This window comes from Meles meles, chromosome 16, assembly GCF_922984935.1.
Source record: "Meles meles chromosome 16, mMelMel3.1 paternal haplotype, whole genome shotgun sequence".
Classification (NCBI taxonomy): Eukaryota; Metazoa; Chordata; class Mammalia; order Carnivora; family Mustelidae; genus Meles; species Meles meles.
The window spans coordinates 78428719-78572248 of record NC_060081.1 but is presented as its reverse complement, the minus strand read 5'-3'; the positions used below and the strand labels follow the sequence as shown (position 1 = coordinate 78572248).

Here is a 143530-nt window from a genome sequence, read left to right as displayed (position 1 = left end):
CGGGGGATTTTTTTTCTCCTGGGGTCATTTGGTAGTGGTGGACGCTAGGTTGTCACGACCCGGACGGGGTTGGGCGGGGGGACGGTGCGCAAGGGGCTGCTCATAGCATCTGGTGGGGCGAGGCCAGGGATACTGCTGAACAGCATATTCACAGACAGAATGACCCCACCACCCAGAATAACCTGGCCCCTCGTGTCAGTAGCGCAGCGGTTGAGCACCCCTGCCCCCCGAGAACCATCCCAACCCGGGCAGCTGCCTCTTGGATCTTTCTTGCGCTGGTTTAGAGGGCAGGAAGCTCGGGTTGGGGGACCTCACAGATTCAGAGCGGACCGCACACCCAGATCTGCAGGCTGGAGGAGGGACTGTGCGGGGTCTTGCCGGCTGCACAAAACCCACTTTTTTGGCAGCTCTCGCCACTGGACGTATTTTTGATGGAGTCAGACCCAGATGAGGCCATGAATCACCAACTTCCAAGAAGAGAGGGCTCTCCATTTCTAAGCCATCAATTCAGGGCCAGGCCTCTCCCCGGCCTCCAAAGCCTGCGGCCTCCCCCAGACGCATGTTCACGCCCGTTCCTCTCCCAGAGCCGCGCTCTCGTCTTTCCTGTTGATTTCCCCTTTCAGGAGAGTTTATCCTGTCTAAGGCTGCTTTTAGATTGTTCTCTCAAATGAAATAACATCAGAAGGGATTCATCATAGCCTGAAATTGAAAGGGATGAAGCCACATCCCACTGTGTCCCGTATAATTTTCCTCGTGATGGCCTGCCCGAGCCCCCAACGAAGACCGGCCACGGGGTGGGGAGTGATTTTCAAAGTGGCTCTCGGCTCGGTACCCCACTCACCACAGTGGGGCTGATAGCTCCTCGGATTTGTGAATTAAGCGGTGACCTCCTAAGGATTAGTTTGGAGCCTCACGACGGAAACGGTGATAGGAAAGAAGGCTCACCAGCAACGGCACGATCGGACTTAATTTGGGGGCTGCGGTGGAATTGCCTTGTGCTGGTAAAGTGCGAGAGCGGCACTCCCGCAAAAACACTGACTAATTCCCGTGTTAGCGTAAGCAGGGTAGACATTAACTCTGTTTTCCAGGGGATGAAGCCGACACAGGAAGGGAGGCCAGGCCTGCCCTGGGCCACAGGCCACCGGTCCTGGGTAGAAATTAGAACCCCGATGTTATGGGCACCCAATAAGAGATAAAACCTTCACCACATGATAAATTACAGTTTGAAAACTCCCTGCATCCATGTTGAGGCATGAGCGCACACAATCCCTGATTCGAATAGAAATAAGGATGGAAGAGAGAAGAGGGGGAGGGGCTGGTCCAGAGGGAGGCAGGGAGAGGGAGTGGGAAGGGTCTTCTCCCCGCAGTCAGCAGATGTGAGTGTGTGGGTGAGCCCTAAGGTGAGCAGCTCCCCGTTCCGCACACAGCCTTCTCCCCTCATTTCAAACCCCTTCTTTAGAAACAGGAGACTCCCAGAGGCATCCTGGAAGCAGAGCCAGGCAGCTACTTCCTGGGCTCCCAGCTCAGCGGCAACATGCAGGACCGACTCAAGCCTGATGATTATAAATGGAGAGGAGCAGAGTCCTGGAAAATGGCCCCTTGCCTGCTTCCATAACTTTTCAGGAAACGTGGCACGATTATCCTTTCTCTTCCCTCGCTTCAAAGTTGAACTGAAATTAATTTTTTTTAAACGAGCCAGTTATAAAAGAAAACTATAATGCCTTGCCACTGGGTAATTCCTTCTTGATTAAAGACGGGGGCTGTTGATAAAATTGATGCCCACGAAGCTTATAATAGACGAAGATCCATGTCTGATGTTCATTTGCCTGGGTTTTCCAGGCAGGGAATGAACAGTTTGTAAGAAAGTGGCACAAAGCAAACCAAAGTGAGTGGGGTGGGGGTGGGGGGTGCCCTGGAGGGGGGTAAGGACACGGGATGGGACAGCAGGTGGTTTTTTTCCCTGCCTGAAATTAATTTGCCCTTTTTCTTAGTAATAGCCCCCTGACCTGACTTTGAAGGCTCTCAGTCCCTGAGGCTCATATGAAGTGGCCCTACAGCCGCCCTCTGCTGCCCTCCCTGCCTCCAAGAAAGGACACACAACCCAGCCTCGTTCTTCTCTCTCAAATTTCCTGCTCCAGTTATTGGGAACAGGTGCTGCCTTTTTGAGAGAGTTGTAAAACTGGCAGGATTGAAACCTGGTACCACTGAAAATCATCGTTGACACCAAAAGGGAGAGTCTTCTGGGAATAGAGCCACTATGCCTCACTCTGGAGTAATCCAGGAGCTGAGAACGAGCCAGGGCCACCACAGACAGTTGGACAGGGTGTGCACTGCACAACGTCTTCCAGAGGCAGGGGCAAGCGGGGACTGAAAGCTAGCCCACACCCTGCTCGCCAAGCCACATACCTGGAGGGGCCTCTTTGCAACTTGCTCAAAGGTACGAGCTGCTCATCGAGGTGCTGGGAGGGCTGTGTCTGCTCAGAGGGGATACCTTCTTCCCATTCAGATGAAAACACCATACAGGCTAGTATTGGCCTGGACACAATGGGATTCGCCTTCTGACCCTAAGAGCCTCAGTGAAGTAAGTCAGGATATTGTTGATTGATGGATTCAGCCAGCCAGAGCTGGGTACTGTTCACATGCACCAAAAGACGAGAGATGGGGCTGAGGGACCCCCTTCAAAAGTAAAAGGAGGGAGTGATCGGGAGGTCCTTTCTGGAGGGGAATCACCCAGGGATGAGACCGACCAATCCAGAGGAGATCTCTCTCTCTCTCTCTCTCTCTCTCTCTCTCTCAGCAAAGCCCAGAGATGTTGTCAAAGGGGCACTGAGAGAAGCTAGACATTTTCCAAATGTACCTTGTTTTATATTTTTGGCTTTAGAACAATGAAATTGTTTACAAAATTATAAAAACAAGGAAAATTTAAGTGAAAAAGCAAACAATTTAAATGAAAATAATTGCAGGGGCGCCTGGGTGGCTCAGTGGTTTGGGCCACTGCCTTCGGCTCGGGTCATGATCTCAGGGTCCTGGGATCGAGTCCCGCATCGGGCTCTCTGCTCGGCAGGGAGCCTGCTTCCCTCTCACTCTCTCTGCTTGCCTCTCTGCCTACTTGTGATCTCTCTCTGTCAAATAAATAAATAAAATCTTTAAAAAAAAATGAAAATAATTGCAAATAAAGAGAAGGTATTTGTACCTGTTTGTCAAGTCGGTACTTTGCAATGGGTTTGCAATGGGGGCCAGCAAAATAGGACCTGCAAGCTAGCCAAATCTGGCTTGCTGCCTGCTTTTATAAATAAAGTTTTACTGGACCACAGCCCTGCCGCCTCATTTCTATTTGATCTAGGCAGCCGCCTTTGTGCTACAATGGCAGAGTTGAATGTCTGCAACAGCCTGGACACCGTAAGGCCCACAGAGCTGAAAGTATTTCCTCTTTGGATGTACATCTTGACGGGACAATAAGAACTACAAGGAAGTCTTAAATCGTTCTTAGGAATAATAATATCATTAGCAAGATTATCTATATTGTTATTTTGAAACACACATGCACATCCATACACACAAACACACAAAGCCAATAAGCAATCATTGCAATGACTGTCGGCCTAAGAGAAAAATACAAATATAAAATGAAAGTAATCAAGTAAAAACCTTGTCATTTGAAGTTTGAAGTGGAAGTATCAGTATGAACACATGCTGTCTTTTCCTCTTTTCTATTCCCGGGCTCTGTCCACTGAAATAGCTTAGAAACGATCTGTCTGGTCGCACTGAGCACCCACACTCCACAGACTGCGGTCTCTAAATACTAATTTCCACTGAAGAGCACCAGGGCTCCTGGGGGAAATGTCTGGTTCCAAGCTTGGAACAGGACATGCACCAGATGGGCCTGGGACATCTTGTCACCCCCAGGAAGCAAGGAAGCCATTGGACTCCAGGGGGCAGGGAGAGGGCATCAAACACACACACAGCACAACCTCCAGAGGCTCCCACTGACCATCAAGAAGGGTGTCAGTATCAAGAAGGATAACCACTGCAATTAATGAAGGTGCATCAAATATGTTAAGATCATGAGTTCACAATGATTCTTAAATTCAAAACAAAACAAAACATTGGTCACCCTTGGAGGTTGCTAGGGATCTAACTCCTTATCCTGAAAACTGGTAAGTATAGAGAAAGATGAAAGCATTTATCCTGCCTTTCTTATACCAACTATATTCAGGGTAACTGAATAGCTAATTAGGAAATGTTCTTCTTTATAGAAGTGTTCCAGCTCATAACTGCAGAAAGAATAATACCATTTGAGTACTGCCATTTTCCAATGCTTAGTGATAGGATGGGGGTCATTAAGGTTCATCACTGGCTGATGAAACCATGATGTGAAAGGCTAATGGTCCACTTGTTAAAAGACGGAGCAGGCTGATAACGTCCGCCGGGCCTGATTGATCTTAACATCGCCAAAAGACAAACAGGCAGACATCACGTGCCTCCTGGCGTGATGCAATGGGAAGTCCACAGTTCCACCTCTGAAGCATTCTTGTCAAGAAATCTAATGAGAATCACCAAACTTCTAGATCTAACTGAAAGCTAACTACCAGTTTGCAGGAAGCACAGAGAATGCAGGACGTGTCAGAGGACATCATGCCTAGGGAATCAGCAAAATCCATATTATGGCAAATACTAGAGGACAGATGACATGGTTTTCAACAACAACAACAACAAAAGCATAAAAATTAAAAAGGGGAGGGAGACTCATTAGCGATTTCTGAAGATGCAACGTGTGCATCTTGTTTAGGTCTTAATTTGAGCACAGCACTGTGAAGACATGGATGAGGCAAGCAATGGAATTGGACCATTGACTAGATATTACCTGACATTAAGAAATCTTTGCTCATTTTTGAAGTACAGCAGTGATATTACGTTTACAAAGTCTTTATCATTTAGGGATACATAGTAAATTATTCTTGAATAAAATGATATTATGTGTTGGGTTTCCTCTAAAATAACCAGTGGGGAGGAAAGGGAGGGGTTGGATAAAACAAGACTGGCATGTTGTAACTGTCGAAGCTGGGTGATGGGTACATGAGGATTTACTATATTATTCTCTCTACTTTTTTATAGAACCAAAAATGTTGACAATTATCCAAGAAAAAAAGGGTATCTGAAGATGGCAGGATGAAGAATCCAGAACCTATCCCACTGCTCCTCAATGGACCTCAAAAACTGACTGGTATGGAGTCCAAACTCCCCATAGAAGGGATTGAAAACTCAACTGTCCACAGGGAGCAAATAAGAGAAACCAAGAGAGAGCAAGGAACAATTCAGACAGGTCCCAGCCCTTGTGGAATTCACACTCTTGGGCAAGAAGCAAATAGTCGCCAGATAATTACACAAACACAACTACAAGTTTTGGAAAAGAAAGCAGAGGGTCAGAGCATGCAGTAGGGTGGCCTGACCTGAGAGTGCAGGGGTGAGGCAAGGTGTCCTCTGTCTTTGATGCTGCTCGCCAAACATTCTTGAACACATGGCAAGGACTGAACTTCCTAGCCTCCTGTGGGGGGTGTGGCCATGTGGCTAATTCTGGTCCAGGAGGTAACAGAGGAAGGGACGTGAGTGTCATTTCCGGGCTGAGCACTTAATGCCTGGTATGAGACTTGCCAGATCCCTCTTTCCCTCTGCTGCTATGCCTGGTGGTGTTCCAGGTACCAGCTGATCCAAAGGACCAGAACTTGGAACAAGGATGTACAAAGTTGAGAACAGAGCCCCCAGCCAAACCACAATGGACATCAGTCTGAGTGGGAAATAAATCCTTATTGTTTTAAACCATTGAAAGCTTCACTGAGCTGTGCTGACTGATACCGGGGGCTTCTCTGAAGAGGTGATCTTTACCTGATACTGACAGGATGGGTGGGGATTAGTCCAGGGGGACTGGAGTCATGCGGGATGAAAGAAAGGGACATCCCAGAAAGCAGATTATCAACAACTGATGGATGATACGAATACCCGCATCCCCTTACCACAGGCTAAGCTCTGTGCTAAGCTCTCGTGGACCTCACCTCCTCACAGCAGCTCTGTGGGGGCAATTATCATTGTCATCCCTGTACACATGAAGAATGAGACCCAAGGCAGGCTGGCTCCGGAGTCTCTGCCCTTAGCCTCTAAGTTACTCTGCCTCTTGTGGGGTTCTGGAAGAGAGCAGCAGAGTGTTCAAGAGAGTCCACTATGGCTGAAGGAGAGAAGCCAGAGAGCAGGTGGTCCAAGGGGAGGCTGGAGAAGTACGCAGGTCCGAACACATAGGGCCTTTCCACAAGCTGACAGAAAGAAGGCCAAGCCGTGAGGGTGACATGATCAGATTTCTGTTTTGAGCAGATTCACCTTGATCATTGAAACACATACAAATGATAAAGGACATATCCAGATGAAGGATTAGTACAAGTCAATGAGAAAACAAAAATAATCTGACACAAAAATGAGCAAAAGACTTGAACAGGCACTTCACAAAAAAGATCTCCAAATGGCCAAAAGCATGAGAAGAGACTCAGCCTCATTAGCCCTCAGGGAAATTCGAATTAAAAGTACAGTAAGATACTCTGCCCACCGAGAGAATGGCAAACTAAAGAAACAAAAACAAAACGGACCCCAAACCACTGGACAATAGCAAGTCTTTCAAGGGCATAGAACAGCTAGAACTCTTCACCTGAAGGCAGGAGGATACCATAGGACTGGCGTTCTGCTAAACTGTTTGGCGTCTGCAAAAACATACCATATCCTGTAACAGAGAATCAACCTCTGCCCATCAGAAACAAAATTGCATGAGAATGTTTATGTGTTGGTGGTAGGAGCTAGAAGGAAACAACCCAAATTCCCATTAAGCAAATGGATAAAAGAATTAGAGCACAATCATAAGCAGAATACTATCCAGCAAAGACAATGAAAGAATTGGATGGAGCCACACACAATAGCTTGCTTGAGTCTCAAAAATGTTATGCAAGGGGTGCCCGGGGGGCTCAAGCAGTATAGCATCCAACTCTTGGTCTCAGGGTCAGCAGTTCAAGCCCCACTTTGGGTGTGGCACCTACTTAAGAAGAAAAAAGATGTTATGCAAAAGCAGCGAATCGCAAAAGCACGGGGTCTGAATCGCTCCATCTAAAGAAAGCCCCACAGCAGGCCAAATGAAACTATAGTCCTGGATGTCAAACAGTGGTTCTCTTTGGGAGGGAAGTGGTGGGGGCAGTTTCTAACATGGAGCAAGGTGACCTCACGATCCAGGTTGAGGTTTCACAGAGCGGAGGAGGCCCCAGCTGACCCACAATGGCCATGTGGTCTCAGGATGATGTGACATTTCAACTGGGGAAAAGAAAACTTAGCCTGGCTTTGGTGGAGGTAGAATGTGGGTGGGGCCCGGGCAGCGATAGGAGCAGGGAGACCATTTCAGAGGCTGTGGTACTTGTCAGGCGAGCGGTGAGGAGGGCTCGGGCTGCATGGCGGGAAGACAGAAGGTGGATGAGTGAATGTGGACCAGATGAGACGGACCTGACGTGGTGCTGCCGACAGAGGGGGCCAAGCACGGTGCCTAGGCTTGTGCACGCCAAGCACCTCTGCCTTCCTCATTTCTTTCAAGAGGGAGCCTGCTTTGTACCTGGGCTCTCCGGCCTTTGAAGAAAAGGTTTTGTGCTCGCTTCGGCAGCACATATACTAAAACTTTGAAGAAAAGGTTTGCCAATTCCTCATTTAACCAATCCAAGAAGAATCATTTCCAGTGTTTTTAAAATACACCAACCTGGGTGTGCTTTCCTGGTGGGATAAACAGAACAGGTAAGAAGGTTTAAACGGCCTTCAGCAATAGCAATATTGTTGACATTGGCATTGGCGTTTTGAAATAGACAGAGCCAATAAGCCATTCTTTCCATTATTTTCAGCCAAAGAGAGAAAAGGACTGCAAACACAAAACTAAAGCCATCAAGCATCCACGGTTGGTGTCCAATATGCACGTGTTGGGTGGGGACAGCTCACAGCCCCGGGGCCCTGAGGGGGGGCCAGTGCTTATGTCTGTCCTTCTCCACAGATGTGCTTCCATAGCTCACCCCCCGCCACCCCCCAGCCACGCCCCAGCAGGCCCACTCATCCCTCAAACCTCAGCTCCACACTCACATTCTCAAGGAAGTGTCCCCAAACCCCCAGACTTTGTTGGTCCTCCGTCATGAGCTGTCACGTCACCCTATGAAGTCCCCGTTTGTCGTTAGCTGTGTGTGTACATGCGTGTGCGTGTGTGTGTGCAACTGTTGGCTCTCACGGGCCCAAGTCAGTCACCAAACCACTGTATCTCCGGCTTGACGACGCCAGCACATGGCAGAAGCTTCATACATATATATTGAGTGAAATTTGGGAGACATCATCATCAGCGCATGTTTTCTGAACACTTGGGAAGTACCAAGTCATCATGAGCATTCCCATTTAATCCCCTCAGCGACAGTAATGGGTGACATTTATGGCAATGCGCACTCTAAGCCAGGCCCTACCCCAGACACCTTCCTATAACACCTCTTCTGTTGTTTGCTTCCCTCCTCTACCATCTGTCATGGTCAGTATCGTGGTTCAACTCGACTGGGCTATGGGACCATGTTATTCCATCAAACACCAGCCTAGGTGTTACTACGAAGGTATTTTAGAGGCAGGTTAGCAACAACAGATGACTTTAAATAAAGGAGGTGATCCTTAATAATCTGGAGGGCCTCGTCCAATCAGTTGAAAGGCGAAAGTTAAGTTTCCTTGAGGAAGAAGAAACTCTTCAGTGGCCTCAGCGCCTGCCTGAAGGTCTCCAGCCTGCTGGCCTGCCCTGCAGATTTCAACTTACCTAGCCAGACCCCCACCCGGACAGCTGGATCCTTAACACGCATCTCCTCATATATACATCCTATGGATTCTGTTTCTCTGGTATAACCCTGACCAATACAACATCTGAACTTTAAACAGGGAAACTGAGGCAGCAACCGGTTTCTGTAGTTTGTCCAAGATCGCACATATATGTACGTGTGTGTAGGCTGGAGCTGGGATCGGAACCCAGGCGATCAGTTCCACAGCCAGCACTGTCACCAACCACAGGGCTCGACCTCTAGTACTGAACCCTCCATCCCCATCTGTTCTCCCCCTTGACTAAAGAGAGGGATGGCCACCAGGGCGCTGGGGGGTGAGGAGGGGGCTGCGGTAAAGTACGTGAAGTTCAACTCCAGCAAAAGTTGAGTTAGAAATTCCTGCTGCATTTGGATACGGGTTGAGTTGGGTCAAGGGTAGCAATCAATAAGATTAATAAAGCACAACTCCAGTTTTTACTCCCCCTGTTGTGATGGATGAGGCCTTTGAAGCAACTAACGGAGGCCTCAGCCTGAGCATCCAAGAGAGATTTGTGGACACATTTATATGAAGGATCTCCTTCCAGCTCCCACGAGTGTTTAAGTTGACTTGCTTCAAACCAAGATCAAAGCACGGGCTGGAGATATTGTTTTGCCGATTTGTATAAATCAGCCAGACAAACTGTGGCCTCCACAACTACTGATGTTTCTCCAGTTGGACGTAACTTGTTAAGAAACATGTCGGGCAGCCACAAAAATCTGAGAGCCTCCTTGGGATAGAAACTTCTAGAAGAATTGATCACTTGCTGCCTGACTTTACCTTAACTATTTCTGAAGCCATAATTGAAAAGGCCCCAAGGTCCACTTTCCACGTATCCTTCAACCTTTCAGAATGGATTTGAGTGATCATTTTTAACACTAAGGCCTTATGTTTGTCGTTTTCAGATGGTCACAGACATCCTCTTGTCTCAACTTCATAGCAACCCTGTGAGGTGAGGGAGGGCAGCAGAGATTTCTGCCACCTTGCTGGTGAGAAACGGAGGCTCAGAGAAGTCAAGGATCTCGCTCCAGGTCAACCAGACACACAGCTGATGAAAGTGAGACTAAGCTGCTGGGGGTCTCTTCCGAGTTCCAGCCTCTCTCTATCTGTGGATTTCTTTCTTGTCATTTTGCCAATGTTTACTGAGTGCTCCCTATGTGCCCAGACTGGGTTAAATACTTCCATGCTCTCTTTAAATATTTCCTGATCTACACATTTTCTTTTGTCTTAGGATATGTTTCCAATGTGGAAGTAGTGGCAGAAGCTACTTCAGAGAATTTCACCAAAGCCTCAAACTCACACGCCACACGTGCGCGCACGCGCACGCACGCACACACACACACAAACACACACACACACACACACCAGCCGGAGTCCAGGAGACGTGGGAATGATACAGAAAACAACAAGAACAACAACCCCTCTTTTCTCATCTGTGTACATCTGGAACTGCCTCTTATAGCACAGATATGGTCTTCAGATCTATGAAAATTAATAGCCACCTTTACAGAGCACTTAACATGAGCCAAGCCCCATGCCAAGCACTGTTTATATATTAGCTCTTTTAATCCTCTGGAGTAGATTACATTTGATCTCCATTGCACAAAAGAGGAAAAAGAAACTAAAACTCATCAAGGTCAAGACTCTTACCCAAGGTCATATGGAAGCATGCGATGGGTGGCACACAGGTTCCAAAGCCCTTGTCCTTAATCTAACATTGCCCCAGAACACGGCTTCACCAACCACCCCTATTAGCTTTACCTATACTTTCCTTTGCTTTGTATCATTAACTTATTATTGAAAAGACACATTATTTTTACTGAAAAACAATTTTTTTAAATCAGACAACTTCAGATGTAGACAGCTGGAAAGAGCATCACTTCCATTCTTACCACCACCACAAGGAAACAGGCCAGATAATTTGAAATCTTGCAACTTTTCTTTAATCCAGCAGAGAGCTGAGGTTGCCAGGCAACCAACTACCTTGAAATATAAGGAAAGATAGGTGCCTCCAAGGAGAGACAGGAGCACTTGCTTAGCTGGGGTAAATGCCACTGGACACTGGTAGGAAAAAATAAGCTAAAATATTTAACAAATTGCTAAAGACTGAGTGTGGGCTGGTGAGGCAATCTAGCATTTCTGAGAGCTACACAAACAAGAGGAATTCATTCTATACAAGGGTCTGTTTCCATAACTGAACTGACACTTGCAAAAAGATAAGAAAGGGCAGGATGAGAATTCTGAGAAAGTTCCCTCCCTGTGTATGCCTGAGGGAGGGGAACAGCAGCCACCATAGGAAAAACACAAAGCCCCACCGAGATCCTTCTCCCCTGTAGGGCACCAGCAAAAGCAGTATACCTGACTAAAGGCAACTACAACAAAACCCCTCTATTCGTGGGGTGGACAGGATGGGCAGGAAGACATCCTGAGCCCAGACTTGTGACTGGGGGTTGGACCTGCTCACACAATGCCTGGATGAGATTGAAGCATATTCAGAACAGCAAAGAACACCCCCCACTATGCAAACCAGCATCTACTGCTGGCAGAGGGGCAGGAATGTGGAGACAGACACTCGCTTTGGCAAAGTGCAAAAAAAAAAAAAAAAAAAAAAAAAAAGACTTAAAACTGAGAGCAGAGCAAATATTAGGGAAAGTCCTCTAACAAGCCAGCCCCCAACCTAAACCAAAGCCCAGACAAGAGGACTTTGAAGCTAGTGGTGCACTGAGGGAAAACATAGTCATAACAAACCTCTACCCAGCTCAACTCCTAAGTATGTTGACTCGACTCCCCCATACTAAAGGTCTAGCAGAAATAAAGCCATGCTCCCTTCCCAGACATAAAAGTTATTTACCCCAGTGTCTACTGTCCTACACCAGATGTATGGCTTTTGGTTTAAAAAAAAAAAAAGTGTGGATCTTTCAAAGAAGTGAGAAAATGCAACATGTTGTCAAGGGACAAAAGAACCAACAGAATCAGACTCAGAAATGGTACAGATGTTGGAGTTATGAGACAGGCACTTAAAATAACTCATTAGCATGTTAAAGTCTCTAGTGAAAATAAGGACACTATGAATCATACCAAGGGTAATTTCAACAAAGGGGTAGGAACTATAAGAGAAAATCAAAAGGAAATGCTGGAAATAAAGACCTGGCAACAAAGATAAAGCATGATTTTGATGGACTCACTAGTAAACGTAACACAAGTCATAAAATTGAAGATAGTCCAATAGAAATTATTCAAATAGAGACTTAAAGAGGAAAAGAGTTTTTTTCTTACTAAAGGAGAAACAGAGCATTCAAGAACTGGGGGACATGGGGCACCTGGGTCGCTCAGTGAGTTAAGCCTCTGCCTTCAGCTCAGGTCATGATCTCAGGGTCCTGGGATCAAGCCCCGCTTAGGGCTCTCTGCTCAGCAGGAGCCTGCTTCCCCCTCCCCCTCTGCCTGCCTCTCTAACTTGTGATCTCTCTCTCGCTCGCTCCTCTCTCTGCATGTATAAAATAAATAAAATCTTTTTTAAAGTTTTAAAAAGAGGAATTGGGGGACACTAATAAAGGTAACAGAAATATAGTTGGATTCTCATAAGGAGAAGAGAGAATGAGGCAGAAAAGAAGGAATGAGAAAATAATCATCTAACTGGCATTTATAGAAAACTCTACCTAACTACATGAGGGATATTCACCAAGACAAACCATATTCTAGACCATGAAAACAATGGTAAGATTTCTAAATACTTAAAATAAGTAAAATTAGACAATAAGCATTTTCCAAAACTAATGATGAACACCAAATCACAGATCCAAGAAGCTCAGAGAGCACCGACCCAGGAGGTCAAACAGAACAGACACCTCAGCCACCATATCAGTACAGCTGAAAAGGAAGGATGAAGGACAAAGGGAAAAATAAAAGGTAGGCAGAGGGGGAAAATGCATTACATACAGAGGGACAAAGAAGAATTATATCAGACCTCTCATCAGAACAAGATAAGCCAGAAACTGATGGAAATGATGTCTTTGGAGTGCCAAAAGAAAAAACTGTCAACTCAAAATTTATTCCCAGCCTGTGGGCCAGCTGCAGCCTGCTGTCCATTTTTGTAAATACAGTTGTATTGAATTTATAAAATTCAGCTATATATTGTCTATGGCTGCTTTCATACAACAATGGCAGAGTTAAGAAGTTGTGACAAAAACCATATGGCCTGTAAAACCTAAAAGTTTTATTACATGACTTTTTACAGGGTCTGCCAACTCCTCTTCTAAAGGATAAGGGGCTCAAACGAGTAGTTGCAAAAGCAAAAGCAGTAGCCAGCATACGCAGAAGTAGAATATATGGCCCCCATGGCTCAGAGTGTTAGAGGGAAGAATTATTAGCATATTGTTGTAAGTTTTTTAGACTAGACGTAAAGCAGTATCCTATTATTTGAAGTCAGAATTTTTAATTAAAGATTCATATTATAAAACCTAGGGCAACCACTAAAATTGTTTAAAGAGATATAAATAATAAGCCAATAATGAAGAATCGTAAACAGAAGGAGGAAAATAATAATGAGTAGAAATTACTGAAATTGTTAGCAGAAAAATAATAGAGAAAATAAATAAAACCCAAAGCTGCTTCTTTGAAAAAAGATAAATAAAACTAAAGATAAAATGTTAATCAGACTAACCAAGAAAAAAGAGAACAATAGAAATGATCAATTTTAGGAATGAAAGATTAGACATCACATTGCAAAAATTAAGACAATATTATAATCGACTCTATGTCCCCAAGCTTGACAACTTAAATGAAATAGAGAAATTCCTCGAAAGACACAAAATACCTAAGCTCACTCAATAAGAAATAAATAACCTGAATAATTCTTTATCTTTTAAAGAAATTAAATCCATAGTCAAAACCTGTCAAAAAAGAAAGTTCCAGACCAAGATGGCCTTACAGTGAATTCTACCAAATATTTAAGAAAGAAATAATGCTAATTTTACACATATTTGCCTGGAATACAAAAGAAGAGGGAATACTTCCTAACTCATTTTATGAGACCAGCATTTATCCTGATGCCAAAATCACACAAAGATATTACAACAAAAATACAGATCCATAACCTTCATGAATATAGTCCATTATCCTTAACAAAACATAAGCAAATTAAATCCAACAATCAAATAAGAAGGATGATTCATCGAGACCAAGTGGGTTTCATCCCTGGAATGCAAGGCTGGTTCAACACTCCAAAATCAGTCAACATAACTCACCATATCAGCAGACTAAAGAAAGGAAAGAAGGAAAATTGTATTACCATCACAAGAGTGACCCAAAAAAGCATTTTATACACACACATCTATGATAAAAATTTTCAGAATTCAAGGACTTACAACCTACAACAAACAGCATATACAACGGTGAAATCCTGAGTGCTTTTTCCCTCAGATCAAGAACAAAGCAAAGCTATTTCTCTCCTCACTCTTATTCAAAATTGCACTAGTGCATTAAGTCAACGGGAGACAAAGTCATCCACACTGAAAGGAAGAAATAAAACTGTCACTATTCATAGACTACATGATTACCTACATATAAAATTCCCAAAAATCTATTAAAAAGCTACTAGGCATTGGGGCAGCTGGGTGCCTCTGTCTGTTAAGTGTCTGCCTTCAGTTCAGGTCATGATCCCAGGGTCCTGGGATAGAGCCCCGCATCGGCCCTGCTTACAGGGAGCCTGCTTCTCCCTCTCTCTCTGCCTCTCCCCCAGCTTGTGCTCTCTCACTCTCTCTGTCAAATAACTAAATAAATAAAATCTTTTTTCTAAAAAAGCTCCTAGACATAAAAACTGAGTATAGCAAGGTCACAGAATACAAAGTCCACATACAAAAATTAATTGTATTTCTATGTACTAGCAACAAATAGTTGAAAATTTAAATTTTTAGGGTACCATTTACAATAACAAAAAACCCATGAATACTGACATATGAATCTTAAGCACATGCATCCTCCCTACGCTGTAAATCAAAGAAACAGTGATGAAAGAAATTAAAGACCTAAAGAGACAGAGACCTATGCCATGTCAGTGGTTTGGAAGACAATGCTGTTAAGATGTCAATTCTGCCAAAACCAATCCTTACAATCAACCCAGTTCCATTCAAAACCTTAGCAGGATTTTTTTTTATAAATCATTAAGTCAATTCTAAAATGTATATGAACAGGCAAAGGAGGAATAATTAAAACAATTTTGAAAAGGAGAATAAATTTAGAGTAAAATAACAAACGTTAGAGAACAGAATCACACTACCTGATTTCTAGGCTTCCTATAAGGCTAATGGCTAGTGTAGCCAAGACAATGGAGAAATTATCTGAAGAGAAGGTAGACAGATGTGTCAGAGGAGCAGAATAGAAAGTCCAGAAGTAAACCTATCTCTATGGGTCAATTAATTTCCATTATTGATGCAAAGAAAATTAAATGAAGAAAGGATAGTCTTTTCAACAAATGTTATAGGAACACTATCCATCAAAAAAACAATATCCATCAAAAGAAATTCAACCTGTATCTCATACCATGTAAAAATAAACAATTTCCAGGGCTCCTGGGTGGCTCAGTGGGTTAAGGTCTCTGCCTTCGGCTCAGGTCATGGTCTCAGGATCCTGGGATCAAGCCCCGCATTGGGCTCTCTGCTCAGGTGGGAGCCTGCTTCCTCCTCCTCTCTTTCAAATAAAATAAAATAAAAAATAAACAATATCCATCAAAAAAATTTGATCTGGCTCTCATACCATATATAAAAAATTCACTCAAAATAGACCCAAGATCTAAATACAAAACTAAATCTATTTTTTAAAAAAACTTGGGGAGAACACATAGAAGAAAATCTTTGTGATCTTGGGTCAGATAAGTATTTCTTAGGTATGGCCCCAAAAGTACAATCTACAAAAGAAAAAAACAATAAAATATACTTCACAATGCACAATTTTTGCACTTCAAAAGACACCATTCAGAAAATTAATAGGAATGCTACAGACTGGGAGAAAATATTTGCTAGTCACATATCTAGGAAAGGACTTAATATATAAAGAACACTCAGAGCTCAACAAAAAGAAAGCAAACCACCTAAATAAAAAATGGATCAAGATCCGATCAGATACCTCGGGAAAGAAAGCAGATGGATTCCAGAGAAGCCCCGGAGAACGGGCTGAACATCATTGGCCCATCAGGGAAAAACCCAAGCTGAAGCAGAGGGTTCCTTTCCCTTGGCTATAGGGAGAGCTCGCAAGTGTTAGGAGCTGAAGACACACCAGCTCCCAACAGAGATGTTCTCTTTGACGGAACACCTGTGAGAGGAGGTCGTGAGACTCTCGCCCCGTCTACACAGCTCCTGCCAACCTCTGGGAACAGACTTCCCGATTGCGGCCTCCTCTCCAGGCTTTTCTCCAGCCCTCTCCCAAGCGTCCGTTGAACGATTGGCTCCTGATGGATAGACGGCCTCTGCCCTTCCTGGGGATGCTTTCCTGCTTTCCTCAGTTTTCCGTCATGGGACTGTGTTTTATGTTAGATTCCGGAAAAAAGAGAGGGGAGAAACCTGCACCCAAGGCGTCTGCAAGTTGTGGAAGGTCCGTTTCTCAAGATCGGCAACTGTACAGTCACATCTCCTTCCAGCACGCCGGGGCAGTTTTACGGATGAACAAGCTAATCCAGAGGGGGACGGGGACCTGCCAAGGGCACACAGGAGTCAGTGGCTCAGCGAGGAGGGAGCCAGGACGCCGACTCCTCCTGCCTCTGCCTCCTCCTCCCCGAAGCCAACATTCTCCAACAACCGCCTTGTGCCACGCACTGGGTTGAGGCCTCACACGCGTCTTATTGATCCAGAACAGCCCTCTGAGAGCCACGCAAAACCGGCTCATGGTGTCATCCTAGCCCGCCGGCAGATCCATGGGACCCACCCTGGGCCGGGGCAGGGCTCCCTTCAAGAGGCAGGACCCTCGGTGAGAGCTCTGTGGTTCCCTTCCCAGCTGCAAAGCTTCTGCAGGAGAACAGACGACGCAAACCCATCACACAGTCTGCTTCCCAACAAACCACGCACCCTTAGACCCAGCAGCAGCCAGCGCTTTTAGGTGGGGGACAGGGGGCCGGCCACCCAGCGTCACTGTGGGAACCAGCTTCCAAGGAAATGCCTGCCGGTCTTAGGGGTCTGCAGGGGGCTCGCTCATGGCACACAGAAGCCCACCAGCTTTCCCTCCACGGCCAGGCCTGAGGTCTGGCCACGTCGCCCCAGAAACCCCTTCTGCTCCCCATCCATGGTAGCCGGGAGGCCACAAACAAACGTCCGACCTATGAGAAATGTGGAGAAGGTACTAGAAGAATGGGTCCCTCACAGCCCTTGGCAACACTGTGGCTTCCCTTCCCCCCATCGGCGCCCCGGCCTGGGCCAGCAGCTCCCGCACGGGGGTCCGGGGGCGCTGAGAGCGGAGTCTGCGTGGAGATCCCAGGCCCTTGCCCGGGTGTCTGGTGTTCGTTTGTTCAAAGTGTTTGCTGAAACCAGCGGCACGTTTCTTAATTTCCTGGAGCTTTGGAGAAAACAGGCTAGAGGGAGAAAAACCAGACTCTGATTCATTTTCCCCCCACCTTCCACGAAGGAAAGAGAAAGCCGAACTCCTGTCTGACTGAGAACTGTTGAGGGGCTTGAATCAAGGCCGTGGCTCCCCGCGGCGAGACAGGCCCGCGCAGCTCCCGAGGGACCCGGCCGCCCGCTCTCCCTCCGGGTTTCAGTCCGAGTACCCCGCCGGCCACAGGGGCGCAGGCGATTCCCCGCAGCGTCAAACCCAAGTGTTCGCCACCTGCCACCCGGTGGGAGGACTCTTCGAGTGGGGGTGGGGAAGAAGGGAAAGGAAGGAAGGACACATCCCGTGGACCCTTTCTCCCCGGGGTGTGTGCACCATGACCACGATCGCAACACACAGCTACCTCGGCCTTGAAGAACTGGGACGCTCTTCAGTACAAGCTAGAAATCCTCTTTTTTGGAAGCTTAGCAGGAGCCCAACAGAACAGGTATCTGTCCGGGCCTGTTTCGGAAGGAGAAACCCCAGCCAAGCACAAAGACAACCCCCCACCGTGTTCTATCATTGAAAGGCGGCCGAACACAGGTTCTTACTGGGATCTCATTAAGCCCATTAAATATGTAGGAAAGAAAAATGCCTTCACATCTTGGGTCTGGTTTAAACTATCAGGGAACAGATTAGAGTTAATTAATGCCGTGAACTCTGAAACCGCCAGCCGGGAGGTTCCCATCGGAATCCACACCTGTCACAGATGCGATGTAGAAAATCTAAGTGAGCACAGACGCGTGCCCCGCCCCCATCCCCGCGTCCCCCGTGCTAGAACCCTGAGTGCCTGATCTGGGACTCCTGAATCTGGATCAAGAGATAACCCCCGCCCTGGGACACAGAGTCGGTGGACTTCAAGCAGAAACTGTGCAAAGGTCTCTTGCCGGTGCTCAGGAAATTGCCACGGGTTCCAGGCCACAAGGCGAGGCTGCTAAGTTCCTGCCGGCAAGTTGGAAAGAGCTTATCAATTATTCATGCAGCTGGATAAACAGGGATTTTATCTTGTAGCATGAATCAAGAGATAAAAATTCCATTTCAAGAGGGAGGGTGCAGACGAAACCCTGAATGCTAATTGTAAGCTGAAAAAAGCAGGAAAGAAGAACTAGGTAAGGGTCTTCTGCCTCGCGGGTCCGGCAGCACCTGTAGGCTCCTCCGTCCCCAAGGGCGTGCCTTTCACCTTGAAGGTAGCTTACCTCCTCACCGCACGTGGCCCAGCCTCTCCACTGACTCTCGGTTGATGGTGGGGGCACCTTTGGATGGATTTTGAAACTCCCAAGCAACCCCACCTGTCAGGCATTTCTATTTAAAATCAATTTGCCGCCTCCAGCCTGAAATCGGAAGCAGAGGAAAGTTCGCGGCCCAGTAAGGTGAAAGGTTCAGACAAAACAAAACACGGGCAAAGCAATATGCAGGATATTGGGATCAAAAGAAAGAGAATGACTTTGCTTTCTGCCCTTCTGTGCCCCCTTCTCCCACGGCCTTGCACCTGCCCAGTCCTGAAAGGCTGGCAAATTAGCCCAAAAGATGAAAGTGGGGGAATGAGTGGTTTATTTAGACATTTAAGTTATTAAATGTGATGACAGATTGGAAGAAAATTTATGTAAGGGCAGAACACAGGTCGTGGTGTTTGGGCTTGTCCTCAGGTGGTGCTGTGCGTGACTCTCGTTTGCATTCTTTCTCTCCGCATTTTCCAAAGACTGTATTAAGAGCACCGTTGATTTTATAATGGGAGAGAAATAATAAACATGGTGCTTTCTAAACGTATTAGAAATATTAGCTAATAAATTAGCTCTATTAGGTGATTTTTACAATGGGAGGAGAACAATAAACATTATTGCTGGGGGAAAAATCAACAGTCGGAAGCCATGCATGTCCCCTGCCTTCCTTTTTATTTGCCTCTTCCACGAAAAGCCCCTCAGACCAGAGGAATCGTCACAGGAGGTTTGGGTCGTACCACTCAGCTGGTGGCCGGCGGCGGTGGAAAGGGGAGACCCCCCCACCCCCGGCTCTGGGCAGCCTGTTCTGCAAACACCTGCAGGAATGAGGAGGAGGCTGGACCACGCCGCTGGGTCTAGGCACGGAGGGGACAATTCTGACTGACCCACCGCCATCCTGGTAATCCCTCTGCCCCTTGCTGCGCCTCTGTTTCTCCATGTTTGAGAAGAGGGAGTCAGTGGTTTCCCACCTCTTTTGCTCAGACGCAGAAAGTTGCAATAACATTACTGAATTTATCCGTGTAAAGGCCCTCCCATGTATTGACGGCGATTTCTCCCTTCCCACCGCCGGCTCCCATGCCCACTTCCCTTGTACAGGCATCCAGTCAAACACGCCTGATGTCCAGCCTCCGGCACACACACCTGAAAGGCATGGTGTCTTCTGTGTACAGACCCGTGCTTGAAGTTGACACGAATGAGCCCTTCTGCTTCTTTCCTGACACGCTAGGCCTTCTAGATCTCTCCGTGTTGCATGTGTCTCATTCATTGTTCCAACAGCCGAGAAGCTCGTGTTTGACAGAAATACGTAGGGGACCGCCACTCCCCGCCACCCCACAAAGAGCGCCCTAGTACAGCTAAGGCTGCGGAGGACGCCGCTGAGGCCAGGGAGAAGGGGGAGCTGCCTCCTTCCCCATGTCCTCCTCCTGAGGAGGCCCCCGAGGAACCATCTAAAAAAGAACGAGCTAGAAGATCTCCCGAGGCCCTCCAGCTCTGACACCCTGCAGAACGGAGCCCAGCGTGAGGTCCTACATCTCTGTGTTTGGGGGACTCAGCCACAAAGGGCAACAGCTACCGTCTCACCAAGGACACTTCACCCACCAGGCCCCACGCTAAGGGGCTCACTGCATCACCTCCCAGGATCCTCCCCCAAACCCTCCAAGAAGTCTCACTTTTGATGAGTCAAAGGCTCAGGAACGTTGTCCAAAGTCATGCTCCCCCTGAATGGCAACGCCAAGAGAAGAGCTCCCTCGGACACCCAAAGCCTCCCTTCTCCCCTGAGGCAGGAGCCTCTCCTCAGCCTTGGTATCGACACTGAATGTTCTTTTTTATTTTCATTTTTTTAAAAGATTATGCCACAGGGAAGAGCCTATGAATCTTTTTTCTTTTAAGATTTTCGTTATTTTTTGGAGAGACGGAGAAAGACAGAGCACAAGCAGGGGGAGCGGCAGGCAGAGGGAGAAGCAGGCTCCCCGCTGAGCAAGAAGCCTAATGGGTGACTCGATCCCCAGACCCCGGGATCATGACCCCGATCTGAAGGCAGACGCTTAACCAACTGCGCCACCCAGGTGCCCCAACACTGAATGTTCTCGTTTCTCAGGTAAAATGGACTGGACCAACCCCTTCTCTCTGTGAGAGAATCCACCTGAGAGCCCTGGTGGGTCTAAGTAGCTCCAACCTGTCCATCAGTCCCGAATGGTGAGGACTGACTCGGTGCTCTGTGGACAGACTTACTGGCCTCGGACTGCATGGCTCCTCCAGTGATCCCACAGCCGAGCATGAGCAGCCCTGGCATCACAGAGGCTGGGCTGGGAGGGGGGACCTGGAGATTTAGGGGGAAAGCCCAGCCCAAGCCTCCAGTCAAGCAAGCCTGGCAACCCTAGAGTAGCAACCTCCTCTTCACTCAGCGAGAGGCTTCAACCCTCCCCACCATGTTGGCTGTGTGGCTAGTCCTAGGGGAACACAGGGTCCCACCCTTGAAAGAGTGGCCTTTCAGTGCAGGAACTATGATGCAGCTCTCCAGTTTGGGAATCTGTAATCCAAGGGTGAGTGAATGCATTAATGATCACTATTAATAAATGTGATGATAAAATGAACAAATGATTCAGCTTAGGCACCACCCAGAACAATTGTGACAGCTGTGATGTTAGTCATTCTACCCATCTCTCCACCTGCCCACTGTGCCTGCCGGCCATCCGTCCATCCGTCGTCCATCCACGCCTCCATCATCCACCCTTCCATCTACCCACCCACCTACCCATCCCCCAGTCATCCATCCATCCATCTGCCATCCATCCATCCATCCATCCGTCATCCATCCATCCCTCCATCATCCATCCTTCCATCTACCCACCCAACTACCCATCCCCCTAGTCATCCATCCATCCATCCGTCTCCATCCATCCATCCACCCTTTCATCTACCCACCCACCTACCCATCCCCTTAGTCATCCATCCATCCATCCATCTGTCATCCATCCATCCATCCGTCATCCATCCATCCATCCATCCTTTCATCTACCCACCCACCTACCCATCCCCCTAGTCATCCATCCATCCATCCATCCATGATCCATCCTTCCATCTATCCACCTACCTACCCATCCCCCTAGTCATTCATCCATCCATCTGTCCTCCCATCCATCCATCCATCCATCCATCCACCCATGTTCAATGAACACTTATGCCGGGTGTTGGGTTAAGTCCTCTAATGCCTCCCAGCTCCTATCACGGCCTGATGGAGCAAGAAGATGGACGGGTATGAGGAATCCTGGGTAGGGGGAGTTTCTGGGAAGCCCAAGGCATCTTCTCCGGGGGAGGCAGGTGAGCAAGAAGCCATTCAGCACCCGAGCTGTTTAGAATAAGGCTGAGCAGCCAGACTTTAAAGTCCCAGGCCACATCGTCATCCAGGCTCCATCTCACACCGGCTGTGTGACCTTTGACTCTTCTCCAGAGCCTCAGGACCCGGGAAGACTGGATCCTCTACCCTGAGCTCATGTCCGCAGCCACCGACTTCCTAGTCCCACTGGGCAGCGCGAGCGTCATCCCCATTTTCAGAGGAAGAAACCAGGAGTCAGAGTGAGGGGAAGAGCTAGGGATGGGGGAGGCCAGCGAGACGCCCGGGGCTCAGCACGTGAGGGGGCGCTCACTCTCGGGCTCGTATAGGTGCGGGGTGAGCGTCTGAGAGCGAGTGACCCCTTCCATGTTGCGCCCTGGGTGTCTCGCTTGCCTCGCCCTAGCCGCAGCCCCAGCCAGCTGCTAAGTGGCAGCATTAAGACGCACGAGCACGTCTTCTGAGGCCAACGCAGCGCTCATTCCGTACAGCTGCTCCGCTCATGCGTCAGGGCAGCAAGTCTGTAGTGAGCCTCCGTGACACACAGGCATGAGCCGGGCATAGGCGTGCACTGGGACAAGGGGAGGAAGGCCGACACCATGGCAATTACCAGAGGGGACAAATGAGTGTCATTTACCTGATGGCCTTGGGCTCCCCTGGAGGGCAGGAACATGGTTTCCCTGCCTCAGTTTCTCCATCTGGAACATGGAGGCCCCCTGAGGATCTGGCCAGCGTGACACTCTGTAGGCGGGAATGGTCATCAAGAGGGCTCCAGCCACTCTGGCCCGTCCCTCACTTCATCCAGGGCTGCCCCCCCGCACCCTCCCCAAGCAGGGGAGCCAGCCTGGCTGTTTATTTGGTTATTAGATAACCAGGTCTGGGCACTGTTTCTTTGATCAGACACCCCTGATAACAAGCAGAGCAAACAGACCGTTTTATAGCGAGATTTCATGGGGCGATCGTACCTTCCCACGGTGTTTTCAGCAGAGACAGGATGAGGAGGTAGGTGTTTGGTGGGGAGGGGAAGGAAGAGGCTCTGTTCTGCGGTGCTTTCCATTGACCCCCTCACTCCCAGACGTGGATATGGGGGGAGGGTGGGTGGGAGATAAGAGCCAAGCATGCCCAGCTGGCCTCCTCCTCTCCCAGCACGGACACCCGGCTCACGGCCGCCTCCCTCCCGTTGGCTGTGCAGGGCCCCAACGCAACATACCCTGGCACCCCTCCCCCACCTCCGTGCCCCACCCCCAGCAGCACCCCTGACTCTGATCGCCTGGGGAGGGTCCCTGCAGTTAACAACCGGAAAAGCCCAGCTCTAGAGGCCAAAATGTGATCATGCCCATGGATGTGACTCAGCCAGAGCGGGGGCTTGAGAAATAATTTGCTTGTCCCCCAAACAGCCTTCTAATTACCAGCATTTCAGATGTTCTCAGGGGATTGCTCTGTATGCAAGAAAGGGGTGAGGGGCGCGGCATATACCTCCCTTCCTCTGGCAAAATGCACGGTTGGGACAATATAATCTTTTTTTTTTTTTTGGTTGAAAATAAATATATGTTTGAAACCCGTAAGTTTTATAGCCGGCTCCGTCTTTGTCTTGTTTGATCTCCTTGTAATGGGAGCAGAGTCTTGCTCAAACACCGTTCATTTTCTTGCCTTTTTTTTATTTTCGGGAGTAAAATCTGCTTTAGAACAGGTAGCTCGCCGCCCTGCACTTCTGTTCCCTCACCGGGGGAAGAGGGGAGCGTCCTGTCCTCTCCAGAAGCCCTCTCCCGAGGGTCCCCTGCCATTCCCTTAAAGAGGGCCGGCTCCCACCCCGGAGGTCAGTCTCCACAGGGAGGGTCTAGCTAGGACTTAGGAAGTGCTCTGTCCCCATGGTTCCCCCTCATCCCGAAGCCTCTTCCAAAAAAGGCTGTTGTTACGGCACGGGTTTTCCCCTTTAGGATCTTCAGGCTCAGAATGCAGGCAACAGCGCAGGACAGGGAGACGGGACACCCCCAAGAAGACACAGAGCGTCCCGGTCACAAGCAGCGTCTCTGCCACCTTCCAGCTGTGTGGCCTGGGGACAGTGGCCCAACCTCTCCAAACTCAGTCTCTCCATTCTGTAAAACGGGGCCACAATAATTCCTACTTCTCATCGGGTCCTTTGGATGTAAGGTGCGCGTGCCTAAAGCACCTCGCCCAGCCCGTGTTCTCGCCACACCCCTGGCAATCCCTCTCATTTATAAATAAGGCAGCCCAGCAATTCCTAAACGGGCACCATACTTCTCGGGGAAGTCCCACATCTAAGAGCAGTACAGTAAGTTCTAAAAACCCCAGATTATCCCCCCACCTGGGACATCCATGTCACAGCCCCTCCCCACGCCAAACCCCGTGGGCAGTCTGAGACTTGAAAACGCCTGCATCAGAAGCCCAGAGAGCCTCCCTCAGGTCTGGCTAGGACAGCAGGCAGGTCTTGCAACTATCCGGAGGTGTACGTTCTGCAGATGTAAAGACACAAAATTGCCACGAATAACCACAATCATGCAATGATAAACAATCATCCTGAGCAACTCCCCTCCCGCCACGGAAGTCAGCCGTGCCACTCCGGGTTCGTCTGTGCCCGGAGGAGGGCTGGACGGGCCCCGTGATGGCAAGGCTGCTCTGGTCCCATGCTGTCCCCTGCAAAGCAGAGAGCCCAGAAAAATGTCATTTTCAGGAAGGGAACTGATTGTTTCTCTCACATTCCCATTCGTGTAAGATCATGCTGTGGCCTCGTTCTGCACTTTCTGCTCATCTCAGCTGCCCCCAGAGAAGAGGGAAGTGAAGACCTGCTGGGGCGGGGGTGTCCCCAGATCGGGGGTCCCTGACAGTGCAGTTAGCTGAAGGGCTCCCAGGGGCCTCACCTAAGCTTCTGGCAAGGAAGCCAAAGGTGGGGTGCTGTCTTGGAGGCCCCAGGACAGGTGCGGACCCATCGGTCAACGAATCCTTCAGAGGGCAGGCCAATGGCTTGGAGTGCGCCCTGGGCACAGATGGGTCCTGGGGTCCCCTCGCCCACCTCGGGGCACAGCTTCCATCTCTCACCTTCCCTCCTCCTCGCTCGCCTCACACTTCCTCCCTTGGGTCCTGTCTCTCCTCTTTCTCTCTTTCCTGAGTCTCCTCCTTCGTTCTTTGTTCCTGCCTCCTTGCTCTTTCTTTGTCTCTGTTGCCCTCCTTTCTCCCTTCCAGTCCTCCTTCCCTCCTCCCTCCTCTCTGGGTCCCTCTTCTTTCTCCCTCTCCTCTGTCCTCCCAGCGAAAGGCAACCAGCATGGATGGATCCCACATCTACGCACCCCAGCCCCCAGGCCTGCCCCACATAGCTTTGCTTTCCGGCACCCAAACCGGTCCGTGCGGGCAGGAACAACCCGGCTGAAACCTTCCAACCCAAGTGATGCTTTCTCTCTGTCTCATTCACAAATCCAGTATTTGGCAGAGAACCTCCTTCCCAGAAGCTCACCACCTCCATTCAAGGCTTGCCTGCCACTCAGAGAGGTGCCCCCGCGTGGGGTGGGGGGCAGGAGGTGACTAGTTTGGGGGCAGCGTGTCTGTCCTCCCCTCCCCCTCCTCCTCCTCCTCCTCCTCCTCCCAGCTGCCTTGCCTCTGGGCCACCACCCTAAACTGACTCACTGGGATGAGAAGGGGGGGTTGGAGGAGGAGTTGCGGTGGGGGGAGGAAACCCGCTCTGGTCCGCTCCGCACTGTTTGCCTAGATGTTCTCTGGAGCAGGACGAGCTAATTACAGGGAGGCTGCTGGCTGCTGGGCACCCAGGTTGGCCACTTCCACTGTGTTCCTGCGCTTACCAGGCTCCAAGTTGAGGAAACTTTTCCAAGAGTATCTGAAAGGCCTGACTAGAAACATTGAGGGTCCTGGGACCCAGCCGGGCAGAGAAGAGCCTCCCACCAACGCCTTGCCCTTCCAGGGATCCACGCGTGGCTAGGGGTGCTCTTTGGCTGTAGGGGCGCACGGCTCTGGCTCGGCCTGGGCAAGAGTTTGAGGGAGGCCTCTGTGCTCACTGAGAAGACTTTGGGGGAGGCGAGGACCAGGGGACGGAGGGGGGTGGGCTGGGGGGTCTGAATGGCAGGAGGAGCCGCGCCAGGGGGCTGGGCGCGCGCGGGGGGTGTGCGCGCAACGCCTGGGGCTGTCTCCACCTCTTCTGGCAAGTTGGACCTATGAGTGCGCAGCTCGACTTACAACTATCAACAGCCTGGGCGGGTGAGCGCGTGTGAGCGCCGAGGGGGGCTCAGGACCCTTGCAACTTCTTCGCGGGACCCCCGCTGTAAGGCCAGCGTCCGCCGCCGCCGCAGGAGAACTCCGCGCGCGCCTCCTTTCCGTAACAGTGGAGGCGCCCCGCGGGGGCCGTCCTGCCAGCCCGGACGGGATGCCCACAGCCATGCTCCCCTACGCCTGCGTCCTGGTGCTTTTGGGAGGTAGGTGCCGCCTTCCCTCCACCGGCTCGCTGCCCGAGTTCGGAAGGGAGGGAGCTTGCCGTCTGATGTTACTGGGAAGCCGGAGGGGACTGCTGTGTGGGCCTGTGGGCTGGGCAGGTGATGCTGCGCTCTGCGCGCTCTTGGCCGCGGCGGCGCTCTTCCCTGGCCTCACCTGGCCTGCGCCTACAGCGCCTCCAGGGTCCCGCGGCACCCGGCAGTGCTCCGCGCTGTGCGCCTGTGGGGGCCTGGTCTCCAGGCACCTGGAGCAGCCCTTTGTGCCAGGCCCCCTCCCCCCGGGGGGGGGGGCTTCCAAGAAGATGCAGGAGGATCCCAGGCCCACTGAGCAGCCCAGTGGCAAGTTCTAAGCCCCGGATCCCTTAGCCCAGAGCTGCAGGTTCGGTCTCGCCCACTGAATCCCGAAGCTGTGGGTGTTCAGGGTCTGTGCCCTGCAGCCGAGCTTGGAGCATGCAGTGCCCCTGAGCCCATGCTGCTGTCCAGTAAGCCTGGTGGTGTGGAGGGAGGGCAGCCAGAGGAGCCTGGGGAGAGGAGGCAGTGCCTTCTCCAGGACTAACTGCTCTCCTGCTGGCCCTCTGTAGGGCGTGGGCACGGACTAAACTCTCTGCAGATGCCACCTGACCACGGGGTGTCACCGTTAGCCTAAAGGACAATAACAACCATAGTCGTGGAAGGGTGTACAGCCCGGGGCTCAGCCCCGAGCACCCTCACATGGTTCAGGATTAAGAATTCTGGCCCTGGAGTCAGATCACCCGGCTCAGAACCCAGATTACCTTCCACCTGTGCGGCCTCGGGCAGGCATGGCCATTAGCTGTCTTAGCCTCAACCTTCTCATCTGTCCAGTGGACTTACAGAATCCCCTCTTCACCTAGGACTGTTGTGAGGATACAAGAAGGTCCACAGGGAAGCACTAAGCGCGCTGTCTGCACCAGGGAAGTACTCAGTAAGGGGCAGCGGGCGGGACAGGGCTGCCAGCTCCCACCAGGCTCGCTGCTCCACGTATAGGCAAGGCGCGTCTGGTCTACCCACGGGAGCTCATCAGCTGCGCTCTTTGCGTCCCAACCCCCAGTTTCTAAGCAAGATATTTGAAGAAGAGACGAAAGGGGCCTGAAAGAAGGTCAAGGGAGGGCTGGGTTAGCAGTGTGAGACCCCTCACAGTGACATCCACCCACCAGAAGGGGCTCCTTTGCCTCCAGCCAGGGCTGGAAGGGAGCAGTCCCACAGCCATCCTTTGCCTTGGAGTCCTCCATCCATGCGAAACCAGGCCAGGCCACCCTGCTGGTCCCCCGAGGGGCAGAGGGAGCAGGCAAGGACAGAGGGCAGGGTGAGAGCCTGTGCAAGGAGGTCCCACACTTTCCTCTGGGTACAGAGGTAGGAGGAAGGCAGGGAGGAAGCCCTCCACCTCCCTCGGGATGGGGCCATTGAGAGCAATAGGGCAGATCACCCCAGAAACCTTCGGTCTTGGTCCCAGCACAGGGCTGTTGTCTTTGGCAGGCCCCGAAGTCTCGTCATGCCAATGAAATCACCGGAGGTCTAACATCGCGGCTTGCTCTCGGGGAGCCCCTGGCGACTTTCCGCCACAGCAAGTGCCACAGAGGCCACAGGAGAGACGCCGGGGGGCCCGGTGGCTCCGGGTGGGCAGACGGAGGCCCCTCCACAGCCCACTGCCCCTTGAGGCAGACACAGACCCTAGAGAGGGGAAGGGTCCCGTGCAGGCAGCCTTCACACTCCCTGCGCCCATTCTCCACGGAATGCTTTCTCCCCAAGTTCTTTTCTCTGCTGGCTGCATCGTCAGACACCAGATCCTTTTGCTTTCGTGAAGGGAAACAGAACCCACTTAATCCTTGAGATACTTACATAATTTCGGTACCTGAGCTGGGGCATGCCCGAACTCTTCAGGTCTGCATTTGTCCAAACGTGGTATAGGCTGGCGCATGAGCAGCCCTCCCACCAGTGAGTTCCCACTGAGCACACACACACACACACACACACACACACACAGGGTTTCTCAACCTCAGCACAACTGATATCGAGGTCCAGCCTGTCCTCTGCCTGTGCCCTGTAGGATGTTCTGTGGCGTCCCTGACCCCTCCCCTACCAGAGGCCAGCAGCAGCAGCATCTTCCCAGTTATGACAATCACAAAGGTCTCCAGACACCGCCCTGCTGTCCCCTGGGCGGGGGAGGGTAGGTTGGAAAGGGGGCAGGGGCCAAACCGGCCCTGGTGGAGACCCACTGGTGTGGCGAGAGCCAGTCAACACTTCTGTCAAAATCACCGGGTCAGATGAATTTTTGTTATTTTTGCTCTAAGCAATCAGGAAATCAAAGGCACAGTGAGGCCCCAAGAAAAACAACACAGCTTAGGTAGTTTCTAATTTGGACGCTGATTTCTCCCTCCCTCTTGTCTCTGAAAATGTCCTCCTCGGGGGACGACGGGAGTGGGGCCGTGGGTCGCGGTTAGCTCCCGCCACAGCAGACCTTCCCCCGGCCCCATGGTGCCAGACGCATCCTGTGCCAGGTCGCCAGCCTCCGGCTTGGGTTCGCTCCACAGCAATTTCTGGCTTTTAAAAATCTCCTTACTCAACAAGTTATGCTTGAGGGGGAAAAATGAAAAAAAAAAAAAAAAAAAAAAAACCCACAGCTTCTTTTTCTTTTTCTCCCCCCTCATTGGTATTTCTTTTTGCTAATTTCAGTCCTGCTTTTATCCCGAGCCATAGACTTGGGGATGGCAAGTTATCATTTCGAGCCGGATTAACTAGCACCGAGGGACAGGCTGTTCCATAATAAATGAGTCGTTGATGTGGGACTCCGTTCCAAAACCGGGTATAAAAACTGGGAAGAGGATGGAGTTAAATAGGCTCATCCGAAAATCAAATGTGAATAAAGATCGGTAATTGAATTAGTTATTCAAAACAAAGAAAATTGCCATCGGAAACTTTCCCTTGCCGGTTGGGTCATGGTGGCGGGCTGTTTAGCTTATCTCCCGACCAGGGCTCTAATCTCCAAATTCCAAATAACCAGCTCCAGGCAAATAGAGCCACTCCTTAGTGTCCAAACCATCTGGATGGCAACCCTGTTAGAAGCCACACATGAAGAAACACTTGGGCAATGTACTGGAAGTTAACTATGTTAATGCAAGCTTCAAGCCAGAGCGAGCCCCTGATAAAACCTTCCAAGACACACTGCTTTCACCACCAGAGCCGGCCTGGGAAATGAAGATCAGTAGCCCCGTGCAAAGGAAGGGAGGGCACGAAAATCAGTTTGAACTTGAGGACAACAGAGCCGAGCCGGGGGGACGGTAGGGGACGACCTAAATTCTGAAGTTGGCACCTGGGAGGTGGCCGTGAATTGTGGGCTTGGTGCGGTCGTTCCTTAAACCAGAATGGCTTCCAGGGTCCCTCTGTGCAAAGCTGGTCCCCTATCCTCCTGGGATAGTCAGAGAATTTCCCAAAGACCCTGACGCAGGAAACCATAAACCCTAGTGAGTGAGCTGCAGAGCAGGGTAGGGTGTGAAGGTGTCACAGCGACCAGCGTGTCCCAGACGATGTCAGACCTCCCAGCTGGAGGGCCAGCCTGTGGTCGCGAGGGTACTGAGATGGCAAGGGCGGGGACGCAGGGACAGGACTGCTGTGTAACCACGATCTCCCCCTGTGCGCCCTGAGCCGGCTGGGCGGCGCTGAGTCCCACGCGGCTGTGTGTGCTCCGGGGAGCCTGAGAGCAGCATCTCGGGACCGGGTGGACCCAGTGCCCATCCGAGCTCTGTTGCCTTCCCGTTCTACCCCCTCCATCCCCATCAGTGAGTTGGGAAGAGTGACTGGTGTAGCCTCAAGCTGTGCTCGACGGGTTCGGTGATACGATCTGGGGTCAGGGCTTGACGGAGACCCTGGTGAGCCCTCCCAGCTCCTACCGGACCCTGCACGAAACTCGTCAGCACCCCCCGCCCCCACGGAGGGAAGAGGCAGGCCCCTGCTCTTGTCGCCGGTCCAACCTGCGTTTGCCCGAGTCTCTTAATGTCCGTCTCCTTCCCACTCTGCTGTCCCGCGTGTCCCCGAGACACCGTGGCTGCTGTAATGGTACCGACCACTGTGCAAAATGAGTCATTGCTCGTCGTTAGGGGTGACGCAGGCTCAGCTGTCCTTGTATGCTGCCTCCTGTGATCCTGGAGGCTCAGCCGCCGTCCCCGGCCCCCTTCTCTGTGGAATGGGAACTCGGGCAGCACGTCTTGACGGCGTCGGGTGAGGCCAGCGGCCCAGCCCTGGGTGCCTCGCTGTCTACGCGTCACCTGCTGGGAGGCGGCGCTGAAGACAGGATCAAAGGAAGTGGCTCCCTGTCCTCACGGACATCTGAGTCGACGGGCGACGAGATCCTAAGTGAGCGGTTCACGATGGGAGTGATGGGCGCCACACAGACTGTGTCCAGGGGCATCTGGCCGAGGCTGGGAGGGGACATGGCAGGTGAAGCCTGACGACAGAGGAAGGGTTAACCAGAGGAGGAGGAACAGCATCGGGGCAGAGGGACCAGCAGGTGCAAAGGCCTAGGTGCAGAAGAATCCGTGTCGTGTGGGGGACCACAGAGGAGGACCCTGGGGCTGGTGAGAGGAGAGGGAGGGGCGGGGCAGATGTGAGCTCAGTGGTGATCAGGGTCCATCATGGAGGACCCTGGGGGCCGCGGGAAGGAGCTGGGTTTTGTGTCAAGGGCAGTGGAGCATCCACGGAAGGCTTTTTGGTGGTGGAGGAATGGGATGGCTCCAAGAGCAAACCGAATGATGTGGGGGGCAGTGCTGGTAGGAAGTTGCCTGGACTTGCTTCCATCCCCGGACGTCCCTGAGTATAAGGAGCCCCACCATCCTCCTTGCACAGGACACAGGCTTTCGACTGTTGTTTCTGCCCCACCCCAGATCCAGAGCCCCAGACCCAGAGCCCCAGATCCAGAGCCTGGCAGTAACGCTGGGAAGGGTGGTGGGCTACACCACCCAGCGGCCCACATGTCCCCGGGCCCACGTTCCATGTGGCACCCGTTCAGCCACAGGACCCACGGAGGCAGTCCTGGCGTGACCCCCAGCTTGTGGGGTTCCCGGGGTGAGGACCGGTGGGACACACAGCCCCTCCCCAGCCACCGCCGCTCGTTCATCGCTCTGGCTCCCGCTCCTCACCTCTTCTCTACCCCGTTGCCGACGCATCTAGTGGCCGCGCTCGGCCCCTTCCGGCGCGCACTGGGGTTTGAAGGGCTCCCATTCTGTCAAGATGTAGGGCGGAGGAAACCGTGCTGGCCGCATCACTCAGGAAGCATAGGACTCAGTCCCAGCCGCACCCTCTGTCCAGCGTAGCCGTGTTCCCCCCTCGCCCCTCTTCTCACCTCCCCTTCAGGTGCTCCTCCGCCCCCTCACCTCCGCGCGTGTCACAGACCAGCTTTCTCCCCCTCAGAGAAGACGGCGCTCTCTAGCTACCACCGTGACGCAGCCACGGTGAAGTCCTTTCTACTGCCCTCTCCACGCATGCACAGGCTGTTCCTCCTGCTTACAACACTGTTCCCTTCCCCCAGCCTTCCTGTCACCTGCACCTCTGGGTATAAATTCCTAACAGTGGAATTGCCACAGCAGAACGTGTGTGACATTCTTTCACTGGGCCTCCTTCCCGATGGGTTGCCCCACTCAACACTCTGCACAGACGGCCCACGGGAGCGCCAGTTTCCACCCTGGCCAACCCTGGTCATTATCATTCTTTAAGAATCTTGCTGGCAGTAATGCTTGGTTGTTTAGGTTTGCAATCCTTTGATTACAACAGATAGGAACATCTACTTGTATTTTTATGGACCCCTTTTATTGATTTCCTTAGGGTCTCTCTGGTCATGTCCTTTGCCCATTTTTGTATTGGACCCCTGGAAAAAAAAAAATCTTTTCTTCTTGTTGATTTGTCGGTGCTCTTTATATATAGAAGATAAACTGTGTCCTGTGGCTATTGCAGTTTTTTTCAGCCTACCATTTGTCCTCCCAAGCTTTCTACCTCCTTCTCACACGCGGCAGCACACGTTATCAGCTAAGTGTGCTGTTTCCCCAGAGGCGAGACTAGATGGTCAGGTATTCTTACCATAACTGACCACACGTTGAGCCTATGTGCGAGAGAGAGACAGAGAGACTGACTTTCCCTGCAGAGAGGGGCACAACCCAAGTGCTGTGCCAAGGGTACTGGACGCTTTCCCCGCTTTGATTCTCATGACCTCCTCCCCCCACCCCGTGTGATGGGCACATTTTACGGAAGACAGAGGCAAGCCCAGGTACCTAGGGCCACCCGGCAGCAAGCCCAGGGCCCAGACTCATGGACCACGGAGCTCCATGCCTCAACTGCCCCCTGCCAGTGATGGTCCAACTCCAAGCCCAGGCAAGGGCTTCCCTGCCCTGTTGCCTCCCTCAAAGAGCCAGGGTTGGGTACCAAGTCTGGGCACTGGGAGATGTGCTCACCTGAGGCATCTGGGCTGGTGGTTTCTCATGCAGGGAGCACGGAGCAGAGACGGCAGGTATGCTGGCTAATCAGAGAGTCGTGGAAGCAGGAAGGACCCTGACCATCTGCAAAGATGGCAGAGTGGGCTTGGCTCTGGAAGCCCCTTCCCACATGCAAACTCCAGCTGCTCCCTGGCTTGCTAATTACTTAATCCTTCTTGCCTCAGTTTCCTCCTTTGCAAAATCACACCTACACAGGAGGTTGCTGTGAGGAGTCAGTGAGACTGTCCAGGGGGAAATGTTAGCACAGTGCTTTGTGGGGGTCACTCCCACCATCACCGAGGGACAGGACACTGCTTGCCCGTCCCAGCCTTGGGAGCAAGCTACTGGTTCTTCCCAACAGCTGCAAGGCATTCGGGGACAAGGGGAGCATGGCAGGGGCGGCGGGGCGGGGCGGGGAGGAAGGATCAGAGAGAGATGACGGCCGGACAGGGTCAGAGGTGGATAGGCGTGCAGAACACGGGTAGGGAGGCCAGAAGCCCGTCTGTAGCTTCCGCTGTTTGCTGGCAATCCGTGGCCTTCCTTGACTTTAGATGCGCCTTCCCGTGTCTGCCTGTCCCCGTCTGTCTGTGCCTCCTCATCCCTTCCTGGAGGGAGACCGGTCACCTTGGACGAGGGCGCCCTCATCACACACCGCACGACCTCATCTTAACTATTTACATCCGTAATGACCCTATTTCTAAATAAGGTCATGTCTTGAGGTACTGGGGGTTAGGACTTGAATATATTGGGTGGGAGGGAGGCAAATCTGCCCACTACACCTCGTGTTGTATGTGAAGGACCCACTGGTGGGTGGGATGGCAGCGGGCATTTCTGGGAAGTGGAGATTCTAGAAGTTACGTGACGAGCCTGCAGTTGAGAGTCTGCGGGAGATGGGGGGCAGGCAGCGTCAAGCCACATCCAGGGACCCAGGGAGGGAAGGGAGGCCAGGAGACCGAAACCGAAATATTCCACCATTAGGCAATGACCCGCATAAATTGTGAGGGAAAATCCCCCACAAAGAATCCCATGTCACAAAAAACACTGGGGGGTATGGAAGATATTTCTGACATCACGTTAGAACAAAACCACAGTGTCTGTACCTTTGATCTTGGTTTTATGTGCATTGGCAGGAGCCCCCTTATTCTGTAAAAATAAACTAGAAGGGGCCACCCAGGTGGCTCAGTCGGTTAAGCGTCCCACTCTTGATTTCTGCTCAGGTCACGATCTCAGGCTCAGGTCATGATGGAGCCTGGCTTCGGGCTCTGTGCTGGTCGTGGAGCCCGCTTAAGATTCTCTCTCTCCCTCTGTCCCTCCCAACTCCTTTTAAAAAACATTTGAAGAGGGCGCCTGGGTGGCTCCGAGGGTTAAGCGCCTGCCTTCGGCTCAGGTCATTATCTCAGCATCCTGGGATCGGGCACCGCATCGGGCTCTCTGCTCAGCAGGGAGCCTGCATCCCCCTCTCTCTCTCTGCCTGCCTCTCTGCCTACTTGTGATCTCTGTCTGTCAAATAAATAAATAAATAAATAAATAAATATTGTTTAAAAATAAAAAATAAAACACTTGAAGAAGATAAACCAGAGGAAAACACAGGAGGGGAGTGGTGATCGCTGGGAGGCGTGATTATGGGGGATTTCTCCCTCTCATTTCTCCTGTATTTTCTATGGGATCAGCTCCGTCTGGGCTGGGTTTGCAGCCTCTCAAGCTTGCAGACTTCCCCCTCCCCCCGGTTTGCCAGGACCCCAGCAGGAGAGTCTATCCTGGAGGATGCTTCAGGAGGGCAGAGGCCTGGAAAGACAGCACCTTGGCGGGCTCTCGGGTGCTCAGGAGCCATTCAGAGCATGAGCAGTGCCAGGCCCCGGAAGCCCACAGCTCACTGTCCCCTGGTGGCTCCGAGGGGCCAATGGTCCCTACACAGGCAGCCCAGGGACCAGGAGACCCATCACTGACCACAGAGAGGAAGGAGGGGAGTGGGGTCCCTCAGCATTGCCAGGGAGAGTCGCTGTGCTACTTGTTGGTCCCTTAGCCCCGAGGAATCCCCCCTCCCAGACCCCCTTCTCGGGTCCTCTTTGCTCGAAGCAAAATGCATTGGACAAATGCCCCCTTTGGCGAACAGTGAAACTCCCCCCATTGGCTCTCATCCTGGAGGACATGGAAGTCAAGGAACCTCCCCTCCGGCTGGCCGGAGTCTCAGGCTGGGCAAGTCAGGTACTTGTTCCAGGACCTTGAATCTTGCTGCTATGACTGGCAGCTGGAGTGGGTCATGCCCACAAGGGGTCTCAGAGGCACTCCAGAGTCGTTCCCACCAACTGGATTCCCGAGGCAGCCCTTAGGTCAGTGATCCCCCACGCCCTTCGAAGGGGCTCCGTTTCAGTTTGCATGAGTCAGGCATGGTCTCTGTTGCTTACGACCACAGCACCTAACCAAAGCCTCCAGAGTCCACTTTGAGTTAGCTAAGTGCTGTCCACGCTTTGGTCCTCCGTTGTTGGCTGTCCCCAGAGCTCAACGTGCACTACAAACTCTGAGTTACCATCCCCCAGTCTCAGTGTCAAGTTACACGGAGAAGGGGAAGAAAAGCAATAGCTCACACCCAACCCCACTCTTTCCAAAAAAAAAAAAAAAAAAAGCGTAAAAACAGAGAGCAAGACACCGGTATATTTAGCTTGGAATCACCAGTGACCACGGTAAAACTAAATTACTTGTTCTTTGAAATATACAATTAGAGTTGTTTTAACATGTGTTTTTGGTGGTTGGGTGTGGTTTCTAGATAGTTTGAAACTTAAGTCTACTGTTCAGCCCATCAGCTTTATCCAAGGCTGCTGGGCTCTGATTTCCTTAGCAGCGACCCACAGTTACTGAAATGAAAACCAACTTGCCAGTGATGAAGAGCGCCTGGCATCTTACGGTGATTGACGTTCGGGCTTGTTTTCGCTTCTGTCGTCTTCCAAGAATTCTGCATCTGCCTCTTACAAAAAGGATCGACTTAAAGTAACCACTGAAAACAAAGGAGGTAAAACACTGATACCTCAGAGAAGGTAACAACTTCGTGACCGAGTGACAGCGGCCGTGTCCTAACAAACCCCACCCCAGGCGTTCAGGGACTGTAAGCGCCTGCTTAGGGCAATCCAGAACCCGTGGCTCCGATGCTGACGGTGCAGGGGACCGCCTGACTTCCTGCAACGTCGGCGTACCCGGGTACAGGCGAAGGGCTAAGTCCATTCCTATCCAGGGCAATCACTATTGCTTCCATTATTGCATTCATTATTCCCCGGGTGGAAAGACAGGCGGGGGTCCTGAGCCCCACTCCCGGCCCCACATCCTGTAAGGGCTTCGCAGAGGACCCAGATTCACTTGGCTCTTGGACATTCATCACCGGAGAGACCCTCCAAGTGTCTAGGCTGGGGCTGCTGAAGGTCATTATTAACAGGGGAAACATACTTGCTGTTTACACAGATAAATTGCCCAGAAAGTTCTTTTCTTTTTTTATATCCCACTTAAGTACAAAGACAAACTTCTCTCTCTCCCTCCTCCAAAGTCTAATTCTGGAGCTCAAAGGAATGACCATGTAGGTACTGGGGGTTCAGGTAACTTCCTGTAACTTCTCAGTGGTGGAAATATCTCTCCGTTCAAATACTCTGTTCCCTCCACAGGGCACTCAGGGGTGCGCATTCTCCACCCTGGGGCACCCAGTTCTAGTTGGGTGCTGGGGTTGGGGCGGGGAGGGGCACAGGCAGTAAATAGGAAAACAGACGAGGAAACGACCAGTGGCGACATCTCTACGGAGAGGAGAAAAGCGGGGGGGGGGGGGGGGGGGGGCAGCGCGATTGGGGAGGAGGGGGAGCTTCCGGATGAGGCGTCCCTGGAAGGAGGTGACTTTGAGGCTCACTCCAAAAAGACAAAATGTCAAGAAGTCGACCTCAGCAGGAGAGGAGGCCTTAAGACAAAAGTCACTTCGGGCTGTTTAAGGAACAGGAGGAAGATCAGAACAGCCCGCATGGGAAGAGGGTGATGGAGACAAGTCAGAAGGTGGGCGGGCCCGCTCGCGTGGTAGTGGAAAGCCTCCCACGAGGTTGTGGTCAAGTCCAGTGGCAAGTTTAGGGGCTCAAAACGGCTCTCACTTTGCTGGATGGAGAATGGATCGCTGGGGGGCAGCAAGGAAGGCTGGGCTGCCGGCGCAGAGATGGACAGAGGGAGAACTATTTCGGAACGAATGCAAAGGCCAGACACCAGGACTTGTCACTGGATTGGATATGGGGGTCGTGCGAATGTCCTGGGCTGCCAGAACAAGGTACTACCAACTAGGGGGCTTAAAACAACAGGAATGTATTCGTTCCTATTCTGGAGGCTGGAAGTCCCAAAGTCAAGGTCTCAGCAGGGCTGTGCTCCCTCCAGAGGCTCCCAGGAGGCTCCTTCCTCACCTCCTCCAGCTTCTGGTGGTTCCAAGCATTGCTCGGCATGTGGCCATGTCCTTGCGGTCTCTGCTTCTGTCTTCGCATGGCATCGTTCCCTGTATTTTCTGGGTCTGTGTCCAAATCCCTGTCTTCTCAGGACACCAGCTACAGGGCCCACCCTCAGCCAGCATGACATCATCTTAGCTTGATTGCTTCTGCCAAAATCCCGTTTCTAAGATCATACTCACAGGTACTGGGAGTGAGGACTCGTATCTTTTTGGGCAACACAATTCAACCCACGACAGGCGATAAAGAGATGACTCCCAGATATGTGGTCTAATATTGGGAGGATGATGGAACCTGGGGCAGGGGGATGGAGACTGCAGCAGCTGAACCACCATGTACTGTTGGGTAGGTTGTTCACTCTACAAGAATGAAATGCTGTCTGTGCTCCACAAGCCCAGCCAAGGGCCCTGGTGGGGGCTATGCCTACCCAGAGGGCCGCCTTTTTCTAACTCACTTTCTAACTTCCTTACTAGCCTTACGGGCTAGCTTGTAGCCCACGTGGGCTGCCTGGAGAGGGGGAGATCAAGAATCCTGTTTGGCTGTGGGGCGCTTCAGTTACCCAGGAGCAGGGATGGTCTTAGCTTTGTTAGCACCCCCAGAAGGCTCTGCCTCCTGACTGAAGCTGCGGTCGCTCCTTCGCAGAGCTCACAGAGGCGGCTACAGAGAGAGATGTGTGACTGACAGCAGTTACAAAATCCCAGTGCAGGTGCGAGACGCTCCAAGAAGGCAGGAGGCCCCCTTGGAGAATCAGAAAAGGCCTCCCCGAGCACAGGTGTTTGGCTGAGGTCTCCGGGGAGTTGGCCAAGAGGACAGGAGGAAGGGCGCCCCATACCACCATCATTTCTGGCTTCCAGCTGTGGTAGGAGGCAGACGGATGGAAGAGGGCACGTCGCAGTGGCCCCCCAGCCTGGCGCAGGAGCCTGGGCTCCATCCGGGCCAGTGGGGGACTTGTCGATGTGCAGCTGAGGAGCGACTCCCTTGGCTTGGCACAGCAACCTCACACCAAGTTCCTCGGACAGCCTGGGTGGTCAAAGAGGGCTGCTTTCTGTAGTTTCTTAACTAGGTATTGTCTCTGTTTAAAAGCCAAAATACCAGGTTTCTCAATCGCATGATCTCGTGAGAGATAGACGTGCCGGGCGCGGAGTAGGCGCGCCCACAGGACGCCTGTTGGAAGGCCAAGTGGAGGAACTGTGGTGTTCCCAGACGGGAAGTGAGACCAAGGTGGGAGACGGAGCTTAGCAGGCATGAGCGTCTCTGAAAAGGGTAGAAGGTTGTGGAGAAGGAGAGGGGCACAGAGCTTGGGAGAGGAGCTGTGGGGGAGGGGCCCAGAAAGGGGGACTCGAGCACAGGGGTCCCTGCACTCCACGACCCTGAGATCATGTCTTGCTGAAGGAGGTGGGATGTCACCCCCAGAGCAGGACAGTCAGGGAAAGGGAAGGAGCCACAGCCAGAACTCTGGCACGTCTGGAGGCTTCTCTCCGGCAGCTCCGGGGGCAGGGAAGGTGGGTCCCGTGACTGATCGCTGTGAAACCAAGCACCGAGGTGCTGGCTCTGGAAGGCTGGTGGCAGACGAGAGTGAGAAATCGGGGGTTGGCGTGGGTGTGACCAGTGGGGGAGAGGCGCCCCAATACCCATTCTCCTTCCTCGCCTACCATTCTCAAGCTCCTTCTGTTGGCCTCGAGGCCATCGGAGGCAACACAGCGTCCTCCAGCCTCCCTCACAGCTGGCGGGCCACCGGCTTGGCCGTGTGTGCGACTAACAGGGCGCTCCTCCTTTCCCCGGCGGAGACGCAGACGCGCTCAGAGCCTGGTTGCCGGGACACGCCAGTGACCGTCACACCCAGGCAGGGGGCAGAGCCGAAACAGACTTGCCCCTGCTTCCTCCACTGTCCTCAGCGCCCCCCGGCCCCATAGCAGCCACAGCTGTGTCCTCGTCAGCCCTGCAGGTGCAGGAAGGGAGGAAGTAGGGGCTTCTGGAGCCAAGGTGGGGACCGGCCACCCAGATGGACACGCGACGAACCCGAGACTGCAGGGAAGGGGAGGGAGGTATGAGAGCGGTGCCCGCGGCTGGGGATGGCAGCCACCAGAAGGTGACATTGCGGAACACGAGGTGCTTTGGCCCCAGGGAGGAGGAGGCAGGTTCTGGAGGTGCACTAGCTAGGGTCCGCGGTCGGGGACACACACACACGGGGGACAGCAAGGCGATCGGGGACGGGGCTGTGGGTTCGGCCGGCGTCCAGACCTGGACAGAGCTCAGGCAGCCACGTCACACGGACTCTCATAAAAGTGCTCCCTTGATCCCGCTGGCCCCTTAGGACCCTGTTCCTGGTCGAGCGCGCCCCTGTCCCCTCCCACCTCGACCACGTGGCCTGTTTTCAGATGCCAACTGGGGAAAACAGAGGCTGTAAACAGCATCAGACCCTCGCGAACCTGGCACTGTGACCTGTGGAGTGGCGTGAAGCAGCCTTTCATAGGTTCCAGTCACCGAGGGGGTGCATGCGGGAGGCTAAGACCAGAGCTGCACACGGCCAGCCTCCGTCAGCTCTGATCAGAATGCTGGCCCCTCGGAACAAATCTCATTATTGAACAAGACACTTCTGAAGCTAGTTTACATGGTCTTTGCTTGGCTGACCTTGTACGCTATTGAATTGGAAAATGTAGTTTGTATTGTAAGGCCTCTCAATAATGTATTTTTTTTTGAAACAAGGGACTTTTCCATTGCAAATGAGACAAAGAACACCATATTTAGCACAAAGAACGCCTCAGTCTGTTTTGAAACATAATTTTCATTAGCCAGGTTTTTCACCGTAACAAGGATTTAAATTTTATTTTTAAAAACAGCAGGCCCCCTCCCTCAACCCAACAACACACATTTATGTATATTCCTCCATTTCAAAAGGCCTGAAAGATACACAGACTAATCATAATGGTTGTTGCCAGGAAGGGGGAAGAATGTTGAGGATACTAATAGGAGAGTCTGCTTCCCATGCCAGATTATTTTTTTAATAATGAGAACGTGTATCAGTAGAGGCCAGATAGCGAGGCAGGGCTCCGATCAACAGTGTGAGCTTGGGTAAGTGACGGGGGTTGAACCACGTCCCCCCTCCCCCAAATTCATATGTTGAAGGGTGAACCCCAGTAGCTCAGAATGCAGCCTTATTTGCAACAGGGTCTGTACAGAGCTGACGGAGTGAGACCAAGGTCACTGGGGTGGGCCGTCCTCCACCAGGGCCAAGGAGGGGACACTTGAAAGGCACATGGAGACACAGGAAACAAGACGACCATCCATATGCCCAGGAGAGAAGCCTGAGAAGGAACTAACCCTGCCCACACCTTGATCTAGGACTTCCAGCCTCCAGAACCTGCAAAGAATCCATTTCTGTGGTGGAAGCCCACAGTGTATGGTGCTTTGTCCCAGGCATCCAGCTAAGTCACGAGGGGGTCCAGGTCCCTCTGTGGAGTGGGGTGTCGGGGTGGACCTGAGCTGGACATGGAGCCGCGGATGTGCCCCTACACAGAGGCAGGCCTCCTGTTCGTCCCCTCAACACCACCTCCTCTAGCCTCCACTCAGGCTGCCATGCACCTGCCCTTCCTCCTGCCCTCCCACCAGCACTGCCACCAGGCCAGCATGTTGCACATGAGGTGAGCGATTTGGGAAGGATCTGTATCGCCGGATCTCACCCACACTGGCCAGAGACCCGCACCGTTCTCTGCCTTCTCTCGTTCAATCCTCGGACAGACACCTACAATCCGAATCTTGTCGGGCCTCCCGGGCCCTCTCCCAGAGTTCCCCAGACTGATACCATCCCCACCGCCTCCACAGGGCTCCTTCTGAGCATGCCCTGCCCTCCTCCTCCCTCTCTGTTTCCCGAGCACCCCCCCCCCAAGCGCCAGGAGGCCCACCCAGCCCCCCATCATCTGCTCTGACAGCCCCGCTTCCTTGTGGTCTTGCGTCTGCGCCTCCGTCTCTTGCAGGCCGCTGCCCCTTAGAGCAGAGTGGCCAGCGGGCCCCGAACACCGGCCACGTAGGCAATTTTAACCGGTCTAGCTGGCACCTTTTTAAAGGGTAAACAGAACGAGATGAAATTCTTTAACTATGTTATTTTAATTCATGTTTAATTATATATTTAATTCAACATTTTCTTTAACCCGACAGAGCCAAAATATTGTTATTTCGACATGGAATCAATATTGTAGAATTACTGAGCTGGCTCACATTCATTTTTCACAGTAAGTCTTCAAACCCTGGCATATAGTTTACCCCTCACGGCACGTACCGTTTCAGACGCCAGATTTCCATCAGAAATCCTTGATCTGTATTTCGGTTTCATACGGTTCACAGTTGAAAAGGATAGGCACCTACCCAAGGGGCCCCAGGACGTACGTTCTCCCATCACTCGACTGAATTTTAATGTTCACATTTAAATTAAATGTAAAATCCCGTTTAAAAAGGGGGCGCGAGGCAAGAACTAAGGAAATCTGAATGAAGAATAAACTTCGGTTAATGATGATGTATTACTATGATGGAGCACGGTACTAGTCCGGAAGGGCGGGAGGTATGAGGCCCTGCACTATCTTTTCCCAACTTTTCGGTAAATCTGGAACTCTGCTAAACTTGAAGTTTATTAATAATTCCAAGTCTCAGCTCCTCGGTCATCCTGGCCAGGCACAGGTGCCCACCCCGTACTGGCAGTGACCGCAGGGCGTGTCCGCCCCCAGCTCCTCCCTGCTCAGGCGGACACCCACGTTGCCCAGACTGGCCTTGGAGAAGGGCTCGGGCACGTCCTTCCCAGTCTGTTCCTTGGGTCTTGCCCGTGGACCCCACTCCGGTGGGCCTCCCTGGAGACTCAAGGAGAAGTCAGTCCCTGGGCCAGACTCAGGCCTCCACCCCTCATGCACACTGGGGGCCCCCAAACAGCTCAGACTCAACTCCTCAAACCGCAATGACCGTCCTCCCGAAACCCGCTCTGCCTCCAGGGCTCTCAGCTCCAAGGGGCTCCCGAGCCGTCCCCCACCCAGTCCATGCCGCAGCCCCTGTGCTGACCGCCTCCCGCAACGTCGATCTCCAGGGGACCTCATGACCAGGCCTGCTCACTCGGGCGTTGTAATACGTGCACGCAAATTCGAATAGTGGCTTTTCTGTTTCGCGGAGTTTGGGTAACCTTTTATTTTTTCCACTTCACAGTAGATCAGAGTCTTACTACTGACACCCCCTTTCTTCCGTGCCCAGCCCAGGCCTCCCCCACCAGAAAGCCCCCAAGGGCTCTGCTGTTCCTGTACCCTCCCTCTGTAGGCTAAGGCTTCCTGGGCTGCCTCGGCTCCCCGCGCCTTCCCAGGGCTTCTGATGCCTCTGGATCAAGTCCAAACTGCCCCATGCGCGGCCTCATGGCCCACCCTCCCACCGCGGATGGGGATCCAGCTACGGCCGCTCTTCAGGGGCGCGGGCTCAGCCCCTGCTTGGGGTCTTTGCATGTGCTGTTCCCCCCATCACGCTGGGCCCCACCTAGGCAGCCCTGACTTCCTCTTCATGGGTTACACCCCAAAGGCCCTTCCCGGGGCTCCAAACAGGAGCCCTCCTGGCTTGCCTGCCTCAAAGGAACCGCTATTATCTGCACGTTCGCGCCACGTTTGTCGTTACGTTGATCCGTGAGATTATTTGAACCACATCTGTCCCCACAGACACCTGCGGGGCCGGTCGGGCTGTCGCGTGGCCCGCAGTGGGGCATCGGCACGTGGGTCCTGTGTCCCCACCACGTGGAGAACAGGCCCCGGCCCCAACCCACAGCATCACCCTCCCGCCCCCCGGCCCACTGCCCAGCCGCGATTCCTCTGGGGTCTGGCTTCCGAGCAGGGCTGGGAGCCCCTCTGTGCCACTCTGCGTTTTATCCCCCTTCGTGGCCCTCCCACGCCTGGCCCGGAGCCGGGCGCAGGTTGTGGCTGAATAAAAGCAGTAATTGCATACGCTAAAATTCCTTTTCAGGATTCAGAAAACCAACCTGAACTCATTAACCTTGAGGGAAGCAGGACTGAATAGAAATGCCCCTTGCCCTCCTCTGCTCGTAAAAATAGTCATAAAGAGTGAGCCGCTCTCCGCCGCCCTCCGTCACGTGGTCTGCACTCCCGGCTCCGGGAATGAGTGATGTGGCTGCATTAGCCCCCGGCTCGGGATGAGGGAACAGGTGTGGGGAGGGGCCCAGGTGCCCACAGTCACGGGAGCAGTGACCTTTGAGCTGGGGGTCCCGGCCCCCGCGAGCCAGCCGAGTGCCAAGAGGCAGCGGTGGTTAGGATGTCACACCCCTGCCGGAGCAAGGGACCTGCGCCTTTCTCCTTCTGTGCGGCACAGGAACCCCCGCGCCCCCCCCCCCCACACACACACACGGGCCGAGGCTTTCCCTACAGTCAGCACGAAGCCCCTCCCCTGTGTGACCTCTTTCCCCACAGCAAGCTTCTGAACCCACTGAACAGACGAGGACATTGAGCCTTCCTGGGGCAAAGCACAGGCATCTCACACGAGGCCACATGCGCTGGATTCCACGCTAGCTTTGGCTGACCCAGCCTGGGCTCCAGCCACGGGGCCCGACGGCCACGGTCCTTGCCTTCGAGGAGCCTCGGGCACAGGGAGGAGAAAGAGCGGTGCGTGCGGGCGTGGGAAGCAGGGAGACCCCCGCCGGCTCCCCTCGGAGAAGCCAGCCTTGGGCAGCGAGTTCAGGCCTGTTCATGGTTAGGGCACGCACTGCGGCCCCAAGGCCCCAGGCTGTGCTAAGGCTTCAGGTCTTCCTACACTTTTCTGCAAGAGTGTTGGCCTCTTGGGCATGGGGCTTGGGTGAGCCCACAGAATGCCATGCTGAGAAGGGCCCCGCACTGCTATCACTGTCCTGAAATCCCTTAGTTTCTGAATATGGACCCCATGTTTTCAAATATGCACTGGGCCCCAAAAACCAGGTGGCTGGTTCCGGCAACCGTGGCACCAGGCTTGGTAGGTGACAAGGTGAGTGAGACAGAGGCAGCCCAGCCCTCCCCAAGCTCACAGTCCCCTGAAGAGGCCCATGATCAGAAGTGCCCTGACCTGCACTAACAGTGGTCAGTGCCGGGAAAGTAGTGACCAGTACTCCTGTTGTCCCCTGCTGGGGGAGGGGGAGGGAGGAGCAGACTCTAGGGGCACCAAAAGGCCCAACTCAAGACTGCGTCATGGGTAAGTTCTCACCAAAGAGGTGACCCTTGAGCTGAAGGATGAGAATGAGCCAGAAGACCCAGAAAGAGCATCCCTGGGACAGTGCCAAGTGCAAAGGCCCTGGGGTGAGTACAAGTTGGGTGTGTCAGTCATTTCAGGCTGCTACAGAAAACTCCACAGACAGAAAGGCTTAAACATATAGTTCTCAAAGTTTGGGAGCATAGCAGGCCCAAGATGCAGGCCCCAGAAAATTCTCTGTCTGGTCAGAGCCCACTTGCTTGCTATGTCCTCACATGGGTGTCTTGCTATTCTTGCAAAGGCACTAATCCCATCACGGGGGATCCATCCCCATGACCACATCTAAACTTCCTATCTCCCGAAGGCCCCACCTACACATGCCATCACACTGGGGGAGCGGGGCTTGAGCCTAGGAATTTAGGGAGGGCACAAACATTCAGCACATCACACCTGGTGTGGTTTTTTAAAAAATCACGGGAGGTCAGTGTGCACGGTGCACAGAGCTCCAGGAGAAGACGATGAGAGGAATCCCAGGCAAAGACTGGATTTTGTAGGACTTACAAATGGGAAGTGTTTTAACTAGGAGAGCAACTCGATTTACGTACATTTTTATTTTCCAATACTCGATAAGAGCAAGATTCCGTGTCCTCTGAAATGTACAGCGCATCGCCACGAACCCACTTCTCACACAATGAACCAGGACGTGGCCAGTGACTTTATGCACCCGTCACCTTCCCTTCCTTGTCTTTGTCCTTTCCCTGCCTCCTCAGGACAGGTGTGTCCTGCGTATATCTCTTAGCTACTGCTTATTGTTGAGCGATCTCAGAGCTATTGGGACCGGCATGTGTTTGTTATTCTGCACACTTTTGTCACTCCGTACTATGTTTCTAGAATGTTCCTAGGATGTGGGTGTGGTTGGGTATGGGCACAGTGGATCCATTTTTCCCTGCTGTCTTACTCTCCAGTATAGAAGGCGGCTACAAGTTATTCCTCAGTTCCTGGGTCAACAAACATTCTATTTGTTTCAGGTGTTGGGCTCTTAGCAGCAAGTTTGTTACAAACACTCCTGGACTGTGAGGTGACCGTGTGGGGAGCACATGTGCAGAACACGTGTGCAGGAATTATACAATCAGAGTGGTGATTTATTGATGGGTTAGGAAGTCACACCGGCGGGGTCCCCCAGCGGGATTTCTTCAACGAAGAAGAGAACGCTGCAGAGTAGAGAGCCAATAGTGAGAGCCGGCGTTGTTTCCTAAAATGTCTATTTCCGTTATATGCGTGGGCACGGGTGTATGTGCCCGAGTGTGCATTCGTGGGCAGCATAGTGGGTGTTAATGTTAAACATATTTCTAACTGCGAGTCACAGAAATCGCTTGCAAGCCACAGATCTCACATTGTAAACTTTTTATAAAGTTGATTTACAAGGGTTGCTTTACAAAGTAATTATTCCAATTTACACTCCCCCTGGCAGGGCTCCCACCAATCTCCAGCGACACTTGCTATTTTGGGAATTTATAATTCTTGCTAATCTAATGAGTATAAAATGTTACTTTGTTGGGTCTTCATTTGCATGGCCCTGACTATTAATGGGTCTGAATGTCTCCACACGGCTTTATTTACTGTTTCATTTCCTTTTCTGTGAAATACTGGCTTGCGCATTATGCTTATTTTTCTATCGTATTGTTTGTCTTTTCCTTGAGATTTGTAGGACTTCTTTACATATTCTGTATATTAATTCTTTGCTGGTAGTTGTGTGGCAAACATCTTCTCCCGGTTTGTGGCTTTCCTTCTCATTCTCTTTACGGTGTCTTTTGAGTCACAGAAGTTCCTAATTTTAATGTAATCATATATATCAGCTTGTCTTTCAGCATTAACACTCTTTGCATTTTGTTTCAGAAATCCTTTGTTACTTTGAGGTCCTAAACATTTTCTTTCACATTTTCTTCTAAAAGTTTTAGTCTTTTGCATTTACATTTAAGTCTTTCATCCATTGGAAATTGACTTGGGGGTATGGTGTGAGGAAGGGCTCTGATGTCTTTTCATTCTCTGCGTGGATAACCATTGTCCTGGGCCTGATTGTTGGCTAATCTCTTCCCCACTGATCAGGAGTCCCATCCTATATCAAGCTCATAAATTTCATGAGTCAGTATCTGGGTTCTCTATTCTGTTGATCAATTTATCTCTTCACAGAATATACCATGTTATAATTACTCAAGTTTTCAATAAATCTTGATCTCTGATACAGTGTGCCCCCATATCCTATTTTTCTTCAATTTCTGGCAACTTTGCTCTTTCATATAAATTTTATAACCACTGTGTCAAGATCCTAAAAAAATGGGATTTTTGACTTGAATGAGTTGCGTCTGTAGATCCGAAGAGAACAGACATCTCTTGATACTTCCTATCCATTAATACATCACTTCATTTTTTATATCTTTATTGTCTCACAATACATTTTTATAATTTTCCCCAAATGTGTCTTGCTTACTTTTATGAGATGTATTCCTAGGTACATTCTACGTTTTACTACTGTTGTAAGTGGTGTATTTTCCCTCCAACTGTTTGTTGCTGTTATAGAATATAATTGATTTTCTACATTGATTTCTTTTATCCAGTCATCTTGCTGAACACTCACATTGTTTCCATTTTTCTGTAGATGTTGAGTTCTGTACAAAGATAATTATGTCACCTACAAATAGTGATCACGTTATTCCTTTTCGTATCCCCACGCCCTTACTCCTAGGACCTTTAGTAAATGTTGGAACTAACTGGTGGCATCTTTTCTTATTCCTGATCTCAAAAGTTCAGTATTTCACCATTAAGATATGTCACTTCATGTAAAAATTTTAGTAAGGCCCTTAATCAGCATAAGGAAATTTCAAAGCTATTTCTCTTTTGTTAACAATTTTTTTTTAAGATTTTATTTATTTATTTGACAGACAGAGATCACAAGCAGGCAGAGAGGCAGGCAGAGAGAGATGGGGAAGCAGGCTCCTTGCTGAGCAGAGAGCCTGATGCAGGGCTCGATCCCAGGACCCTGGGATCACGACCCGAGCTGAAGGCAGAGGCCCAACCCACTGGGACACCCAGGTGCCCCTGATAAGAGTTTTTTAAATTGTGACTGGGTATGGGATTTTATCAAATGCTTTTTCTGCATCTATGAATAGTAGATCATATGGTTTTCCTCTTGTAATCTGTGAATGTGAATGACACTGACCGATTGTTCTAGCATTAAATACGTTTGCATCATTGGGATGAACCCAACAAGGACAGAATGCCTGATTTTTTTTTATACTACTGCATTCCACTTGGTAATATTTTATTTGGGATTTTCACAACCACATCCCAAAATGAGGTTGTCTCAAAACTTTCCTTTCTCATCCCATCCTTAATTTTCCTTCCCCACACTGTCTTCAAAAGGCTTCAGGGTCCTTTTCCAAACCTGGAGAGAGGCAGGAGCCCTAGCCACGTGTTCACAGGGACACCAGCGTCTACAGACTTCGAAAATGGAAACTCTTTTCAACATTAGTCAGTTAGAAGGCGTTCTCCTCCTGCTCCTTGTGGGCTCTGTCCACGCTGACTTCCTTCCATCCCTGCCTCTTGCTGTGAAGTGTTGCAGTGACCACAGGCACTTCGGGGATCCAGCTTAAGGAGAAGTTGAGTGGGGAATCCTTTTACTCAGCGGACTATGTTCATGGGCTTTGCAGACTTTTCCCTGTGTAGTTAATTATTGTTATCTGAGCCTGTGTGGGACTGGCTTCAGGAGTACTCTTGCTTCTGGGTAGGAAGTAGGAGCTACCGTCATGAAGGGCCCCCCATTTGGATCTGTCCTCTGGCACCAGTCACCAAAACCACACAGGTGGTGTAGAGATAAGGCGTGAAACACAGAGATCCAGAAGGAGCGTATGCAAAGTACTTTGCATCACATAGCTCGCGTGTGACAGAAATTTGGTAGAGACTTCCAAACTTGGATAACACCCCGCAAAATGTATGACTTCTAACAGTGAGTTCATGAGGCTAAAAAAAAAAAAAAAAAGTTTCTAAACTATCAATAACCAAAAATCGTTCCCGTCAACAAAGGCAGCAGAAAGCCTGAATGACCTTTCTACTCTTGCCATAGAAAATGAAAGTACAAAATCTTTGTCATATGAAGAGGTGACCAAAGACGATAGGATCCCAAAAATGTTGGAAGGAACTGCAGTTTGATCGATAAAGACAGCGTGCTGTTTTCCTGGCCGGAGTAATGTTTGTGGTCTCTTCCAACTTTATAAACTGTAATTTCTTGTGCTGTTTCTCTCCTTCTAAGTCAATATCTACTTTCATTGGATGTTTGTATACATTTGCCCTTTTTTCTGAAGAGTGTTTCCCAAATTGAATAAACTTTGGGCTCTGCCCTCGGTACAAAGGACTCACACAGGAGGGGGGGCGCCCTCTCTTTTTCTACTTCGTTGCAAGAGTTTATGTAATAAAGTTTAGTAGAACTCATATAGAAACACTCTGGCCTGGGTTTTTTGGTTCACTTCCTTTTGATTTGTGTTCTGTTTTGTTTTCTTTTTATTTGCGGGAGGGAACGATTGCAAATCAGTGCTCAATTTCTCAGTCAGGAACCCTTCACTGGCAGCTGAATTTTCTTTTCACAAAAATCTTTCTGCTGGACCTGTTGTTATGCCCCCTTTCATTCCCGATTTTATTTCTCTTCTCGTTCTCCCACCCACCATTGTTCTGTTCTTTTCTTTCTTTCTTTTTTTGTTCAGTCTTACCAGAAATTTATCTAATTTATTAAGGATTTCAGAGAACCAACTTGGGTCTCGTTTATTCTTTTATTAATGTCTGCTTTTTTTTTTAAATCTCTTTCCTTTTACCTTATTTGGGATTATTCTATTTTTCTGGTTCTAACTTTTTAAATTGGATAAGTATCTTTACTTTTCAGGCCTTCCTCTTTTAAATATAAGCTTATAAGCCTTTATTTTATACACCTAAAAGTCTTGTTTTCCCTGCCTTCCACGAGTTTCGGTAGGTACTGTTTTCAATTTTCACTTAGCTGTCAGTTCTGTATTTTTTTTAACTATATTTTCTATGTTGATGCATTCATTGATAACTGGGTGTTTTAGAAATGTTTCGGGGGCGCACAGGTGGCACAGTGCGCTAAGCGTCTGACTCTTGGTTTTAGTTCAGGTTGCCATCTCAGGGTTGTGAGATCGTGTTGGACTCTGGCGCTCAGCGTGGAGTCTGATTAAGACTCTCTCTGCCACCCCTCCCCCACCACTTGCTCTCTTTCTCTAAAATAACTGAATAAATCTTGGCGGGGGGGGGAAGAAGTAGTGTTTTTAGCTTGCAGACACATAGAATTTTTCAAATGTTTTACTTTCTGATTTTTAATTTAGTTGCATTGTGATCAGGAATTACGCCTGTGTGATACCAATTATTTGAATTTTCTGACTTATTCTTTGACAGACTACAGGATCAGTTTTTATAAACACTGAACATGCACTGAAGAATGTGCATTCTTTCATTGTTGAGCACAGTTTTATACACAGAGACACTTGCACAATACACACACGTATGCACACGTGCCCGTTTGTGCAGGTACACACACATGTAAAATGAATTAGATTTGTTCATTGTGCTTTTAAATCTCCTGCATGTTACTAACTTTGGTCTGTTTGCCCTATAAATAATTGAAAACATTGTGCCATGTCATCTTCCATCAGGATGATGGATTTGTCAATAGTTCTGTATGTCTATAGCAATTTTTGCTTTGTATATTTTCACGCTGCTTTATGATCTTATCTTCCTGGCAAATTGAACCATTTGTGGAGTGGCTTCTGTCCTTAATAATGCTTTTTATAGTCTATCCTGTTTTATCTGAATTCAGTTTCCTTTTATTTAGTATTAGTAAATGGCTTTCACTCACTTTACTTTCAACCTTTTTGTGTCCTTATGCTTCAGGAATGTAAATAACATAGAGCAGGAGTTCTGAAAATCCAATTTGATAATGTCTGCTAACTGGCAAGTAAGTCAGATTTGTTTCTATTCTCTTCTTATTTTCTACAAATTGTGCTTTGACTTTTTTCCCTCCTTTCTTGTCATATGTGTGTGTGTATACACACATACATACGACATATATATATATTTTAAAAATGAGTTGGGTTGTGTTTGTTCCTATTACTTTTTTCCCCTTCTTCTGGTTTAGAAGTTATATGGTATTTCTATTATTTATTGGCTCCCTCTGAAATTTTAACACCTCAACAGTTAATATCTGCACTGTTTTCTGATAACACAAAGAATTTAGATCACTAACCCTAAATATTCCTCTTCAAAATCATGTACTGCTGTTTTCCAATATTTTAGTCACGTCTGATGGTTCTTTTGGGGGGGGTTGACCCCATAAAATTAGAGATTATTAGTTTGCTTGTTTTGTGTGTGTGTGGATTTACAATATTTTCAAATTATTTGTTCATTAAATCTTTCTAAAAATCAGACCTTCCTTCTTCAGTTCCCTTGCATAAAAGGTTATTAAGGTAGTGGTCCTCTTGGTACCTACCACAGTTGGTACTGTTTAGTTGAAGATGCCTTTGTTTTATCCTTGTTCTGAAAGGTTATTTTGTTGGGTGCACAAATCTAGGCTGATGGGTCTTTTCTCCTCTTTTTACTCTTAGTGTTCTAGAGGTTCAAAGGTTGATTTATTTTTATTAATCTTAGCTTGGTACTCACTGTTCTTCCTATCACCTGTGGTTTTTGGTGTCCTTGATCACTTCTGGAAAAATTTCAGAACTTGTTTCTCCACCTGCTGCTTCTCTGCTAAGCTGCCTTTTCTCTCCTTCTGGGAGACATTAGACTTTCCCCCTATAGCTGCTAAGTCTCTCCACCGCCTTTCCTAAGTTTTCAGTCCTCTCTCTTTCTTTCCTGAATTTTGGGTAATTTCTTTACATCTATTTTCCAGTTCACTAATTCCCTTTTCAACTGTGTCTAACCTGCTCTGTGATCCAGCCACTAAGTTTTTGTATCAATAATTATATTTTTTATTTCTTAAGGTTCTATTTGACTCTCTTTCCAAATCTGCTTAGTTGTTTTTTATAGGCTTGTGTTTCTTCCTAATTTTTTTTCATTCTACGTTTTAGTTTATGAAACATCTCATACATACTTTTCTTTTTTTCTGTGATAGAAATTCCAATATTTGCTGCTCTTGGGATGTAAGTTTTTTCTTTCTGCTAACTCTTAGTCTGTAGTGAGCTGTTTACTTGTGTATTTTGTGATCTTTAATTGGGAAGTCATGTTTGTTTGGTCTTAACCCATGGAAACTCTTGGAAAAAGTGATCATGCTTTTCTCAAGAGAACATTCGTATTTGCATCTCCCAGGAGCCAAGGCGTGGCAGTAATTGGGGACAGCTGTAACCTCTGGTTTGCCCCCTGGTTCTCACCACAAGCAATGCTGACTTTGACATTCGCCCTCAGAACGGTCTCCATTTGTCCCATTTCAGCTCTGTTTGGGGGCCGGGGATCTCAGGGGCTTCCCTACTGTCTGAAAAATTATACGTTACCTCAAATTTACTTGTGCGCAGTGAGGGTGTCTTCAGAAGAGGCAGAGAGCCACACTGCAGAAACAGGAGGCTGACCTACATTTTTTAAAGATTGCACTTGCTGCTCCGTGGAGAATGGATTACAGGGGGCAGAGCAGACGCTGGGAGAATGGTGAGGGGCAACTGTCAGGTTTTCAGGCGAGAGACGATAGTGGCTTGACCCAGAGTGGTGGCAGTGAGAATAAACAGAGGGGTGGAAATCCAAGTTAGTGGAGTATATGCTTATTAATTTGTGTCCCTCATTTATTTGCAGGCACAAAAATGTGTGATTAGCCACAAATGTTCATTAACTTGTAATTTCTCTTCCACTGTTCATATGCGAGATAGCAGAAAGTGAAAATTTTGATCATACCCAGTGTGGTCAAATTCTCTCTCTACCATTGGTGGAGGCTAAGTTGAAATAGCATTTTTGGAGGACCATTTGGTCCAATCTAGTAGAATATTGAATGCACAATTTCTTTGTTAGGAATTTCTCCAAAGGACACATGCAAAATGTATGCCAGATATGTTAAAACATTAAAACGATGTCCAACATACTGTCGTATGTAAACATAGCAACAGACAAACCAACCAAAAAACCACACCACGATCTAAATGGCCACCTGCCAAGGACTGGCTAGCTAAATCAAGGTTCATCTATGTAAAGGAACACTCTTACCTTTCCACAAAGGGGTATGTCTACAGTGGAAAGATAGCCCGGATCATTTAAGTGTAAAAAGCAAAATGCAGAACGATGTGTATAGAAAGATTGCATTCATAAAAAAATTTTAATAGCCAAATAAAAAACATATACATTTATATGCAGAGATCGGCATGAAACCATTTTCTGGGAGAATGCACAAGAAACTTAAAATGATTCACGTTGGAGAAAGCAACCAGGGCTTCGGGGTAGAAAGCAACTTTCGCTTTTCATTTTATACCTTTTTATACATTTTGAAAATTCCACTGCAAGCCACGTATTGCTTTTGTTTGAAGAGTTTAGCCTGTTTTTATTGGACTCTTCTTGATTAGGGAACCCGCTTCTCTTGGTTATTACATCTCCTGCTCGTGGCACTTCATTATTTCCTCCAGTTCCTCCCCTGAAAACAGTGAATATGCCTGAGTCCCTCCGGTCCTAAAAGGCCCACCTTCCTCAAAGATTTCTAAAATCTATTACGAAGTTAAAAACATAGATTTCAAATAATATGCATACAACAGTCCCATTTTTGTAAAGAATGGAATTAATGCATGTATCTGTGTATAAAATAAAAAAAAGTCTAGAAAGATTTATCCATTCATTCAGCAGAAACGTATTGTGTGCCTGCCACGGGCCGGGCGTTGTTAGAGAGACAGAAGTTCAAAAGGTACCACAGTCCCCACGCTCTGCCTCTCCCTGCCGCGCAGCCTCCGGAGTCTGAAGGGGACCGCGTGCCAGCAGGTTAATGGCAACACACTGTGGCTGAGGCGAATGTGGGTGAAGCTCTTCCATCACCTTCATGCCCTTCTGTATCTTCTGGTTCATTTTTTTCTTGCCCTGTGTATGTCATAAAAGATCTTATATAAAAATAATAATTAAGTCATAAAACACAATCTCTCTATCCCTCTGGTTTTGTGTCTCCCTCCCGCAACGCCTACACTCATCGGTGTGAGATCACAGACACTCCACGACTAAAAAGTGTTGCGTTCTGTGCCCGGAAAGCAAATGTTAAGTGTCTTGGGTTTTAGCTGCAACCCTACTTTTAAAGAACCTGCGCCCAGCACTCGTGCCCCTCTCTGGGTGGCCCTCCTTGGGCCCCATCTGGCCCTTCCCTTGGGGCCGCTGGCCCTGGCCGACTTCGGCCCTCGCCCCGGGTGCGCATCGTGGACAGGCGGGCGGCCCCAGTGGCCCCCCCGGGGGAGGGCTGCCTCCTCCTGGATGTCCCAGCCCCTCCTCAAACAGCACAGCCCAGCAGCAGAGCTCCCCAGGCCTCAGTCTGGAGAGTGGCTCCACCGTCCCCTCCAGGTTGCAAACCCACACCCACAACACCTCTCCCCTGCCCTCGCCCCGCATCTCAGCAGCGCTGGCCCCTTCACGCCGCCTGTCCCGACCCGGCCTCAGGGCCTGGGATTTGAGGTGGTCACTCATGGGCTCGAGCCCTTCCTTCCCCACCTCGCACCCCTCACACACACACACACACACACACACACACACACACACTCACACGATCATCCTCAACAGGAGTCAGGAGGCCTTCGAGCCTTGGCCCCCGCCTATCACCATATGCCACCATGACAATTTGGCCACATCTGACCGCGACTGTCCATAATTGGGTCGCCGTTTCTCTCTAAAGCAAGTAACTCATTTTCACTTATTTCAGAGAAAACAACCTAACCCTCTATGCGTTAGCCTCGTGCTAACAAAATCCCTGGCCGCATGTGTCAATTATCGAACCGAATCAAAATGGGGACATGTCACTAATCAGATGCAAGCTGTCCAGCGTGCTCCCCCCGAATCCCGGCCAGCGTCTCCCCAGGTAGGCACAGAGTCCTCGGAAAGCACTGTCTTTCAGAACGCCCACCTGACCTCAGCCCCCCGCATGGCTCCCTCTGTTTGCAGAACAGTCCAGGATCCCCGAGGTGGCTCACAGGGCCCCCCCGCATCGCTCCCAGAGCTGCCCGCCTCCCCCTCGCTCCCAACAGCCCTCGCCCTGTGCCCGCACGTCACAGGGACTAATTACGTCTCCCTCAGCCTGTCTGCTGCTTCACACCTCCCTGCCACCTTCGCAGCGTCAGCCCGAGTGCCCATTACGGCTCTCGTCCACCTGTCAAGCAGCTCCTCGCCCTGCAAGGCTCTCAAGGAGCATGTGGGCGGGGAGGCCCCTCCTGGAGGCCCCTCCTTGTAGCTCCCATCAGCAAAGGGGATCAGCATCGGGCAGAACATCTCCAAGGTTCTATTGATCGTCCTGCTCCGAATAGCAGACCCTGAGCCGTCGTAGAAGCATCTTTGCTACTATGGGGGCCAGGCACACAGTAGGTGTTCAATAAACGGGGAGGAGGACCAGGGGCCGCAGGGAGGTTGAAGGAAGCCAGGAGGGACAGGTAACAGACCTGGTTTGGAGTTTGGGACTTCCTACCCACTGACCTGGGTAACATTCTCAGACTCTCCTTCCCCGTGCCTCTGTTTCCCCATCTGGAAGATGGGGCGATCACAGTTCCCAGCCCCAAAGGCTCGTTCGCACAAGCGATCGGAGAAGTAAATGCAGGTTTTGCAGACTTTAGAGCTTTACAGAAATGTGGGCTCATTCTCGGAACGGTCGCAGGACATGGATGACGAATCGGTGGTGACCGTCCCCCGCACACTGACTGCGTCCCCGCTGTCAGCTGTGTGTGTCTCCCCAGTGGCGTGAGACTGCCCTGGCCCAGGGTCGCAGGGGAAAGCAAGAATTACAAGCCTGTTTATTTAACATTTAGGAACCAACGCATTTTCCTGGACCTCGTCTGCAACACTTAAGCCAATATTTGCGTCTTTGGGATTCTATTTGTATGGTAATTTAAAAATAGGGTTTGGACTTACAGCAGGCTTTTCTCCTGAAACTGAAAGCACATTAATTTTCTAGACGGTAAAATAATGCCATAATTAAATATTACCATTTCTCTTAAAATAAAATCTGGTAACTCCTAACAAAATGGGTTTTTCGAAACATGATGTAGGTTTTCCCACAAAATTGCTCTCTAGGGAAATTCGTTATTTTCAACGTATGGAAGAGACCACGAACTTAATCTCAACGCAATGCAAGAAAAATTGATTTGTGAAATTACAATAATTTTCCTGCATTTAAAATCTCCATGCTTCCTGTCGCCGCTGACCCAAAGGTCCCCCTCCCCCACCTGCATCTTTAGGGAAAGGCTGGAGGAGGCAGGATGTTTTGTTTCATTGTTTATGAAGCTTCCTAGATGCTCGTTCTTGTGGTTCCCATTGGAGTTTCTGTTCTTTGCTGCAAACTTCTTCGAAAGGAGGCAAGTCTAGGTGACCCCATTACCCATGTCCTTCAGTCTCCAAATATGTTCTCTGTGGGAGCAGAAACGATGCCCCATGGGAGAAAGCATGGGGCCCAGAGCTGACCTTCCATGGGCTCGCTCTTCACCAACGTCGGGATGGATGAGGGAGCCTTGGTGGCCTGGGGCTGGAGGTCGGTGCTGGAGGAGGTGGTTCTCCGTCGCACCCAGGGCGCCCAACCACCCCAACCAAAGCTCAAGAGGGCCCCCTTGTGGAGACTCCCACGAACAGCCCAGTAAGTGGTGTACTTCCCCCAACGCCCGGTTACTCCCCGGGACCCCCCACATCTCCCAGGAGTTCCCAGGCCCAAAGACGCTCAATAGAAACCACCAAACTCCATCCTTCTCTCTTCAAGACCTAACGTTTCCGTGGGACAAGAACGTTCTTGGCCCCTCCGGGGAAGAACTGGTGGAGAACCAGCTCCCAAGGCCCCATGAAGAGTTGAGCTCCTCAACGTACGGCCCGAAGATCCCTTTTCCTTTACTTTTTTCCAGAATCTTCACCGCCATGACACCACGTCTTCCTTCTTATTGAATATGTCAAAACCTAGTGATTATCTTACCAAATTCCTGTTCTGTAGAACAATGGAAGCTTCAGTCTTCTGCCAAGAGGGCGAACAAGGGAGACTTTCGAGACACACGTTCTGTTGAGCAAATCCTGACTTGTAACTTATTCCCTCATGGCAGACACCGGGGGCGTCTGGCCCAGGCACACTCAGAAGGCCTGGGGAAGCCCACACACTATCCTTCCAAGCCCCCACACCTCTCGCCCCCTCCTCAAAGCACAGGACGGAACACTGCTCTCAGTGGACAGCACTGACTGGATTCGGCATGAATTATGAACATCGGAGGGCCAGCATGCAGATCTGGGAACACAGGCGCTAGACTTGAGCTGACGAGGCCTTGTCTCCAAGACACCAGAACATCTGGGTGAAAAGGCAAAACCTTCCATCAATCACCCTAATGCCTTGGCTATTTGCTAACAGCTGGGCTTTGGCTGGGCTTTCCCAGTCTTCATCTGGGTGGAAGTCCCAGCCAGAACGAGCAGTAATTAGCATTATCATGGGGCCGAGGGAGAGTTTTGATGTGAACTGGTTTTGTTCTGGAACATTCCTAAACAAACAAACAAAAAAATGCCGGCTGATGAGCCAGGCCTGGTGGGCGAGACTCATCTCCCAACCTCCCCCCATTCCTTTCCCATCCCAGGAGCTGTACGTTTCCTTTTCCCTCCGCAGAAAATGGTCAACACTGGCTGGGTGGGGGGTGAGATGGCTGTGTGACCAGACGCTCCCCATATGAAATGTTTCCAATTTTGGAAACCAACATAAAGCAGTCCCCTCCTCCAGGCGGCACCGAGTGAGATCCACCTTTTTCCACCCACCCCATCCATGGTCGCACCTGACCTGGGACTTTTCACGGAGAACTGGGTAAACAGGAGCAAACCAAGCTCGACCCTTCACCAGCCTTTCAATAACTGACATCTGACTCTGATGCCCTCTCCCTTCCCGCCAGCTGGGAATCCACTTCTTCGGGCACTCAATCCCTCCAGAATCCCCCGGGGCAACTTTCCACTCTCCCAGCTCCGCCAGCAAAGGAGGGCCTGCTTCGGGGTCCAGGATGCTGCGGGGAGTGGACGGTGGAGCAGACTTTGTCTAGCGCACACCATCTCTGCATTTCCCAAGAACGCAAGCCCATCTCTCCCCCCCGCCCCAGCACTCAGTCTTGAACACGAAGGCCTCGGATTAGATGGATGATGAGTTTCAGTTATGGCCAAATGAGGGACATAGAAGGGATCTGAAGAGCAGCCATCCACACCAAGAAGGAAGCTTAGACTCCTTAGGATTCCGAGTTTGTCTTCATATTTCTGCGATTGCCTGGTACTGTCGTAGCATGACGATCCGTAGTCTTCTCGGGGGAGTTTAAATGGAAACTCTGCGTGCCTTTTGTGCAATGACTTCATTGGAAAGCACAACACAGCGATGGCCGCCATTTCAACAGCTGGTCTCTGAAGCTTGTTGGCCAAGCTGCCAGCGCGCACCATTACACGCCAGCACGTCTCAGTCTGCAAAGGGCAGTCACCTCTAATCAAGAGAGGTTCTTTTCTGGGGGAGATTTTCATTTAAAATGTGTGTAAGCTTCCAAGTCCAAACATTCTAGGTGAATTACCTCAAGCTGAGGATTTTGAAAGAAACCAGAGGATTTCAGCCTTTTTTTTTTAAGCAAGAGTGCACTTTTTTTTCCCCAAAGCAGATCTTTTCATCAGCATCCCACTGTATACACCAGGGGCTACTTGGGCGAAAGCTGGGGGTAGGGCTAGAGCTCCACTCACTGGGTTTCCCCTCTTCTCCCCCCTTGGATGCCAGTGGTCTTCAGAAACCACTTGAAAAACTCCAATACCACAAAATGGGGGCACACACACTCCATGCCTGAGCCAGAGCTAGGCTGCCCAGGACAGCGACCATCAGCCGCATGTGGCCTCAAGCCCCTGAAACACAGTCAGTCCAAATTGAGTTGTGTCAAGACCGTCAATACATACCTAATTTCCAAGTCTTTTATGAAGAAAAAGCATATATCTTAATAGTTTTCATACTTACTACATGTGAAAACACAATATTTGGGGCTGAACGAAATATCATTAAAATTAATCTCACGTGTTACCTTTTAGCTGTTTGAACATGGCTACTAGAAAATGTAAAATCCCATACACGGCTCACATTCGTGACTTCCATTCTGTTTCTACTGAACAGTGCCAGGAGCTGGATGGAGCCTTCCCTGGGCTATGCAACCACAACAGGGTCCTGGTTTAGCTGGGGTGGCTTCCAAGGTTCAACAAAGGCTTTCGAGCAAAGCACCTGGCATCAGGTCCTGGTGCTGGATCCAGCCTGTCCTCAAAGCTCTCAGCAGAATTCAATGCCCACACTTAAATCTCCACCTACTTCTCTTTCCTCTCTGTTTTCTTGGTTCATCCAAGATCCCCAGCCTGCTGGGAACTCCCTTACTTACCATCCTTCCACCCTTAGCCAGATTGTTAGTTATCCCAACAACTATAACTCTTCTCTTTCTCTGCTTCCATTTCAAGCCTGACTCTAATAGCCACACACATAATGGAGATTACCAGCTGATTTTTAAGAGGGGAAACCCCAAAGGGTGGGAGAAGTGTCAACAAGGAGCTCATGTGCATCAATCTTCTGGTGCACAAGTCATTCATTCATTCATTCATTCATTCAACTAAAGGTGTAATTATACCTAATGTTTATTGAGCACTTACCACGTACAGGCATTGTTCTAAGTGCTTTTATGCCATGACAAAAAATATGAATTGAGCATCCATCAGGCACTATGCTAGATGCTGAAGAATCAGCAGAAAGCAAGAGAGATAAAGACCTGTCCTCACGAACAGGCAGATTAGTGGGAAGACAATGAGAGAAAGGAAGGAAGAAAAGAGGAAAGGGAAAGAGAAGAAAGAAAGGAAAGAGAGGGAGAGAAGGAAGGAAGGAAAAGAAAGGAAAGGGAAAGAAAGAAAAAAGGAAAGAAAGGCAGAGAGAGGGGAAGGAAGGGAGGGAGGGAGGGAGGAAGGAAGGAAGGAAGAAGGAAGGAAGGAAGGAAGATGGAAGGAAGGAAGGAAGGAAAAAATTGAGGAACCTAGAGGGACACCCCAGCAGCAGTGAGCACACCTAACACCCAGATCTTGGTTTCTAAACACCATCCTCCAAAAAAACAAAAAAACAAAAAATTAACCAGGACTCCTTGAAGAAATGGTTGATTCCAGCCCAATGAGCCTAGAAGGTCTTTCAGTACCAGAAAATAAGGAAGTGCTCACAAAAATGACAAGGTCATGTAGAAAGTTACCTAAGAGCTAAGTTGAAGGACTGCCTGAAGACCAAGTCAGGGACTATTCAGCAACAAAATGAATAGATGATAGCAGTGGGTCATAACCTATAAAATAAATATATCTGGGTTCATACTAATGCAAATAACAATTAAACAAAGAGATGCGTGGGAGAAAAGAAAGTGCTTCCTTACATCACAATTCCAATCAGTACATTCAGAAGAGATGATGAAACTCGGGAACGCCCATTTGGAAAACACTGCAGGAATAATTGTTGCAGGCAAGAATCATCAATGGTCATCAACAGATGCTAAAATTAGTGGGGGGAACATATAATGAAAAACAAGCCATTTAAGTCTATCCCCATAAGATAATTATTAATTACAAAGAGAATGTAGTAATTTAACAGTGTGGAGAAACGTAGCAGACACCTCCTAAAGCAACTAACCAAAGTGAACATCACCAGTATTGGGACAAAGTGAGACTGTGTGCTTCCTGAGATGTTGTCCTGAGAGTCACACATCCCCTCTTTGGCATTCTTACCAAAACTGCAAAAGCTGAATTGAATCATAAAGAAACAATCAGACAAGCCCAAGTTGAGAAACACACTACAAAATAAAAATATAGGCCAGAGGCCTTCAAAAGGTGTCAAGGTTGTGAAAGACAAAGACCAAGGAAGTTCTTGGTTAAAGGAGACTAGAGACAGGAAAAATAAATGTGATGTGTGATCCTGAACTGGATCCTACACCAAAAAGGAGAAATTCATGGGGGAGTTGGTGAAACCTGCCTAGGGCTTGTAGATTATTTAGTAACACCTTACCAATGTCAGTGTCCTAGTTTGGATCAAGTACCATGTCTGTGGGTGATAGTGACATTTGGGGAACTGGATGAAGTTTGCTAGAACTTTCTATTACTTTTGCAGAAAATAGCAGATGGCAGTGTCTGATGTCAACCTGCTGGGAGCTGCCATTTATCCTCAGACCTCCGCGCAGAGGGAGAACGCAGCACTAAGCAGAGGAACAGTGCTCTGCCCAAGGAATAGCATGCACAACAGCCCTGAGGCAGGAAAGTTTCATCCCTCTCCTTCCCTAGGAACACCCCATAAAGAAATATGATGGGATGTGTCAGATGACGCTGGAAAGACAGGAAAGAAGTCCATGTGTTGATGGAGGCAGAACCTGGAGCGATGCATCTCCAAGCCAAGGAAGGGCTGGAGCCATCAGAAGCCAGAAGACACCAGAATAATCCTCCCCTACGGCCTCAGGAGAGCGTGGCCCTGCCCACACCTTGGTTTCAGACCTCCGGTCTGCCAGCTCTGACAGAATGAAGTCGCGTTGTTTAGGTCACCCCATTTGTGGTCTTTTGAAAGAGCTGCTCTAGGACACACAGCCACTGCCCTTCTGCATGGTTGGGGTGCGGTGCTGAGTGACCCTCACGCCCGTCCTCGCTCATTCTGTGTGCCCCTTGGGCTATAGACGAGTCACTTATGCATTTACTCATTAGGGCTTATTCACGTAAAGCATTCTTTAATATTTTCAAATCAAGCACAGACCAAGCCCCTTTTAAAATTCAGTCTTGTCCTCGGCAATGGGGACCGTGCAGCCCAAGTTTGCTATGGGAACTGTGGCTGCTTTTTTTTTTTTTTTTAATTTATTTGACAGAGAGAAATCACAACTAGGCAGAGAGGCAGGCAGAGAGAGAGGAGGAAGCAGGCTCCCTGCGGAGCAGAGAGCCCGATGCGGGGCTCGATCCCAGGACCCTGGGATCATGACCTGAGCTGAAGGCAGAGGCTTTAACCCACTGAGCCACCCAGGCGAGGAACTGTGGCTGCTTTTTAACACCCTCTGAAATCAGTGCAAAACCAGCCGGCTGAGTGCTCGCCGCCGCCCCCGAATCACCGGGCTCACCTCCTGGGACCCCAGCACAAGCCAATTAGGATAGGAGATATGACTGTTATTCTGTTGCTTTTTGTCCCCAAAAGAATGACCTTCAAAGACCTAATGTTTTGCTGCCTACGCACCCCGTGTCTCTTCCCCACCTCCTCCCCTTTTCACTCGGCCCCATATTTGTCGTGATCTTTGAAGCAAACACGCATTGTGGAGCGGGGTGTGAACCTTTCTGCGCCTGCATTTTCATCTCTAAAATGAGGATCACCACATCCACCGAAGAGAAGTGCTCTGAAGGCTAGATATGAGAAGGGCACCTATTTGGAATGCCATTTCTAGGAAAAACCCAGAATAGGCCCATCCACGGGGACAGAAAGCAGATTAGTGGTTGGGGTTTGAGAGGAGAGAATGGAGAGTGACCACTGATGCGTACAGAGCCTCCTTTTGGGGTGATAAGAACATTCTGGAACCAGACAGTGGTAACAGCTGCACAGCCTGGGGAATGGTCTACCTGCTACTGAATTTTAACTTGTAGGCTTTACAAGGGTTAAAATGATGAGTTGTACGTTGGGTGTATTTCACCAAAATTTATTTTTTAATTGGATAAGAAACGTCTGCCTGGGGTAAGTGACACCAGCCAAGGCTTTCCACTCTCTGAACCTGTTTCCTCATCTGCAGAATGGGGGCATGGACAGAACCTATGCCCTGGGGAGTAGTGAGACCACGCCAGCGGGTCCACAGACATGATAGGCACGTGGAATGCACAGGCAGGCCGCTCCCTCTGGGATTGCCACAAGGACTCAGCAGACAGCCGCTGATCTAGAGACGGTCTCCGCTGGGTGCCTGCGCTCAGTCGAGAAAATCAAGCATCCTTCCCCCTTAAGATCCCAGGCAGGCTCCCTGCGGTGCGGGCCTGTGTGGGCTGTCTCTGGCATCCTGACTCACGGTAACACGCAAAGGTTGGAGCAGATCATATTTTAAACCCCAGAAGCTCGCTCTGAGCAGTTGGGCGCTCTGGATGTAATTCTGCAGGTAATTTGAACGAGGCTATCTAATTTCAAATGTCCCTGCTCTTATGAGTGCAAAAGCAGCATAATTTTTAATTAGTGGGTAAACAGTAAATAATGGATGGTGGTAAGCGGACACCGCTGTTAATTAAAAATCCATGGTTGATAAAAATCAATTTGGCCCGTGCATCGAACTCAGTCTAACAGGTCCCCGCGAAAAGTTGTGCAACTGGCCTGCAGTACCATCTGCGCTCAGATGTTCCTTTAGCGGAGACTGTTCGGGGCGGGGGAGGGGGGCCAACGGAGCGGGGGCAGGAAAAGGGGAGAGAAAGAAAAAAAAATAAAAAAGCTACTTCAAAAGCCACAACAGAACAACTTGCCCGGGTTCATTTGTAACCGGTTAATTTAATTTTTGCAACCTTTGAATGGAAGCTCTACAAACGGCCAAGAGGCCAAGGCCGGCTCCGCTCTGGTCTTTCCACAAAGGCCTCCAGTTGTGTTTTGCGTTTTGTGTGACTGTTGTGGATACAGAGAGATTTCGTGTTGTCTCCTGACTTCATTAAATCCTAATTTCTCACTGAAAAACAAGACAGACTAAAACACCCTCCGCAGGAACATGCCGTCTGAGAATTCACAGCAAAAAGGCAACATCTAGGGCCATCTCTTCTTGGTGCCTCAGGGAGTACAGGGGGGAAAGGCCTGTTTTGCTTCCAACAGAAAACATTTCCTCAAGAGACAGAGCTTTGTGGAAACAATGTCATACAATTTTCAGGGCCCGTTTGCTCTTTTTTTCTGAGATACAAGCTCGATCTTCCAACCAGGCAAGTAACTCTGACCCCTTTGGTCCTTTTCTTCCTTCTGCTTCTCCGAATCAACATTCCCCAAATCAGAACATTGGGATAGATTTCCTTGACACTGTGATGTTCACATGAACCCACAGAACGGGATCCAGGGGACGCCGTGTCTCCCGAGGAGGGGGCTTGCCGGAGCACGAGAAGGTTGGAGAAGCTGACTCGGAGGCAGCCCTGGCTCGGGATCCCTGACGGCCATGCTGGCCATGTGGCCCGATTTCAGTGCCTGCCCACACGCCACAAGGTCCTGCTTCTGGTCCTCAAGAAATGAGATGTGCCCAAGATACTGCGGAACTACCCGCAAGCTTCTTTCTCAAGACTCCCCTTGCCACGTGCTCCCTGTGCCGAGTGGCCGTGTGTCGTCTGGGGCCAGGTCAGCCCCGGCTGACTGGGCGGTGGTTTTCGTTTCTCCTGTTTGGCTGGTTAAAACCAGGGAGGACACAGCAGGAATACAGCAAGGACCCTGAGCTGCCAGCATGTCTGCCTCCTCATTCATTCATTCCTCCATCCATTCATTCATTCAGCAAATTCATCCCCCCCAAGTCTTGAAAAAAGCCCCTTCCTCCTGGCTGTGATGGAAGATGGCCAACGATGGAACCATCAGGCCGGTCTGACCATCTGAGCTTTGTCCTTTGTCACATCTGAGCAGCATCTGGGTTCCCCCAGCCTGTCTCTCCGCCCCAAAGAGGAAGCGAATGCTCACGCCCGTCTCCGAGGGCCATCGCGAAGATCAGGCAGCCGCTAAAACCCGTGGGATGGATGCACGGTTAACAGAAACAGTGGCTGCCGTCACTGCTATGGCAGGTCCCACCTGCGCTTTCTCTGTGTCTGTGGGTCTCTGGGGACCCCACGAGTCTCCACAGGAGCCCCCAGGCCTCCAGGAGGGGAGGGATCTACTCTGCCTCATTTTCCGGAGAAGCTGTCCGGGCCACCCGCCCCATCAGACAGCTGCCGAGGGACAGTGTGGGGACCTCAGTCCTCCCCAGGCCTTCTCTGGTGGCGCCGGGAAGCCGCGGTGTGCGGTGAGGAAGGGGGCAGAGTGCACGGCCTTCCTGGGTGCCCCCCAGAGGCCCTCTGAGCCTGTGTCCCCGAGCCGGCCCCCGAGCACTTGGCCCACAGGCTCAGCAGGAGGAAGCGCCTCTGGCAGGCCTGCGGCAGGGGCCGGCCAGCGGGTCGAGGCCGCCCTTCAGCACAGCCTGTTGCTGTACTAGTCGGACCTCGCTGGCCGCCAGGCCTCCCACACATCCCGCCATCTGGGCTGTGTCAAGCCCGGCCTTCTGAGTGGAGATGACGGTTTCTGGGGAAATCGCTGCTCTTTAGCAGCTGAAGGCCCCGGTGCTCTCGCCTTGGGACATCACGTAGAAGAGGCTGGGCGCCGTCCCAAGTCCACGCCTGGCTTGTCTCCATAAGATGAGCACATGCGGGGTCACTCAGGAGGGCGTGAGGCCCCGGCTGCTCACGGCCGTCCTCCCTCAGCCTCCGATTCCTCCCTGGCGCCCCCGCCAGCTGCACGCATCAGCCCCGCTGCCCGCCGCATGCTTCCCGGGCACCTGCTAAGGGCCAGGTGTGGGCTGGGGCCCGCGGTGCGCAGGCGGGCAGCGCACGGGCCTGGCACCAAGGGGGCCATTCCACGAGCGGCCTCCAGAGGCTGGCGGCGGTTCTGGCCTGTTCCACGGGGCAGAGGTCAAGGAGAACCTGGGCTCTTCGGGGCGGGGTGGGGGGGCGGCGGGAGGTCCCACTGCCCCAGCCCCTTGGGCTGAGTCTAGAGGGCCCCTTGTCCCGGAGTGTGGAGTCCCTCAGCAACCACGTGCCGGTGCCTGGCCGCACAGCAGGTCAGGAGCCCGGGGTTGTCCCCCTCCATGGTGGAGATGCGGTGACGACGCCAGGCGCTGACCCAGGCACCCTGACTCGGGTGTGGCTGAGGCGGAGCTGGATGCCCCCAGGCAGGGCCACGGTGCAGGGGGAGGAAGACCCCGCTGGCCTCCGGCCCCGCTGTGGCCCAGGAGGGCGCGGGAGGGCCGGCGGAGTTTCTGGAGCATGTCAGGACCCTAACGCCTGTCTGTCTGCTTTGCAGCCCGCACCACAGAGGCGACTGGGACTGCCGGGGGTAGCCGTCCACACTGGGAACCCCGCTGCCAACAGCCCACGCCCAGCAGAGCCCCCGTCACTCTGCTGCTGCCCCCCCGCCTCGACGGGCCCTGGGTCTCTACCGGGTAAGACCCTGAGGTCACCCTGATCACAGGCCCCCGGGCAGGGAGACTGCAGCCTCTCTGGGCCTCAGTGTCCACACGGCCCGATTCATCCAGTTGTCCAAGAGGCCTGCTACCTGCCAAACGTGTGGCTCTGCTGACCCCCTCCACAGCACGAGCCCGGTGGGCAGAACGTGTCCCAGCCGCACGCGGCCACGGGTGAAATCGGTGTGCGACATACTGAGCACCCAGGCTACAGTACTTACTGCGTGCCCACTAGGTACGGGGGAGCCACTGTGGGGACAGGCAGCAGACGTGCGGACCCAGAAGGAAGTGTGGTGAACCCAAGATGGTGCTAAGCTCTGCCACGAAGGACATGGAGCCACGGATGTGAGAACCAGCAACCCCGGGGGGCTTCTCAGAGGTGGCAATGTTCCGCTGAGAGCTGAAAGAAAAATCAGCCATCCAGAGACCCAGGGGACGAGCCAGGCAGAGGGAGAGGCTGGTGCAAAGGTCCTGAGACAGGACGAGGCAGAGGAGAGGGTGGAGAGGGCCCAGGCATCCTGCTTATCCGCCTAATTTTCTTCCTAACCGGCCAGGCTTGCCTGACATTTCAGAGGCCCTGTTCGCTGCTCTGGGCAATGGGATTTGCGCTCTAACCCTCATCCGTGGGGCACAGACGCTACAGCAGCTGTCTAAGTCCTCCCTCCTGGGAGACGGAGAAGGGCAGCCGTGGCCTCCTCCACACCTAGTACATCCTTTCCTCCCCCGCCATCCCCTTGGGGCCAGTCCTGTTCTGCGGTCAGGGACTGGCCTCTCCACGTCCTCCGTGTACCTCTAGGGTCAGAGAGAAACTCAACTGCCAAACATCTGTTAGCACTCTGGGTGGAGGGAGGGGATGTGAGGGCTACTAAGCCACTTTGGATGCGTTCCCAGGCTCTGTCCCCATCCTGACTCCACAGTCCAGGTGAGATCCAGGCGCCCCTGGTGTGGGTCACCCCAAGACAGAACTGGGCTGTGAGGAAGGTCAGAACTGGGTGCAGGCTGCTTCTGCCCTGAGACAACAGCGTTCCAGAACAGTTCTTCTAGAAACTTCTAGAACTGTCTTCCTAGAAAGTTCCTCCTCATGTTCTCCAGACAGGCTTTGCTGCTTCCTGGAGGCAATGCAGGGGATGATCTAGAGTCTGGGGCCCACTGAGGTTGTTCACTGTGACCTGCTGCGTCCCGTTAGGCAAATCTCTTGCCCCCGGCCCTGTCTGAGACGCAGGTGAGGACAGGACTACGGCTCCTTGCTCAGGTGTGTGAGTCGCCTCCCTCCGTCTTCAACAACCTCCTGTACTAGCAATTCTTTACATTCTTCTTTACACCAGCTTGCTTTTGTTAACCTAAATATAGTCATTTATTTTTCCAGCTTTACTGAGGCATAATTGGTAAACAGTAAACTGTACACATTTACAGCGTACTGCAATTATTTTTTTTAATATTTTATTTATTTATTTGACAGAGATCACAAGTAGGCAGAGAGGCAGGCAGAGAGAGAGAGGAGAAAGCAGGCTCCCTGCTGAGCAGAAAGCCCAGTGCGGGGCTCGATCTCAGGACCCTAGGATCATGACCTGAGCCAAAGGCAGAGGCTTTAACCCACTGAGCCACCCACGTGCCCCCGTACTGCAATTATTTTTAAAGGAAACGTAGTATCACCCCAGATACGGAGGACAGAGCCACCTGCCATAAATAGGAGGTAACTGTAAAAAAGAAAGTCAATGAAAACGAAACAACATAATTAGATTCTCACTAGATTCGTTGCCTGCCTTGGGTCCTGAGTCCGTTTTCTCTGGGAGAGAAGGGAGGTTGGCGTTACAGACACATTAGCTCGACAGAGACTTTCTCCTTAACATAATCAGAAAGATTGGAAGAAAAGAAAAGGGAACTGTTTTCGTGCTGGGTAAGAACATGTTTGTTTTGCTCCATCCGTCTTGCTATGAAAACTACTACGAGAGTTCACAGCAGCGTGTGAAGGGGGCCCTGCCCGCTGTTTCCCCTTAGGACTCACCCAGCCGCCCCCCTGTCTGCGTCCTCAATGCAGTCTCAGAGGCTCCCCTGCCCCCAAACCTGGCTGTGGCCGTGGATCTGGGAGTCATTCAGCTTCCCTTCGTGCCCAACCCCACGTGCTTGCTTTACCACCAGCAGAAGCATCCTGGAGGACAGGTCTGGCCCACCGCCTGTTTTGTTAATAAAGTTTTATTGGCACACAACTATGCCCCACCTCACCCCATTTACTTATGGTCTCTGGCTGCTTTAGCGCTAGAGACCAGCTCGTGCACCCCAACAAAAATACTTATTACCTGACCCTTTACAGAAAAAGTTTGGTGACCCCTGGTTTAGAGCAACAAACCTGTCACAAGCACGAATGGAACTTGGTCAGGGAAGTCAACCAAGCGAAGGGGAGACCGAAAGTGACTGCGCATCAGCCACGATTCCCTCCGTGAGGCCCTGGGGAGGGTCTGCTGTGTGCCAGGCTCTGAGCCAGGGGCCGAGGGTCCACTGGGGCAAGAACAGGGAGGCCAATGCCTGCTAGGGCTCATGGCATGGGGCCCCCCAAATGGTGCAAAAGAGCCCGTTTCCTAAGCACCTCCCGGGCACCACCACCATTCTTCACGTTTCCTGGAGACCCTGACTGTGGGTCTGACGCCTCCGTGTCACAGAGGAAGGAGCTGGGCATTATCCACAGCCGCTGAGGGACAGGAGTGGGATTTGAACCTGGGTCCTCTGGCTGCAGAGTCTGCGTACTTCTTGGGCCACGAGGTATCCACAGGTATGAGGACCCATGCCATGAGGGAGGGTGATGGCTAAAGGAAGCAGTTAGGATCAGAAGAAGTAGAAGAAGGCTTTTGTGGAGGCCACAAGACAAGTGAAAGGCCCTTGGCCCCAAAGCGGGTGGCTGAGACCAATTAGGGAAACCGAGGCTTGTCAGGGCCCAGCTCTGGACTGAGGTGAAATAGAGGCTGTGGGAGCAGGAGTCGGGCCCGGAGGGAGAGGGACTCACCGTGCAGGCTCTCCCTGCTCTGCCCAACCCCTATCTCTCTCTCTCTCTCTCTCTCTGACAGCTGTGAGGTGCGCCCGGGACCCGAGTTCCTCACCCGCTCCTACACCTTCTACGCTAACCGCCTCTTCCGAGCCTACCAGTTCTACTACAGGGACCCTTTCTGCCGGGAGCCTGCCCACTCCCTGCTCATCAAGGGCAAAGTCCGTCTGCGCCGGGCCTCCTGGGTCACCCGAGGGGCCACCGAGGCCGACTACCACCTGCACAAGGTGGGCATCGTCTTTCACAGCCAACACGGCCTGCTCGATGTCACCAGGAGTCTCAACCAGACCCGGGCGGGCCAGGACTGTGCCCAGCGGCTGCCCCCAGCCCGGGCCTGGCTGCCCGGGGCCCTGTACGAGCTGCTGAGCGCCCGGGCCAGGCGGGACTGCGTGGAAGCCCTGGGTTTCACCATGCACGAGCTCAGCCTGGTCCGCATGCTGCGGCACCTGCAGCCACAGCCTCGGGCCGGGCCCCGGCTGGTGGAGGAGCTCTACCTGGGGGACATCCACACCGACCGAGGGGAGAGGCGGCACTACCGGCCCACGGGCTACCAGCGCCCGCTGCAGAGTGCCCTGGTGAGTCTGGGGCCCTGGGAGGGCGAGCTCTGAGCCCCAACCCAGCGGGCCCTCTACGGTCTGGTTCCTGCCTCAGACCCTCTCTGTACCCCCTTGCTGGCCCGCTGGCCTCAGGGCATTTGCATATGCTGTTCCCTCTGCTTGAGACAGGTCTGAACAAGGCTGGCTTTTGCCAAAGGAACCGCTGCTCAGCTTGTCTGTGCCTGGTCCTCCTCACATCCTCCTTGTGGTCCCCACCGGGTCCTCTTCTGCTCGTGCTGGGCACTTGGGCAGGTGTGTCTCCGTTTTCAGATCAGCTGTTCCCGCCAATCCCCACTCTGCACATTTTCCAGCACTCAGCTTCCCGGCGCTGCATGGTTCGTTTACTTGTTAATTGCCACCTTCTCTAGCAGTAGACTCTGCAGGGGTGGGGCCCTGTCCTCTCCTGGGTCCCTACACACGGCCCAGGGTCTGGCACACAGTGGGGGCCAATAGAGCTTCGTGAATGAATGCAGGAGAGGTCAGTCCTCCTCCAGGGCTCTGCTGGACGGCCACGGAACCCAGAGAAGGTGACCCCAAGAGCCCCATGTGCACCTCTTTGGTGTCTGGAGCCAGAGATACTGAGTGTACCCATTCACACTAAAGCGGGGTAAAGCAGCACTCCTCAGCCCCTGTCCTCAAGACGCCGTCACCTGGGCATCTTCTGAGAATGCCGAGTCAGGTCCCGGGGGTCTGGGGTGGGGCCTGGGACTCTGCATTTCCAAGAGGCTCCCAGATGGCCCACGGACTGCCCTCTGGGCAGGAGGCTGCCCTGTGAAGGGAGATGTACTTCCTCCACCCCGGCGCCAGTGTGAATTCCACTTGAGGTCCTTAACCTAGATTTTAAATTAAGTGATCACAGCACGCTGCCCCTCTTTGGGAGAGACCTGGTAGCCCTTCTCTGCCTGATGAGCACACAGGCAGAGAGAATCCGCTCTTCGCGTGTGTGAGATGTACTCTGGGCACGTGGCACAGAGCCTGGCCCTCGAGGCACGGAGGCTCAGGACTTGTCCAGTGCGGCTGGTTGAAGACTTGGGACCGCCACCCCCCCCCCCAGGAAAACGTTTGCAGAAGCATCAAATAAACAGCGAACTTAAACAGAAACCAATGCTATTAAAACAGGTACCCAAGTCTTAACAGCATTAATTTGCGACACAGGAACCTTTATTCTCCCTAATTGAGGGCAAACATGTTCCCAGTATCGGCAACATTCTTACTAGAAGACAGGAAACAAAGCCAGAGGTTCCAGAAATTGCAGGGCTTCCTTGCCTACACCCGCAATTACAAGGTAGCTTTTATCAGTTGGGGTTTCTTGAAACTGAAGTCAAGGTAGGATGCCATGAGAAGAATGTCTCTACTAGGTAACCCAGGAGTATTTTTCAAAAGTGAGAATGAACAGATTGGAGGCATGAGTTCAAGAGCCCCTATCAAGTGAGCCCTTGGGCAACCCTCAGGTCATTCAGCAAGTATTGAGTGCCTGCTGTGTACTCAGTACTCAAGGAACTAAACCAGATGGGCAATTTCTCACCTCTGGGAGCAGCTGCTTGTCAAAGGACCCCAAAGAAGGGTACTAGGGATGAGCCCCGCTGCCCTCTTCTCCTCTCCTACCCCCTCCTCTGGGGAGCAGAAGTCCTCATAGTCAGAAAATCAGCCTGAGTTCTTTCCATGACCTCAAAATTATGCTCTTTTTGGCAACCAATGTTCTAGGCTGGTCTGACGTTAATCCTACTTAGAGAGGAGAAGACACTGGCAGCGGCGTGATGACAGGCGCCCGCCCCCTCATTAGGAGGCAAAACTGCTTGGAACATGGACAGGATGGACCCGTGGGGCGCAGCGGATGACAGGTTTCATGTCTCCCCAGGCAGGGCTCTGGGGCTGGAGACCTCTGTGCTCCTGCTGCCTGACCAGCCAGCGTGGCCGACGCAGCCCGCCCTGCGATCGGGCAGCAGAGCAGGAATGTGGGCAGAGATGGGCAGTGCCAGAGGTGTGCACATTAAAGTAAATACCTGCCCAGCAACTGCCCCTCCCCCGGGAACAAAAGGAGAGAGAGAGAGAGAGAGAGAGAGAGAGACGTAATTTCATAGAAGAAAATGCTGCATATAACCCCCCAAGTAACGAATCAGTCGTTACTTTATGGTCTCCAGGGTCCGAGCCTTGTCCATGACCCAAACCAGATGGTAAACATGACCATTTTTAGAAGTTAATTTAAAACCAATTTGATCCCCAAATTCATCGCCTGGATGTAGAATCCTAATCAATCAGCCAACACTCAATCCAAATCCTCTAAGCCTGGCGTCACCTCTGGGGGTTAATTAGAAACTCTTATGTGCTGCTGTTAGAGAAATAACTTTATGTACCAGGTTTGAACCAGTGAGAGTCTGGCTCCCGCGCAAGTGTGAATTCTGCTGGCTGGAGCCTTGCTTATTAACCCGTGCATCTCCGGACCCCTGCAGAATGATGCCAGAGTTTTCGTCGTTCATCCCCTTCCAACACATCGGAGGAGGAGATGCCTGTTGTCACTCATCTCTCACCTGAAAGGCTCACTGGCTCTCAGTTTGTTTCTGTTATGCAGAAAGCCACTTGCCCTGCCCGAATGACCAACCAGGATCAAATGTTCACTGTAGTGTTATTTATAATGGGGGAAACCTGCCTGCAGGAGAGGGGGCGAGGTGGCGGCGGGGGGGGGTGGGGGGAGGACAGCCCTGGTCCCTGGTATTATTTTGATGTAAGGCCTTCGGCTCTGTCAATACACATCAGCGTGACAACAGTTGGAATGTGGGTTAAAATGCCTAAATTAGACTCTGATCAGCCGGACTTCCAATTACCAGCTCTTCAGCTTACCACCCAGCTGGCTCGTTTCTTCCCATCACACTTTTGGGCCCATTTACTATCATTTCAAAGCGCCTTCGAGGCCTCTGTCCTCGAGTCAAAATCCCCCAAACCAAAAATAATATGATCTTCCGTATTATGGAAATCAAGGCAAGTTTAGGTTTATCACAGACACAAATAAGAGCTGAATATGCAACGAACTGAAAAAGACAACAAATCGTTTCTTAGTCCTCCGATAGTTTCTTTCTAGACAAAAAATCCCGAACGCCACTTGCCTGGCATAAAACTCACCCAAAAGCAATTTGCAGAAATCTTTTGTTTTTTGCAAGGAAAAGAAAAAACGGAGCTGTTTCCTGGCTGGGCTCTCCAAATGCCCCTCTTTGCCCTTGCCCGTTCTGCCCACACCCCTGGCCTGAGGTTTCCTTCTCGGATGGCAAAAGCAGGGGACGTCTGCTAGTTCCCGCATCAACCTTGCTTGGATGAGCTGTTGTTCCCAGGACGTTTACCTTACAGAGGGATGCTCTGGACTGAATTCTGGGCAACGGCTTTCAAAACATAAAACAAAACAAAAACAAACAAAACAAACAAAAAAAAAAAACCACACCAAGATGTCTCTATCTGGTTCTTTTTTTGGCCTCTGTTGAGCTTTTTCCCTCCAAAATGCAGACTGACTACGCCCACACACTTTGGTTTGGCATCTGTTCCCCATTGACGTGCTTCACGGTAAGCCCAGCCCCGCGACTCCGGAGAGCACGGACAACTGTAAATAAGACCACAGAGAAGGCAAAGCCAATGCACAGCCTGGGACAAGGGGCCGAGGCCGTAGCTGGCCACTGGAGGGCGGCTGGTTTCCCCCATTATAAATAACACTACAGTGAACATCTCTGTGTGCCCTCTCTTTCCCACTACCTCCTCAGGGCAGACTCTAAGGGGGGTGGGGGGGGACGTGCAGGAGTTTCGGTTTTTTTTTTTGAAGATTTTATTTATTTATTTGACAGACAGATCGCAAATAGGCAGAGAGGCAGCAGAGAGAGAGAGGAGGAAGCAGGCTCCCTGCTGAGCAGAGAGCCCGATGCAGGGCTCGATCTCAGGACCCTGAGATCATGACCTGAGCCGAAGGCAGAGGCTTTAACCCACTGAGCTACCCAGGCGCCCCCGTGCAGGAGTATTTTAATGGGACCTTGTCCCTGTCACCACGTGCACTCTCCAAGGCAGTGAAGGAACGATGCTCATCTTCCCCAGGAGAGGTTCTTGGAGCTAGAAGAGCCTCTCTTCTCCACCCAAGGTGGGGAAGGCACCTCTGTGAGAGCACTAAAGCTCTCAGTGTGGAGGATAGGCGGAAGGGGCACCAGGCAGCACATTCCAGCCTGTCTCCACTACTTCCGGGCTGGAGACGTGGCAGGCTGCCAGGCCCACTGAGGCCCAGCATTTTCGGCCCAGACACGTAACACTTGTCTGAGGAGGGCTGAGCCCAACACCTGGCGCTTGGGCTCGGGGGAAGGGGGAGTCACAGTGGGCCAGAAGGGCAGATCCCAGGACCAAACAGGATAGGTGTGGAAAAGGCCCCTTCCAAACCCCAGGGCGTTTCTCCTTCATCCATCCACCCATTCATCCCGTCAGCATGGGGCTGCTATGAGCCAGGCCCTGTGCCAGGCCCTGGGGCTGGACCAAGTAGCCACTGGGGCTTCCCGGCTTGGGGAGCCTGCCGTCCAGCGTGGCAGAGGGGTGGAGAGAAGAGGAGGCAGGAAGTGACCGGTCTGTGATGATCTGTAGAGTTCTCGCTCAGGCCTCACTGAGCCGAGGCCCACACCAGACGCAGCCCACCAGGCCCCATGTGGGGGGATTTCCAGGTAGAGGGCCAGCAGGTGCACAGGCCCAGGAAGAGGGAGGAATTTCCCGAGATCCAACAAGAGCAAAGTGGCCATTGCGGTGGGAGGCGGGGAGTGACCCACGGCAGGACCCCACGACCCCCCCACTCCCGGCCACACCCCGACTGCTCATGCAGCTCGGACGATCGCTGTCCTGTTTCTGTTTGTCTCCTGCCAGCACCACGCCCGCCCCTGCCCGGCGTGCGGCCTCATCGCGCGCTCTGACGAGCACCACCCGCCCGTGCTGCCCCCCCAGACGGCCCTGCCCCTGCGCCTGGGGGGCCGGTGGGTCAGCACCGGGTGCGAGGTGCGCCCCGCCGTGCTGTTCCTCACCAGGCTCTTCACCTTCTACGGGCACAACCGCTCCTGGGAAGGGTATTACCACCACTTCTCAGACCCCGCCTGCCGCCAGCCCACCTTCACGGTTTACGCCGCGGGCCGCTACACCAGGGGCAGGCCCTCTAGCAAGGTCCTCGGCAGCACCGAACTGGTGTTTCAGGTCACACGGGCCCGAGTGACTCCCATGGACCAGGTCACCACGGCCATGCTCAACTTCTCCGAACCAAGCAGCTGCGGGGGCCCGGGGGTCTGGTCCCTGGGGACTGAGCGGGACGTCACGGCCACCAACGGGTGTCTACCGCTGGGCATCAGGCTCCCCCACGTGGAGTACGAGCTTTTCAAGATGGAGCTAGACCCCCTCGGGCAAAGCCTGCTCTTCATCGGACAAAGGCCCACGGACGGGTCAAGTCCCGACACCCCGGAGAAGCGCCCCACGTCCTACCAAGCGCCCCTGGTGCTCTGCGACGGGGTGGCCGAGGCAGTGTCCGGACCGCTGCAGCACAGGCCTCTGCCGAAGCCCCTCCGTGGTGGGGGGCCGTGTCCTCCAGCGGCCCCTCTCCCCGTCCTGCCTCTGGCTCTAGGGCTGGCCTTCCTCAAGGGGCTGTGAAATCAGCCTTTGAGCTCTAGACCACCGCTCAGGACACTCGGTGCCCCGTGGCCTCCCTCCGGGCACAGACTCCTCTTGAATCGGCGAGAAGGGCCCGCTCTACCCTCCGCTCGGCCCGCTGCTGCCCGCCAGCCTGGGCCCCAGGGTGCTCAGCCCCTGAGTCCCACGGCACCTGCAAGGCCTGCCCTGGAGTGCTGGCCGTGAACCTGGGCATGGCCATGGCCAGGGCTCTGCAGCTCTAGCCACGAGTTCCTGGTTTTCCGGGGCGGTTAGAGGACAGCAGCCCCTTCTCCCTCCCCGTCCTTGGCATTTTGTGGGACGGGAGCAAGGCCCTGCACGGGGAGGCCACCGCCGCTCTGCCAAGCCTGTGGATTCTTGTTTTAAAGATTATTAGTTTGAATTTAGCAATACAAACTCAAACCAGGGCTATGAATTAAAGATGCTGCTTCGGGCTTTCGGTGCTTGGCGGCTTTCTGGAAGAGCGCCTGTCTCTTCGGGGCGACTCGGCTTTCCTGGGTTTGACTGTGCGTCAGCGAGTCGGGCCTCAAGCTGTTGACACCGCACGCGGCTGAATCCGGCCCTCCCGGGCCAGGATGCGAAGGAAGCCGCCCGTCGGGGCCCACGAGGCACCCCCTCGCCCACACCCGGCTGGCTGCTGGGGGCAGGTCTGTGGAGAAGCGAGCGTCTGCCGCCTTCGGAAAGTAATTAATACTAACAACAGCGGTGACACTACGGTGCTCCGTAACCAGCCTTGTACAGGCGTCCTCTGTTTTCAAGATGCTCCGCATTCAACTGATGAGGAGGCAGAGACCTTCGGATGGGTCTTTAGGACCATCCTAAGGAGAGGTCGGAGTCACCAGGCTGCACGGGAACCTCCGGAGGGGACACAGCCTGCTCGCCCCTGTGCTAAGGGGCCGATGTCCTCCTCTGCGAGGAGGGGGCTGTCATCCAGGTGGGGGACAGACTGGGCCTCTGCAGGGATCCTGCCCGTGTTCCCGAGGCCTCATCTGCACGCTGCGAAATTGAATGGGATCCTCGTGGGCTCGAGGGTTTCGGGGACTCTGTGCCTAGGACTCGCCCCTCCTTTCTCCCCCGAATCCCTACCTCTGGCTCTTATCACTGATCTTGAACAACTGTCTGTGAGGTTAATGGTGCTTTCGGAGGGAAGTCCTGGTCCTCTGACCGTGTGGGGCTCCATCAGCCCACTGAAATGGCTCTAATTTATCTACCCATTGTTCTTAAAAAGAAGAAAGACCCACCAAGTTAATATTCTCTGTAGGTCTCAGAGAGCTACGTGTGTTCCCAGAGTATTTACCAAAGTACAAGAAATAATTAGATTATTTACGGTCTCAGACAGCGTCGAGTGGGGGGTGCGGTTCCCAGTGGGGCAGAGGGTGGCGGCAATAATGTGTCCATGGCTCAGCAAGTCTTGTATCTGAGGCTCGAGGCAACCATGACGCCATTTGTCATCAAATTTGAATCTTTTAATAAAATTAAACAGCCTGAAAAATGTTCTTGCTGGTTATTAAAGTCAACCAAGGGGATTACGGTTCTAAAGAAAAGAAGTGAAGTGTCTTCCAGGGAATGTGTGAAAGAGAATAAAACCAGCAGAGGTAAACCTTGGCTCTCTGTTACGCCCCTTCGGTTCAGGCGACTGCCCTGCCCTGTTACAAATTCTCTGGAAGCTTCCGATGCACCGGGAAGAAAATCCCTGCTCCTGGGTCAGTGCTGTGTGCAAGGTCCAGCCTCCCCTCCCCTCACGCAGGCTGTACCAGCCTTCCTTCTGGCTCTGGAGTGCAACAAACTATTTCCCTACCTCGGGGCCTTTGCATGTGTCCCTGCTGCTTTTCTTCCCCCAGATGCTCAGAAGGTTGGCCTTTCTCTCAGAGCAGACGTCACCTGCTTGCTTAGGGAGGTCAGCCATCAGTACCCCAAAATGGCAGCCTCCCTTCCCCTTCTGTCCTTCTGTCTACCCACCCATCCCATCACGCGGACCCTTCTTTCTAACGCTTACTGCTCACCGTTGGAGATGACCTCATCGGGCCTTGTTTATTCTCTGCCTCCTCTACCAGACCCGCAAGCTCCGTGCAACAGGGAGGACTAGGTCATTCTCTGCCGTCTTTTCCAGCAGAGCCTGCACATGCTCGTAACCACAGTCGAGGAAACAGATGTTTACGGTCCCAGTCAATCCTCACAACAAGACCCACGGCGAGGCCACAGGCACATGGCTGGCACAGTACCCCTCGGGGCGCCGCAGGGTGGGTGGGTGGGGCACCCCAGAAGGTGAGGGGTGTGTCTCTGCCCTTGAGGATGCTAAAGGCTCAGAGAGGAGAATGGGCTTTGCTGGGCCCCAGACCCCGAGGGCTGCACATCTGTCCTGGGGTGTCCTTCCAGGGTCCTAGTTCCCTTCACAGGGGTAGGACTCCTTGACTGCATTTGGGGAAAGGAAGTCAGAGCTGCTTCGTGGGGCAAAGCATGAGTCATTTCAAATAAAAGTCTCCCTGACAGGACCGAGGTGCCCTCCCTCCCAGGGCCTCTTGGTTCTGGAGCAGTGGACGCCGACAGAAAGAATCACGGCTGGAGAAAGGACAACAATCCCTTTCCCCCTGGGCTGAAACGAGAAGGCGTCATCTGAGGACCCAGGGGGCCGAGGGGCTGGGTGAGAAGCCCACAGACACCAGCCTTCCAGCCCCTTTCTTGGCTCCTTGGAGAACCCTCCACATAAAACCCAAGATAGCTTTAATCAACAGAGGGGAAAGTAAAACCCATACTTCTAGTTCAAAACAAAACAAAACAAAATTAATGTTCTCCATTCCATGTTCAGTCACGTTTAAAAGGGAAGGGGAAAAAACCCGCGCAGTTTATAATTTCATAGTGCAAGCTCCCAGGAGAGTCAATGAGGCTTTCTTTCTTTTTTTTTTTTTTTAATAAAAAGTTTAAATTGTATACAGCTCTCAGAGGCCCATTAACTAACAGATGCTGGTTATCAAAAGAAGCTATTTCTTTGCTTTTTCTAAGTGAATGTGTTTAATCTCCCCACGGTGCTCCCGGCCTGAGGAAGAGCAGCTTGCAGTGAGGCGGGCTCTGCCGCACTCAGGCGGGTCTCATGGGGCCTTGGTGACTCAGGCGTGAGGGAGGCTGGAGAGGCCCGGGGCGGTGGGGGGAGCGACAGCTCCTGATGCAGAGGAGCGGGGAGGCGCATCGGGGCCATCAGTGGGGCCCCAGGAGGGCTTGGCGGGCGGTTTCCGCTCCCCCGGGGGGTGAGCTTGGCCTGAGCGCCTGGAAGCCGATCCCCCTCACACACACCCCACTAGCCGGGTGTGAGGACGGAGCGCTAATCTGGGCCCCCACCCATCAGGGTCTTCTCTTCACCCCTCCCTCTGCCTGGACACACAGCGGGAGCTCAGTCAACACGGGCTAGATGAGTAAACCCTCTGCAGGCGGACTGGAGGCTATGAACTCAAGCAGCCAGAGGACAGCCACAGACTGTCTAAATCTGGCTTGGAATTTTTGACATTGATGATGATGATGATGATGATGATGATGATGATGATGATGATTTTAATAAGACTGGCAGAGCAGAGCCCAGAGCTATGAACTTGAGCAAATCTGTTTTCTCCTACCCAGGCTCTTCCCAGGGCACTGGGGCCAGCTGCTGTCCCAGAATAGGGGGCCACACAGCCTGACATCGGCAGGATCCTGACAGCCCCCCTCAGGTTTCACATGTGTCAAGGTCATGGAGACGGGGAGACCCTCAGCCTCGTGCAGGCACCTAAGACTTTCCGTCCTTAGCTATGGAGCGCCTGGCTGCAGTTTCCTCACCAGGAAAATGAATTCGAACACCTGGAAGGTCCATGCCCGGCAGGAGATTCACGAAGCAGCAATGTGTTGAAGAGGACCGACTTGAAACAAAACTCTCTGTGTGGATGGGTCTTCTCCCCGCGATGCTCTATTTACTTCCTAAGGGTTATTAATTAATAATCTGCTACTCTCACTCCTACATTTGGCATTTTTTAATCCCGCAGGAGAAAAATAATTAACAGAAAACTTATTTTTCTTGGTCATTAGCGCTGTTAACATCAACAGTCAGTTTATTTAGAACTCCACGTAGGTACTGCGTAGCCAGCACAGGCCAGGGGGAGCACACGCTTTCACATCTACTTCTTTCTGAAGCCCCCAGTAAATTCTGGGAAAGGAACAGAGGCACAAGGTCACACGGATACACAGGAGAGGAGAAGAGTCAAGAAGAGACGGCAGCAAACTTTCAGAGTCTGGAGGGCTGATGGGCAGCAAGTTGAGAGGCGACAGAGAGCGGAGAGAAAGGTGCTGCCTGGCCAGTTTCGGTGCAGGGGTCAGAAGCAAGTCCACTCATGCCCCCAAAGGCTTAGGAAGCAGTGGTCTAAGGAAGTCTGGGGGTGGGAGAGCACTAGGGCTGAAAACAGGACTATCCGAAAGTCTACAAAGGAGTTTTATCCCCAGATCCTCTTCCTAACCCCTGTATGAAACCAGAAGGGCAAACAGGAGATGTCTGAACTTGGGAGACCATCCAGAGCAAGGTGTCACACTAAAAATAGAGATAGCAAAGAAAATTCTACCCATTAAATGGCTGGGTCGCACAGCTTCCTTCTCCTTGAGACATAGCGGCCAGGCTTCTGTTGCCAGGCAGGAGACAGGAAGAGTCCCAAGAAACAAGCCCATACTGAACCAACTGCAGATACTGACAGGTGGAAGTTCCCCCGAGGAGGCGCCTGAGCGGTCCCCAGCCCCGTCGCTTGCACAGAGACGCAAAACCCAGCAAATCCCACCTACACGAATGTAGCTCTTCAGGGCTTCACTCACAAATCCATTAAAGGACATTCAAGGGTCACCAGGCATTTAAAGAAGGCCTCCAAAATGCTAGAGACTAAAACCCAACCCAAAGAGACTAGTAAGAGACCCATACTGGGTGTAGAGATTACTGAAAAATAAATAAATGAACTTTAAAAAATACACTCAAAGTAACCAGTAAGAAGCAGATAATGCAGAGGACAGAACAACAGAAAGACCTATACCACCCTGGGTGAAAACAATGCTAACCTTTTACAGACCAAGAACAAAAAAAAAAAAAAAAGAAAGAAAAAAAAAGGAACTGGAATATCCTCAGTGAAGAGAATATAAACTATCTAGCAAAAGTAGGTTGTTAAAAAACAAATACTAGTATTTAGAAAGGAAAGAATTCTTGAAAATTATAAATATGGTGACAGACAAAGCAAGAGAAAGTTGGAAATTAAAGCTGAATTTCTCTAGAAATTAAAAAAAAAAAGCATCAGGAGTTAATGGCATTAGACGTCTTAAGACCAACACTGGAAGCTGGCAATCAGCAAACCTTCTCAGGATCCTGAACATGATTTCTGACCCTGATTTTTATACCCAGTACAACTAATAGTTTAGTGAAAGGGCTGAATGGAATATGTTCAGATACATAACCTTCTCAGAAAAGTTATCTCCCACATGCTCCTTTCTCAGAAACCAGCCTGAGGATGTATTCCACTGCAACCAGGAGGTAAAACAAGAATGAAGACGCTAGAGATCCAGGAAAGAGGAGATCCACCCAGAAGAGAACAAAGGGAATTCCCCAAATGATGGGAAGGAAGGGCTTTCCTGGGATAAGAGTCAGGCAGCAGGTCTGGAGGCCAGTCAGTCCACAGAGTAGCAAGAGAACAGGGAGCTCTCTAGGAGGGACCTTCCTGAGAAAATACATAAGAATCATAGTATACTGAATGTGTGAATGCTCTACACGTCTGTCAGAGTCCGGGGCTGAGTTAATGAAAGATATATAAGAAAGTAAGCAGAGGAGAGGTGCAGGGTTAAGTATAAAAGGGAAATAAAATCACGGAACAGACAATACCTTGATGTGAACAATATTTAAGTCTTCATCAAGCAAAAGGACACTGACATAGCCAAAAATCATGACATAATCCTATGGGGGGAGGGGAAGGAGACTGTGTTTCAGACAAGGGTGGAGAGAAAGGTTGCTGGAGCCACTTCCTTACGTTCCTTAGAAGGAAATCAACAGATAAGATCTAGAAGTGAAAGAAAAGGTAATATAGGCACATGACTGAGAAATATAGATGTTAATATGAGAAGACAGAAAGCGCTAACATGGCTTCATCCCGGAAGTGGAAGCACAGGTCTGCTGGTTTTCACTATGAGCCTGTTAGAACTGTCTGGCATTTTATACGATGCACACGAAATGCTTTGGTAAAAGGTAAAATGAAAAATGCTGCAAAACACACCACACATGAAAGATGGCTCCACATCACTCAACACCAGGAAAATGCAAGTCAAAACCACGAGATGCCACCTCACACCTGTCAGAACAGCTAAACTCAACAACACCCAAGAAACAAGACGTGTTGGCGAGGACGTGGAGAAGAAGGAACCCTCGTGCACGGTGGGTGGGAATGCACACTGGTGAAGCAGCTGGGGAAAACAGCATGGAGGTGCCTCAGGAAGTTAAACGTAGAGCTGCCCTAGGACCCAGCAACTGCAGTACTCGGTATTTACCCAAAGAACACAAAAACACGAATCCAGAGGGACACATGCACCCCGATGTCTACAGCAGTGCTACTTACAATAGTCAAATTGTGCAGCCCAAGCGTCCACGGACAGAAGAGCGGATAAAGAAAATGTGGTGTATGTATATGCGGGAACGTTACCCAGCCACAAAAAAAGTGTGAAATCTTGCCACTTGCAGTGACAAAGATAGAGCTAGAGAATATTATGCTCAACAATGTAAGGCAGGGGAAGACAAATACCTTACGATGTCACTCATATGTGGAACTTAAGAAAGAAATGAACAACAGGGGGGAAAAAGAGAGAGGAAAAACCAAGAAACAGACTCTTAACTACAGAGAACACACGGGTGGTTCTCAAGGGGCAGGGGGCGGGGGCAGGGGATGAAGGTGCACACCTGTGACGAGCGCCAGGTGATCGATGGGAGTGCTGAGTCACCATATTAACACCGGACACTAACGTAACACTGTATGTTGGCTAGCTGGAATTTAAATAAAAACTTTTTAAAAATGCAAAACCAAATCCAACAACAAAACCTAGAACTTCCCTTCAAATTGCTTTCAATCCAGTATGGACAGACTATGGCAAGAGAAGTGTGTCGAAACGCTTTGGGGGACAGGGCTGATGGAACAGGCATCCCAGGGTCGGGGAGAGGGAGCAGCTGAGTTTGTACAAATCAGACTCATCCTCAGAGTCTGAGACTGAAGGAAACAAGGGAGAAAATGCCCGAAGCACCAGCCGTGAGCTCTGAGCGAGTGGAGAGATACCTTTGGATGGTTTTACCATTACGAACGGGAAACACTTCCTGTGCTTTGGAGCCGCACTGAGATCAGACACTGTGACTGCAAGGCTGGGGTTGAGATAGAACAATGGGTCTTGGCTTGACTTTCAAAAGCCTCCTACCTGGCATACACATTCTCCTAACTTTTTTGAAGTAGCAAAAAGGTCCGTTCTTCGAAAAGTCTGTAGCATTAATGTGTTTCTCTAAATTTTACTCTTTTTCTCTTTCAAGTGACTTCAGTGGTCAAGCATTGCTAAGAAAACAGAGAGAGAAGTTCTACTTGGACAAGGTAAAGCCTCCACTCTAAGTGCAGATTCGGTGGGGGGGGATCTGTTTCCAGTGGGGCGCATCTCTCCCCCATCACAGGACCCTGGCAACTTCCCAGACGGCGTCTGTCTTCCTGATGCACTAACAACGAGATGCTCACGAGAGATGATGCCAGAATAGCACCTGTGACTGCTGAGCAGAAAACACCTCTATTTCACAGCTTTAATTCACAGATGACCACCATTTCTAGTCCCTCTCCCAGAACCCCCTGGGGTCTGGAACACTGAAATGTGCCTCACTTGTGGCCTCTGCGATAAGGACCCCTGGGCAGCAAGAGGACAGGCTCATTAGACTAACGCCTTCAGGACGTTGCTCACAGAGGTCAGGAACGAGAGCCTGATCAGTTGACATAAACTGTTATTTATCACCTCCGCACTCCCACCCAATCCATTTCTATATCCTCTGCGGCAAGTGCTTTTCCCAGGAGCAAAATACTGTACATTCCTATTTCCACATTCGTAAATGTACCCCTTTACAACTGCATTTCTGCTGTTTCATCCCTGGCCCTTTCCGTGGTTAAGACTCCCCTTCCTTTGAACGTCCTTCATGCCCGATCATCACGTGTGTGTTCAAACAACCTTTACACGAACAAGCGGCTCAACCTCATGCAAAGAAATGGGGACTGAAACCAAGAAACCATGTGCCCTTTTCTGATGAGCAAAGAAGGGCAAAAACCAGACATGGCAACGTGCTAGCAGCAGGGGGCGGGGGACAGGTAGATGGTGCTGGGACAGAAGCTGGCATGTCCTCTGCGAAACCTGGTGGGGAAGTCACGGGACCAAATTTAAAACGCAGGCACCCCTAGGAACTGTGCCCAACTATTCCCGCTCGTGGGCAGGGGTCCCGCTGTAGCTGTGTTTGTAGCAGCCAAGACTAGCAACAGGTGACATGCACTTGTGGAGGGCTGGTTCAGTCCATGATGGGCACATCACAGAGAAAAGCGACAGAGCCATCAAGAAAATGTGTGTGGACGGAAATGATCTCCGACATGTGACAAAGTCACAAAACAGTCACGACGGGACAGGCTGCGTGTGCTGCCCTCTACGTGTAAGGGGACACGGGCCGGTGTGCGCTCAGACACACGTGTGGAGCGGATCTCTGGAAAGAGGCAAACTGGAAATGGGACATTCAGGAGTTTCTGGAGAAGAGCAGTGGCTGTGGGCTGGTGGTGGGGGGAGGGGAGGGGAGCCGGTGGATCTTCATGCTGTCTTTTGGGCTGGTGTTAAGTCTTAACGTTTGCGTGTTGCTTCTTCAAAAGAAATGAAAATGTTGTCATTCACGTTTCGCCAAGGTAACACTGTATGATGGAGAGCTGCCCACCACCGCTTAACGCCAGAGGCTGCCCCACCTTGCAGGCTTGCAAGCCACGTCCACCAGCCCGGGCTCTGTCAGTCAATGACCAATCCTCCCCACCCCACCCCCAGCAGGCAGGAAGGACGAGAATGCGTGCCTGGCTCCCACACTGGGCAAAAGTTTCCTCATCAGTAAAATGAGGAAGTTGACCTAAGTCATCCCTTGAGTCTGTTTCCGTCACACGAGATATCTAGGATTTTTCATTTTAAACCAATTTTATGTTCCTAAGAATCAGTGGCAGAGCAAGGCGATGGGCTCTGGTGTTTTCTCTAAAGCATATCCAAATGCTCTTAAGCCATCCATTCGAAATAATTTTACACCGAAGCATCCTTTAAACATATTCAGAGCACAGAATTTATTGAACAGAATACGGAGACAGCTAGTACAAAACTTTATGCCTTGGCAGGGCGGGCTTCATCAGGCCGACACGGCGGAACATGTGAGAACACGCTCTGAACGGCTCTTTCGATCTGGACACTGCAGAAATACATCTCCTTCCCTCCGGGAAATGTAAAGTCAGCCATAAAACCATGAATTTATTACATATCAGATAGCCAGAATGGATGATGGTAGAGTCCTTTCCTGCACCAACTTTTAAAATGAATTCTCAGTCAAAACAGGAAATACAACTTAAAATACAGAAAAGAAAAATTATGGAAACAATAGCATTGTAAGACATCTCTCAAAAGACTCGATCCCCCAAAATGTTAATGTACATTGAAGTCAGAATGAAAACACACACTACAAAGTGCAGATTTTTTTTTCCCCCAAGACAGGGAGAAAGCTGTAAAGCAGAGGGGGACAGCGTGCGCCACTGAAATGACTTCTTTACTCACAAAGGAGAGAGGCGGTAGAGGGGACATTTAAATAGATCATTCTAAGTTTCTTATAGAAGTTCCAAATGGCAGCAGTTTATAAATTCTTAAAAAAGGAAACGCTAGCAGCAGCAATGAGAACCAAATGTACTTTGCAGTTGGCTCTTACATGTAAGCTTGGATCACTTTACTGAGGGTGCTTATGGATGAAACGCACACAAACAGATCACCCCTATTGATTAATTCCTCAGCGTCTCCTCCAGTATCTCGGGATTACAGACAATAAATTCTGACCTCGGAATCCAACTACAAGAGTCAATGGAAAAGCCTCATTTTAAATGAATGCCGCAGTGGAGGGTCACAGCTGAATGTAGTTGACTTCGTAAGTACAAAGGAAAGACGGGAATGCAGTTGTCCGGTTCATAGAAACAACCAGACCTCTTCCTATCACATGGAAAACCAGTGAGTTGACATGAGAAACATGCATGCTAGTTTAGTAGTGTTATAAGTCACAAAAAGCTATGCATCCTTGCGAGCACTAAGCCTTAAGGAAACTGTGCTGAGCCATCATCAGATCTGTCTACCCTATTTGGCATGGACTGAAGGGAAACAAGAAGTAGACGGGATCCGCTGGGGCCGGCCGCAGCGCTGGGCGGGAGTGACACGGACACTCCAGGGCCCAGCAGGACGCAGTGGGCGCACGACGGTCCCGCACCCACGTCCGTGAGCCGAGTGATTAAATAGACATCAACCCTGTGGTCTAACGAAGTAATTCTAATAGGGCATTGTCACAGGATCAATGTTTCCTGGTTTAAAAATGAACGTTAGCGTTTACCTAGCGGCAGAAAACTATTACCCCATGGCCCCGTCTTACGCAACTGGCATCTTTTAATCACAGCAATCCATATTGCGGCAACATTCCAAGGTATCATGACTGCGAATATCCACGGCAAGTCAGGTGAGAGCTCTGCTCTTGTTGCTTCTCTTCCTCTTCCACCGAGTCGATGCAGACATTTTCTAATGAATTCATCCCATTAGGAAAAAAATCTCAAGTAATTATATTACTCGAGACAACCTCTCATCTACCTCTGTGGGTTTCCCTTGCTACTATTATACACAACCATTCGTGTGTGTTCATGCCTTCTACATTTTCCAAAACCCCTGTAATGAAAAGTAGTAAGACGAAACCTTTTCAGTGGCATAGATGACGTCGCTAACACCCCGCAGAGGGAGGTCTGGATGCCCCTGCAGGGAGCCGGTGGGGGGCTCTCGTGCACCCCAACTGACATTCTAGGGAGGTTGAGCCCGTGGACTGTGCGTGTGGCAGACGGAACTCGGGTGCCGGAGTGAGAGGGTTGGAAGTCTTGCTGGAGGCCCGTTGTCATGGCTTCCCAAGCCCGCCTCTGGGCCCTGGGACTTGCTCCCTTCCAGGCTCTCCCAGAGAAAGGCAGCACTAACTCGGGGAGAGGTCCGCGCCCAGAAGCTTGGCTGTTCTGAAAGCCCGCAGGCCGCTGCTGTGATGCCAAGTTCAATGGACTGCCCTCGCTTCACATTTTTTAAAAAATATTTTATTTATTTATTTGATAGAGAAATCACAAGTAGACAGAGAGGCAGGCAGAGAGAGAAGGAAGCAGCAGTCTCCCCACTGAGCAGAGAGCCCAATGCGGGGCTCGATCCCAGGACCCTGAGATCATGACCTGAGCCGAAGGCAGAGGCTTTAACCTACTGAGCCAGCCAGGCGCCCCCTCGCTTCACATTTAATTTACGAGCTACGTCAAGCCCCACAGACAGCAGCCTCGTCCCCGGCTCGCCGAGACGGACTGGGCACCTCCTTTGCCCAATTCATCCCCTGCGAGCATCAGGCAGAGATCTTCAGGCAATGAGAAGATGGAAAACACACCTGTCCTTCCCTGTCTGTTTGGTTTCAAGAAGAAAAATAAAGCATCTCAATCAGCGTCCGGATTCTGTCCACTGGATCTTCAGAGCACGCGTGAGGTGGGAGGACAGACACGTAAGAGGGCACGAGCGGTCGCAGCGCCCGAGCCCGTGAGCTCACTCAGCAGAGCCTCCGCAAGGCCCACCTGGGTGGGACCGCGGTCCAGACGCCGCCCTGGCCGTGCCGGCCTCCCCGTGGGCTCCGGGACCGACTTCCTTCCGAATGAGAGGCTCTGAGAAATTGCTCGGCGTGACCTCTTGGAGACTTCATTTCCTCACGTTCGAAACAAAGCCCTCAGCCCTGCATCCCCGCCCTCCCGTCGCAGCTGTTTGAGCGAACGTTCTGGAAGGGCTCTGCACAAGGCTGGGGGAGCACTGGGACAGCAGCTACTTTCCCTGAAAGGCTCCCGTCAACGCAGCTCCGCCAGAGGAAGGTTAAAAAAGGAAACAAGCCGTCCACAAAGCCAGTCGGGCCAGGGGAACCCCGAGGGGCCCCACTCGACGTGCGGCACCTGTGGTGACCACAGGCCCCAGCAGATCTGTGCGTGGGAACCGGAGCCATCCCTCTAGGCGTCAGGGGACTTTCTAAGGACAGGTCCCATTCGGCGACCTCCGCGAGCGTTCGCGCCAGCAAGAGCAGACGAGCCCGCGCTTAACTGCGGCGGACTCCTCGCAGCGGCCACTCTGTAACTCCGGAGCCGGACTTTGTTCTGCTCCTCCTCTAGCCAGACGGACACCGCGGACAGGGACAGGGGCAGCCGCCCTGGACCCCAGAGCCCGCGAGATGCCCTCGAGGAGCGGCCACCGCCAGCAGGGGGCTCGGTGGCCTCGTCACCTGAGGCGGGTTCCCGGGGGGACTAGCAGATCCGTGCTCAAGGGGACGAGGACGCCTGGGCCCCATCTCTCCCTTTTCCTTTCAAACCAAGAATTTCACAAACCGTAACCAGAAACTTGTGAATGGTCCAGTTTAGAGAAGGAATTGAAAATGACAAATGGTACTGGGTTTTGGCATGGATTTCTAAGTTTGCAAATATAAAGATTTGTGTGTGCAAAAAAATAGAGGCACCCTTTGAAAACTGTTGAGCTACTTACATATGATACATTGCCACACACACACACACACACACACACACACACACACACACAGTTCGTTCTCAAATCAATCTGAAAGGCTATTTCGCTCTGAGCTCTCACTGCACTCAGTTGTACCTGACCCGGCAGAGCCTGCAAGACGGCACTGATATCCGTGGATAGCAGTTCTGTTGCTGGGGTTTGTTCGAAAGCGTTTAGGTTTTCACGGCTCACTGGAGGTTCCTCATTTTTCCCCCTTCTGTGTTATGTAGGTATAAGCCGTCTCTCTAGGCATGAACTGTCCACTGCTAAAAATCAATTTTGATTTTATCAGTATTTATTACTGCTGGTGCCAGCAATTTAGAAGAGAGAAGAAAAACATGCAAACTAGGAGAAGGATAAAAAATAATAAAGCCGGGTCCTCATACCTACAAACACATCCTGCCGCCTTTAAGAAGTATTTTGTATTTTAAGAAGTATTTTGTATTTTAATAAGTATTCATACTTTAAGAAGTATTCTGTATTATGCAGAGGGAGCTTAAATTATCAATTTAAAAATTCAATCCATAAAAATTTACAGGACCCTGTTATTGCTTATGTCTCTTATGTATTTGTGGGCTCGGTGGCAGATTTCTAAACGAAGGCACCGCTCTCCGAGCTGCTGTAAAGAGGTGCCCGAGGCGGCAGGCGGGAGGGCTCACTCAGTCAGCCCTGCTCAGGTCGGGCCAGTTTATTCTGATTATTTGACTCTTTTCCTCTTCGGCCAGGCCAGGCCATGGGGGGGGCCATGCATCTACCTCTCCGCCTCTCATGCTTCCTTATCTGCGGTTCCAAGAAAGACGCTCAAAAGGTGCATCCCTGCCCACGTTTGAGATTTTGAGTGTTTGTGGCTCTCCAAACGGTCCCTGGCCCTTAGCCATGCCACGCCACACACACTCTCCCTCTCCTGGCTCGCTCTTTACTGACCGGATGATTTACATAATATCCAATCTTCCCACCACTGCCTTCCTTCTCTCCCTGGGGAGCTCCCTTCTTCCGCTCAGTCAAAAAGGTAGTGAACTAACCTGCGCTCGCCAATCTTAGCCTCTAAAGGAGAGAGAGCTCTTACAGGACGATTAGTGAGAAAGAAGACAACTGCGGATTTTGAATTCTCATTTTCAGCTGCAAACAAAAGGCCCACATCTTCTGAGAAGCTGAATGCCATCTCCTGCACATACACAAAACACAAAGTCACTTGCCAGGTTCGAGAACAGAACAGATATCCGAGGCACTGCCTTTAAGAACTCAGTCGCCCCGGGAGTGCAGGCAAGCTCCTGCGTCCTACGCCAAATCCCACCAGCTGTTCCTGCGAATCAAGTTTTATGGGAACACACAGCCACACCCCTTGAGAAAATGCCTGGGGAGTCCTGCTCTGGAGAAACGGGACCGTGCTGCACTCCGAGGAACAGTCTGAGACCTTCCCAACCCTAGTCCTCTCGAGGCTGTGAAGGGCTGGAAGCTACCAGGACCGGTTCGCTGCAGCTCCCACACCTGGGAAGACCGCAGTTCACTTAGAGGAAACGAATGCCAGAAGGCACCGTCTCCTCACCCCGTTCCGTAAGTGCCTGGATCCCCGCGGACAAGAGAATTCCGGAGCCCAACTTCTACTGGGCAGCCCTCCCCATGCACGCACTCAACGCTATCTGAGCACCAGGCGTGTGGCTGCAAACCAGGTCCGCTCCACGTTCCCCGTGAGCGCTCGGGACCCAGGAACCGCGCATGAAGACAGAAGCTACTTTCTTGGACGCAGACGCCCAGCCCCCAGGCTCTAGGTCCCTGACCAGATCCTCAGGGCCAGAACCAAGGCCCTCCCGCCCCAGCCAAGCTCAGGAGGAATGTGAGTCAAGTGGATGACTTCTCAGAACTGTCTTCCTTTTGATGACTCTGTCTTTTCAAACCCACCCGCTCCCCGCAGCCATGCTCAGCACGCGTGTCCCTCGTCTTGACCCAGAGGAGAGAGTTCTTTCTACCCAGGGGCAAAGCAATGGAAGGGCAAGGGTGACCAGCTGCTTAAGATTTTCAGCAGTTTTATTTTTATGCTCCCCGTTGAAGCCAAACACACACACACACACACACACACACACACACACACAATTATGTATGTTCAACCATTAAACATACAGATTTCTCACCGATAGGGCTCATTTTAGAACCAACCTTTCAGTGACAGAACAGTAACAAAGATCATAAGGATAATGACCCCCCACAGCAAGTGTGACAAAATGACAAAGGAACTCTTAGTTCTGGGGCTTTATTTTGTTTCCTTTTTAAGATGCTACATAGTCAAACAGAATTGGATTGGTCTTTTATGGCATAAAATTAATTTACAGTCGAACTCTCAATCACGACTTGACGATTACCTGAAGAGACTCTCACCCCTCTCCCCGCCCCCACCCCGCTGGTTCCCTGCCTGCTGCCGCCCCTGCCGCCCCACTCCGAGCGAGGGCCACGCGGGAGAAGTCAGGACCAGACTGGGGGGCGGCGTGTGCCGGAAGTATGACGGGAAGCGGAGGGGCAGTGAGGAACAACACAGAAGCCCGGCCGGTCTTCTCCATCCGACAGGGGAACAGAGCGGACTGTTGCCACTACGAACCCCCTCCTGGACGGCTGTCATCTATTCATACAAACCTTCCTGGCAGCTCTCCTCCCACAGTCCGACAAACCACCCCTCCACGTGTACGCAGCGCCCGGAGAACCTGCCGAGAGGAGCCCACAGCTCTCCAGCCGCGACGCCAGCAGCTCCCACCGGCACCACGCGGCACGGGTGATGTGTGGCCCACGGCATTAATCATAATCTCGTGGCAAAAAGGAAACATGAGATGAGATACAGGAAGTAAGTTAAATATGCATTAAACATCTCTGAATAACAAGTCAGCCTCGCTACATGAACCGACAGTAATTTAGCTTGGTCCCTTTAAGAGAACAAAGCATTGACTTTGATTTCCAAAGTGTTGGGCTAGTCGGTCAGCATCCGCCTCCCGCTCCCGACGGGCAGACCCAACGCGGCCACAGCACAACGCCACTGGCTTCTGACCCCGTTCACCAGTCCCAGGGAAGCCGCGGCCAGGGGCAGAGCAGAGCAGGACGTGGAGCAGCAGCCCGGGGGTGAGTGAGCAGGGGGGGTTGCTACGTGGAGGGGACGGCCCTCCCACCGCACTGGGCTCCCGCTCCCCAGGCCAGCACCAACAGGCAGGAAGAGTGTCTTGTTCTGAGAGAGGTGATCGACCCAGCCACAGGTACCAAGGCTACAAATGTTTAAAGTGACACTTACAACATGCCATTACGATTTAATCACGGTAATAAAGACCATTCTTTCCCCCCAATCATTTACTATACATTTTTCACTTTCTAAGAGATCGTTACGTTATAATTGTGTGTGTGTGTGCACGCGTGCGCACGCGCAGGGAGGGGGTAATTTAAAGGCAAGACCTGTGAGATGTCATCACACATTAACTTCTTTGTACACATGGTTATGATCAATTCCAACCCCATGTATGGCGGGCCACCAATCCAGTAAGCCACCCTTCGCCTGCCGCCTCTACAAGGCGATCTTCCCTATGATCACGCCAACGATGAAGAACAACACCACGAGCGCCAGGAGCCGGGCACTGAGGCCCTCCTCCTTCCCAGCCGCAGCTAACACAGGAACAGGGCTGTTGCTCTGTGCGGTCTTCCTCATCCGAAGTCCATCTTCTTCCTACGGGAGCAAACGCACATTTCAAAGACAACCCAAGACACCAGGAGCAGCAGTCAACTGTCCAGCTTCGCAGGGTGCGCTTGTAAGCAGACCCGAACCTCATGGTGTGGGCCAGCCTCCTCAGTTTTCACAGGGAGAAACTGAATCCCACAGAGAAGGCACTGGCTTGAGGCCACTGAGAAAACGTTGCCAGAAGCCCCTCTTCCCTGCCACCCACCCACACGACGCGGCCAGGCACCTTTTTACACCATCCATCTAAACAGGCATGCCCTGGTTCCCCATCACTTTCAGAAAAAAAGCCCTGGAGAGGGTCAGCCAGGTCCTTGGCACCCTGGGACCATCCACCTCTCTGGCCATGCCTCTCGGCCCCTCTCCTACCTCAGACTCCAACCCTCTGTCTTCCTTTCCTCTACTGAGCAGGCTTCCCTAACCAAGTCAAAGGTTTTGAAATGACAGGCACTTCCCAAAGCACAAACACAAAAATCACAAGAAGCTACAAAGTGGGAGGCCCAGAAGCTGTCAAATGCAGAGCTCTGTACCGAGTTACGGGCAGACTGCTGTGCAGAAGACATGGTAAGTGGATACTGAAATGTGGCTGAAGCTGATCTATGCATCTCGGACACTGCCTACTTAATGCATGCAACAGGAACTTTTCCCTCCTTGACTGCTCCCAAAGCCAAGTCCACACTCCTCAACATGGCACGCAGCAAGGCCTCTCTGCTCGGGCTCAGGGGCATCTCTGGCTAACTACCTCATCTACTCATCCCCACACTCGTCAGTCCTGGAAACAACAGGCAGCCAGCCTGTCGAGCTGAGTCTCCATGGCACTTGTGGCCATCTCTGTGGGGCCACTCATCACTCGGGGCATCAGTATTTGCGTCCCCAGTGACCCTAGTCAGCAAAGAGCTCCTCAGCGGCAGGGACAGCTCGTGTTCGCGCCCACAGCGCCGGGAACATGGGAGGGCCTCGGGAAATGTGTTGGCCAAATGAAAGAATGAAACAACACGAAACAAGAAGTCAGTGTTTGGCAGGATAAAGAATCTTCTATTGTCAAGACGAGTCTGATAATATTTTAAAGATATTCTGCTCATGGGGCATGGCCATACCACTGCACAGTGATAAACGACCGATGTTATTCGATTAACTTCCAAAAAAAATAGGCAGAGCAAAATACAGCATTTATTGTATTGGGTTTATATAGAAGCTATTTCTACCTATTTATCACTTTAAATAGCACAGGACTCTGTTTCTGAAGAGAAATACACTCAAGGAGAAGCTTTAGGCATATCTTGGATTTTTAGCCAAAAAGTAAAGCGTCAGCTTCATAATCTACTCCATCCTAAAAGAAGTTACTGAAGGAGGCAAATTAAGATTACTGCAAAGAAAGATGATGATGCCGTTCTCCAGACACTGTCGATTCTCCTGTATCGACGGCACGGTCAGAATAAAAGAAGTCATCTGAACGGGATGTATTTATTACGTGTGTCTGGTGCTTTCGTGGTTAAAGAGCAAAAGCCTAGGGCATGGGTGAGTGGCATGATCGAGAAGAAGGGACCAGACCAGCCTCAGAGTTAAGCTGCAAGAGCAGTTCCTATGACTAGATGTCCGGAAACATTCTCTTCAAGACCTTGTCTGAAACAGACATACTTTTAAAGCTGGAAGGGGCCTTCAACATGTTGTGCGAGCGGAGGCCCGGGAGATGCTATGACCACCACAGACTCAAAGCCGGTCAAGTGTGGGCAGTCACCGGCACAACATCTCAGGCCGCCAAGGCCAAATGAAGTGCAGCCCGCTTGCCTTCACCACCCAGCGCAACCTGACCTTCTCACACCAATGCCAACCACCTTGTCAACGGCCACAAGCTGGAGACTCGCCTTTCTCCTTCTATAATCTCCACCTGTCAACTGTGACCACTGCCCATCTCCAGTCTCATCATCATGTGAACATTCTGAGGAGACCCTACTGCCCAGACCCACCTAGAATCTTCAAAGACCAGAATTACGCCTGTGTTAAAGGAGTACAGGTCGGTATTTACCTATTTACTCTACTGAGGATAGAGTCTCCCCCACCTGGGATGGAGCAGGGTTTGACCCTGTGAATTCAAGGTAACCACTGCTATTTTGTGTTTAATCTCAGTTTGTCTTCAGTTTACACTCATGGGAGGGCAAGAGGGGCTTTGTTTCCTTACAAGAGGACGAGAGTCTGCACACTGAGGAGGAGAATGGGATGGAGGTGGACTCTGAGGCACAAAGCCTGGGTTCAATTCCCACTGCAAGTGTGACCTGCCTGTCACTTGACCTCTCTGTTCCTCAGTCTCTTCATCTGTAAACTGGGGATGGTAAGAATCCCTACCTCACAGAAGGGTTTAGAAGAGTAAATGAATTATAACATGTCAAGTACCAGGGAACAAGAATTTGAATAGTTGAGAAACTTCTGCTCAGGGACAACGGTTGTCAATTAGGGGACGGGGGCGGGGGGTGGTGTCAGAGCTCTTTTGAGAACGTGATGAAAGCCACAGAAATTTCTCCCTAGGGAAAGAATGTGTAAATACAAAACGATTCTACAAAACCAGGGACGGGTCAACTCCCCCACCCAAGATCACAGCAGAAAAACCCGTTTTCTGCAGACGAGCAGGAAATGAAACGCCACCGCGGCGCCTGGCTGGCCCGGTCTGTAGAGCACGTGACTCTTGCGGTCGGGCTTGTGAGTTCAAGCCCCGTGCTCGGCACGGAGGTTACTGAAAAGAACAAAATCTTGAAGAAAAGAAAAGACGCCGTTACCTTGAACTGCTTGTTCTCCTCCCGGAGCCTCTGCACCTCCCCCTGCAGCCTCTTCCACTCCTCCATGACCTTCTTCACTTCCGTGTCATCCAAAGAGGAACTCAGAGCTTTCGACACCGTTGCGGTTTCTGTCTTTGATGCAGTTGTGGGTAAAATTTTATTTATTTCTACATCATGCTGTTCAGAAATAAATGAAAGCCCAAGTGTCACCAACTATGTAATAAAGGACTTTTTTATGCAAAGTAAAGTAGTTCTCAGCAAACACCACACGTGGCAGCATTTCATCCGCACTGTAACATGTCACATTTATTTTAGAAATGGATCACTTTATCTAGTATCTTAATAATCTAAAGCAACTGGGCCCCAGAAATTATGGATAAGGGCAAATAATGAAGTTCGGCTGAGACTAATACTTCAAAGGAAGAGAAAAGGGCTGTGCATACCGCACTATCAAATTCCTGCCCTGCAAAAATTAGCATATCGTAATCGTGCAAGCTCAGGAGTTATTAGCCACAAATTACTGTCACCAGGAAGACCTCGACATCCCCAGGATGGGCCCGGACGGGGGAGGTGGGAAGCCAGGGAGGACATTACACAGAGGGCGACTGATTTCACAAAGTCAGAACTTGAAGCTGGGCTGAAGGTGAAACCGGCTCCGTGTCTGCAGTAGCTCAGTTGAGGGGAGCCGCACACCCCCACTGCGCTTCCGAGACAGTTATGACCGTCTCTGGAGAGCGGGCAGGGAGGAGCTAGTACCTGGGAGGCCACGGGGGTGGTCAGGTGTGCGGGGGATCACTGGGCTGGGGGTTCCACGCAGCTCACAGAAAACGACCGGCTCTCCCTATCGCACTCTTGGGCTTGACCCTTCCTCTTCCAGGTGAGAAGAAGGGAGCCCCGCAAAGGGCGAGGCCCCCATCTACAGAGCTGGTACCGCATAGAGCCAGGAACAGAGCACAGGTCTCACAGGTTCCCAAAATGACCTTCCCAGGACACAATGTGCAATGGGAAGAGACAAAATCGACAACCAAAGACCCCCATTACCCATTCAAAGAGGCGGGATCAGGACGGCGGTCAGTGGCCGAGCAGGAAGGAAACACTGAGCAGCAGAGGCACACGCCAGCAGCGCTCCTGCAGACCGCCACGGACGATGCTCACAGAACGTGAGCGTTTCCATTTCCCAACTCCAGCGACTAACGGCCAGGGTAGTGGGATTTTCTGCAGGGTGGTTTTTTCTAAACAATGTAAGCTCTTCTGACTACGCTGAAGGAAGGTCCAAATCAGCATTTCAGATACAGTCTGCTCTCTCAACAGGTCATGATCAAGGGCCGTGAGAGGTCTGCCCCGTGGCTTCACAGAGAAAAGCGAGCGGACAGCTCGGGGGCAGCTAGTTCTTGCCTTCGCCCCCTCCGGCAGCACGGGGGTGGGGGGCCTCCCAGCGGGAGGCGGTTCTGCCCCCACCAGCGCACCCCGGGCAACGTCTGGGGACAGTTTTGGTTGTCATGCAAGATGGGTGATGACCGGTTGTCCGGTGAGGAGAGGCCAGGGGCACTGCTCAACATCCCACACGGCCCCAGTGTTAACAGTGCTGAGGTTGAGAAACCCTAATCTAGAAGCAGGTTTAACAAAAGAGGCAGGAGGATTAAGCGGGTGGCGAGGTGGCGTTAGGGGAAAGAGCAGACAGGAGACCTAGGACAGCAGTCTGTGAAACCAGAGAACCCGAGAGCTTACCACCTGTCCGTCAAGCCCCGTGATGAGCGGCAAATCAGTCCCTGCTGTGGACTTACCCACTCTTTACAGCAACCTATAACTTTGCCAAGTCAGAGAAGCTCTTTAGGATTTACGACATTTCACCAGCCAACAGGTTGCACTTCCCCAGAAAAAAAATTGTTTCGATTAGTTGTCTTTCCACCAGTCTCTCAGAGGCTGATTTCATGAAGGCCCCTTATTTGTTGACTTCAGACATCAGAAGTAGGAAAATAATTTGCCAACTTAAATCTTGGTTTTGCAGGAGATGGTATGCAAATGAGTATCAGCTTGCAACATTCAATTATTGTTAACGATAAACATACTTACTGGTTTATCATTTTCTGCTGGCAATTCAAACACACATCTAAGTTTTGAATCCATAAGGTCTTCTGGTTTTGCCTCCTTCCACTAAAACAATTTAAATTTAATAATCAGGATATTATAAGGCTGCTGGAAGAATAATTTTCTTCCTATAACTGACAATTTCAAAAAAATATTCTTAATGAGAAAGCCCGGGTGTATATCAAATAAAGAACTTACGTCTGCTGAGATTTCAATATTTTTAACAGGACAAGATTAAATACGGTAGCTTTCCCGAATATTTCTCACACTTCACGAACCCGCCCTGCTGCCTGATTCCTCCAAGTCAGCCAGTGTGGCTCCTGGTGCTAGTCTGTGGGAAGCACATGGAACAGAGACAACCGCCGCAGAAGGAAGAGGAATTTTCTAAACTATGTCTGAGCGGTCAGAGGTAACTCTGGCTCTCCCCAGGAAAATAAAGCTTACTCTGCAGGGTGTCCCTCTCTTAGAGTAAGCGTATACCACGGGGGAGTGGCTTGAGAACTTCACTGCCAACTACTAACGGGGCACATTTAGGAGCACGCCGCTGTCTGGGCTGACCCGCACTCCCTCCAGCCTGCTAGTGGGGACACCTTCCTGGCTAAATCCAGGCTCCGGGAGCATGTACTCATGGGCAGTGGAGGGCAGGAATCCCCGGGTATGCTGAAAACTGCACACCAGCAGAGCAGGAAGGTTCCAAGACAGAAAACAAGAACAAACTCTTCCGTCCCTGCCCCAGGACCATGCCGGAGGCAGCTAGGCCAACACAGGTACCAAGAGCCGAAACCAGGGGACCACCTGTATGGCGAACAACGGGAACTGCCAAATAAGCCCCGCAGACCCCTTCAGTGCACTAGCATGCCACTCAAACGATACTGAACAGGACACGGGGAAAATGCACAGAATCGTAAGGAAGGAAGCCACAGACAAAATTTTAGTCTGTTCTATGGACACGCACAGGAGCATATGTGTGCCTGTGTGCGTGTGTCGAAAGAGCATTAAGCAAGGCTCACCACTGGACTAAAACCACGAGGTGCGACTGCTGGTGAGCAGGACATTCACGTGCTCTCCAAGCATCCAATCACTCCGGAGGATCACAGATGACCTATTGCACCTTGACACCAGAAAGCTGGCAGTCACCATCTTAGCCAAGTGATCCAACTTCGCATCGTCAATAGAGGGACAACCCAGTACTAAATGCCTTCTGATGTGATGCATACAATGACGTTACTTATGGAATGTTCTTGCCAAAAACATTTAACCTGAATTTAATCATGAAGAAATAACCAGACAATCCCAGAACTGGCCTGGACTCAAAAAATTCAAAGTCATGAAACACACAAGGGTTGAGGGTGTTGTACTCCAACAGAATAACAACTAATGGTCATTTGGAAGCAACTGGGAAATGCTGCATGTAGGTTTCTCTGTTATACGATTGGATGAATGTCAACTTTCCCAGCTATGAGGACAGTGCTGGGACTACATGAGACACTGTCCTTGTTCTGAAGGGTGTAGGAGTGAGTGTCATCAAGTCTGTGTCTTAAGAGTTAAGCGGTTCGGCAAAAAAAAGAAAGTTTATGACAGAAATGAAGCAAATGCGGCAAAGCGTTCATGGTGAATCTAGGCAAAGGTTATAGGAATAGTCACTGTAAAATTCTTTCTGCTTTCTGTATATCAAAATACCAAAAAATAGTTTAAAATAAAGAAATAGCATGAGGCTCTAACGACAGTGGTTAGGTCTAGAATAAACAAAGGTCACTTTTAGTTTTATTTTTGCTTATTTGTGTATCTCCAAAATCTCCTCCAATGTTCATTTTTATAAAAAATGTTAACTGTTACACAAATTAGCATAAAAGGAGTGAAATTCATCTTTATTGTATACAGAGGCCTGGACCACAGCAGCACTCAGAGCACACTAATTCCCACAACAACGTGTGAACCAGGTTTTTACCGCCCTTTTACAGGTGACCCAACCCTATAGAGAGTTAATGAAAACTGCCCAAGGCCACAACATCAGTACAAGGCAGAGCTCAGGCCCACACCCGAGACGCCAAGCCCATGCTCTTGTCACTAAGCCCTGCAGCAAAAGCCAAGCAGAACACAGTCCTGGATATTCCAAATTTTGTATTTGCCATACACTTCCTTGCTCACACAGATTAACATGAAGTGACACGCATGTTCTGGGAAACAAGAAAGTAGTAAATGCCTCAATAACCATTCTTATGAAAGGGGAAGGTCACCTATTATCACTCATCTCTCTCAAATCTCCAAGTATCCAGCTCACCCTCATCTCCTGCCCTAAACTTGAACATCCACAAAGATGGTCATTTGTGCTTTTCTAAGACTAACGAAAAGGCTGAGTGGTGACACCGGGATGTGGAGGGAAGCTGTGCATAGACAGCCCTTCGCAAAAACTTCTGAAAGAGAAAAACCACAGTGCTTTGTGAGCCAAGGCTGACTCCCATCTGCAGGTGCTCCTCGGGGGACCGGTCTCCTAGCTTGGGCTGGCAAGCTGAATGTATGTGGGTGTTGAGGGGGCCCCGCCTTCTTTCTCCCATCTGTAAGCTTGAGGACTGGCCACTCTGTCCTAGCTGCGACTGTGCACGGTAAGGATTATCTGTACACTGTGATTCCCGCAGACACCAGAATGCCAGCTGATTTATTCAAACGTTAAAAAAAAGAAAAACTCACTTTAAGGAGAATTTTCATTATAATCTTTTCTCAGAAAAAACAATAATATGATATCATTTATTTTAGAAAAACAAAGTTACCTTATTTTTACCAAAATTAGAGACAGAGTTAAACATGTATTAAAGCAAGGGGGGGGGGGCGGGAAAAAAGGGAAACTAGGGAGGGGAAAAATCATGCTTACCAGAACCAAGTGAAAAGCAAACGCTCGAGCGCTGAAGGACGTCTGAGCACCCCGCTCCTTCACATCCCTCTGGGCCCTTAGGGATGCAGGCGGGTGCAGGGAGACATGGTAAAAGACATTCCCTAGACTAAGAAACATCCCTTTCTATGGGAGATGGAAGGGGGGGTATAAAGGAAAGGAAGGAATCCTCACACTATTCAAGACACAACCCATCAGAACAAGCAGGAGCTGAAGCAAACCGAGAGGGAAACGTCAGAAAAGAGTAGTGTTCTGGAAAGTTACGTATAATGTTAGAATCAAAGTTTGAGAGAAACCATAAAGGTCGTCAAAGTACAAACCTCCTTGAAAACACCATCCCCTTTTAAAACAATTCTGACACATCTTGAAATGCATGCACCCAAAATTCTGTACCTAATCATTTTAATTACTGAAAAAAAGTAAGAAGCATTCAGTACTTACTACTGCTTCCATATCAGAAGTGTCAGTCGGAGCAAACATAGACTGAACCATAAACTTGTGTTTACTTTTCTCATTGGGGTCATAATCGAAAGGCTGTAACATCACTGAGAAAGAAAATATTTCATTAGGTGGGTCAGAGCTTGGTTACCAGCAGCCATTTATGTTAAAACTTGTATCTCGGTTGCACAGCAGTTCACCAGGATTCTCATCTGAGCCTTCCAACGACCTAGGTGAGGCGAGCAGGGCAAGGTGCCCGGCATCTTCTCCGCTTTTCAGGTCTCAAACCCGAGATCCTGGGGAGTCGGGGGACGTGCCAAAAGTCAGGTAGTGGCAGAGCCGGGACTTGGGTTTAGAATTCAGGTCTTCTGACTCCTAGCCCCTGGGTCTTTCACGACCGCCCGCCTGACACAGAGGTCGGCTACAGGCCCTACAGACCAGGTAAACCAGGTGTAAACATCACATGCCTTTTTGCTCAAGACAACAGAGCGAAATGATCTCTTCGGAAGTGAACTAGAATAATCCAAGACATGTGACGGTATCATTCAGTTTTCTTTGTCCATTTCCCACATCAAAGTACTCAAGTACTGCTTCAAATACCACTTTGCCCATGCGATGTTGGGAAATTTTCACAACCAGCACACTCACAGCACAGGAAAAACACCACCGGCGTACACCCCACCCTTCCTCCCCGAGAACCCAGAGGAAAGGCGCGGAAAGGCTCCCACGGACAAGTCTCGCCCACTGCACTGAGACGCCTCCTCCCCGCGCCCACCGGCTTCCTCCAAACCACCACCCCGTCAAATGGCGGCTGCTTTAAGACACGCGATCTGCCGCACGGCGCAGGCTAAACCACACATCTGGTGAAGCTCCCTGACACACACCTTTTCCTCACACAGGAAAAGCCTCCTCTGGCCCCGACCATGAAAAGCGCTAACACGGATTCAGCATCCCCCGTGAACCAGAAACCTGGCTACGGACGGCGGGTCTATGAGGACCACATCTAAACCTGAACAGGGGGGTACTGCTGGGGAGGTGCTTTAATGCCTGTTTGTTTTCAGGCGAGCCAACCGGAGCACGGGACGGTTAACTAAGCGGCCCCAGGTCACACCACGGAGGGGGGGATGCTCAGCTGCGGGTGGCCGCCGTGAGGGACTGCCCTGTGCTCCACCAGTCCTAGTAGTGCTGTCCTTCTCCAGCACCTTTCGTGCAGGGCACCCAACCAGGGTTCTCTGGCCTCTGAGCCCCATCTCACGGCTTCCCCTAAAGCTTCACCATCAACTACCTGCTGTGGGAGAAAAAGGGCACGTGTCCTAAGCCTCAGTTCGTCCTGAACGCCAGTTCACAAACAAAGAACCTGAGGCTAAACGAAGTGACGTGACTTGCTCAAGCAGCAAAACTTCAAGAAAGAGCCAAGGGCAGCCCAGCACCCTTCCGCCACACACTGGTCACTCCAACAGGAGACAGAGGCACATTCTGTAAATTCACATTCCCCATCACATCTCATAAAAGTAAACATGACAGGGTGCCTGGGTGGCTCCGTGGGTTAAAGCCTCTGCCTTCGGCTCAGGTCGTGATCCCAGGATCCTGGGATCGAGCCCCACATCGGATTCTCTGCTCAGTGGGGAGCCTGTTTCCTCCTCTCTCTCTGCCTGCCTCTCTGCCTACTTGTGATCTCTGTCATATAAGTAAATACAATCTTTAAAAAAGAAAAAAGTAAACATGACATGGCACAGAAATGCGACTGTCCCCTCGACCTCGGGGACAGAGAAAAGTCTACCGCAATCCCACACCACGCCGGATTTTGGTGTTTCGGTAACGCAGTCACCCGGGCAGTTTTGCCACCCACACCACCCGTCTGATGTGCTCTCAGCTACAGGGTACACTATTGGGAGAGTCCTTCAGGACAAAAATCAGTAAATCTACAACCTTTCTTAAATGCGGGCTTTATATGGGGCACCCGGGTAGGTCAGTCAGTTGTGCATCCAACTCCTGATTCAGCTCAGATCATGATCTCAGGGTCATCAGATCGAGCCCTGCGCCAGGCTCCACACTCACAGCGAAGTTGGCTTCTCCCTCCCTCTGTCCCTCCTCCCACCAGGCGTGAGCTCTCTCTAAAATAAATAAATCTTTAAAAGAAAAAACTCAGGGCTTATACACACAAGACATCAAGTCTAGATAGCAGCAGAGATATTCTGAGTACCCCAAATCCAAAGTGAAACCATTAGAAGAGAGACCAAAAGGTCATTTGAAACCCAAGATCACTCCACCCGGAATTTCACTCTTGCAGGTACAGAGGCACGGTTCCCTCCCAAAAAAGCAGTTCTTGCTGGCAGCTTTGGACCTGGAACACAACTATTGCCCTTTCTGGCACCACCAAGCTAGCAAGAGCTCTCCTGTGGATGGACCCGGGGCACTGTTACACACGTGGGCTGCACACTTAAACCCTGGGAACAAATGAGCGGACGGGCAGGTCAGCCCCACAGACTTTTCTTCTGGAAGCTAAACTGCCTTCGCGCTTTGTCCACCTCCAAGAATAATGCAACAGGGAAAACACACCTGATAAACTAGAGGGCCAATGCCTTCACATGTACTGTGATCTTTCTTGGACAGGGACTGACAACCTTTTTTGAAGTTGGGTCACGGTGTTCAAACTACTGTCTGATTAATGTTCCTTTTTTAAAAAATTTTACTTATTTGAGAGAGTGAGAGAGCAAGCATGAGTGGGCAACAGGGAGGGGAGTAAGAAGGAGAAGCAGACTCCCACCAAGCAGGGAGACAGACACAGGGCCCAATCCCAGGACCCCAGGATCAGACCTGAGCCGAAGGCAGTCCCCAACCAACTGAGCCATCCTGGATTAATGTTAGTTTTTAAAAAATTAATGTGAATTCGGTTTTGAGAATTTCAGATTTCACTTGGCTGTGATAAAATCCTGCCCTGGTATTTATTTAGTACAGGAAAAAAGAGAACTCTGCCTTAGACGACACTCAGACCCCCAGAAGCGCACAAGCTCTAGGAACGCAACCGCCCCATCCTTGAGTTTATTTTTCCAGCCGTGAAAGGGCCCCTAGGGTCTGCCACCATGGAGAGCTCTTAGGCTGAAGCAGAGTTATCTGTAAAGAGCACCTAGTGCACAGGAGAGGACAGTAATCAGAAGTCGTTGCTCATCTTCAGAGTGGGCTCTGTAACTCAAACCACATTGGGACACACACACAGACAACCGACAGGTCCAGAGAACCAAAGTCCCCTCCACCCGCAAACAGCCTCAGAAAGATCTGCTGCTCCCCCTGCAAATTTCCCTGCAGTGCACGTGAGAAAAAAGAGCCAAGAGACCTTCCTGTGGCTACCAGGCATGCACTAAGGCAAAACTGACCCTTCCCACCTCTCCACCCCACCCGGGTCTCCCAATCCGCTGTACCCGCACAGCGCCCCAGGAAGGAAAGGAACAGGACCTCACCAGTGCCGACTCCGTACGAGCACCAGAGAAGGCGCGCTTTCACTGCACCTCCCGTCCAGTCCTCACAACAATCCACCAAAGCAGCCCAGTCTCACTCGGAGCCCACGGCCGACAGGAGAAGACAGAGCTATAGAGCTCCACACTGGCTTTGCTTCGAGTCAGCTTCCACACCCAGGTTCTCAAAGCACTACCCGCAGACCCCAAGGGTTCCCCTATGAAGTGATCCATAAAGTCAACAGCGTGGACATGAGAACACCAAGACACTGCGTCCCTCTGCCGGTGCCGAGCTCTGTGGTGATGGCCCGTGCAGAGCCAAAGTGAAACTCTGTGCCTCAGCACGGGCGAGGCAGGGTCTCCGCATCAGGCATCGCCACATACTTGCAGCTGTTTTTAGGAGACCATCTGCACTTTTAATATCCTGGAGGAAGCAACAAAAAGGACTGATTCTGCCAAACTTCAACCCTTGACAACACATCTTATCACTCTGTACGAGGACACGCAGGCGCACGGGAAGCGCTCCGCTGTCTGGGCAAGGCGGCTCCCCCACGGTTAGACTGTGAACCGAACTAGAAGGCTTCTCCTGGCACACCAGGTGCTAGAAAGAACAATGGGCAGAGAAACAATGGTTATGCCGAGCTGGGCAGATGGCAGGTATCTGCTCAAAAAGGAATGAACCGTGCTTGTATTTCAAGGGAAACAACTTAGAGCAGCTGTTGCCAGTGATAAAATCCAAGCTTTCTACCAAAAGGAGACCCTTGAAAAACATCTATCGGACATCAAGAGCTCAGTTCCCCAAATATTTGCAGACTCTTCCGCTGAGATCAGTGATGTTTTGGATACTGTGTCATGAAATGTGTCAACATTTGGCAGATCTACGTAACTCCGCTAACGTACAGTATCACAAAACCCACTTAGAGTGCAAGGGAGCCCAGTGCATTTTAGTGAAACAAAGTTCACACTGTTCACCACCGTGGTTTCGAGATTCCGCATTGTACCAAACTTTAAGAAAAGTGCCACTTGTCAAGTTTTGGTGTGTTATCAAAGTATGATGTCCACAATTATCTGAAAAGGCTACTGAAAACGCTCCCCTTTCCCAGCTACATGTGTGAGGCAAAAATGCTTTCCCTTCACATACATTCATCCAAATAACACCCTGTAACAGACCGAATAAAAGTAAAAGCAGAACACGAGAATCCAACCTATCTTCTAAGCCAGACGATAAAAGAGATTTGCAAAACATGTCAAATAATGCCAGTCTTCTCACTGAATTTTTGAAGTTATTTTTCATTAAAAATGTCACTGTTAGCATGTAATTGACTTATTAAGTGAACTAATACTCTTTAAATTTCCCAGTTTAACTTACAACATGATAAATATTGCTATAACCCCCAAATGAAAAGGCTCCTTGGGTCTACAATTTCGAGTATAAAGTATAAAGCTTTTGATCTTGAGACCAAAAGCCTGAGCCCTGTTATTCTAAACAAGTTGCCTCACATGCCCCTCCAAGAGGAAAATAACCTGGTTAAATAATTCAAGTTAAGGCATCGGCTTTGTGTAGTGTCTCTTGGGAGAAAGCACAGTTTAAAAGAGAAAGCAACTGGGCATAGTAATAGAGCATAGGTAATAGAGATTACTTAAAAACAAAATCTTTAAACGAATAGTTAAATAAATAAATAAAAGAGAAAGCAACTTCATACAAACCAAGCCCTGAGTCTGCATGGATGGCATGCACCCAGGCCTCGGGGAGAGACAAAAGCACACACGCAGGGACGCCTGGGTGGCTGAGTGGGTTAAGCCTCTGCCTCCGGCTCAGGTCATGATCCCAGCGTCCTGGGATCGAGCCCCACATCGGGCTCTCTGCTCAGCGGGGAGCCTGCTTCCTCCTCTCTCTCTGCCTGCCTCTCTGCCTGCTTGTGATCTCTCTCTCTCTGTCAAATAAATAAAATCTTAAAAAAAAAGAAAAGCACACACGCAGGCACGCACGCGTATCTGCTACAGGAAGGGGTCTAGGGTTCCCTGTGCTCCCTGAACCAACCACCTGGCAGCAGCCTTCTCCACCTCTGCAGATGGGTGCGGAGATCCACAGGCGCCGCTGAATGTCGCAGGTGTCATCCGCACAACCGCAGGCCTAAGAGAGCAGCCGACCTACCATGCTGCCACGCCGTAGATCTGGAAGGACAGCTCCGAGTTTATCACTTACACGTGGACCTGTGAGTCCGACAAGAATGCGGAAACACAAAGCAGTGGGTACTGGCAGCAATCAGACCACCTTACAAGAACGCTGGACACAGCCAGAGGCAGGGTCTTGTGAAACATGAACAAGCATGAGGCTGGCGAGCTGAACCCGTGAAACGGAGTGACAATCGTGGCCTGCTGGTGAACCTCCAGGAAGCTCCCTCAGGGTCTGGGGTGGCCTCGGCCCTTCCCCCACTGCGGCCACTCTCCCCGCACCTGCAGCAGCAAGTGGAAAAGAAGGTGTTCGCCACCCATCGGCTCTCCCCTCCTTGGGGGCTCCCCATCGGCAAGCAAGAGTGAGGATGTCAAGTGGCCACCCAGACCCCGAGAGCCTTCATAAACCCTCGCTGTGCCTCAGTATCCACATCCTCCTCTGCCCCCAACTGAGGTCGAAAAGTTTGTGTTTCTTAGCTACTATCCTCGCACGTCCAGTTCAATCTGCTATACCCGACTGGCTAGAACTTTACGAGAACATGACAGAAAAAATGTTGTTCATCGTTTGTTCTTGCAGCGCCACACATGCAAATTGTGACAGAAATTATGTACTTTTTTCCGTGACAGGCTATAAAAGAGCTTCCCATTAACTTAATTTATTTCACTTGAATATCAGAGACACTGATGATAAAACCCTCTTAAACAAACCATCTATCCTACTTTTAAAACATATCTGCTGATACTACATTAAAAAGAAGCCGGTTACCAGGAGACCGCTCGCCATTCACCAGCGTCAATGCCTCGTGAGTCAGTGTCTGCCGTGTCGGACTGCAAAAGTGGGGTCCTGTTAGGAAAGGTCTTTGGGGGGTAATAAAACGGTGGGTCAATAAGATCAGACTTCCTTCAAAAGAGAGGAAATGCAGAATATATGTTCCTAAACAGCCCCCCTCAGAGAGAGGATGACCTCAGTCAGCGCAGCACAGCGGCTCCCCAGGAGAAGCCAGGCAGGCCCCCTCCCTTTGGCGTGCAGCGGTGTGAGCGGAGCAGAGGAGTGCAGGTCTAACAAGGAGCGTGGCGCGCGCTTTAGTATTTGTTTTCGTCTCAGAATCTTACCTTCAGGATGTCCCTCTCCTCGTTTTCCAGGGCCGCAATCACAGCTCAGGCCCCCACTGACACCTCGATTTCTCCAACTAGGAGCTCTTCCTCCTTCCTCCCGCTGACTCTCCCATCAGATCCCCCTGAACGGCTCCAGTACAGACCCTGTCAGTCTACTCTCCCCTGCACACCCTACTCACCGTCACCACATTCCTGCCCGAAAGCCCCCTCAAAAACAAAAATCCTATTTCCCAAGTAAAGGATGACCAGTTCAACTCTTCCCAGTCTCCTCGGCTTTCCTGGTATGGCCCCAGAACAGGTACACACGTTGGCCACACCCCCACTCCCAGGGTGCCCCGGTATCACCCAAGTCTCTTCTGATCATGTTGGCCCTGATGTTGGCACATCTCTCCCGGTCTTCCTGCCCTACTCACGTCTCAATACACCAACCTTTCAGAACTTCACCCGCTAATCCGACGTGGCAATGAGGGGCGTCTCAAAGTTCGGCCCGCATCAGAATCACCTGGAGGCCTTGTGAAAACACAGGTGCTGGGATCCCACCCCCAGAGTTTCTGATTCCAACAGATGTGGGGGTGGGGGGCGCTGAGAACACGTATCCCCAGCACAATACTGACGCTGCCAGCCCAGGGACCACTCCCGGAGAAGGCACACTCAACAGAGCACCGAACACCGCGGCCCACCGGAATGCTGCCTCACACCCTCGCTCTTCTTCGGGGACCTTACTCTGCTAGCGGACGCTGCGGACGCTGAGAGGCCTAAAGCTCCTTTCCGCACGGCTGCCTTCTACCCGACCTGACTGAGATCAGGGCCAACATGTTTGGATAGCTCACATTCTGGGTCCTAGTTTTTAGCTGCTTGGCAGATGGGTTCCTTCTTCCTCCCAACAATCAAAGAACTCTTGAAGCACGCTCCCTCTAAAAAACTCCTCGGGGCAGCACAAAGACAGGAGGCCTTCATTTACCCTCAACCATCTGGCTTCCCTTCTGTCCTGCCTCCCGGAGCCACTCTCTCCTGCCCGTAGGTTCAGACAGTGGTTTCCAATCTTCCCATCACAACTGTCCCCTCCTTATAATCTCCATATGTAATAACCAACAGGCTATTCTCTACGAAACTGCATTCACGGCAGAGTAATGTAGTTCCCGCTCTAGTTTTTTAAGGTGACCAGAAACAAGCCAGAACTTGATCAGCTTAAAAGACCAACGTTACTGGAGGTGAAATAATTCTAGCTGAAAGCAAAGCAGCTCAGCACTGTGGGCTGTGTACCCTCATCATGAGTAAACTCGGGACTTCTTTTAGGATTCTCAAAATGCTGCAAATACAACCGCTTCCTGGGACTCTGCCTACAGATGCCTACGGATGAAACTACGAGTCTAGCAGGCAAATGACTGTATCTACTTATAAGTAAGTTAACACTGAATTATATCTCTGTGTTCTCTACAGGATTTTCCAATTCAGTACAGCCCATTTTAGATGGCGAACTCCTCCTCGTCCAGCTGACCTCCTCGCGCAGAGACCAGCGCAAACGCACCTCGGTGTCGCTGGAGGACGAGACGCGCCAGACGCGCAGCACTGACCAAAGAAGGCGCCTCACTCGCTCTTTTTATAAATGTATTGAAAACATACATCTCTTTACCGTTCCTGTTTAACTTTCCTGTTTCCTGTAATACTTTATAATGGAACACAATATAGCCTTTTTCTGATGAACTCTTGGGATTACGGACACACATCACATTCTCTTAGAAAGACCTACAAGCCATGGCTCTTGGGACCGACGAACCGGAATACCGAGAACAGGCTGCCCGAGGCTTACGTAATTCCAGGTCCCTCCGATACTTCGGAACATTCTCCCTACTCGCCCTTCGTGATGTTCTGTCCAGTCCCTCACTGCGGCTATATCTCCCAAAGCCCTTTCACTTTATCCTGACCTGTGATGGGCAGAACACCAGGACAAGGCTAAGAGTGAGGCTAAAGAAAGAGAAGGGGTGCCTGGTTGACTCTCAGTCGGGGGAACACGTGACTCCTGATCTCAGAGTTAAGTTCAAGGCCCATATTGGGTGTAAAGATTACTAAAAAAAAAATAAAATCTTAAAAAAAAAAATAGGGCCCCTGGGTGGTTCAGACAGTTAAGTATCTGCCTTTGGCTCAGGTCACGATCCGTGGATCCTGGGATCGAGTCCCACACTGGGCTCCCTACTCAGCGGGGAGCCCGCTTCTCCTTCTGCCCCTTCCCCAAGTGTGCTCATGTGCTCTTTCTCAAAAATAAACTCTTTAAGAAAATTTTTAAGAATTTAAAAAATAAAGCAAGAGTAAACAAGAGAGTCAAGATGAGGAGCTCAAGTGTTTAAAACTGCGAGAAACTGGGGCACCTGGGTGGCTCGGTTAGTTAAGTCTCTGCCTATAGCTCAGGTCATTATCTCAGGGTCCTGGGACAGAGCTCCACGTCAGGTTCTCTGCTCAGCTGGGAGTCTGCTTCTCTCTCTCCCTCTCCCTCTGTGTCTTCTCTCTCTCTCCCTCTCTCAAACAATATAAATAAATATGCAAGAAGCTATAATGGAGAAAAGAACATAACTCTTGGCTGCTCCAAACTTGAGCTTAATTTCTGCAGAAAGCTGAAGTTACCATTCACTAAGTGAGATGTTCAGTGTACCTGATAAGTCCTCTTGATCATGATCTTTGAAAATATAAAGAATAGGGGTGCCTGGTGGCTTAGTTGGTTAAGTCACAATCCCAGGACTCGAGCCCCAGGAAGGGCTTCCTGCTCAGTGGGAGAGTCTGCTTCTCCCTCTCCCTCTACTGCTCCCCATGCTTCTGCTCTCTTATTTACTGAGAGTGAGAAGCTGATTCCCCACTGAGCAGGAAGCCGGACTTGGACTTGGGGCTCTATCCCAGGACCCTGGGATCCTGGCCTGAGCAGAAGGCAGCCACTTAACCAACTACCAACTGAGCCACCTCGGTGCCCCAAATAAATAAAATCTTTAAAAGAAAGAAAGAAAGATAGATAGATGTAAAGAATAAATAAATCATGTCATACTCCTAAAAAGTGAAATACGGGAGTCGTAAGAAACTTGAATATCACAGTAAACTTAAAAAAAAAATCTTCAAAAAGCATAGTTAGCCTGAATTTTAATTAATTTCCTTTTGTAAAAAAACAGAAATTTTCATCTATGTGGTAATAAAGACTAAAGACGTCTTTTAAGTATGCATGTAAGTTGTTCTTATCTGAGAAGACGAAACTTGTTCATGAAAACCATTTATAAAAAGGTTTCCCTTATCAGAGACTTCCAAAGCAAATGCTCAAACAAAGAAGAATGTTGCTGTTAAAATGCCCAAACCCCCACACTGAGCTCCGGCTGTGAGCACTTGACAGGAGAGCGCTGGGCTTCTTTCTTTACGGGCAGTGCACTGACACGCTGCTGCCAATCACCTAAAAGCTCAGCCCAAGGTTGACTGATCCAGGGCAGGCGAGCGGCTCCATTAAACTGAGTCAGCAAAATCTTAAAAGGATTAATTATCAATTGCAATACTACCCAATTACATTAATTGACCAACGTTTCCATCCAAGAAGAGCTGCTGATATGCATTCTCTGTCCTCAGGATTTTACTGGAAGAACTTTATGCTTTAACATGTGATTGAAAGGAGTGCTGGAAACGGTTGTGCGTCAGAAGTGAACACTGCTCCTTAATTCTCTGAATTTTAATTTAAAATACTGTTTCAGACACTAGCAGATTTGTGTTTGTTTGTCTTTCATCCATTTTCAATTCCCAGGGTTCACTTAGTAAAGTGTATCTGTACCTAAATATTGGTATCTTTAATGACTCTTTCCAATGCCCCCCCACACAGATATTTTGCATTTCTAATTTGCCTGGTACAAAAGCAACCAATGTGCATAATTGAACTGCAAATGGAAGCATGCTTCTACTTTAGTGAAATTAGAATTCAGTGAAGGTTATAAAAATATTAAACTTAATATCATATTACAGGAAGCATAAGTATTTTTGATGGGCCCATAATTTTACCACTTCACCTGCTATATCCGCTGGCAAACATGGTTTGGAATATTAATGGAAAACTCCCTCATTATTAAACTGCAGTATTAAAAAAACAAAAAAACACCTACAACCACTAACAGCTTACCACAAAGACATTTTCAGAAATTATCTACCTTAAAAATATTTTCCCACCAAACAGTTCAGAAAATAGATTTAATTTTGTAAAGGTAGAACAAATGGGGAGCCCCCCCGCCCACTGCTTCAAACAATTCATTAATTCAAAAAGTTCTATTTTCCTTGCATTTAAAATCTCAGAGGGGAAAAATCCAATCTCCTCTTCTCCAATCTCCATTTAAGTGTAGCTATTTTGCTGAGGTCCAGATTTGAATAATTCAAAACCATCTCTAGCAGATGGTGCGTATCAAGGAGCAAAGGCCAAAACCATGGCATTCTGGGCCAATTAATGCAAAGAAAAAGCACTCTGCACCCCCTCACCTACTACAATGACTCATCCAATAGGTACAGACCACAGAGAGAGCTACTCAAAGAATGAGAGGAGACGAGATGAGATGAGCACCTACATAAAGGACAAAGAAAAGGACTCCCATCCTAGACCCAGGTGACTGGACCCAAAACCATCCCTTTGGAAAATCCACACATTTTCACCTACAGACACAAAAAGTTTAGGTTATGCCTGTTTCCAACCATTGCTTTACCACCTAAGTTTTTAAAACAGAGCTGTTATTTTTTAAGAACTCAATAAGTAATTTGCCACCTTCTGGAGAAAATAACACGACAGGCCAGTGTCTGGACTTCTGACGCACAACGTAAGCCCCCTTGAAAGCTAAGAGGAGTCTCGCAGGGTGTGTCAGAAAGGTATCTGACAGCTACAAAGCCTCCTGAGCCCCCACCGGCACAACCCTGATCTGTGTGCCTTCAAAACCTCAGTCCCCTTGGCCAGCTATGTGGGAGGATCTCCTCCTCCTCCTTCTCTTTCCTTCCCTCCCTGCCCCCCTCTCTCAAAGGATGATTTATAACCTTCCCTAATAGCTAGCACATCCCAAGGGTTTTCAGAAATGGGAGAGAAATAATGTACTAGGCATGTCCTTTGCGAGTATGCCGTACCATTCTGTGTGGCAGACAGGGCACTGCTGGTAGTATTTTAAGTTGATCTGATGGCCACCTTCTTGTACATTACATTTGAAAATCACTAGTGGCTTTTCTCTAGAAAAGAAATGCATGTCCTAGAAAGAAAAAGATACATATTTCTTCTTAAAATTAGAAAAAGTCAATTAATAGTATGTATGGAATTAATTTATTTCTAAAAAGGCAATTCAAATCTGTACAATCCACATTCAACAAAAACTAGCCAGTTTTTGTCAAAGCTAGTGGGAAAATACCACAATCCCATCCTATGCCATGCGTTCGGTTAACACGGCACTGGAAAGTACTCCGTGAGGCAGATACCACTCCTTCCATTTGACAGATGAGAAAACTAGAACCAAGAGACATTAATGGATTGGCCAAAGATCACTCAGCAGGTTAAACAGCACAACTAAGCTTCCCGTTCAGGCTCCCAGACCTGGCATCTAGTGATCTCTGAGGAGAGTGGGTGCCACCAAACGTGGCCATGTACACACCTGACCTTTGGACAATCGGCACAGCCCGTCTGCTGGTGTCTTTCATGTCCTAAGCCTCCCTGAGGCTTCTCTCCCAAAGGAACCTAGAAACTCCACGTACTCACCAAGATGTCATCATACCGCTGCATTTGAAGAGGACCCTGAAAAACCCAGCACTTTCCACCTCAAGATGTGAATGTCTAATCAATGACACAATGGTCCCTCTGCCCAGAAAACTACAAAAATGCGTGGCAAAGAGGTGCCGTCCCAGAAATGCACCTGGTGCACCTCATGCAGTGAGGTAAGCACACGCCAAACAGAAACAAGGGAGCACTGTCTCGCGTGCGAACACGTAGCGGCAAGGCCTGTAGACACACGGGCATTCTATTATCCAATTACTTTCCCCCACGTACATAACATTTTGAGAAGCACGCTCCTTTGTATTTTACGTTCATCTGTAAGCGGGGCCACCCTCAACACCGGTGGGGCAGCTTCGCATCGGCAAAGAACCACGGAGGCGGGAGCGGCACCAGCTTCAAGCATGAGCTCTGCCACTAGTCGCCCGTGGACTGCAGACGGCGACGCCCATCTGTGCCCCGTTCGTATCTGCAGAAGAAGCGCCGCAGCCGCACAATCCTCATCTTCCTTCGGTTGGGAATTATAAATCAAGCCAAATGCCCAGGGTCATTACCTCAAAAAAATTCCAAAAAAATTTTTTTTAATCAAAAGAAATTGAAATAGGGGCACTTGGGTAGCTCTGTCAGCGAAGCGTGTGAGTCTTGGTTTCAGCTCACGTCATGATCTCGGAGTCATGAGATCGAGCCCCACATCAGGCTCCATGCTCAGCACGGAGTCTACTTCAGATTCTCTCTCTCTCTCTCTCTCTCTCTCAAAGAAATGAATAAATAAAATCTTAAAAAACATTCCTATGATGGGGGGAGGGAGGAATCTTTCTAAGAGACACACACATTTATATTTCATACTGGAAAGTATACCTACACTGCACAACTGCCGGGTGAGGCCATTTCATTCAGAAATGATGTTGCTGCCCTCTTATTTACCATGAAAATTGGTAATTCTCATCTACTGACAACCTTGCTTAAATCTGATATGGGCAAAGAAATCAAGAGGAAAACCAAAGTCAGTAGAAGAACGGAATAAAGATTTCAGGTGCCCTCGATTACAATAGAAAAATGGAAACTATATGGATCCAAGGGGTACAGAAACCAGCGCACTGGTTCCCTGACCAGCGCACTGACTTTAGCCCGGTCTTTGGAGCCAGACCCAGCGATCCCCATCCAGGCGGTGTCACTTGCTGGCTCCCTAAGCCTACAGCCACCGGTCTCCTCCTTAGTGCGGGGCAGGTAACGATGCATCCTCACAGGCCAAACGACAAAAACTACAGGAGATAATGCGTGTGCTGGTCCAGCATAAAGGACATCCTAGATGGAATCTGGCTCTCATCCTCCTGACTTCCTGAATAACAACCCAATTCAAGAGTCCGGATCAGCTCTCACAGCCTCCGAGAGAAGCACACAGGGGGATAGCTGGTGTGGGAGCACCATAATGAGAGAAACCAATGGATGTGGGGAGTAAGAGTTTGCAGAAATGATCAGATAATGAAACACCTTATATTCTTCCAAAGAGGTGAATCATTTTCTCTTACGTGTCAAATGAATAGCCAAATGCATCACAATCAAAATCTGTCATGGAAAAAGCCAGTCAGGTACCCATCTCAATGAGTAGTAGCTTCTAATGATGCAGAACCCTCTGTGACACACAGTCTCCTGATTTTTACAGGATAAACACACACTCCCCCACAGCTCCTCCACAAATACAAAAGGCATCTTGGATCCAGAAGTTCTAATGAGCTGAGAGTTTATTCCATTTCTAAAAAAACATTTAAACTCAAACCCATCACTCACATCTCCTTAATTCTAAAATCCAATTCTCAATCTGGGCACTTTACCAGCATCTTTTCAAAAGCTGGACTCTAGAAAATATGCGCATTCTCAGACAGAAAGGGAAAGAGCCCATCAGACACGCACAGGACTTTCACCCTTGGGTGTCTTCCAGTCTCCTCAGTCCTCACCTCCCCGAGCTTTTCCTCAGCAGTAAAGTGCAGTTACCAATCACTGGGAATGACAGGAGCCTAATGTCAGAAGCCATTTAGCTTAAATAAGAAAATAACTCCATTTAGCGTTCTCCCACAAAGTAAAATTGAGTTTGTTTAGCCCTTTCTTATTCATTGCCAAAGGGCAGATTTAATTTCAAGGGAGTGAAAACCAAACTCACTCTGAAGCCACGTCTGAAGTCACCACTTGACTTTTGCTGTAACTATCAGGGCACAGGAGGCTGTAGGCTTTAAACCAAAGAGGCATTAATTATGGAACACCGACAGAGGAGTGGGCCCCACTAAGCTTTCCAATCAGAGGGTAGAGGGACGAGGGAGACGTCTACTCTCTTATGCTGTTATACCAAATGCAAATTTTCAGGAATCTTATTGGCTTTAGGGGGACTTTTTAGCCCCCTCATTGGCCGCCCGCTCCAGGACTTACCAGATACATTAATCGAGGCCCCCGCATCGATGATCCCACTGTTGGGCCTCACGCAGTACCTACGCGGCGCTGTGGTCTTCACTTTAAAACACACGTTCCGGTCTGTTGGGTTGCCGAGCTTTAGGTTGGTGGTGACGACATCGGTGAAGGGACCTGTGGAATGAGACCGAGACTGACTGGACACCTTGTGAGGAAAGTTTAGGAGACTGACTGATCTACGTTCTGGGGTGGAGAGGGCTACGGTATGTGGTTAGGGGGAGGTTGCTCCCTACCCCGGCCGGGAGAAAGGCACTGACGTGAACGCACTAACAGCAGCATCGAAGTTCACCGCGCTCTCACCACAGCGCCAGGCAAGCTAGGTCAGCGCTCTAACGCCCAGTCTTTCCTGCAACCTCACAACTTCATGGTTATTATCATTTTACCAATAAGAAAATGGAGGCTTGGGCAACCCTTTCAAGTCCCCTCCCTCTCTGGGAGCTTTAAAGTATCGCTCAATAAACTTTGCTTTGTTGTCCCCCCCCAAAAAAAAGAAGAAGAAGAAAGAAAGAAAAAATAAAAGAAAACAGAGCCTCAGGAATATGTGTTTCTTGTCTAAGTACTCATCCTCATTAGTGGTGGGTAGTTAGGATCTGAACCAGGGAGCCTGAATCGAAGACCAGTTCTTAGCCGACATTAAATACTGATTTCCACAATAAGATGAACTCTACCAGGGAGAATCTGAAGGAGTAAACCTAGGTCCCACAATTATCAAGGGCAGAGTGTGCCAAGAGTAGCAGATGTAATAAAGACTCTGAGGTGTTAATGGTCTATAAACACAGGCCCCCCCACCCCCCACAAACACACAATATGGTATTACTGCCGTGGCGTTAACTCGAGCAAGTTCAGAGTCCTGCTAGGCAGCCCACACCTGACACGTCACATTCGGTTTTATAACAACACAGGCGACTGGAAAGACTGAAACAAAGCTCAGTGCCCTGAGGTTATTTTTTTATTATTATTATTTATTCATTTTCTACTTTATTAGATTTTTTAATTAAAAAAGTAAAACACGCTTCTTAAAACAAGCCAAACAATAAGAGATGTATAAAGAGGAAGTTAATAAGCTTTCCCTTGTCCCCTGAGGTCTAACAAGGGAGATGTTCTCACATCATCTGTGCTTATACAAACAGCACGCGCGCGCGCGCGCACACACACACACACACACACACACACGGGGAGGGAGACAACAAATGGGATCATATTATTCAGATACTCTGAAACCTGCTTTCTTTCCACTTAGCACTCTACTGCGGATACCTGACCACTAGGTTTATTAAGGAGTCAGTGGGAGGGTTGACTATAAGCCCTCCTAGGTCCTTTTCAACCTCTTTTCAAATTGACATCTTTTCACCCTGTAAATCAGTGGTATCTCTGTTTCCTCCACGGAAGCTCTTTACTACTATCTCTACATTTACAAAGAAATAGGTAACGGGGAGGGAAGGTCTGTGCTGCTACGTTCCCAAACCAAGAAATACATAATGTTGGCTCATCCCTTCCCTAAGGAAACCCAACAAAGACATTCAAATCAGCGCTTTTAAAGTTTTTCAACGAGACTCTAAGCTTCTTAAGATAAAGATGATACCTTACCAGTTTTTGTATCTCCAGAATACAGAATACATTGTCTCTCCAGGCACGGTGCCTGGCGTAAATGTCTAGTAAAGGTCTCAATGTGTGTATCTAGATAGATGACAGACGACAGACAGACAGGGAGGACACTACCTGGTGGATAAGCACTAGCAAAATTAAAATCTCATGCTACTTTCTCACCTTCAGAAGTGCTCAGAGTATAAAAAATCAATCTGATATGGGCTTAACTTAAATATAAATTAAGAAATCAATAATGATGGAAAGGAAGAAAGGGAAAGGGACTCAGTTCCAAAATCAAATAAACTACAGAGCTGAGTCTGAATTCGTGAAATTTGTTCCAATGTGACTGATGTGCATATTAGGGGGACGATCTGAGCATAAAACAAATTTCACATTTGCTTATGCATGATTTCATCCGCAAGAAATGCTAGGTGAACACAGAAAAGTGCATGCAGCTGCCTAAAAATTAGGCAAACTACACCCTCTACACACACCTCAACCCCATCAGCTACCTCAGCATCCCTATGGGTTGGCAGCCACACCCCCCCTCACCCAGCGTCGCCACCTGCCTCCGTCCCCCACTGGACAGTGACCCACGAACTACACGGCCACAGGCAAACTTCACGTCTTCTTCACGGTGAAGTGCCATGTTTACTGAAATACAACACTGTGTTTCGCACCCATTTAACGTGTGTAAAACCACGATTAGGTTCCTGTCTGTGTGTGCAGATGACCAACAAAGTTTATGAACAAAGTTTATGAATGTTGTGCACTTATAAGTTCACCTCCCTCTTGCAAGCCCTGCCGTGTTTATCACGCTATTTTATGTGGCCTGGTGACTTTTAGGAAAGCATATGTTGTTGCATTATAGCACAATCAACGGTACCATGGAGTCAGCTATTGTATGAAGTTACTTACACTAGAATTTCTTGTCATTCCACAGGCAATGGCACCTTCAAGAATGACATGCCTAAACACAGTGTTTCCATTTGGTTATCTTTCTAATAAGTCCTGCCTCTGGCCCTCTGGGATCAGGCATTTTGTAGGTGCGGTTGTAGCCAGATATGGGTAAACGCATCTTGGACAGTGCATCTCACCTGCTGACGCCCACCACAAGCGACCCTCACTACGCTCGGAGTCGTCTCCTTACTGAGAACCAAAAGCTTGCCGCAGAGGGCAGGTACTCTGCGGCCTAAGAAGAGTCCCAGCTAAGACGAGGACGAGCCACATGCTGACAACGCTCCATCCTTGCATCAAGTTTTTGGCATCAAGGGAGAAACAGTATCCTTGGTGCTAAAATGGTGTTTGGGGGATTACGGAGGCAGCGGCTCCCTGTGACTCTACCCTTCTCATTCTCCACAAAGCACAGTCTGACCCCCCCCCATAAGACTCTTCGCTTGCTGAAGAGTGGAGATCACTTCAGCAGTGGTAAAAGGAAAAAAGAATGGCTAAACACAACTCTGGTTTTCTGGGGTCAAACACAGCAAACACACACACCCACACACACACACACGCATGCACAAAGGCACACACACCACACATGTACACATTCCCTGGCCTTTACAGAACAACTACCAATCACAAGAACTCCACCTTCACACAACTCCAGCTCAAATAACTCTACAATGCTGGGACAAAAGAGAAGAAAACAGACAAACCCTGTGTTTACACACAGAGACACCTGAGAAGGGGGTGGGCTTTCAAATATAGAGCCTGGGGGCGGGGCCTGGGAGAGCAGGGACTTCCCATTTGATGGAGATTTATAAAACTATCAGGCCTTAACGTTTTCCAGATATAAACTTAAAGTTATTAGTTTCAACAAAATTTGGTCTCAAGAACATGGAAGCATCTTCAGATCGGAATGTCAAGAATTCCTAAAAGCCCACAACCACATCCAAAAAAAATACAGATTTTCCTAAGGTGGTCTGAAGTATACTGAGCAGAAAATAGGGTTGTTGGCAAGATTTCACTGTGATGAAATTAAAAATATTTATTTGTTTCCAACTCAGTTTGTAGTGTCTCTTCCTCCTTGCTCTACCTCAAGAAGTTGGGGGTGCGGGCACACCAAAATTAGGTGTTTGTTTACCCCTTACATTGACCTGTTCTTCTAGGTATTCCACAAAAATAAGCCAAATTTAACTCCAAATACTAAGTGGATTTTGGAAATCGCCCCCAGTAACTTATTACACAGTAATTTGAATAATGTTTGATATTTTGAATCACAAAAAAGTAGTCTAAATTATTAAAAGACAAAGAATATTTGTAGTAATAAGCAGGATAAATAAATAACCCAGATTTCTCCCTCGACACTCAATCCTGGGCCTTTAAGTGTTTGGGATTTCTTGCACTTACACAGAGTTTTACTTGTAAAAATCTACAGGGAACTATACTGAAAACACATGCAAGTGAACTACAATGTTAAAACAGCAAAATCTCATGAGTAAAAATCTAGACATTTTGTAAAAACAGGCCAGCCCTCTTCTCCCCACCCTGGGCAATGTACTCTAAGAATTTTATTGAAAATAAATTACATTCGATTTGAGTAATTATAGGAAATAAACCATGTTAGTGATCTCCTTTTCCCCTGTATTAATGAATTAGAATATACAAAAACCTCAATAAAAATGATGTAAGAGCTTATGAGCATCATTCAGATTTTTACTAGTCACTTTCATTTCATAAAACTGCCATTTCCATTAAAGCATTATGTAAAAAATGGTATTTTACTATACTAACATGCATATTTATCACCAATGAATTTAAACATTGCTTATGAAGTACAGAGTCCATTTTATAAATGAAATCTCCTTCAAAAGTTATACATTTCCCCTCCAAGAAATGAAAAAATGATTTGGAACCTCTAGAACCACAGCACATACTTTTAATCATTTTTCTTTCCAATTTTCTGGTCCTTATTTCAGATAATTTTTTTACAAAACCAGGAACTAAGGATCTCAACTGTGAAATGAAGGCCCAAAAAATGAAGCAATATGAACTTGGGAGAAATTGGGAATAGTCCTTAACATTTTAATTTTTTGCCTTAACAATTTGAGTAATATTCTTTATGCCCTATACTATGCATACTCATCTGTGAAAATCTTGAGTTTGTAGCTGCTCACAAATAGCGATGACTAACTTGGGTATGGTCTCCCTGACATGCTCTAAATGGAATTTAGATAAAGCTAAGCACAGTATAAACTATTTTTTCCACCACGGCGTGACTTACTGTCATTCTGAAGTGTGTATTTTCAGATAGTAAGATCTGGAACTCACCTGTCTTAGAAAGCAAAGAATACAGAGATTACAAGGCCAGCAGAAGTATCCATTGCTCTAAAGGTGAAAGGAGGAACAGTTAATTGTTCAGTTTTACAAACATGGAGCCTTGGAATTACAAAGTGCTGGTTTAAAGGCCAAGGAAAGAAGGTCACAATCCAACAAACTTCTCAACGGTAAGAGGTCAGGTTCCAAGTACTGTAAATGTCATCAAAAAATGGCTGGATAAACTTATCAGGCAGGAAACACAAGAGCGCTTTGTAGAAAAAAGTATTCCATTAAATCTTTAAGCATTTTACCAATCTATGCACAGTGCAAGTATTGTACCTCCTTTCTGTAATCGCTCATTAGGTCATTCAGAGACCCAGAGAGAAAAAGACCAACAGTCTTCCTTTCAGGAAATGCAAATACCATTTTTACAAAAGAGAAAGTTAAGAGCTCAGGGCCCAGTGACTGTACAAGGTAAGAGGGAAAACCACCAAGTGAGCTCAAAATCCCATCTTAGCCTTCCTCATCTGTGTGGCCTCAAGCACATTTTATCACCTCATCGCAGAAAGCAGGACAGAAGTTTTTACGGGGTAAATACATCATTTCATTTTTACTCAGCAATTCAATTTAACTAGAATGAATATAAACACACATACACCCACACAAAACAAGAAACTGTAAGACTCCCAGAAGATAACATGGAAGAAAGCTAGATGGCCTTGGGTTTGGTGGTGACTTTTCAGAGACGACACCAAAGGTACCACCCATGCAAGCGGTCACCCCAAGCTGGACTTCATTAAAATGAACATCTGCTTTGCAATGGGCACTGTCTCCCATCCAAGTACTAACCAGGCCCGACCCTGCTTAGCTTCCGAGATCAGACGAGATCGGGCGCGTTCAGGGTGGTATGGCCGTAGACTGCAATGGGCACTGTCAAGAGAATGAGCAGACAAGCAGGCCACAGACTGGGAGGAAATACTTGCAGAAGGTGTGTCTGATAAAGGACTGTGATCCAAATATGCAGAGAACTCTTAAAACTCGGTAAGAAAATGACCACCACGAAAAGCCGGCAGAAGGTCTGAATAGATACCTCACCAAATACAGATGGAAAATAAGATAAACGGGAAAAAAATACAAATGAAAAGATGTTCAACATATGTCATTAGGAAACTGCAAATTAAAGGAATAATGAAACAGTGAGATACCAACACACACCAAGAGGGCCAAAATCTACAGCACTGACATCCTTAAACACTGGCCAGGGTGTGGGGCAGCAGGAGTTCTCATTCCTTCCTGGTGGGAATACAAAATGGCACAGCCACTTTGGAACAGTCTGTCTGTTTCTTAAAAAAAAAAAAAAAAAAACTACACATACCCCTGCCATACAATCCAGCAATTGAATGCCTGGTATTCACTAAAACGAGTCAAAAACTCATGTGCACACAAAAGCCTGCACATCAGTGTTCACAGCAGCTTTATTCATACTTGTCAAACTTGGAAGAAACGAAGATGTCCTTCAGTAAGTGAATGGATAAATCTGTCCATCTAAACAATGGGATATTAGTCTGTGCTAAAATGATCTATCATACCATAATTCAGATATGGAGGAATCTTAAATGCATATTACTAAGTGAAAGAAGCCAATCTGAAAAGGCTACATCCTGTATGATTTCAATTATATAATATTCCAGAATAGGCAAAACTATGGAAACTGAAAAAGACCAGTGGTTGCCCAGACTCGAGAGGAGAAAAAGGACTGAATGGGTGGAGTACGGGGAGACTGTGTGGCCAATGAAACTATTCCGTAGGATACTACAATGGCAGACACACATCACTGTATCTATTTGTCAAAACCCATAGGACATACAACACCAAGACTGGACCTAGGGCAGACTATGGACTTCGGGAGATAATGATGTTATTTACCCAGGTTTGTCAGTTTCAACAGATGCGCCTCTCTGCTGCTGAATGCTGACCGTAGGGAAGGCAGGGCACCTGTGGAGGCTAGGTATGTGGGATCTGTACCTTCTGCTTAATTTTGCTGTGAACTTGAAACTGCTTTAAAAGACAGAGCCTTTTTTTTTTTTTCCCCCAAAAAGAGGAGAAAAAAGTATTTGGACTTTGTATTAATAAGTTCTGGTAGCACTCCCAACATTTCTGATACTAAACATTAATTCTGAAATATTTATGTATTTTATATGTGTAAACATAATATATATATATATACACACACACACATACATATACATGAAAAAGATGCTTTGCTTTGCAAAGAAATTGCTTTTTTCCCTTTATCTGGAGTTCATGAAATTCTGGTGTTAGAAATACACATCCTTCGTTTGTAATATGTTCTTCCCATAGCTACAATACTCTGAAACTCAAACTATATGTGTTACCAAATAACTTATATACCAAATTGATACATAATCTATCACGTCTCAGCTTTGCAGATATAAACTTCAAGTTATTAGCTCCACAACAGCTTTTCTCCCTCTGCATAAAAAGAGCTGCATTCCTTCATATTTCTGCAAACACAATTTAGGCACGGCATCTCTCCTTTCTTCAACACTTCCAAAAAATAACTTACTATATTTCACTTCAATTCTGAAAAGATTACCTTCTGGGAAAGTAATAATCTGTCTCTAGCACCTTAGGACTAATGATGGATTTTGTTAAGACAATAAAATCATGCTTGAGGTGTCAATACAACAGGCTCTGTGCGTGGGAAAAGTATACAGGAAAGGAGAGAAACGGACACCATGAAGTCAAGTCTGTTGGCTATCTTACAGCTATCCTTGAAATGTACCCTCTGGCCGTCTATTTCCATTACAGAATCCTACTGCCTCCTGCTTGCCCAACCATCTGCAATGCACCAATCCTCACATTTTTTTCCTTGTTTATGTAAGTGTTCCTCTTCCAAAACTGAAACTCCACGAAAACAGAGACATTTCTGTCCCTCTTGTTCACTACTAATCAGCAGCATCTAGAATACTTCCAGACACAAAGCAAAATACTCAGTGACTTTCCCGAATGAATGAATGAATGAATGGCCACACCATGGTGCTAGCTATTTCAAGCAACGGTTTTACTCTCCATGCATGCCTCCCCTGTATGCACAACCAGGGCTCCAGGAGAACAGAGGCCCGAGACTGCGGCCGCCCCGCTCCCCAGCACTATCACCCTTTCCACCTTCAGCACAGGACTTCTGTCACCTGACACCTCGTAGGTTCCTCTCCTGCTGCCCCCCTAGAGTAAACCTGCATGTGAGAGGAAGCTGTGCCTGTCCTGTTCATCACTGGAGGCCCTGAGTCCACACCACTCAACCCTAAGCAGTAAAGGGGCTCAGTAAGTGTGTACAGCGCCCATGAACGCCAGACTACCTTAGAGGCAACTCAACTCTGATTCTGGCACATTTCCTGTAAACAGATGCTTACGCCATTACTGGGATCTGAAGTCATGATAAATTCATGCTGTTCATATACAGGTTGAAGGTATTAAAAACGTTCACTTGAGTCAATACTACTTTCATCATTACTATTCTATGATAATTTTGTTTGAAGTCACCCCCCCCCAAAAAATGAAAAAAACATATCACAGTAACAGACAGTCAAAGAGGGTGAGCTCTTAAATAACTATGAATACAAGAGAAAGGACACTGGGAGAGGTTGTTGTGTTTTTTTTTAAATCTATTTTCTTGATTGAATTGTTAGCTCACACATTAAATCAATGCTTTAGAAACAAAAATAAACCTTTGCAACCAATGTGTTTTTAATGGCAGACATTGGATTCCAATATTTCAACAAAAAGCCTAACTGCGTACCTCTATTTTGAAATAACCACACATAAAGAACCCTACGTAGACACATCCTGTTCCTGAAGAAATCTTAGAATGCAAAGTGCTCTCGATTAATAAAATAATCTCTAAATTAATAAAGTAAATAAAATACCCACAGGAGACAGACACGTCATACCCATTACTGGAGCAGGAGAAATCAACACCAGGAATACTCACTGGTGATCCCAAAAGGCGCACAAGAAGCCAGCGCGACCGACACAGACTCTACCAAGCTTTCAGGCTGTTTATTCAACTCTTGAGTCTTCTAGCTCCTTTGGAGCAGAAAGAAATAAAAGTCAGTCAGCCACCAACTCCATGGGTGGGAAAGCTAGACCACAAAGCACTCTACTGTACTGTGAGAATTCAATAGACAGCAGGACTGTGCACGGCCTAAGGTCAAACTCAGGAAAGCTACCCGAAAAAGACACAGCTGGAAACAAGGAAGTGCTTAGAACTGAAAGCTCTTTGTAGCTTATGTTAACAGATAAGCACTTATTATTCGGACTATACAAAGAAATTATTGTTAATAACAAATATGCCGTATTCTTATGAAGGAATACTATCCAACTGAAAAGAATTAGCCAGACCTTTATTTCTACAGGAGATGGGTCTCAAACGCATGTTACAGGACATGCAGGCTATAACAGTGCTCGAGGTCTGACAACAGTGGAAGCAGTTCACACTGAACCCTCTGGGGAGTGAAGAAAAGAGAGGAGGGTAAATGGGCAGACATGCCTTCACATTCTCAGTGAAATGTACTTATTAAAGAAAGATTTAAAACAAGTTTAACAAATTATTAACATTTTGAAAAAATTATTAACATTTAGTTATTCTGTATTTGGGTATTTATTGTATTATCTGTATTTTTCTGCACTTAAGTGTTTTCCCATACAAGAAAGCTACCTGTAGTTGATGTCACCCAGGCAATGTCTGAGGTCATTTTCTTAACCAGAATGCCCTGTATGTATATTAAAATACTGGAATCCTGAATTGTGGAGTTGTTAAAACCAATACAGCTACATCAACAGCCATTCTTGTGTAATTTATAAAAACCAAGGCTATCATTCAAAAACATGTTTAAAGTAACAGTGTTCTCACTAATTTAAGACAAAAACCCAAAACTAAAATTTTTGACAAAGTCTATTTTAGAACTGTGAAGACTAGAAGCCTTTACCCCTCTAGAGAGCAACGCTATGGCTACTCTTCTTTAATGTAATACGTTTTCTTCTAAATAGAAAAATAGCTACAAGTACTACGGAAGGGCTAAAACTGCATAACCTTATCTACACTGAGCACTAGACAGAGTCAACAGCTGAAGATTATTTTAAGGTAACAGTACCCCTGACTAGTATGAATTTCATTTTTCAGTTCTGAAAGCATCTTAGACCATTTAATAACCTGAATTTTTTCAGTGCAATCTTTTTTTTTAAAGATTTTATTTATTTATTTGACACACAGAGAAAGATCACAAGTAGGCAGAGAGGCAGGCAGAGAGAGGGGGGAAGCAGGCTCCCCACTGAGCAGAGAGCCCGACACGGACTCGATCCCAGGACCCTGACATCATGACTGGAGCCAAAGGCAGAGGCTTTAACCTACTGAGCCACCCAGGCGCCCTTCAATGTACAATCTTTATCCCATTGTAACAAATATCTACTAATTTTTCTCTCTTTAGAAGACCAAAATAATCACAAGATTATAGTGATCATGAAAATAAAAAGATAGGCGATAGTCCACTCCAAATAAAATCCCACCTAAACAGGAAAGTTGGCAAAACAGGACTCATTTTTTTCCACACAAAGCAAGAAGAGTCTAGACAGACATTATGCCCAAGTGAGGGGTACGAGCAGTAACACAGCAAGGGGTCCCGGTTCCTCATGGTTGTCGCTGCGGTTTTAACTAGACTGAGTTACAAACTAGCAGCTCAAGTCAAGGACATAAGGTCCGTAGAAGTAAAAACTGCCCCCAAATGTTCAATCTTTAGTGAAGATGAAGGCCCATGAAAAGCTTCCACACATCCCAATTCACAGCAGACACACGGAGTGAAGCAGAACACACTTCGCATTCTGCTCCTCTATGGTTCACCCTACATTTTCCACTGGTGAACAGTGAGGAGGAGCAGAACGTGGCTTATCAGTCAGTGTGTAATCTGCTCTGGCTTCCTTTTCAATGGAGAACCGAAGTGGCTCTATCAGTGAAAAGAGAGTCTCAACCAGGTCAGCCGCTTAAACAAATTCAACCAGGGACCAAGGAGAAAGGCTGTGAGACCTGGATGAAGAATATCTTCCATTTCCCCCTTTTTCTGCCTTTAGAAATCATACTCATTCTCCAAAGTTCTGCTCAAACGCCTTTTTTGGAAAGGCTTACCTAATCTCTCATTTAAAAAAAGTATTCCTTCTAATACCTTATCCTAGCAGGCTAATGATAACCAAATATATATCCGCACCTGGTCCTTCCTCTTCCTTGATCATGGCTTGCAGGTGTATTAAACATCTGAAGCCCCAACAACACTCTTAGATCCCACTCCCCTTCCCCAAACCCACACTTCCCATCTCAGGAAAAGGAACCACCACTCACTAAGGTGCTCGGGCCAAAAGCAGTTGCCCTAGACTCCTCTCTTCCTTCCCCACTCCACACCTACCTTCAGAAGAGATCTGGAACCAGCACTTCTCACCACATTCTCTCCACCACCGCACTCTCTCGCACACTCTGGGCCTAGACTCTTGCAGTAGCCTTACAGCTTGCACACATACCATTATCCACGCATCTCACACCTCTCAGAGCCTACTCTCCCTAAACCCACACTGTGGTCTTTTAAAAAGGGACTCCTGCTCCAAATCCTCCACGGCTTCTTATCTCACAACGAAATCCCAAGTCTGTCCTGTGGCTGGCCCACCGGGAAGGTTCCTTCTCTCTCTCTGAGTCCATCTCCTGAGCTACTCCATCACTCCTCCACAGGTGCAACAATCTTGCTGGTCCCTGAACACACCAACTCAGTGCCGCCTTGGGGCCTGGCACTTGTCCCTCCCTGCCTGGAATGCTCTTCCCCCAAATGTGTGTATGGCTTGCACACTCATTTGATACAGGTCTCAGCTCAAATATCACCTTCTCGGGGACATGGCCTTCTCTAATCACCCTCTTTAATACAGAACCCCTTTAATATAATGCCAAACCCCTCTACTCTGTGTCCAAACATTCCCCTTCCACTGTCCCATTGGCTGGCACCATGTTATATATATTTCCTGGTTTTTTATTTGGTGCCATCTTCCCCCCAGGAGCTCACTAAGGCAAAGGTTTTTTTCAGTTTTTTCACCTTGGTCTCTCAAGTACCCAGAAGAGTACTTAGCACACCGCAGGCATTCCATAAGTAACTGAGGAATGAACTGTCATGGTGCTGTGCTAAGCCCTCCAGCTACAGAGATGACTCCAGGACCCATCCAGAATTAAGAAATAAGAATCTGGGATTGAGGCTCTAAAATGATATATTTGGGAAGAAAAAGAAAAGAGAGAGAGAGAAATTACCCAAGATAGTGACATTAGCTAACATTTAAATGTGCCAGGTCTGGGATGCCTGGCTGGCTCCGTCAGTCCAGCAAACGACTCTTGACCTCAGGGCATGGGTCTAAGCCTCATGTTGTGGATAAAGACTACAGAAAAGAAACTGAAAAACAAAATCTTTTAAAAAATTGTGCCCGATCTATTCCAAGCACTTCACAAGTGTTAACTCATTTATCGCTAACATGTCCCATGGTGAAGACTGTGAGGCACAGAGAAGTTTCAGACTTTATCCAAGGTCACGCGACGTTCAGATCACAGGTCCAGGATTCACATCCAAGCAGTCTGACCCCAGAGCTCAGCTCTGAACCGGTGGGCTGCACACTACCTCTCAGTGCACTGAATGCTGCATTAAAATGAATGCAGAACGCTTTATGTCAAACAGGAGGGCGGGGGGGGGCTGAACACTGAGGGAAGTCCTGGAGTCTGAAAAGATGAAGGAACACACCTTTTGAGCTACAGGGAAGCCCTGTTGAGAGCTTCATGTGGTGTGTGTGCTGTGATCAAAGTGGGGCCTTCACAGGGGACATCACAGGGGCACAGAGGGATACGAGGGAAGTGAATAAAGCTGAGAAATGCACGGAAGCACGAGGAAATGAAAGGAAGAATATTAAAAATTCTAGGAAGATCGGTGTGAGTTAAAAAAAAAAAACAACAGGTCTCTCTTTTCTGACGTGGGTTCTGAAAACAGCCATTGCCTCCGCAGCACTGACCACATGTAGTAAAAACCAGAAATAAGACATGTTTGCACATGCCTTTCTACTCTAAACAGCTTATAAATACTGTCGTCGTTTAAGATGGAAAACGAAAGCTGACACTGTTTAAAATAGAAAAAGTGTGGCCCAATTTTGAAAGGCTTTGATCCTGACCTAGGAATTCTGAACGCTAGCCTGGAAGATCTAGGAAGCCAATGGATGCTTTAAAATAAAGAAATGACATGATCAAATTTCTATTTTAGAAAAACCGCTCTGAATACTGTACACAGGAGAGCCTGAAAGGTGGGGGAAGAAGGCGGGAGCAGAAACAGGCTGGGAGATGGGGCAGCGATGGTGAGAGCCCAGGGCCTACCTTCAGGACAGGGCAGTGGGGATAGAAGCGGCACAGGGGCACAGAGGGTGCAGAGGTGGAGAAGGGGCCGTGAAAGCTGAGTCTGGGTCTTCCGGATGACCGAGCACGGAGCAAGGGCCATTCCCAAGAGAGGAAAGGCACACTGGGTGGGAACGGCGGATGAAGCCCGGAGCAGTACGGACAATGCTGAGTCTGAGATGCTCTCACGACAACCAGACAGGCAGGGATCAAAAGACCTGCTCGGAGATACAGACTCGGAAATTTTCTCTGCAGAAGTGACAGCTGAAGGCACTGTTAATGAGAAAACATAAAGAGAATGGCACTTAAATGGAGAAGACAGAGGACAGAGCCTAGGAGATGTCAACACCCAGTAAAATAAATGATAAAGAGGTAGGCAGTTCACGAGGAAAGTCAAAAGTAAGTGTCGCAGACAGAAACCTGCTGAACTACGCATGGTGTCAGCGGAGTGGTAAGGCCTGAGAACTGCAAGGACAGGGAAGACGTAAACCAGTAATTGAGATTCACTATTTCCAGAAATTTAGCTGTGATGGAAGACTGGGCATTCACTTCAGTGGGGGAAGGTCTGGGGGCATGCGGTTTCTTTTCAGGAAGGGGAAACCAGCCTATCTGTAGGCACAGGGCAGGAGTTAAGCAGAAGAGAAATCCGACACGCCACCGCGGGCTGACTAAGAGCAAGACACCATATGTGATGGGAAAGGAAAGGGTAAAGAGCTCAGGGTGAGAAGCCGGTTCTGGCTCGGAAACAGGAGGCGAGGATGGGTGAGAAGAGAAGTCTGCAGGAAGAGAGAAAAGTGCCCGCACAGGGTAGAAAACCCTTTTACATATTTCCGAGTGCAAGGTGCTGTGTCCACACGGATCAGCTCTTCCCGCTGACTGTCCTGGTGCGTTTCACCATTCCTCACCACACAAAGTCCCCTCCTCTCTTTTCCCCTTCCCTCCTCACTCAGTCTTCTTACACCCAGACACCAAGAATTACCGGAGACCCTGCCGTGTGCCGTGCACAGTGCAAGGCACAGGAATCTGGGGACAAAAGACATGGTCCAAAAAAGGCAAAGGTCATCTCAATTAATGAGGAAGGGAGTCAAGAAATCAAGCACGCCTTACTAAGAAAAGTGAGGCGGTATGGACCCAGACACATGAGAGTGGAGAGAGTGACAGGAGAATGACCTCGAGAACGGAGGCCGTGTTGAGTCCTGCAGGAAAGTGGGAGGGGCAGCAGACAGGAGGAGGAACGCACTCGTTCTGCGCAGCCCTAGGACCAGGAAGGAAGAGTGGCTGGAACACAGGCCAGGCAAAGACCATGCTGGTGATCCAGGGCAACAGGCACAAGTGATTTTCCAGGTCTTGTTTAAAAATTCAAACTTCAGGGGCACCTGGCCGGCTCAGTCAGTGGAGTACACAACTCTTGACCTCAGGATTGTAGGTCCCAGCCCCACGTTGGGTGTAGAGTTTACTTAAAAATAAAATCTTAAAAAAAAAAAAAAAAATTTAGGGGCACCAGAGTGGCTCAGTTGGTTGAGCATCTGGCTGGTTTCAGCTCAGCTCATGATCACAGGGTCGTAGGATGGAGCATGGGATCGAGCCTGGGCATTAGGCTCTGCGCTCAGCGGGAGTCTGCTTCTCTCTCCATCTACCCTTCCCCCCACTTCTCTCCCCTCCCCTCTCTCTAAAATAAATAAATAAATCTTTTTTTTTTTAAGATTTTATTTATTTATTTGACAGACAGAGATCACAAGTAGGCAGAGAGGCAGGCAGAGAGAGAGGAGGAAGCGGACTCCCCGCTGAGCAGAGAGCCCAATGCAGGGCTCGATCCCAGGACTCTGGGATCATGACCTGAGCCGAAGGCAGAGGCTTTAACCCACTGAGCCACCCAGGTGCCCCAAATAAATAAATCTTTTAAAAAATTTAAACTTCTTTCTTTTGACAATGGAGAGACATTGAAAGATTTTAAGCAAGCAAGAGCTGAGCTCAGATTTGCATATTTGAAATTGTCATTGTTATGGAGAGAAGAGAGAGGACTCACACAGGAAGGCCAGTCAAGAGGCTATTACAGTCATCCAGGGGGAAATGAGGCAGCCACAGAGGGGACAGGGAAGAAGGGGCAGATTTGAGTCATGGGCTCTCTGAGTCACTGAACTGGTCAACTGTGTGGACGTGGGCACTGCTCACAGAGATCGCTGCAGAAGAGGAGATGGGAAGAGAAAAAGCAAAGGGAATGAGGAGGGGCGGTATGGGGCCTGCTGCATTTGAGGTCCCTGCAGCCCTGTGTCTGGGCTCGGGCCAGGCCTGGGGTCATCTGTGAATGCCAGCAGAAGAGACCCCCAATGGGGAAAAGCAAAGACAGAGGGAGGGAACCTGAGAAAGGAAAGTGAGAAAGGGCAGAGAAGGAAACCCTGTAGCCCTCCACACTACCAAAGGACTCCATGAGGAGTGGGCGAGAGGGGCCAGCGGGGCGGAGAAAGTCACCAAGGTCGAGGGATGGGAAGGAAAAGCATCAGAGGCAGGACAGCACCAGTAAGCACCACAGGGCGCCCGGAAGCCAGAGACACTGAGACAGGCGACAGGTGTGGGAGCTCAGTGGTAAGGAGGGTCCTAGGCACCAGCAGCAGGAGCCAGGGGTGGTTCAGAAGAAGTATTAAGAATGCTATCTCCACGGGCGCCTGGGTGGCTCAGTGGGTTAAAGCCTCTACCGTCGGCTCAGGTCATGATCCCAGGGTCCTGGGATCGAGCCCCACATCGTGCTCTCTGCTCCACAGGGAGCCTGCTTCCTCCTCTCTGCCTGCCTCTCTGCCTACTTGTGATTTCTCTCTGTCAAATAAATAAAATATTTAAAGAAAAAAAAGAATGCTATCTCCAGAAGCCTGTCAGGACCAGAGGGAACATGAAGGGAGTAGTAAGAGAGGGCAAACAGCACTCAGAAAGCAGTTTAAGGTCACAGAGACCACACTCAGAGGCTTACTGACGACCACTGACTGGCCGGGCTCTGCGCTCAGGGCCAGCGAGCAGGATATGTACAGAGAAAAAAGAAATGATCTTGCTTTGAAGGAAAAAGGCAGCAAAGGCTTCATTTAACAACTAATGATAATATAAAATAAGACGACTCAAATGAACGTTGGAAGTTTTCTCAGGACTTCTCTAAACAACCCTTCGTGTTCCTTCCACCTCTGCTGTTCTGAGCGAGATTAGAGGTCAGATAGACACCCACGGTAACTGTGAGCCTTCTGTCCCCAAATCACAGGAGGAAGTTCTGAATGAGGACACCTGCAGATTCTCTAAGGAGTGATTCATGGCTTTCCTTCATCCAATTAGTAAAGCAGTGTCTGACTTTAAAAAGGTCAAAAAGCACGGATTTAGATCTTCAGAGCAGTCCATCAGGATACATTTATACGCGGACAAATCAATTCAACCAGCAGAATGAGAATTCAAATAAGCCTCCACAAGGACAAACCTCTGGTTTTTTCAGCAAATCGTTCCTTTTATTCTTACGTATGCTTTTATTTCAAACGGTCATACCAAACACTAAAAGATGACCATGTCCACGGTTGTATCCCTTCTTTGGAGTTAGCAGAAGAAAAGGATAAGGAAAGAATACATTCATTACTAAGTGAAAGATATTCATCTGAAAAGGCTACAGTCTGCCCAATTCCAAGTCGATGGCATTCTGAAGAAGAAAAAACTACAGGGACAGTAAAAAGATCAGTAGTTGCTAGGGGCTGTAGAGGAGAGGGGGTGACTAGGTGGAGAACAGGATTTTTAGGGCAGCAAAAACACTCTGTACGATATTATGAGAGTGGACACGGGTCACCATGCGTATGTCCAAACCCAAAGGCAGCTGACACTGAGAGTGAACGCGACTGACCACGGCGTGCTGTGGGCGACAGTCATAACAGATGTGCCATTCTGCTAGGGGACACTGACAGCTGGGGAGGTCATGCACGTGGGAACAAAGGGTACAGACAAAATCTCCACCTTACTGTTTATTTTACCATGAATCTAAAACTGCTCCCCAAAACGGGGGGGGGGGGGTGGTCCTTAAAAAGTACCTGGAAAAAAAGAAGATATATTGTTAGTCACTACTGGGAAAAACTAAAGAAACAGAACCTAAAGGAGTTCGCATTCTAGAAGAAAAATAAAGCAGTTAAAAAATGAAGCACCCGAGAGTAAGGCATAAACAAAATATGCAAATGATACACAATTTGAGGAGAGCAGAAAAAACTAGATGAGACTATCTCCAAGAATACTCAGGAAAGGTCAATGGAATGAGCTTTTAAAAAGGAAAAGAGGGTTTGTTAATTAAATATTCAGGTGCCTGCCAGTACAAAGCACTGGTAGATTCTATAGGAAATACAAGCCCCAGTTTCTGCTTTCAAGGAGCTTTCCAACTCTCTTCTTCAGCTAAAATAAACTTTAATCTCACATTCTCAAGGCTAGAGCTGGAAGGAATACCAAGAGATGTTCAGTTCAAGCGTCCTCCCCCAACAGAAGACGAAATCAAAGCCAGTGATCCCAGGTAAGTGTCTCCAAGTGACAGCAAGGGCAGGCACAAAGTCTCCCTTTGTAATAACGGGCACACACGCTTTGCAGGCTGAAAGACTTCAGTACAAATTACACCTTTCGCCAAGTCTGGGGCCTACATTCTCTCAATTCTAAACCAGAGATGCTGGGGCGCCTAGGTGGGGCAGTCAGTTAAGTGTCTGACTCTTGATTTCAGCTCAGGACATGATCTCAGAGTCGTGGGATTGAGACCTTCTGGTTCTGTGCTAGCGTGGAGTCTGTTTGAGATTCTCTTTCTCTCCCTCAAATAAGCCTCTGACCCTCCTCCCTCCCCCCGCAATGAATAAATATATCTTTAAAAAAAATAATAAAAAATGAACTGGAGATGGTGATAATAGGATTTCTGAGATAGGTACCATTCCTTTCCTTACCTTCTCTCTACTGTACTATACATGCTGAATGGTGAAACTAAAGGCTGCACTCGTCCCCAGTCTACACACGTCAAGTGACATCACCTGGGGTCTCAGGCACTAAGAAAATAAAGGACTTCCAGTGGGCAACAGGAAAAGTACAGCGACAACATCAGCACGTCATTTTCAACACTAATAAAGTAATGACACAATCAGAAGTCATCAAGATAGAAGATAAGTTCTTAAGGGAAAACAGAAGTGGCAGGAAGAGTCAGGAGAGTCAGTCAGTCTCAAGTTACGGACAACCCTGTCCTCTGCGGCAGCACTACCAGAGATGCCACGGAAGCCAGCACTGGATGGCAATGACGGTCCAGCACCGTTCCTTTCTCTTTCCCTCATTTCTCTTTCACTCATGCTGGATTCCCACAGTCCTATTTCCAGCCCTTCTTTCATCTTCCTAACAATATAATAAACCAGAAAATCTAGGGCCTTCATGGTCAGCCACGCCCCCACTCATGGGGAAGAAATGGTGGCAACATGATGATAAAGGACATGGGCTTTGCAGTCAGACAGACCTTGGTTCCAAACCCAGCTCCACCTCTAATGCAGGTTCATGAACCTGAATCTAACTGTCTACTCCCTAGGCCTGTCGATAGAATTACATAAATAAGCAAGTTTAGAAAAATGCCTAGCACACAGTATAAGCCCAGAGTCACACCTCTCTCATGTCTCCTTTCCGTGAGATTGAAATCCCAAAGAACACAGCTTTTTCTAGGCCCCCAACTGGGGACAACACCTAAGTGTCCCGTCTCCACTGTCTCCTTCCCCTCTACCACCTAGCAGCTGGGTGCTTAAACAGCCTCCGCCCCAGTCCCTAACCCAATGCCTGGCCCAGAGGAAACTTTCAGCAGGTGGTAAGAACCAACCCGGAATCAGTCATGTTTATTCCACCGAACAAGAAGGGGTTGTCTGTCCATTAAGAAAACCTCAAAGGATGAGCTGTGGAAAAGGAAGAAGGAACCCAAAATAGTCACAATTGGATGACCTTCTGTTATGCACACAATCATCACGTCTGTGCCTGTCTCTAAACCCCCTCCAGTTGGATTCATAAGCTTGCAGGTTATCCCCCGGCGGAACGAGGACGTCCAGAATACCTCATACAGAATAAAAGAGCACTTTTTGTTACACACCTTGGGTTAGTCTCTTCCAGCACTTGAGAGTAATACATTCACTTACACTGTTTGCTTCCTGCTGAAGAGAGGGGCCTGTCAGAAAAACTCTGGACTAAGAGCTTTGCAGCCCTGCCTGTAAAGTTTAAGGTGGCTTCTATAAAGGTCCTTTATGTTAGGTGCTCCTACCTTCATAAACACCCTTGAACTTCTCTCAGTCCCCCTTCAAACGTGCACGCCTGTGACACCCCTACCACACGTATATTTCACACCACCATCCAGACTCAATAACAGAACTGCAAATTACTTGAAAGCTAATGTTTTCTAAATATACAGAATCATGAAACACCATCAAAATCTGATATAAAAAGTGAATATTCACAAGGTAAACCAAAGAATGCTTCAAAAGCATTCGTCATCAATATGAACTTTCTTAAGAGTATGGTACAAAATCCCTCATAAAAAAAAATCCACAAAGAAGAGCGCTTGGGTGGCTCAGTCAGTTAAGCATCTACCTTCAGTCAGGTCATGATCTCAGGGTCCTGGGATCAAGCCCCACATCAGGCTCTCTGCTCAGTGGGGAGTCTGCTTCTCCCTCTCCCTCTGTCCCTCCCCACAGCGCATGCATACACGCCCTCTCTCTCAAATAAATAAAATCTTTTAAATTAATTTTAAATTAATGACAGCAACTAATACTTTCTTAATGGTTATGAGTTCTCTGCCTTCATCCCCCAAGAATGAACCCCTTTGTAAGTTTACACTAAAGAAATGACAGTGATATACCAGAAAGAAATGGGCTTTGGTGCTAGCCACCAGGGTTAATCCCGTGCACCCCCATGTACCACTATAACCTCATTCAGGGGCCAGTTGTCTAACGACTGAGTAACTGACCTTACAGGATTATGCCATAGGTTAAACAAGATAAAAAACAAAAAGCATCTACCACAGTCCCTACACTTTGTGGACTACCTTCTAGAAATTAAACATCTATCTTCTAGAAATGTTCATTCTTCCCCTACCTTTTCTTTCCAAATGAACCTCAACACACCACCACAGCTGTTGCTCTGAGCTCCAGATCCAACCCAGGGGGATTCTACCACTTGGCCCCTTACAACGAAGCCCTCTGCTCCCACAACCTAGGTTCAGCTTTCTATTCCGCTCCATTCTCTGCACACCCTCCAGCCTGTAGAGACAATCCGTGCAGCTCAGCTCTAAAGGTCCCAAGCCACACCACAAGCAATTCAAATCTAGGCAAATGGTCCAGGGGTCCACTCCACTGCCTTAAAGTACAATCCAAAAGACACAAACAACAGTCTCTCTCTCTCCTCCAAAATATTTATTTCCCTAACCACCCTTCGCAGATAGACTAATGTTGTAGGACCTTACCGAATTGCCCACGCGTACTAATTCAAACACACAATGAGTTATGGGTAGGAATGTGTAGCCACAGGCCATACTTGAGGTACCCAGGTGGCCGTGTACGCAAACACACAAGCCAAAGGTCTAACTGCAGACATTATCTAACACTAATGAAAAGAAATACTAAGCCACCAGTCAAAACCTGACGACAACCCTCTGAAAGGATGAAGGAAAATTCTAAGCAGGGATTTCTACAGCTTTACAGTTTTGTGCAATTAATGCTAAAATGTTATTAAAAGAAAGCACGTCAAGACTGTTTCCCATGCAACTATGGCATTTTCTCAATGATTTTTCTTTTCATGTAAGGCAGAAAATGCTAAAGCACTTTAAGGTATTGTATCTAGACATCAATGGCTTCTGGTAACACATTTAATATTTTGAAAAAGAGATGGTCTGGAGATACTTTTTTGCCATATTGATTTTTTTTTAAATAATCTTAAAATGTCTGTCAAGTTCAGTAACTTTGTTTCCATAAGCAAAGCTCTTTAAACAACTCTTGTTTTTGTAAAGCCAGCAGCCCAGGTCTCAGGTAAAAACTTCAAAGGCAGCACAGATCCACTGAGCAAGGGCCAAAGCAATCCTAGATGTGCTAAGCTGATGACAGCCTGAAAGGGGCCGAAAATGACAGAAAACGAGGAAGTAAGCCTGGAAACCATAATGTGACTTTGTTTTTAACACAATCCCTGCTGCAAAATAACTGTGCAGAAGGCTTTTATTTTATTTTATTAAAGACACTCTACGGCAACCTTGTCTTGACTAATGGAACTCAGCGCTCCCTGTGTTCATCTTTCTTGTCATCTTGCTGAAAGCTGTGCTCGTTTGTTCCAAATCATGGCCATCCTTCAGACGGCAAATTTTTCAAATACAAACGGGGGATGGATGAACCAATCTTGGAGGTAATCCCTTATGTAAAAATTCAAGTTTCAGGTCTTAAAAGTTGAGTCTAAGGGTAGTATAGTACTTAAGTGATAACCAGAACAGTTTACTCCCTTGACTCCTCCCCTAATTTTCAACTACCCAGTGGTAATACTGCAGGGTCCAAGTTCTCAGTATTTTGTCCTCAGCACTGGAAAAAAGAATGCTATATAATTTTCATAAATAAAGGACAGTGTTAATAATATTTAAGAATTCACCCCTTTGATGAGCATCCATTCAGACTTATTTTAATAAAGCCGCACACAGATGCAAAGCTACCCGGCAATCATGAAGGAACCATGGTACATGTCACAATCATACCTGTCAAGGAACTGTCACCACTTTCCAGATATAAGCTCATGGCCACATCGACCCATTTCTCCCCCTAAGGAGTTAACTGTGAAGAACAGAAGTAAGCAACTGAATAAAAGAAAGTTAACTTCTGATTCGCATTTTTCACCCAGGAACATAAACTCAGAAGTAAACTGTACAATCTAAGAAGATTTAAGTTTGATTAAAGCTTAGTAAGTTTAATGCCACTTGCTTTTGATGAGCAAGCTGGTTAATAATTAAATAAACGAAGATAATCTATTCAGCATGGATTTAAACCACTACCATAAAGAATCTTAAGCACACTGCTGACATTCTGTTGTGCTGTAAAACACAGTCTGTTCTATGTGATCATGAAATGTTAAGGAAATCAGTGCTACACTAAAGCTAAAGAATTAATGCTGCTGTACTTAGCATCTGAAAGATAATTACTGCACAGAACGGACTCTATCTGTAGGGTTTTATATTTTTTAGCTTCCTAAACAATATTAAATTACACATTGACTTCAGGGAGTGAACTAATGATTGCAAGCATGCTTTCCTCACACACGAGACAGCGTCACTAACCTGACCTCCGTCTCCAGCACCCGAGTTTCTATTTTCTCCCCAAAGTGGTCATCAACCACACCAGTCTATTGGTGCTATCCCTACTGACCAACAGTAAGACATCCTGAAGGCCACTGGGTTCGTCTCAGAATAAAGCAAAGGTCCACTGTGGGTTTAAACCTCAACGAATCAGCTCATGAGAACGCTGACAGCCCACTCTCACAGGACGAGCAGTCACGTGACTGCTTCATGGGCAGGAGGGGGTGCTAGAACATGAAGAAGGACTGAGTCTTGGACAATGACCAAAAAAACACAAAACATACTATTTACCACAGATGGAATCTGATAGGAGCGGACAGAGAGGAGAAAGAAAAGGACAGACACAAAATGCGCTGAAAGTGACTCACTCAGAACGCTGTCTTTGAGCTGGCCAACAAGTCGAACCTCAGGGTGGAAAGATGCAAGGGCAAGGAAGGGCTACGCCTTGGAAGACGTGAGAGCAACAGAAAGAGTAACCCCGGCTGGGGCGCCTGGGTGGCTCAGTGGGTTAGGGCCTCTGCCTTCGGCTCAGGTCATGATCCCAGGGTCCTGGGATCCAGTCCCGCATCAGGCTCTTTTTTTCCTTTGGATGGTAAGTGGCATTATTTTAGACATTTTAATTATTGCCTTCTTACCAAGTTAGCTCGCAGGTTTGGCTCATCTAAGTGAACCACCCGAAGTCAGAGTCATCACCCTGAGTAACTTGGAAGAGATCAGTCAAATGTGGCAGCTCTCATCCTAAAATGAATGAACTCTACACAGCAAGCGAGAGTATTGAGCCTCTATTCTGCTTGTCTTGGTGCTCAGTTTGAAACAAATAAACCAATCTCATATAGCAGCTTACATATGCCTGCAGAGGCCTCTTCTCAAGTCAGGAGCAAACAGCTTTCAACAATTTGACACCATGACTTTTCTTGGACCACTTTCCTAGCAAAAATATCCAGTGACTTTGGCCATCATTACTTTAGCCAACCCAGGGACAGCAAGATCACAATTCTCTGCTTTACCCCTCAGGTAAAGGAGCTGAAATGATGAAACCAGCTGACGAAATACAACCACCAATTTCTGAATAATACTGTGCATTTACAAAGCTGCTGAACAGCCGCAGTATCACTCCTACAAAACTTCCTACAGGAGGCAAGGCAGATGCAAGTTCCATCCCCATGGACTGAAGAATGACCCGACCTTGAGGAGTGAAGCTGTCAGCCCTAAGTCAAACATCCTTACGTGAAAGCACTGGTACAAAAACTTTAGTTTTCTCAAATCAGTACCTCTTCCATAAAATACTATTAGAGGAGTGTATGTACTGGGGGTGGGGGGGGTGGGGAGTGGGTATCAATCAAGGAAAGACTAGCTAAGGAAAAGAAATACAATTTGAACTTAGATATTGGTTGTGTCTGTGCACAGAAGGCCTTGGATCTTACTCCTATCTGCTAGCTGGCCTCATCTCCGACCTTGCCTTGCAACCCCAACAAACGCTCTTTGCTGCTGTCGTTCAGAACTACTAGTGGCATCCCAAAGGGGCCCAGTCATCTGAGTCTTCTTGCCTCTGTCCGTGGGATTTCCTCTGCCTGACATACGCCCCACCATTTCTTCTTTTAGTCTGTTTCCTTTGACTTTTAAACTCAGCTCAAATGACACCTTTTTAGGAACTGACCTTCTTACACTCTCCAAGCACTCTGATTACCCTCTGTCATTGCGCTGTCCTGGATGATTCTGTCATGTGCCTCCTTCCTAAGACTTAAGTTCTGGGGTGGGGGGGTTGAGGGAGACTATAATCTGTCTTCCCTAGTATCGGACATGTGGAACAGGCACTCAGTAAATGTTTGTGAACTAAATGAAAGAAAGTTGCCAGTACTCAGGAGTAGCTCAACCATGCTTCTGGGGTAGAGAACTTCGGGCAATTCAGGTGGAAACTGTCGCCCGTCGCCCTCCACCCTCACTTTCGCTACTTGGATTCCTTTCCCAGGCCGGCTGCTCTACGAGAAGGCCATGGGAACAGCACCCAAGCCAAAGTACTGTCATAGAACTACAATCTGGTTAGGTCTGTGGGGGTTTTTTGTTTATTTTAACTGGAAAACTTTTAGTTCTTCAGACCATTTGGAGGCATTTCACATTGTTATTTCAGGAGGCAAAGTGACAGCCGCAGTTCTGGATTATGTCCCAGGGGTCAGGCAGCATAACTGTTAAAGAGTGTGAGCCCTAAAGTCTGAGATCAAATGTGCCATGCTGCCAACTGGGTAACTTTGGGTAAGTTACCCTATCCTACCTCCTGCCAATACATACAAACTCTGGCCAGCACTCATCCCACAGACATCTCCCGAGCACCTGCTGAGGGCCAAGCGCCGGCGGTCCCTGGAGACCCCGGCCATCCCACATTAAGAACACTCTCATCACATCAGCTGTTGTATTTCCTTCACTGCACTTACCACTACCTGAAATATTCTCGTTGGCTGATCTGCCCCGCACCCAACCTCCAGCATGAGAAGGTAAGTTCTATGACGCCAGGGGCCTTCTCTCCTGGTCACTCCTTGTCTCTCCAGTACCAAGCACATACCGACTACACGGTTTTACTCAACACGTTTTTAAAGGACTGGGAAAGTCTGACGTGGTCCCCACTGCCCCTTGACGCTTGCACTTCAGTGGGGAAGGCAGGGGGGACACCTATAAAAAGTATAAAACTGCACTTCCCGGAGGGCCCTGGCTTGCCACCAGCACACGTGGCGCACTGGGCTTGCCCTGGCTCTGGGTCCAGGCTGCTCTGGCAGGGGATAGGACCTCCGCCCCGGCGGCCCCCCGCATGCCCCAGCCGCACAAAGTGGGCCACGGGCACCAGGAGGCCAGCAGAAGGCAAGCAGAGCCCTGTCCCATCCCAGCTGCGGGAGCGCTTCCATTCACTTGTGCAGCAGATGTTCCCTGGGCTCCTGAAGCTGCTGGGCACCCGGCAGACCAACCGCCAGGTCCTGTCCTCATGGAGTTTCCCTTCTCCTGCAGGAACGCAGTAAACAAGTGCGTAAAACGGTCCTTTGAGTGGCGTGAGTGCCCCGCCGCCGCGGAGCACAGGTGAGACGGGGGACGACTGCAGGTGTCCGCCGCGGCCGCCCGGAGGAGGCGACCCCGGGGCGGCCCCGCGGAGGGCGGCGTGAGCTCGGCCCGAGGACCCTCCCTCCCCCGGCTGGACGGTGACCGCGCCCAGGGCCTCGAGGGCCGGGCGCGGGGAGCCTCGGGGCGAGGCGCGGGCCCAGGACGCCCGGCTGCCCGACGGGCTCGGAGCGCGGGGCGGGCGCGCCGTCGGGCGGGGCGGGGCGGGGACCGCGGGCCGGGCGGGCACCCACGTCACCGCCGCGCCGCCGGTGCCTGCGAGCGCGGGCGGGGGCGCGGGGCGACCGGGCCAGGCCCGCGGCCGAACATGGCGGGCCTCCGGCTTACCTCGGAATTTGAGCTCGTGCTGCGGCTCGAGGCTCAGGACCTGCTCCACCTTCGCCATGTTCCTCAGCGGCGGGGCACCTCTGCCGGGGGGACCCCCTGAGAGGTCACCTGAGGCAGGAGGCGTTAATGTTGCGCCCCCTTTAAATCTGGAAAGGGGGGGGCCGGCCGGGACGCGGGCGGGGGTCGTCTACGGGGTGCGCGCGGGGGGGGGGGACGGCCTACGCGGTGCAGGCGCAGGGGCGGAGGGCGAGGGCGAGGCCGCGGTGCCCGGCGAGCGCACGGCACGCACGCACGCACGCAGCGACGCACGCACGCACGCACGCAGCGGGCTGGCCGGCTCGGCCCTGCGCGCACTCGGGAGGCGGGAAGCTGCGCGCGCGCGGAGCTCCCTCGCGGAGCTCTGCGCAGGCGCGGCGCGGGCCGAAGGGCGGGGCTACCGGGTGGCAGGGGGCGGGGCGTTGTGCAGGTCTGGAGGCGGGGCTGTCCGGGATGCTCTCAAGCGAGGACAGTCGTCGCGAAGGTTATTTACTCAGGGCCCATGGGGGCCAGCCATTGTTAAAGTGCTTTAGTCAATAAGAATAAAAAGAAGAAAATTCCACTGTGCCCTTGCTTATGTAGTGCCAGGCACTGGCAGAGACTGTGAATGATAAAGTTTTATCATAAGCATGTTTATAAGTAAATGGTGTGTGCTAGGCAATGTGACATGTGATAAACAATAAATACACAGGAAGCTGCCAATTATTTCTTGCTGCTTTTGTGCCACTCTGCTGAACGCTTTCAGTAATAACACCATCGAATGTCATGAAAGCTACTCTCTATCAAATGTGTATGTAGCAAGCACTATGCTGCATCCTTTGCTCATCCACGCAACAAACATTTACAAATACAGTGATCAGAGAAATGCACCTGGTTCCGATCCTCTCACTAGAGCCTGCTGGAGAGCCAGCCTCTGAAAAAATAACCACACAAATAAACTGTAATTAAAAATTGTGGGAACCCAAATCTGCTTGGCCTCCGAAGTGAACATTACATCATTATTGCTGCTTAAATATTATGTCATTATGTAATGTTTGCTACATAAAGTATCTATTCTTAAGGGGAGTCTGGGTGACTCAGCGGTGAAGTGACCAACTCTTGATTTCAGCTTAGGTGGTATCTCAGAGTGACACAGAGCCCCGGCTCCCACAGAGTCTGTTTAAGACTCTCTTGCACCTCCCCCCACCTAGTGTGTGTTTGCGCGTTCTCGCTTGCTCTCTCTTTACTTCAAATAAATAAATAAAACTTTTAAAAAATACATGTGCTCTAATTATCTCCTACACATTTATAGAGAGAAAACAAACAGCGGGTAGTTAATGTTGACACTACTGTGGTTGGCATCTGGGTATTCTTTGTCCTATTCTTTCTACTTTTCCGTATACTTGAATTTTTTCATAATAAATAAGTTTTCTTAAAGATAATCTTTGTCTTTTAGCTAGAGCATTTGGTACATTTACACTTATTATATTTACTAATATGTCTGCATTTATTTCTACCACCTTATTTTGTGCTATTTGCCATGCCTATTCTTTTCTTTTCTTTTTCCTCTCCTTTCTTCCTTAGGGCTGATTATTTTTCCCTCATTCTCTTTTCTTCCTCTTATACACGATCTCTGTTGTTTTCATGATTACCATAGAAATTGCGATGTACTTATGAAAGTCCAATTTTTAAAATGTCTTTACCATGCTTCCTAAAAATACAAGGACTTTGGGACTCGTTACCTCTAAACACCCATCCCCCAAACTATATGCCTTAATTATGGTGTATTTCAGGTTTAATCTTTTCATCTCGTGAGTCATTATTGTATTGTTTTATATGATGGATGTTAGTTTAGACGCAACCACACAGTTGCCAATTTCTTTGCCCAACTTTTCTCCTTGCATCTCAGAACTTAACAACTAGAATCACATTCCATGTGCCTGAAGAATGTGTATTCTTTAAATTCTATTTCATTGAGGGTTTGCTGGGCCAAACTCTCTCAGTTTTTGTTAATCTGAAAATGACTTTATTTGCCCTTGTTCTTGGAAGATATTTTGGCTAGTTTACTAAAGCTGACAGGTCTCTCTCAACACCCCAAAGATACCAGTCACTCATTTCCAGCTACCGTTGTTACTGGAGATTTCAGACGACGATCTCCCCATCATCCCTTCAAGGATGATCTGTTTTCCCGCCCATCCTGGGGTTCTGGAGTTTTACCATGATGTGTGCTTTTACTTACTGTCTTAGCCCATTCAGGCTGCTGTAACAAAATGCCATGGAATGGATAGCTTAAGTGACAGCATTTATTTCTGACGGTTCGGGAGACCAGGAAGTCCAAGACCAAAGCACTGGCAGACTCCATGTCTGGTGAGACCCTGCATCCTGGCTCACAGCCTGCCTTTCTCCTGTGCTCTGGGGCTTCTCTCTAAGGGCACTAGTCCTCTTCATCAGGGCTTCACCCTCATGACCGAAGTTCC

The 143530-nt window shown here is 49.5% G+C and overlaps 2 protein-coding genes across 3 annotated transcripts; one reads left to right on the top strand and one right to left on the bottom strand.

Annotated features, from left to right (window-relative positions):
• The first annotated feature begins 25758 nt into the window (after nucleotides 1-25758).
• APCDD1L (APC down-regulated 1 like) lies at nucleotides 25759-76745 on the top strand. 2 transcript variants are annotated; one of them, XM_045981562.1, is made up of 4 exons: nucleotides 25759-26441; nucleotides 65816-65954; nucleotides 69035-69587; nucleotides 74481-76745. In XM_045981562.1, the coding sequence occupies exons 1-4, from the start codon at nucleotides 26393-26395 to the stop codon at nucleotides 75246-75248; spliced, it is 1509 nt and encodes a 502-aa protein (XP_045837518.1). In that variant the 5' UTR covers nucleotides 25759-26392; the 3' UTR covers nucleotides 75249-76745. The 2 variants fall into 2 exon arrangements, with proteins under 2 accessions (XP_045837518.1, XP_045837519.1); XM_045981563.1 differs by lacking the exon at nucleotides 25759-26441 and adding an exon at nucleotides 66211-66320 and having other exon boundaries at nucleotides 65822-65954.
• A 13614-nt stretch (nucleotides 76746-90359) lies between these two features.
• VAPB (VAMP associated protein B and C) lies at nucleotides 90360-141335 on the bottom strand. The gene is made up of 6 exons (XM_045980291.1): nucleotides 141039-141335; nucleotides 114925-115077; nucleotides 100018-100121; nucleotides 96675-96755; nucleotides 94602-94778; nucleotides 90360-91821 (listed from the first exon to the last, which is right to left on the bottom strand). The coding sequence occupies exons 1-6, from the start codon at nucleotides 141094-141096 to the stop codon at nucleotides 91663-91665; spliced, it is 732 nt and encodes a 243-aa protein (XP_045836247.1). The 5' UTR covers nucleotides 141097-141335; the 3' UTR covers nucleotides 90360-91662.
• Nucleotides 141336-143530: the final 2195 nt, after the last annotated feature.

Excerpts from the sequence above, each read along its gene's own strand:
- APCDD1L (XM_045981562.1), top strand. The coding sequence starts at position 26,393 with ATGCCCACAGCCATGCTCCCCTACGCCTGCGTCCTGGTGCTTTTGGGA. Across the intron at positions 26,442-65,815 it reads CGTCCTGGTGCTTTTGGGAG|CCCGCACCACAGAGGCGACT; the intron begins GTAGGTGCCGCC and ends TCTGCTTTGCAG. Across the intron at positions 65,955-69,034 it reads GGGCCCTGGGTCTCTACCGG|CTGTGAGGTGCGCCCGGGAC; the intron begins GTAAGACCCTGA and ends TCTCTCTGACAG.
- VAPB (XM_045980291.1), bottom strand. The coding sequence starts at position 141,096 with ATGGCGAAGGTGGAGCAGGTCCTGAGCCTCGAGCCGCAGCACGAGCTC. Across the intron at positions 100,122-114,924 it reads GGCCTCGATTAATGTATCTG|TGATGTTACAGCCTTTCGAT; the intron begins GTAAGTCCTGGA and ends TTTCTTTCTCAG. Across the intron at positions 96,756-100,017 it reads CTTCTGATATGGAAGCAGTA|TGGAAGGAGGCAAAACCAGA; the intron begins GTAAGTACTGAA and ends AAATTGTTTTAG.